Raw genomic sequence first — 144179 nt, 5'->3', positions numbered from 1 at the left:
GACAGAATTATTGAAGATTTGGATCCCGAAGATATCTGGGGTCTTCAGAAAACTGATTTCAACAGACAGACAGACAGACAGACGGACAGACAGACAGACAGACAGACGGACATGGCTTAATCGACTCCGCTATCTATAAGGATCCAGAATATATATACTTTATAGGGTCGGAAATGAAAAATGTAGAAATTACAAACGGAATGACAAACTTATATATACCCTTCTCACGAAGCTGAAGGGTATAAAAATGAGAAGTGCATAGTAAGCTGTCTTTGACTTGAATAACATAAGAGATATATTTTACAAGGTCTGTGATTTGCATGCACTATTTTAAAGTATAATAAAGAATTAGATATACTGTTTTATATATCAAATGAACTGCATTTAATATTTAGCAAACTACTTAATTATTTTTAGATGAAAATTAATAAAATGTAAAATAAATATTTTTGAGAGATGTTGGAAATGTTTTAAACTTTGCATAACTCATCAGCAACTTCAAACTTTAAATGAATTAGCTTGATTAAATTTAACAATTTTCATTAGAGAATAACCTCAAATAACTTCCAGTTTTCTAAATGTAACATTTTGTAGGAAAAAAACTATTTTTCAAACACAACCCTGCTAAGCTTGGAAAAGATATGGGGGTTTTGGAGAAACTTTATATATGTTTCAGATGAATATTTCTCAATGTTACCCCCTGTCTATACCTGATAAATTTTTATCATAATAAACGTCAAAATTGTTGTCACGATAAAAAATTATCCAGCATAGTCTCCATTTATTAGTATTATTGCTTCGTTATGACAAAATTGTTAGTGCTTTTGCACAGACAACTTTGTCTTGACAACAAACGTCATTAATTGTTATAATAAATATTTTGTCAAGTATAGACAGGGGGTTACACACGGAAGGAAAAACTTATATATACCTTCATTCGCCACTTGTTGTGGAGAAGGCTATAAAAACGGTAAACAAATATATTTACTCAAACTTCAAAAGTATGTTTGAAAAATTTTATCTGAATTACTATCCATTGGGTCTAACCTGGGTATAAATTTCATCCCAATCGAAGACATCGATTTAAAAGTTGGTTCACTTGGCATAAAATCCCCCATATGTATATGTTAAAAGTTATCTTTTTCTATAAAATAAACTAAGGGCCGTTTTCTCATTAGGTGATTAACTTTTTTTCCAACGAAAAACTGAAGATTAAAGAAAATTGGTTTTCTCAATGTTTCATTTGCTTCTATTCTGTCGCAAAGCTAACCCGACCTCATCTGCCAATTATTTTTTTATTGTACAGATAAATTCAATCAGCTGACTGCTGTTCATAGTTTGTATGTGTTTGTGTTTTTGTAAACGAAATTAAATAGATTTTACAAAAAAAAAAGTTTAATAGTGGAATTAACGTTAATTTGATGGAGGATGAACTCGAAGAACATGAGTTCCAAGTGAATGCTGAAAGAGTTTATCATGCCAGGCCTAACTACCTGGCAGACATGAAGGATAATGAATTTTTCAAAAGATTCCGGCTGTCGATGGCCACATTAAACAGCTGATTTATGTAAACATGTCGTCACTTGAAGGCAGGGTTCTCAACTTTCACATCTATTTTGAGAGGTATTGCCATTTTGTCGGTATATTAAGAAAACCAAAATTTGTTAACGGACAGTTTATCGGCCTAATAAATTTATGTCGACATTTAGTAACAGGCAGTTTGTCGATGCATTCAGAAAACGGGCCTAAATCTAATAAGAAAATTTTGTGTTTTTGATATCACTTTGATACAAATTTGAAGACATTTTCGCCAAAAACGATGTATATTACGTAAATATAAAATTTTCGATATTTAAAAAACATATTTACTGAATTTTCGGAATACAAAATTTTATTGAGGATAAATCTAAAAGAGTCAAGTTTCAACATTCTTGAAAAATCAGACAAATATTCCAAAGCATCCAGCAGAATTATTATACTCAAAAGAAACATATGTTTACGTAGAACAGTTTCATGCCAAAACAATTTCACATTCTAAGCTGAATTACACTAAATTTAGAAAAAAAAAACATAAAAAATAGGTTATGTAATGTGAATATAAAAACCGAGCTGACTGGAAAAAACAATTTTAACATAGTAATAGTAGTGGGCGGATTTATATCAAAATGCATACTGCTACGCGTATGTCAATCGGATCAGGCAGTTATTTCCAAAATATTTTGATCCTGCCCCACTGTACAAGTAAAATAGAGTTTCAGCACAATTTCAAATAGTTGCTCAATGCTGTCTGCTTTTAGGCTGCCATATAAAATGTTCTTTAAAAATGTTTAAATAGTATTCATTTAACCTTCTTTTTTATAAATTTCCCCTAAAAAGGCTAAAGTAAAACTTTATTGCAATCCATTTTATTTTCATATTATCGAAAATTAAGTTTACCTTCTGTTACTGTTATTTAAAGCATCATAAACTACAAGAATTTTACTGCAAATAAACTCTTCTTACAAATGAATGGCCTCCCCCTGAAACTTTCAACATCACCCCAGTCATATTAAAAATAATAAACAAATTTTACCTTTAATAATAAATTGCAGCTGTGTTCACACAAAAACTCAGCTCTCCAACTCTTTGACCAAATAGTAATAGTTAGCAAACAAATAAATACCTTTAATATAGAATTTAGTTTATTGCAAGAAAATTTAGTTTTACTTTTGAGACCGTATGAAGGACATTTGTACTTTTGCAAGGGGTGTTGGAGTGAGAGAGTAACGGACCTAAATAAATAAAAATATGTTTATAAGCAAAATATTGTATTAAAGCATAACAATAGAAATTATATTTCCATATTTTTTTTTGGAGTTTCTTTTGTATACGACGATTGTATCTTGTGAATTGCCAAAGATTTTATAAGGCATGAAAATAAGAGAAGGTATTTATGATGAAATCAAATATTTTATGCTGACCAAATGTTTTGTAACTTAATACATACTTACATATATGAGGTAGTTGTATGTAGATGTGGAAATGGAAATGTGCGGTGAGATATCTTTAAAGAAACTAAAGGAACAGTGGGTAAGGATATACTAAAATATGCCGCATTATTTTTAGTATGTATTTGTTTTGGAACTGTTAAAGATATTTTTAGAGTTAATTTCTGACCAAGAGGTCAGATTGACATGTAATTTCAAATAGGCGTAGCAGACTATTTTATTTTTTGACGATGGACCTCACATAACCCTCAGCAGCGTCGCAATTGTGTTACAGATTTTTACTTTACTTACAGATTTTATATCAAATCTTAGTTCAAATTCAAACTTAACCATTCTAAGTGTTAAAGATATATTATCTTATAAATTTGCTCCTATAACATCAATTAATGTCGAAAGAACATTTTCTATGTATACAAATTTTTTCAGATCCAATAGACAACGATTTTTATTTGAAAATTTAAGTCAACATTTTGTAGTTGCAATAGTAATCGTAATTGAAGAAGTGACTTAATATTTATATAAAATATCATCAAAAAATACCTTTCGAGGACTTTTGTTTTTATGTTGTATTTATTTTTTGTTATACTTTTTAGTTCTTGTTATTTTTGTTTATTTTATGCTACTTTACCTTTTTAGAAATTAATTATATGGATTCTTTTAAATAAAAGTATATTTTTTGGTCAAAAATTATGTAAAAGTTTGTTTTTTAAGAGTATATTTTAATGTTTTTACTGCATATTTAAAGTGCTTAAAACGTTTTTTTTAGAGCATATTTCTGGTTTCCCTGCTTATCACCAATATTGATAGCATGCAGTTATCAGCATTGTTTGTAAGTATGGCAACACTAACTGTTTAAGCTGCTAATATTAACATCGAAAGCTCTAGAATTCGATTATACTAGTTTTGTCCGTTAAGAGCAATCGAGGATACTAGAATGAAGATGGCACTGTTTATAAATAATGGCTGCGGTTGCAGTAGTGAGTGAGTTTATCATAGGCGCTGTTAGATTTATTTATTTCAGATTTTTTTGCTTTATTTAAAATTTTTTAAAGTACTTATCTAGTTAAATATATGAAAATACTATTTTTTTAAAAAAAAAACAAAGGCATAAATTTTCAATACAAATTCATAGTTTATCAAAAATATATTCCTTAAGAGCAATATTGGATTCGGATAAATTCCTCAGTTCAGGAATTTCTTTTTAAGCTTTATTTTTAAAGTTACAGCATTAATTTTGCACATATAGAATCAAATGATTCGTTTCGATATTAGCAACAGAAAATCAGTTGTCACATCTTAAATAACCGAATTTTTTTTACTCCAACAAAAATTGTTCAGCCATAATTGAAAAATTCTATCAATTAGACTGATTAATTTCATTAGCAGTAAATGCGGTTAGCTCAACCAAAACTTTGTATATTGAATTAAACAGAAATATGTTCACTGAATTAAAAAAATTTGTCGGAAACATTTTTAGATGTCGCCCAAGCTACATCTAATCTATAGAAAATTAAATGCTTGTTGAAAATAACCTGACAGCTGTTTGGTACTTTTTCGAAAATCGAACCTTTTTTTGGAGAAAACGGCTAAAAACTGTATTTTTTTGGCACCCTATGTATCTTTTAAACCAATAAACATATAACCAAATTTTAAATCGTATTCTTTACTTATCAAAAAAAAAATAACAAATAAGAATTTGGTACTTTTTGTAAATTCGATTTTTGGTACTTTTTTCATGAAATATGTTTTTCTATAAATTTATATAGATATATACAGAAATTTATTTGAATAAAATTTTACAACCACAACGGGGATAAAAAATGGTACCAAAAAGGGGATAAAAATGGGAATATATATTTTATTTAAAATCATTAAGACATTTTTTATAAAATTTTTAAGATTGGTTCCTGGATGCATACAGTATTTTATTTTGAATTCGAGTGCCAAGGTGTATATTGGGCCAAATCCGGGAAACAGTTTTGTAATTTTTTTAAACAATTTTTTCTTGATTAACATTAACTCAGAATTTAATCGTTTGAGACATGTCTGTAGCTTAAACAATTTTGGCAAAATGGAATATTTTTAAATTTCGAACTTGAGGGGTGTTCAAGGAGGAAAAGGGAAATTGGTACTTTTCTCCTAATGGTACTTTTTTAATATTTTAAATTATTTAACTTATAGACATTAAAGTTAGCTGATATATATCTGAGTGAAGTTATAGTTAGGAATAGGTTACAATATTTAGATACCAAAATATGAGAACTGAACTATAGGTACTTTTTCGATCTTCTAATAGTACTTTTTGAATTTTCTTTAATAATGTACCTAGAATTATGAAATTAAGCATACACAAGTGGTCAATAAAAAAACAATATAAATTGTAAAAATTTACTTCAATAAGGAATATTTCGCATTTTTTATTAAGGAAAACTTTTCTAAAATAAAAATCAAGAATTTCCACTAGCGGAAATCTATCCTGTGAAAAATTCTGAATTTTCATTTATTTAAATTTCATTCAGTATTGAACAAAAAATAGGTGTACCTTTTTTAAGGTGGGAAAACTCTATTATGGTTTTCATTAAAATCCTACTACTTAATCTATATATATATATATAAAAATGAAATGGTCCATGTATGTTATGTCATCACGTGAGAACGGCTGGAGTGGGGAGGGTATTATGCGTTTGTGCAGATGTTTGTAACGCCCAAAAATATTAGTCTAACACCCACCTTAAAGTATACCGATCGACTGTCTTAAAAAAATTAAAAAATTCCGGGTAGAACTCGGAAATTCTTTTTTTTTGTGAGTCCAGTCAACTGTAATAAAAAAGCTCCCTAAAGTATGCAGTACAAATTTAGATATTTTATTTGCAAATAAAAAAGAACAGGCTGGTGTGCGTGGGTTGGAGAAACTTGAAGAACTAACATTAGTAAATGCTACCGGGCGAAGCCGGGGCGGTCAACTAGTTACGAATAAATTTCACATTAAAATTTATTAAAAACTCTTTTGGAGTGATTGAAAATTCAATGGAAAGACTTTATCGCAGTTTTTCTTTACTAGAATAGTACTTTATGCATTTTGTTCACTAGTGATACTAGAATCATGTAATAAAGCTTATATGGGTCCGATTGTTGTACATTTTCTTTATTCGAATGGTACTTTTTTAATTTTCTATAATAATGGACCAAGAAACATGAAATTAAGCATATGTGGTCATAAGTGAGTGACAATTCAAGGTATTTTATGGTACCTTTCCTTAATTCTAATGGTACTTTTTAAATTTTCTATTACAATGGTTGTAAGTTATTGAGAATAAATTCAAGTAGAATAAAGTTTATATGGACCTGAGCATGTGAGAATCCTCAAGTGGGTATTTGTTGTACTTTTTCTGAATTTTTTATAATAAAAGACCTAGACAAATTAAATGTGGAATAGGAAGACTAAATATTAAAAACATTTTGTAGACTTTATATGCTAATAAAATAATTTGGTAAGTTAAAATGTTCCATGCTACATAAATAACACATTTTTTTATTGTTCATTGATATACTTTTATTTTTATATCAAAATGTATGCTAACAAATATGCTAATTCCGTTGGATCTGCTGATGCAGTTTGAAGGCGAATGAAAAATGTTTTTGAAATGAATTGATTCCACTGTGCAGCAAATAACCCAACAACATTAAGGTTGGTTATGTATTTTTGTCACCATTGTCATCCTCGTCAACCTCGTCAACAGCATCTTTAAGGAAATTCACATTCTGTTACATGGATTGTTTTTATAATAAAATGTTGTCCATATTTACCCTTGAATCAAATTATGAATTTCATAAACGACAAGGTGTTCATAACAAGGACTCTTCGAAAACACACACATACACGTAGATCTTATGAGATGACATCGAGGGGTTGGTTTTGCGGCTAAGTAGGTGAGTGTGGGTGGTTGGTCAGATGAAAAAGGACAATTCATAAGCATATTTATGAAATGTGACGAACTAAAGTCATATAAAAATGTGTATGTGTAGTTTAGGGTGTACGAGCATGTGAAAACTACTGTCCATACAAAATGCCCCTGGTGTCAATATACCTTTTGTTTTCCTGTTCTGTTTTTTTTTTTCATTCTTGACAACCATATGAACAAAAATCCAAACTGAGAAAAAAATATATAAAATAAATAAGATTTTTGTAAATGCTTTTAGTAATTTTAAGGCAGAACCCACCCTAAGGTGGGTTACATTTAAATACAAAAGGCACACATGAATGTTATGGGAGATCTGTCCATAAGAGTAGGCTGATAGTCTATTATTATTCTAGTTTATTATAGGTAAAGTTTTATCCTCGGGGATAAAACGTAGATGAGTAGTGAGGAAATAAAAAGGACATTGTTGTAAATATGTGACAACATATGGCATAAAGAGAAAAACAACAAAACTGTTTATCCTTATAAACGACAATATTTATGTAAAAATAAACTTAAACATAGAAAACCTTAAGGTAACCAATGTATGCAAAAAAATAAGCAAAAGTAGGCAAAACATGTTTAAAGAAAGAAAATTATTCCAATTGAAATTTGCCAAAATTTATCTAGGCTTAATTTGAAAATTGCTCGTTTACCTTCTTTAATTTCGAGCAATTTTCTACTTTAATCTGCGAAATTACCTTAATTTTATATTATTAACATAACGGGACATCTGTTGTGAATCTTAAAAAACAACCCAGTTTTCTATATATTTTAGTAAGGAATACAGCCAAGGCAGTTTTTACTGAATTTGGGCAATTGAACCTAAGGCTAAAACAATGTTTTTATATGTCTGTCACACATGACACGTAACTAAATGTTTGAATTAATGTTAATAAATATTTGCCAAACAAAAAATAAGATAAAACTCAAGATACAAATGAATTGCTAAGAGACCCAATACTTGTCACAATGAGAAGTGGTCACGGGGTTCAAGTCACGTGCCAGATTTTATGATTCTTTTGCATCTAAATACTTGAATCTCATTAACACATTGACCAGACACAAATGTTAATAAAAGCTTACCTGGAGAATAGAACAGCATCTTTAAGAGGAGAAAAATGTCAAGAGAATTTATTAAATAGTTTATGGCTTTAAAGTTATTTAATAGATATTGAAATGTTTTTCTCATATTAAGAGTTAAAAGATGCTGTTGTAAAATTACGTACGAAATGGAGGACGAAATGTACCAAATGAAAAGATGGGACCACAAACACTTCAATGGAGTCGTTGAAGCTACGAGTTGTCTTAGGTCTAGTTCCAACAGTATTGACTTCTTAAAAAAACCGGTTTATTGGTTAATCGAAAATCGGCCTTTTTTAGAAAACCGGGTTTTCGGTTAATCGATTTCAAAAAAACCGGTTTAATCGGTTAACCGACAATAAAAGTAATTATTTAAAAAGTTTAAACAATACTGTTATATATTTAGAATACATAAAATATCCAATAAAGTACAGTGAGGCCCCGATTATCCGTGATTCGATTAACCGGCAACATCAATTAACCGGGAAAGAAGATTTAAATATTTTTTAATCGATTTAATTTTTTTGCATCGATTAACCATAATTACCTCTATTATCCGGGATTATAAGCATAATTTTTTTCGATTATTTTTGAACAATAAGAGGGAATTCCCTCTATTGCATACGATGATTCGGAAGCATATATAAAAGTAGATTTTGCTGTTTATGAGTGGTTCCGGAAAGAAAGATTTAAAGGAACTCCAATTTATGGATTAACAGCGAATATTTCACTCAAAATTAAATAAAAAAAGCGACATTGTATTCACAAACTTAATGCAGCAGGAGAAAAATATGCAACTGATTATATAGCTGCTACAATTTTCGTGGAAAAATTAAATGGATTCATATCAATGAAAAAACTGACCAATGAGATATCTCCATTTTAAATAGACATTTTTTTAAATTGTTTATCTGAGAGCAGTTTGCCTTAATGCTGAACGATATTGATCCAACTGATGGATCAGGGTGCAATATAGAGCCGTAACTGTCATTAGTAGCGGGGAAAATTGATTATCCAGAATGCTCCCGGTCCCGACTGTATACATAGCTTTAAAATTTTTTGTTTTTAGTAGTCAGGAATGCTTAAACTTAATAACTACAAATATGCAAATTCATCGTTCTCTTCTATTTAGAATCATTGTCATAAACGTAGCTAGACTATTACTCTGGGGTGGGCAAGTGCACTTCCCAAATAGTAAAAATAAAACTAAAATCATAGCGAAAACTAGAAAAAAACTCAAACAAAAAAATTACTCAAAATAATCACACATACGAGTGTTGTTTTTGTTTTCACATAGTTTTTTCTGCTAATACATTCTCACCACTTAGGTTTCTGACAACTGAATTAGGACTTTGACAGGAGAGTTTTCGCTCTATGTATATTCTCTAAGACTAAAATGTCACAAAAATTGAGGTTGCTATCTTAACTACTTCATTTTCAATATTTAAAACTGCTAATTTAAATGGCGGTTTTTTTTTCTTGATCTAAACTGTTATTTGTTCCTTATTATATTAGTTAGACAAAATACTATTTTTGAGTTGAAAAGATTTATTTATATCTAAAGTAGAGAGTTTAGATTCTAAACTCTCTATATTTAAAAATGTAATATTGTATACATATATATATATACGTCTTTGTACAAATATTATTATAAATAAAGAATTGAGTTGAAAAAAAACTGCTAAATTTGAAAATCGTTCCTGAAGCATTGCACCATAGAGAAAACACATAGAGCGGAAACTCTCCTGCCAAAGACCTAAATAAGTTGTCAAAAACCTAAGTGGTGATAATGTATTAGTAAAAAAAACTATGTGAAAACAAAAACAACACTCGTATGTGTAACTTTTTTGAGTAATTTTTTTGTTTGAGTTTTTTTCGAGTTTCCGCTCTATGTTCTCTATGCATTGCACTACGTAACCATTGTTTTATTCTACGCATAGCTGAGAAACTTCTTTCGCAAGATATTCTTGTCAATTTTGGATTTTATCATATCAATTATTATGCAAAACATGTAATTAATAATGAGTTCATCGGCGCCATCCAAATCTAAGTTAAAGAAATTGTTAACAGCTTTAGGTAATGGAATGTTTTGGAATCGGTATTCGATATTAAAAATTATGCTATCTATTACTGGATTATATATATTTAACTTCCAATAATCAACTGAAGGAATAGAATCCGGCAAATCCAGATTTTAGCTTTTACCTAATGTTGAAATCTTCAAGAACACTTTTAATTACAGCGTAATTTTTAATTGCTGACTTACAATTTTTATATTTGCAACTCCATCTAGTTGTGCAAAGGCTGTTTATTATATTATATTATTATACTGTTTAATTTGAAGAGCTTGGCTTAGGCTTTTTAAATCATTACTATGCTAAGAATGTTTGCGCTGATGATACATAAGTGTGAACACGAATCAACAATACCTAAGTTTAGCCTGTCGGATAAACAATGAACCAAAATGGCTTGCGGATTTGACTCCTTTATGTTAGCTTGTAAACCGTTTTTAAAACCAAACGTTACATGTGCTCCGTTGTACGATTGGCATTGGAATATTTTTTTAACTTTTTGGGTTCCAAAAACCCCATGATTAATGTTCTAGGGCACTGGAATCTCTTAACGGAACAATCTACAAATCCAAAAAAATCTTTCTGCGACTTTCCAAAATTTTATCTGGGGTGGGCAGATGCGAATCTTAATTATCTTTAAGAAATTAAAAAAAAATGTTAAACATTTGTACGAGATTGTATAAAGGGTTTTGTCTAAAAATCTATAAAATGCAAAACTTCCGAAATTTTCAAATATAAATTCACATATCTAGGTATTTTAACACCAGTATTTCAATACAATGATACTGACTTATAGTTAAACGTGACAATTGACTTCAAAAAATAAACTGCACAATAATTATATCAAAACAATTTGTATAAAATCAGTTTGTACGAATTACTCACAAAAAATTGGTGTCAGCCATGTGATCAGATATTAGTGATATTTACTGTCTCTTGTATTTTGTTGCACAGTTTATGATAAAGTTTTTATTTGATAGATCAACATGGTACTCAAAACTATACTAACTTCCACACTCTCACTTCCACTCTGAAAGTGAAATCTTCGAAACCCTACTAGGCTATAGAATTATACTTATGATCGCAGAGTCACATGTAGCAACTTACTCCTAGTATTAGCTAAAGAACTAAAAGAAAAAAATGTTGATATCCAAACTTCACCGAATCTTTAACACAGATCAAAAAACAGATACATATCGAAAGTTTCTCTAATATTTAATTAACAAATAAATTGAAATGAAGCCTGACTCGATTGGTATAAAGCAACCTCATTCAGAGATAGTCCCAATCTCAAAATTTACTTATTTAAGAGTCTGGTAAAGTAGCAACATATTCGATATTTGATGGGTCCAGAAAATTCGTTGGGGAAAACATTTGCATTAAATACTTTTCTAATTCCCAAAATATTATTCAAAGCAACTAATTAAACACGCTCTATTAAACTGAATTCATAAACTTATTATAAGAAGTTATAATTTATATGAATCAATATTACTCATACGCAACAACAAAATACATGCTAGACAATGTATTTTGTTGTTGTATGAGAAATATTATTTGTTGTATTTTTGTTTGACAAATCGGAGTGTCTCGTCTCTATGTATAATTCTCTATGCTAACATACTTAACCCTTTCCTGTCCTGTGCATCACATATGATGCACAGTAAGTTTCTTACACACGTCCGTGCATCACATATGATACACAAATTATATTATTTTTCAATTAACAAAAAAAACTTTGGACGTACAGTAAAATTTTTGTATTGTATGGGGACAGGCAAAGGGTTAATGCGAAATATATAGTAAGGAAAATTAATTATAGCTCCATGAGTGGCATGGGAATATATGTGTGTCGTTCCGTTTGTTATTTCTACATTTATCATTTGCGTAAAGTATATACATATCTGGCATCGATTTGTTAGTGCATATTTTATTGATAATGCATATTTTGTTATATTTTACTTCAAAATGCATATATATATGCATATTATGCCAATTTTTAAAAATATAATTTTTTGTCGTTAATGGGCAATACATTGTTTCGACAAACATTTTTTTGTCGAATTTGTTATAGAAATAGCAGTAAATTTTATCGACTAACTTCGTTCGACATCGAAAAACTAGCATTAAGTTCTTCATTTCTCTATCAGTAATTAAAAATTATCATTTCAAAAAATTTTTCTTCAAAAAAGTTTAGTTTAACCGCTCCTGACAGTCACTTCTAAGCCGTTCTACGAGACTGTCGTAAACTAGTGATTTTGGATAACTTAGAGACAAATGCACTACACAATTAACGTTTAAAGTACCTACACTATAGATTACATAGACACTTAAGGGACAGTTGTCTTTATGCTAGATTACATGCGATGTATAAAGTACCCAATTGACTTCTCTCTGCATTACAAATGACCCAAAATATATAAATTGTAGTCAGCCAAGTGATCAGACATTATTAACAATTTCTAATTGCTTAATTTCTGGGTTATTACGAGATAAAAAAATAAGGTTGGATGCTACTTTACAGCACGATCAAAATATTGATGATTTTAAAAGGAAAGTCACAATATAGAACCTCTATGGCTTTAAACAATTATTCATACCAAGATATTACATCGTTTTTTCAGAAGAAAATTTATAATGCATTTAAGAAATGCATTTTTCCCCTTGTAAATGCACCTCAAAACTAAATCAAAAGTCGGCACGGGTTGTTCTTCTTAGAACAAGCTAAAACAATTTTTGGTAGTATTTTAGGTCATTGTGAAAGTTTTTAACCCGAGTTTTTTTGTGCAAAACTATTTTTTTATCATAATACTTTTGTACCATACATTTCTTTCAATAATAGCATTTTCTTAAGCAAAAATTAAAGAAATATCAAACTTTTTTTCACCAACAAATATTTTCAATTTGTATCTTAAAGTATACTTTGGTGAAGTGTATATACGATTCTGCATCGAATATCAAATTTTTACTTGTTTTTATATTAAAGAACAAGTTATAAATGAGATTTACCATTTACCATTTGATTAGGTGACAAAATAATCATTAAACAAAAACAGTCTTTTGTCATTTCTATGCTAAAAGTGCGACTAATTTAAGCAATTTTAAGCACTATTTTGGCCACACAGTTAAAACTCTCAGCATTTAAAAGATATTTTCGGTCAGTACCAAATGCTAATGGAAAAAAAGTAGAACCAATACGTTTCATGTGTAATTAAATGAAATTTATTATTTATAGTCTGGCCGACAATGAGGGAAACAAATAAATTAAGTAGGCGTTAAAATAGTTCATATTTCATTTTACCGTCAAGTAGAACAGACAGCAGGCAGCAAGAAAAAACTATATATATATAGATATATTTGCACAACTATAATAATGATCATGTAGATGGGAACAGTAGAGACAACTATAAATTTTACTGATTTCCACTCAAGAACATGATGAAAAATCCTTTATAATGAGGAACATTTGCAAAAAATACCTTATTTTCTGCACATTTTTTGTGTGTTGTTGTCTGCAAAGAGTAAATAATCATGTGTCAACACATGATCATTAATGATTAGAGACCCCACCACGGTTGTATTCACTTGTAAATAAAATTGTAAAATTGTTTCAAATTCGTTTTTCTTTAATTTCAAACGACGAACTGGTTGGCCAAACAAACAGAATAAAAAAAAAAAGAAGAGAGAGGACAAGAAGAGAAGACAACAAACATTTTGATTAATATCAAGCAGACACGATGAAATGTTAATTTGACGTTAGAAATTGGAAATGACGTGTGTTTTAATTATTTGTTCGTCGTGTTTTTTTCGAATAAATGAATGCTCGAACTTGTTGTTACATGACAATGTGCTAAAGTAAATAATTCTGTTTAAGTTGAGTTGAGTTGAAGAGGTGCACTTACTTGCCACCAACAAAAAATAACAACTGCCAAATGTTTTATGTTATTTTATTTGAAATTAAAAAAAAATATATAAAAAGAAAACGAAAAACTTAAAATATTGCACTCATTAAAATTGAAATGCAAAATTTCCACGAATTTCCCAGTCTTATGAACAGAACAAAGCCAACTCTGAATATGAGTGCTTTTTTTTTGGTCGGTGGAGTCATTAAAGGTGTGAAATGGTCATGTTAAATGATGATGACGATGTTAAATTTTTGTGTATTTTTTAATTTTTATTTCTTTATGAGTTCACAAGCAAATTGTCTATGATGTTGCACGTAAGAATGTAAAACAAAAAATATAAAATAAAAGAGAAATAAGTCAAAATGTTGCATGCGTGACAATTGCAATATTGCAATGTTCTAAAAAAATTAGGCCAAAGTTTGGCAGAATAGAATTTTGGATACCCTGCATGTTTTATTTAATTGCATTCCATGTTTAGATTTCAATAATGCACCAAAAGTATTAAATAAATAAATTTTATAAATGTTCATAAAAAAACTGTGCCAAAACTTTTCTATAATCCCTAATTCGGAAGTAATGTATTTAATAATGCTTACAAAAACGGTAAATATTGTATTCTCTGGGGTGTTCAATAACCGGTTTCGCTGAATATAGGGTTCCTACATTCCCAACCTATAACAGGACGCAAATATTTTCTCCTCTGGAGTATATTATAAACCAGGATCACATACATAGTAATGAAATTATTTACTGCAGATATGTTTCGATATACTTCAGAAAACCTTTTCTCCGGCCTTTTCTCAATTTATTTTCACTGGATGAAGTTTAACCGAAAATGGGACGGATCGGAACAGGGTAAATATTTATTTTCAATAGTCGTCAAACATTTTTCGAAGAGCACCCATAGCAATTTACATGGACGGTATTGAATTAGTGGGCGTGGCACCTCACACACATTGTAAATTATTTACTTCCAATATATGAAGAACTACACAGAGAAAACAGATTCGTGGTAGCTATCAATAGAAAATCAGTTGACAAAGAAGAATTTCGGTTAAAGCAACGAATTTTTTCTTACCCCTTTCAAAATTGTTTAGTCACAACTGTAAAATTCGGTCACTAAGGTAGAATCATTCGATTGGCAACAAATTCAGTTGCTATCACGAATCTGTTTTCTATGTGTATAATTGCAAAAGTATTTAAACTTTGAACACATTCATTTCTCTTCACTATACGGAGTTTGGCTGAAAATGGGCAGGATTGTATTAGTGGGCGTGGCACAAAGTAAATAGTTATTTTGGAATATCTGGAGCATTATAATTTTGAAAGACTTCGAACTTCATATGAGTTAATTTCTTATTAGTGCAGCAAGTGTATCAAAAAATGGGAGGGATAGGAACTGGGTGTGAGTCACCTCCCATATATGGGATATGGCCATACAACGTAATTAGTTATTTCTAAATATTTTGAGAACTATAATTACGATAGTCTTCAAATTTTGTTCGAATATCTCTCTTATAATTTTGCATAGTCTGGTTAAAAATGGAAGGAAGTGGATTAGTGGGCGAGGCGCCTCCTATGTAAAGTAAATAGTATTTTCGAATATCTGCAGAACTATAATTGCGAGTCTGCAAACTTTATACGAATGAATTTCTTATCACTGCATACGGTTTAACCAAAATTGGGATGGATAGAAACAGAGTGTGAATCATATACCAAACAAAGTAAATAGTTATTTCTAAACAACTTTGTCCGATTTTTTTTAACTTCATATTTATTTATTGAATCTCCCTATAACATTAGGCCTTACAATAAGTTGTTAAATTGTATAAATAAAATTAAAACTAATTGTTCTCCGGCGAGAGCATTCAATGATAAATGGACCTTATCTTAGCGGGGTGGTAGAAGCCTCTACGAAGCCTTGATCTGGTTTGGCTCTGTGTGAGAAGCCGAGCAAGCGGATTCGGGTGGCATTGTAGTTTCAGTATATATTTATCACGTACTTTCTTAAACTCATCCTTCACTAGTGGTACTTCCAAGTCCCTGTGGATGTTTTAATTTCTTATGAACCATGGTGCACTAGGGTGGCCCTTAATAAACGAAAGTTGGATTTTGGCCATTGTCACCCTCCAGTTTGGTGAACATTAGTAAAAAAAATCATCCTGGAAAAATTTTAGGTAAATCGGTTGGGGATAAGACAAGCAAGCCCTCTGAAGTTTTGAGATGCATTTACAAGGGGGAAAATGCATTTTTTTTCAGTTTTTGTAAAAATTTTGTCATTAAAAAATTACTTTTGCAATTTAATTTAAAAGAATCGAAATTTGTACGTAATTATCGTTCTAATGAGACATAAAAAACAGAAATCGGTCAAAAAATTTTAAAGTTATTAAAAATTCGCCAGGCCATTAACGTGTCTCAGGCAACTAGAACCAGAGTTGTAGGAACAAAATTAACATATTTTGATAAATATTAAAATAAAAGCTCATTTATACTTAAAATATGTCCATATTTACTTGTATATGAGTTTTTGTCTTCGTAGGATATCGTTAACCTATTCTTAGGTATGAACAAAAAAATAAAATTTTTTTAACGGCAGTTTCAAAACTCCATTTTCAATTTTTTAAAAATTTTGTTAAACAAATTTCAGAATTTTTTCATCATCTCATTGGGATTTATTAAGGGAATAAAAATGTGAAAAAATTATGAAAATATCTCTTATAGCTTTTCCGTAAATGCGATTTAAATTTTGAAGTTTTCGAGAAAAACCAATTATTTGGCGCATGAGCTCTATTTCCTTACTCTTATGAATTTTAAGCAAAACTTTTTCAGAATATTATCGTCAAGATAATTCTAAATACACTCTGAAACTTTTACTAAAATCGGAAAACGTTAACCCTTAAATCGTGAAGGTCAAATGTCAAATTTTTCAATATTTGGAATTTCTCTTGGAAAGATTTCGAAAAATTGTGAAAGTCTTTAAAATTAGTACCACTGTACGACATTTAACAAATGGACGATATCAGAACAGAGGATGTAGGACCTACATTACAAAGAAAATTGTAATTTCGAGAGTCTTTAAGCTTTGTGTGTTTAGTTGGAAAGACCTCTTTCATATAAATAAAATAGTTATAATTGAATATCTGGAGAATTATAACAGTTAAAGTAATATTTCAAATGAGCTATTTTGTTACCATTGATATAAAATATATAAACATTCGAATATCAAGTGAATGTAATTGTGAGATTCTTTAAACTTTATATAAATTATGTTGATGCCAGTGTCCTGTTATGCTAAAGAGATCCGATTTTCAGATTTTCTGTTGAAAATTTGTTGCTCGACTAGTTTTCTATAGAAAATTTGTTGTTCAACTAGTTTTCTATAGCAAATTTGTTGCTCGACTAGTTTTCTATAGAAAATTTGTTGCTCGACTAGTTTTCTATAGAAAATTTGTTGCTCGACTAGTTTTCTATAGAAAATTTGTTTGCTCGACTAGTTTTCTATAGAAAATTTGTTTGCTCGACTAGTTTTCTATAGAAATTTTTTTTTGCTCGACTAGTTTTCTATAGAAATTTTTTTTGCTCGACTAGTTTTCTATAGAAATTTTTTTTGCTCGACTAGTTTTCTATAGAAATTTTTTTTGCTCGACTAGTTTTCTTTAGAAATTTTTTTTGCTCGACTAGTTTTCTATAGACATTTTTTTTGCTCGACTAGTTTTCTATAGAAATTTTTTTTGCTCGACTAGTTTTCTATAGAAAATTTTTTTGCTCGACTAGTTTTCTATACAAAATTTTTTTGCTCGACTATTTTTCGATAGAAAATTCGACGCTCGACTAGTTTCCTATAGAAAATTTGTTGCTCGACTAGTTTTCTATAGAAAATTTGTTGCTCGACTAGTTTTCTATAGAAAATTTGTTGCTCGATTAGTTTTCTATAGAAAATTTTTTTGCTCGACTATTTTTCTATAGAAAATTTTTTTGCTCGACTATTTTTCTATAGAAAATTTGTCGCTCGACTAGTTTCCTATAGAAAATTTGTTGCTCGACTAGTTTCCTATAGAAAATTTGTTGCTCGACTAGTTTCCTATAGAAAATTTGTTGCTCGACTAGTTTTCTATAGAAAATTTGTTGCTTGAATAGTTTCCTATAGAAAATTTGTTGCTCGACTAGTTTCCTATAGAAAATTTGTTGCTCGACTAGTTTTCTATAGAAAATTTGTTGCTCGACTAGTTTTCTATAGAAAATTTGTTGCTCGACTAGTTTTCTATAGAAAATTTGTTGCTCGACTATTTTTCTATAGAAAATTTGTTGCTCGACTAGTTTTCTATAGAAAATTTGTTGCTCGACTATTTTTCTATGTTACTTGATAAGTTTTCTATAGAAAATTTGTTGCTCGACTAGTTTTCTATAGAAAATTTGTTGCTCGACTAGTTTTCTATAGAAAATTTGTTGCTCGACTAGTTTTCTATAGAAAATTTGTTGCTCGACTAGTTTTCTATAGAAAATTTGTTGCTCGATTATTTTTCTATGTTACTTGATAAGTTTTCTATAGAAAATTAGTTTTCTATAGAAAACTTGATACTCGACTAGTTTTTTTTGTTGCTTGACTAATTTTCTATAGAAAATTTTTTTGCTCGACTAGTTTTCTATATTAAATTTGTTGCTGGACTAGTTTTCTATAAAAACATTTACTGCTCGACTACTTCACTATGGAAATATTTGTTATTCGATTAGTTTTCAATAGAAACAGTTCATGCTTGACTCTTTTTCGTGGAATCATCTTGATCGTGAAATGTTTTTCATAGAACAATTGTTGATTTAAAAGTTTTTTAGAGTAACAAATTTATCTTCACAAGTTTTCTATAGAAACACTTAATTGACAATTTTCTATCAATTGTAACAAAGCATTACATTTACTTGAACTAACATCTAACACCTCGTAGTACCACATACAGAAAAACAGAAAAAATTAAATTTTTGTAGCCAGTTAAAATTGATGTTTCTCTACTTGATGTTGATGGAAATTTGCATGAGTTCTCGTATGTGTGCACTTTACAAGTATTGCATATTTTTTTTTGAAGAATGCAATTTTTCGTGCATTTTTAACAAAAATTGCACTCAAAGGACTCTTCAGATTTGAAGAGTTCACACTTCAATGAATAGAGTAACAATTTGTGTTTTTCAAATTTCGTGAAACAATTTTGTTAGTTAACAAACACTTCAAATTGTTTTTTTTTTAAAAAACAAAAAATACTAAAAATTAGAAATGAATTTTTAAAAAAAAGAATTCATAAAAAATATTAAGTAAAAACTTAAATAAATACAATGAATTATTTTGATTTCCCTTTAAGAACATAAAAATCAAACTTTATTATCACAAGCTTATCAGTAGCAAATGGTGATTCTTGTGTAGAGCCTTAAAAATATTAAAGAAAACCATATGTCTCATCATTGCTAGAATGATGATGAGCAGAATTCTCATATGAATATCACGTAAGAAAACCTCTAAAAAGGAAAAACAAGCATATTCAGTTTTTTTATACCAACATTTTTATTTATATGTTACTCCTGGGAACTCGTTAAAAAAAGAACATTCAGCCCTATGGTAAGTATGTATATTAATATTATTATTTTTTACAGGTTACTTGAGAAGTTGCTTTTGCCTCAAATGTGTTTTTCCTCCTTTGGTTTCTTGGCGAATTCACATTCAGCACCTTAGAGAGTTTGTTATTCCACACAATCGTTATGGGTTTGAATTTTAAATTAATAACGGAAAATCTATGGCTTTTTTATTTAGTTCACGTGTGTGTTTGTGTTGGAATGCTTTCATGTAAGTATCTGTGCCGCATGTGAGTATATTGTTTCCTATTTCCTGTTTGTGGAGTTTATTAAATTTTCATATTTATTGACCATTTATTGAAAGGTAATGCTTGTAAGAGATGTTTGTAAATACATTAGGAAAAGTTATTGCCATGTAAAACAGATGTGACTCGCAAATCAAAGAAAGTTGTAAATATGTATATTTAAGGGATTTGTGGAAATAAAATGTTGGTAGTGCAACAAACAATTCAGCTATTTCATTACAATTTATTTATTTGAAAATTATTGTATAAAAATTCAATGTTATTCCCTACACCACCATAATGGGGAGGTAATATTGGCTTAGTGCTGATGTTTGCAACGTCAGCCCCAACCTTTAAGTATATCAATCTGCTCAATATCACTTTCTTTAATCAAACTTCAGGTCTCAATTTCAAATATAATTCGACAAAATTTGACACACGCTTATTTTATTTTTACCAACGACGAAGCTTAATAATTTATATCCATTATTTATCTTAGCCCCCTTACAACTGCCCTATCTGTATATAGTTAATATCTCATAAATATCTTAATTATATAGATACCCACACAAAATTTAGGATATATGTCTATAAACAATTCCGTTTCAAAACTGACCAAAGGTGCACGAAAGGGTTTAAATCTGGGGACTGGCGAGGCCATTCGAGCATAATAAAACAACAAAGGAATTTTAGGCGACAAACAAAAACTTTTAGGATTATAAAAATTTTGTAAAATGGAAAACACTTGTAAATGTATGTAAATTAAAATGTTATTAAAAGTTTGATGCATATAGAATAGACATAGAGCGGAAACTTTGCTGTCAAAGACCTAACTCAGTTGTCAAAAACCTAAGTGGTGAGAATGTATTAGTAGAAAAAACTATGTGAAAACAAAAACAACACTCGTATGTGTGATAATTTTGAGTAATTTTTTTGTTTGTGTTTTTTTCTAGTTTCCGCTCTATGTTTTCTATGGTTAGATGTTTTAAATAATTTTTTGTGCCAACATGCGTTGTTTTTTTTTTGTGAAGTTTTTGTTGTCGTCAATATATTCTTTGGAATAGAACTTTGTTTATCCGAGCGTATCTGTGAAACAATTTATATGAGGGAAGAGGTAATATTGTATACTATAATTTTTTTAGAAAAACGATCTGCTGTTCATAAAAAAATATTTCCAGATAGCGTTTAACTTATAAATTTGGATATTTATAACCTACACCTCCATAACGGGGAGGGTATATTGGGTTAGTGCTGATTTTTATAACCTTATAGTTTACCAATCTGCTCAGGATCACTTTGTGAGTCGATTAAGCGATGTCCGTCCGTCCGTCTGTCCTTCTGTCAATGTAAACCTTGTAATCAAACTACAGGTTGCAATTTGAAAGATAAATCGACAAAATATTGTACAAGCATTTCCTTGTTCCAGAAACAAAGCCTATTGAATTTGGTTAGAATCAGTCCATTATTTCTTCTAGTCCCATACGATTGCCCTATCTGAAAATAGTTAAACTCTGATAAAAATCTTAGTTATATAGATATCCAAACCAAATTCAGCACAAATAAGTTTTATATAAGCCCACCAAATTTTGTAACGATCGGTCCTTATTTAAACATAGCTCCCATATAAGGCCCACTTACTAAAATCACTTTAACCAGCATATATCTCTTAAAAATTTGGGTATTCCATTTAAATTCAATACAAGTAAGTTATACAGTGGTTGACAAAACAATGGATACTTTTCCAAATATTCCATATGTAGCACAAAATTTAAAATATTTTTTTAAAATAAATTTTTTTTTTTAGTATTTTACTTGTATAGTTTTATTTATATAAATTAACTGAAAAACAAACAGCATAATTATATTCTGAAAAAAGGGAACAAAATAAAAAATATTCACTATTTTGCTACTGACAAACTTTTAAACTTCTGCAAGAAAGAAGTGTAAAACGAAAATAATATTTAAAAGAAAGATGTTTACAGTTATTTTGTTTTTAAATTCTGGTAATTTTTCACAATTTTTTTTTCGGTACCGTGAAATAACTCCCAAATGAAATAACTCCCCACGAAAAAATTAAATAACACCCAACAACTTTTTCATACAACTTAGGACTTATTTCATTATGAAACAACTCCTAACGCATATGGAGTTATTTCATAATTTTTTTTTGTTTGGATTTATTTCATAATGCAATAACTCCCAATGAAATTTTTGTTGGGTTTTATTTCATTTTATTTTGGGAATTAGGAGTTATTTCATTTTCATTTGCAAAAACAGGCTTCACTCAGAAAAGCTTTTTTGCAATGCCGGCCGGTCGCAAAGGTTTTCTCCTCTGGGGTGTATAAAAAACTGGCTTCGCTCAGAAAACATTTTGATACACCCCGAAGGAGAATACCTTAGCAATGCAAAACAAATTTTTTTGAGTAAACCCAGTTTTTGACACATCCCAGAGGAGTAAAACTTTGCGCTACGCTATAGGCCCGCAATGCAAAAAATGTTTGGTAAGCGAAGAATAATTTCACGTTTGTAGTTCCCTTTTTTAGATTACATAAATAAATTGCTTCGGGTTGGGAATTATTTAATTTCTATTGGGATTTATTTCATTGGGAGTTATTTCGCTTTCTTGGGACTAATATTTTTAAAATTATGAAATCGCCGATTATTGGGAGTAATTTCATTTTACCCTTTGGTAGTTATTTCATTTTTCAAGTTTGGGAATTATTTCATTTTTGATGGGAATTACTGCATTGAAAGTTATTTCATTGGGAGTTATTTCATTTGGGAGCTATTTCAAGGTACCTCTTTTTCTAAGTTTTTCGCATAATTGCTTTTTTTCAAAGTTAACAAAAATGGCTAAAGTTAAGATTTGTGAAGACTGGTTTAAAACAAAAAAGTATCTGTGACAAATTTTCAATAAATAAATCAGCAGTTTCAAAAATTATAATGAAATTTCGTGAGACCGGTTCTGTAAAAACTCAACATTTAGGTGGAAGACCTCGTAAGACTACTACTAGACAAGATAATTTAATAGCGAGAGAGTCCAAGAAATTCCATAAAATTAGAAATAAGTACCCGAACAATTAGTCGCAGGGCAAATAAGGCTGGTCTTGATTGCTATCGTCCTAGGGTTGTAACCGAGTGGTTACAATCCAACGAGGTACGTGTTTTGAAGTGGCCTGCACAATCGCCAGTACTCAATCCCATAGAAAATCTATGGGAAATTGTAGATCGTAAAATAAGGACGCAAAATTACACCAGGAAGGATGATTTATCGGAGACGGTTATAAGGGAATGGCAAAATATTTCAAAGGAGACCATTGACTCTTTAATTGGTTCAACGCATCGTCGATGTGTAGCAGTTATAAAAAATAAGGGATACCCAACAAAAATGTTAACATTTTTTAAAAAATTATTTCAGATTTTAGGCCACTAAAGAAATATTTGGAAAAGTTTCCATTGTTTTGTCAACCACTGTATATATACAAAATTCTTGTCACCAAATTTTATAACGATCGGTCCATAATTAGTCTTGGCCCCATATAAGGACCACTTCCAAAAATCATTTTAACGAGTATAGATTTCATACATATGTTGGTATTCAAATAAAATTCAACACAAATAAGTTTCATATACATAGAAAACATGTCACCTAATTTTTGGGCAATAACTAGTGATAGCCCCCATATACATACATTTTAAAATAAAATTGTTTATATTCATCTTCTCAATTATCGCTTAATATCAAGATCAACCTATCGCCATGCATATATTTCCATATCACTAGAGGTGGGCGTGGCAGTAGGCGGATTGACTTGAAATGATTACTTAAGTCTTTGGTGAGCATTTATGTGACCTAATTGAAAGTCAGATACTTATTATTTCCCAGAGATCTTCAACCGCCGTAGCACTTTAATCCACCTACTGAAAATGGGCGTGGCACTGCCCGAAGCCTTAAAAACTCATTATTATTATATGCACGGAATTTGAAAGGTCTAGCTGTTTCCTGTGATTTATTGTCTCAAAAACTGGGCATTGGCCCCATCGTGTGTTGTCAGACAAATTTTCAGAAAATGGTTATCAACCATGTAAACTTATGTGTTGAAACATATGGATGTTAACGTTGAAATAGATATCTCCCGATAGGGATGATCTGCACCAAGGTTAGTCTTATTGGATAGTAATTCAGACACATTGTTTCAATAAGATCGGTCTAGAACTCTCTGAGTTAGAGAGGGTAAAAATTTCACATTTTGGCCAAACATGTGTTTTTTCTCATCCATGTAACTTATTACCTATTGTTGTTAGCAGAATGTGTCCCAAATAGTTCGAAAAAAAATCTCTTCAAGGAAAAGACCTAAGCTTTCTTTTGATAAAAATGTCCATTTCTCTATAGCGATTCACCTAAATCATCTGTGGAACCTCTGCTGAATTACTTCATCGTCATGTATTTTTTTTTCCTTGAACAGAGAAAAGAATTTATATGAAATTCCAAAACCAATTACCAAGGAAATTTTTCACAAATCTTTATGCAAAATACATAATGTATTAATAAAAACAAATTTATATGATTTTCATTATGTTTCTAGAACAATTTATATGTATAAACATATGTATCTATGTCTGTATATTTCCATCAAAATTTTTATTAGCCAGCAGCAACATTGTAAATTTTACTACCCCATTAACCACAAAAAGCAGGTGCCCGCAAAACCAATTCGTTCCAAATCCTACAAAAACCAAAGCAGCTACAAACAAAAAAAAACAAGATCTCTTTAGTGGATGCTGGTGGTGGCTGCAGGCTATAAAGCACGCAACAATTAAACGTTTTACCCACTTAAAAACTAATATCAATTATGTGTAATAAAATATGGTTAATAATTCTAAGAAAAACAGCTACAACAACGTAAAATACACACACGTCTTTACTGAATGTACGTACATAGAAAATATTAATTAATAAATTGGCTTAAATCCAACGAAATGAATGAACAAAACAAAAATCACACATCTTTTTCTTTGGATTTGCTATGAAAATATAATAGAAATTTTGAACAAAATCAAAAGTGCAAATGTTAGAAAAATTATGAGTTTTGAAATGAAACTACAACAACAAGTTTATTATTGTATGCAGAAAAAACAAAATAATTTAATAAAATTTAATTAAAAATGTGTAGAAGAATTTGATTTTGGCTGCAAAGCAGTGACGTTTTAACGTCAATATGAAATGTATGCTTGTATTTTAAATGCTTAATGATTTGTGCAACGAGACTGCATTGATAAGTGCTATTAAAAAATAGAATTATATTTAGATATTTAAGGACCAAAGCCTTGTAACGACAAGATTGCGTTTCATTTAAATGCAAGAAGAATTACTAATTTGTCTTACATTAGTAGTTTTGCACTCGTAGCCGAATACAAGATCACTTGAATTCTTCATTGTTTTGCTAATAATAAAAACTCCCGAATTTTGATAATATTTTTGTTAATATTAGCCAATTTCAAGATCTTATTATTCTCTTAGTTTTTTTGATTTAGATATATTTTTCTTAAGTTGCATTAAAATCGGCTCAAAAAAATATATAACATTTCGATATTTCGATATTAGAAATACAAAAAATTTTTAAAAATTTGACCTTTGACCTTCACGATTTAAGGTTTAACGTTTGCCAATTATAGTTAAACTTTCAGAGTATATTTAGAATTATCTGGACTATAATATTCTGAATATTTTCTACTTAAAATTCATAACAGTAAGGAAATTGAGCTCATTCGCCAAAATAGTACCAAATAATTTGGTTTTCTCGAAAATTGCTTAATTTAAATCGCAGGTACTTAAAAACTATAAGAGATATTTTCATATTTTTTTCATATTTTTATTTCCTATTGTACTCTCCATAAATCCCAATGAGATGATCAAAAAATTCTGAAATTTGTTAAACAAAATTTTTAAAAATTTGAAAATGGAGTTTTGAAACTGCACTTAAAAAAAATTATTTTTTTGGTCATACCAGCGAATAGGTACAAATAAATATGGATATATTTTAAGTAAAAATTTCTCAAAATATGTTAATTTTGTTCCTACATTTCTTGTGCTAGTAGAGTGAGATACGTTAATGGCCTGGGGAATTTTTAATAACTTTCAAATTTTTTAACCAATTTCTGTTTTTTGATCTCATTGGAATGACAATTACGTACACGTTTCTATTATTTAAAATTAAATTGCCAAAGTATTTTTTTAATGACAAAATTTTTACAAAAACTGAAAAAATAGAATTTTTCCCCTTGTAAATGCATCTCAAAACTTCAGAGGGCTTGCGGCACGTCTTAACCCCAACCGATTTACCAACAAATTTTTCAGGATGATTTTTTGCCAATGTTTACTAAACTGGACGGTGAGACTGGCAAAAATCCAACTTTTGTTTATTAAGAGCCACACTACCGAGTCATATCTCGGCTGAAAAATAAACTACATTACAGTGATGAAGTATGAGTCAGGCAGTGGTATTCTCAATCTATGCAAAACTATTTATAATGAGAAGGCGACCAGTCGAAGTACATTTCAACTACACGCAGAGAAAAAATATAGTTGTGCATGTTTACTGTAACAATTTCAACATTGTTACAAGTTTTCTAGTTTTGATTCATCATAAAAATGGTTGTCACATATGGTTGATACGATCATGTGAATCGTTTCCACAATAGTTACTGTGACTATAATATTGTCAAAAAACGTTTAACAATGTTGAAAAGCACAACTATATTTTTTCTCTGCATGTAAATTTTCCCAAAAAATCGAAGAATTTCCAAAAAATTATTGAGTTGTATGCGGCTGGGGAATCCCTTTCAACTGATATCTGATATTTATGTGTTTTGGGAAAAAAAACAAATATTTTCGAAAATCTAAAACAAATGCTTTTTTGAAAATGGTCCAGCTTACTAGACCCAAAATATGTGCGAAATTTACTACAGTTTTGTTAAAATTATTTATTAAACAATTTATTCCAATTATGAATTTATTTTTTCTTTTAATGTGAACTTGAATATAAAATAGCCAAAAGGTTAGGTTTATTAATCAATCCAGCTAATGGTTGGCCATCGTTAAACTAATTGAAATTTATAAGGTTCTGAATGCTTCAAGGCACTGCATGTCAATTCCGAATTTATGGCCTGTTAATTATTCTAAAACGAATAAAAACGAAGTACATTGAAACTGGATTCCTCAACATCGAAAACAAAAAGGATTAGATTCTTATTAATCTGCACATTTTGGGTAATAACTTCTCACTTACAACTTTTTGCAACGCTTTGTCATGCAAAAGTACTGATCCACGAAACACAACTACACTTGTTAAGCTCATTCTAAAAATACATATAAACAAAACACGGTCCAAACACATAACAACGTCACAGACATTGGTAAACTATAGTTTTACATACTAGGACAAACGTTTTCCATATTAATCCTTTTCACTATTGTGTAAAATTTCGCCAGTACAAACAATCAAAGTTGCAAAATTTTTCCCCGCCAATTTCACTCAAAACGTGTGGTACATAATAAGATTTCTTTAACAGCGCGCAAACAGAAGAGTATTGGTCCACATTTTAACCCTCTAACCGGTCAATTTTATTTTGAGGTAAACAAATATACCAGGTTATTTTTTTAATAAAAAAAAATACGTTGGAATACAAAAAAAACAAAAGAAAAGTGCACGTTCATATTTTTCACAATAAGTAAATTGTTTGTCTTTTTACACATATTTACCGTTATAACGGGAGAAATAAGCATACATACATTTAACATACCCCGCCTAAAGGCAGCCTTGCCTGTTAGAGGGTTAAAGTTTAATATTTTTTTCTAACTAGGGTGTTTAAAAATTAAAAATCAACAAAATTTTAAAATACTTAAACAAAAAAAATTTACTTTATGACAAAAAAAAAAAACGTGTGCATAGGCCCGCCATATCTAAAAACCCAAAAAAATTAGCAGAATTAAAAAAAACAAATAAATATACCTAAATATCTCTTCAACCAAAATAGATCAAGTACACATGTATGCATGTTTTTTATAGATCTCCTTAAGAGCTATTTATATTTTAAATTTCAGCTTATTCGAATCATACTTGGGTTTTTGGCGATTTTTTAAAAAATTTTGAGACCCGAGGTGCCGTGTAATTTTGGTAATTAAGCATAAAGAGCATTATTTACAACTTTTGTATCTATGGTGATCCCCAATTTTCCGGCAAACATTTAATCCTCAAATGTCCTTTTTGAAAGGACTTTTTTGATTTTCTCGAAAAAAGGGTCAAATTGGCCCGTAAAAAGAGGAGATAGAGGGTTAAGATCTTCCACAGAAATGATTCCCATATTATTCCACAATATAACTCTGACAATAAGAATTCTCTCAGATATTAACTTACAACATTTTTTCAGTTAGTATAACGCTCCCTTCGATTAAAAAATTAAAACTTTGGCGCACTGTAAAAAAAATTCAGACCAGCTGGACTATAAGTTTATTCTACAAAAATTATCTACTCAATATGTCCTTTCAGAATTATAGGGTCGATATTCTGTTCCAATCAGAAAGTCTCAATTTGTTGGACAGTGTTATTAATGAACTGATGTATGACTTGAATTTCCGTTTGATATTTTTTATTTTTTTTTTTTTTTTGACGTTACATACTTTTTAGTAATTGTACCTTATTAGTTCTGAAATTAGCTAAAAATTGATAAGACTCTGTATATTTTATATTTTATAATTTATAACCTATAATATTTCAAACAAACCTCAATTTGGAATAGTGGTGAAGACCATAAAACTTTGGAGTTGAGTTCGAGAATTCCGGCTTCTTATACAAAGGTATAGGTCGATTTTGCTGTTCCTGGACGAGACTTTTCTTTAGGCGTTAGCCGTAATTGGTGATGGCGTTATTTTAGGTCCAAAATTTACTTAAATAAATCAAATAATTTAATTAAAATAAAACACAAAATGTTTGTTATTTATGGAAAATTTGTTTTATTTATTGACGATTTCGGACGGTTGCTCAAAACTTGACGATTTTTTAACCAAATCATCTAGCAACTATGATGAGCTTACATTTTTAATTATTCTAATGTTTATTGAGTAGAGATATTTTGAAACAAATAAATTGTTTGGTCGTGTCGCTATAATTATTACATCTACTGTGTTTATTTACACTTTAAAGCAATACCAAATGATCAAGGTAAAATTTTCCCCCAATAAACCAAGTCTGTTTATGTCTAATGTCTTTGTTTATATATGTTGTTTTCCTCAAAGCATTTGGCCATTACACGTTCAGTTGACAGACGTTTGAGACGTGGTGACCGACCATTTGTTTTCCTCAAATGCCTCAGTAGTTTTTGCATGGCAATTGAGTTTTACGATTGATCGTAAATTCTTCATTTACTAGAGGATCGTTAAATAATTTGTAATAAACATTGCTTTGCAATCACACAAAGATTTTCGTCTTTTCTTTTTCCTCTTCAGCAAGTACAAAAAGATCTACTGAAACACCTCGAGCTACATAGTTCGATTAGATTTTTCTTGGATATTTGGTTGTAGTTGTTGTTTTTTGGAGCAAAAAAAATATGTTGTTTACGTTGGGTTAATGATTTTAAGTGTTTTATTTGTTGTTGTTTTGATATTTTTTAAAAAAATCTCGATCTACATTTTTTGCAACTTAAAAATGAAGACCAAGCTACATTGTTGCTGGTGTGTTTCTGAGTATACAACAACAACAACAATAAGACTAAAAAGTCTACAACAAACAACAAGTACAAGAAGACTAATAAAATTGTTTCAGAAATAGACATCGGTCATTGGAACACATTAGTTGCGTTTAAAACTAGACTACAAATGATTTAGTGATCTATTTTGAAGTTGTTTTATATATAAATTTCTAGGTAAAAATATTTATTTGTTTTCTTAACTTTAAAAGTTTCGTTTATGTAGCAAAATACTCTTGGGTAGAACATTAATGTGACCAACTATAAGGAAACCTGTGTTTTAAATGAATAATAGAAGAGTGATGTTTTTTAGAAAATTAACAACTCAATAACTTAATTTTATAGCAATCTGCTCAGGATCACTTTCTGAGTCGATTTAGCGATGTCCGTCCGTGTAAACCTTGCAATCAATATACAGGTCGCAATTTCAAAGATAATTCGACAAAATTTGGTACAAGTTCTTTCAATTTCACAAGGACAAAGAATATTGAATTTGATTATAATCGGTTCATTATTTCTCCTAGCCCCTATACGATTGCCAATCTGAAAATAGTCAAGGTCTCATAAATATCTTAGTTATATAGATATTAGGGTGTTTCATTTTGTAAGAGAAAAAATAAAATGTAAATTTTTTGCAGACTTTGCTTACGCCCTGAGTCTCTGTGATGCAAAAGATATTTATACAAAATTTCATGAAGATTGAATAATATTTAGAGGTTGCACAATTTGGTCATTTTTTGTGAAAGTAGACAAAATACGATTTTTCAATGTAAATTACTTTTATTAGAAAACTAAAAATAACAAACTTAAAATAATATTAAAAGTAGACACTCAGATTAATATGTAATAAGTAATTATAAGTATTATATGTAACATGTGTTTTATTAATCAACTTTGAACGATGCAATGCCTTCTTTTGTTCGCTTAGTAATGATATTTCTGTGATGCTCGACTACACTCAACAAGTTAAATTGGTTAAACTTTTTTATTAGAGCAACTCCTCTTTCTGCGGTATCATTGACCACCTTAAGAGCTTTTACATACTCTCTTAGAGAATCACTGCAGTATTATGTTGTATCATGGATCCCAAACAATTCAAAGAACTTCTTTGTCTTCTTGGTGACAAAATGGCTTAAATCTTTTCCTTCAAAAACTAAGTTTTTACCATCTAATTTTTTTATTTCCTTTTTCTGTGCAGGTTTGGTTTCTAAATTTTTAATCATATTTTCCTTATCAGCCTCAGTAATGCGTTCGTCTAAAAAATCCAATCCAACGTTTGTTTCTGAAAGATACCAAAGATGTCTCTTAGCAACTGTGAGAGCACTTTTCTTGACGCCTACATATGGGTAAGTTCGCAGGCTTACAATTGTCTCGTGCCAAAATCGAATATATATGAGGCAGACAAAATGTGCTACCCGTTTCATTACTTTTATCTCTCGTTGAGAAATATTTAATTGTTTGGTGAAGAGGGCAGTTTTAAGTGCATATATTGCTTTTGCCATCCACCTTGCCTTGGATGACTACCGTTTTTTAAGACATTTTGAATGTAGGTAACCATTCACTCGTTGTTCTTCTAGAAAGCCTTGAATGGGACTTTCTTCATCTAGCATTGTCGTATATGCTTTCTTATCAAGTGAAGCCAACAGACTTTGGAATTTACGAAAAATCTAGATGTCAGGATTACTTGATGGTATGCCACAACACGCTTCATACCCCGCTTTCAATATTAGTTCAGTGATGTGATGACGTCAAGCCAGCCACAACAATGTTCGTCCGAATTCCCTTTCAATTCTGGTACAAACTCCTTGGATCGGTCCTGTATTAGATTCTGTAGTATCAAAAGATATACCAATGATTTTGTCACGTAGCTCAAATTGGTCCACTTCACGAATAATTACTTCGGCCATCTGCTCACCAGTGCCATTTAAAGCAACAGGTACGCCAAGCAAATGTTCAAAATCTTTACCACTCACTACGACTGCAACCCTATCATCCAAAGTTTTGATATTGCCATGGGCATTGCCACTGAGGGCAGCAGTTTACTATCCCAATGCAAGACCAAATGAGGAGGATTTTCAAAGAGTGATATTTCGATTTTCTTTGCCATTTTAATTCTATCTGTATCTATACAGAAACAGTTTTTACCATATATACATAATATAAGACTTCTTTCCGTATATATGAATATAATGTTAAAAACTGTTCTAAACACAGTTTAAGTATGCTGGCGTTTTCAGATAAAAGTGTTAAATGTGTGCAACCCCTAAATATAACCCAATCTTCTTGAAATTTGGTATGTATATCATTTACATCACAGAGACTCGGGGCGTAAGCAAAGTCATATGAAAATCACATCTTTGGAAAAATGAAACACCCTAATAGATATCCAAACCAAATTCAGCAAAAATAAGTTTTGTAGCCCATATAAGTCCCACATCCATTAAACTCATTTCCTTGTGTAACATTGAGAAATATTCCAAAAAAATAGTTTCTTTCCTACAAAATGTTACATTTAGAACTGGTTATTCAATTAAAATGAACTAATTCATTTAACGTTTGAAAATCACCTTGATTTATCGAAAGTTTAAAATATATCCAACATCTCTCAAAAATATTTATCTTACATTTTATCAATTTTCATCTAAAAATAGTTAAGTAGTTTTCAAAATATTAAATGCTTTAAAAGCTACATTTCATTAGCTTTCCATTGATATATAAAACATTATATCTAATTCTTTATTATACTTTAAAATAAAGCATGCAAATCACACACCTTGTAAAAAATCTCTATTATGTTATTCAAGACAAAGACAGCTTACTATGCGCTTCTCATTTTTTAATGTACCATATGTACTTTGGTTTATTGTTGTTTTTTGATATAAATTGATTTTTTAGTAAAAAAATGGATTTTTTACTAAAAAAATGGATTTTTTACTTAAAAAAAGAAAGATCGGTCCATAATTGATTAAAGCTCCCATATAAAGACCACTTCTGAAAAACACATTACCCTCTACAAATATTCTAAATATACATATATTGTATAAAAATCATTTTGTATCAAATCATATTGTATCAAAAAGTCATACTACTGGATTTTATGAATATCGGTCCATATTTGACCATAGCACCCATATAAGGTCCTTTTCCGATTATCTCGTTAATAGCCAAAAACTCTTGTAAATAACTTTATTGGGATAAAATTCAAGCAAAATAGATCTCAAATACATAGAATTCTCGTTAAAATATTTTATGACGGTTGGTCCATTATAGGTTTTAGTTCCCGCATAAGTCCCACATCAGAAAAATACATTAACGCATATAAACCTTCATATTTAATAGAAATAATTTTCAAGTAGATTTGGTGACTATGGGTTTATAATTATATATATCTTCTATATAAGGTTCATATCCGGAAAAATCATTAAAGGCGAATATGTATCACATATTTGTGATACAACTCATTTCCATATCAAAATCGAGTCAGAACAAAAACATACTTTCGAATTTTGACTAAGTAAACATACATACATTTATACTTTTTTTATACCTTTTTATACTATTTTTCTTTACTTGAGGTGAATAATGAAAATGTTGAGTCAATCGGGTAATGTTAAGTATAGATTGTTAAATAAATTGTTAATTAGCACTTTTTACTCCTATTATAATATTATAGACTCTGTTGGAAATAGTACGAATATGCAGTTATATTAATTATGAATTGCTGAATTATATAATATTTTTATACATTTGACATAAAATATCAAATGATCCCTTAGTGGGATGCGAATCGGATATATATCAAAATAAATGTTTTGTAACTCATATACAATTTTTGAGTTTGCACCTTGGTACCAATTTCATGCCGATCGGAAGACATCGATTTCAAAAGTTGAATCACTTGACATGAAATCCCCCGTATATAAAACCATACTTTTATATTTTATTTTAAATATTAATAAAGGGAGGAAACAAACATTATCTATAAAATACAAAATTTTAAATTCATTAATATTTTTAAATTTGCTACGATCTGGATTCTATCGAGGTTCAACTTTTATTAAGAATGGTAAAAAAATAACTTCCATGGATGTGAAAAAGAAGTAGTGACCAGGGCACTTCATTTCTTTTTCGGGTATCATAATTTTTCTGAAGGTTTTAGCGTAAATAAAAATAATGGCGTCCTTTTTTTTGAAAAATTTTCACTCCTTGTGGTGGTTCAACGCACCTAAAGACGCGGATTTTGAGCAGATTTTTCTGTAGAACAAACACGTTTGAATATATTTCAAATCTGATTTCACCAATGGATTCTGCATCAAAAACAAGTAAGGAAGTATGGTCGGTCAAGCCCGACCATATAATACCCTACACTAAGTAAAAGAGCAAAAACATTTTTCTTTTAAAATTTCATTAATTTATATTTTTGAGTGATTTTCGGAAGTGGGCCTTATATGGGGGCTATGACCAATTATGGACCGATCACCATGAAATTAGGTCGTGTGATTTATGTCTATATTAAAGTTAACTATGTTGAATTTTGTGTGTATACCAGCATTTTTAAGCGATTTATGCACGTTAAAGTGATTTTCGGAAGCTGGTCTATATGGGAGCTATGACTAATTATTGACCGATCGTAACAAAATTTGGTGACATGAATTTTATGTATATAAAACTTATTTGGAGCGGAATTTGTGGAGATACATATATAAATTAAACATTTATGACCGATAAAGTCCAATTTCGGGAGGACATTTGTATGGGGGCTAGTTGAAATAATGGACCGATTTCAGCCAGTTTCAATAGGCTTGGTCCTTGAGCCGAAAAAATGATATGTACCAAATTTGATCGAAATATCTTCAAAATTGCGACCTGTACTCTGCGCACAAGGTTTACATGGACAGCCAGCCAGCCGACCCTCCCTCCCCACTATGGTGGTGTAGGGTATAATTAATACAATTGATGTTTTTTGAATCCTTATAAATAGTTCCACAAACCCACAACAGGGGGCGCAAATCTCATAAAAAAGATGAAAGAGGCATAGTAAAAATTTTAAACTTAGCAAAACGGCACCAATATTTCCTTTCTATCACTAACCATTAAAAAGTTATTTGGTAAAAAAAGTTTAAAAATTTTTGTATTAGTTTGCCTTTGCAAAACATTTTGAAAGCCACTTAACTTTTTAACGGGTTGTCATAGACAGGAAATATTGGTACCGTTTTCATAAGCTTAAAATGTCTTTTCATCATTTTTGTTTAAAAAATCAAAAATCCTTTTTTTTATTTTTATTATGAGATTTGCGCCTCCTGTTGTGGGTTAGTGGAACTATTTTTAAGGATTCAAAAAACAACAATTGTATTAATTTATGATGCAGAATCCATTGGTGAAATCAGATTTGCAATATATTCAACCGTTTTTGCTCTACAAAAAATGCTTAAAATCAGTGAAAATTTGCCAAAAAAAAAGGAAAAAACCTTTAGAAAAATTATGATACCCGCAAATCAAATTTTTGAAATTAACTTTAATATACATTATATAGCAATATGTAAAATGTACATTGTACATTTATTGATTAGGAATAATCGACAAAACAAAATATTCTTTGGTCACCTTTAGCTCTATCATTATTATGCCTAAAACTCCCACAATAATTATGTAAATTTTCCTAAAATCATTTTGGAAAATAATGTTTATTTTTGTCTATTTCCTTTGTATATTTTAAAATTTTAAGCATATTTGAAATTGTTCGCTAATTTTTTGAAATAAGAAACAAACAAAAACATTTTAAAAGTGAAAATGAATAATAAAAAAAAGTGTTTCATATATCAAGCCCAAATGGAACAAAAGCCAAATACCACCCATCTAGTTTTTCAAATGAAATACATTTTTATTACGATTTTTATTTGAGTTCTTTACTTTTTGTGTTTCTTTTATTTTGTTGTTATTATTGATGTTGTTTTACAGCCAATAGTTTTGCAAACAAGCAAATTATTTCTTTCCCATCATCATGATCATCATTATCATCATCAGGCAACACAGATTTTTTTATCTGCGATGTTGTTCTGGCCCACAACGACCAACCAGCCGGCCGGCCAATGCCTTGAGTTCCATGTATAAAATCCAAACAATCAGTTTTTTGTTTCTTTTATAGACTTTTTCGATTTATTTACACGTTTGGAATTATTATTGTTGGCATTTTATAACATCAGCACAGCACAAAGGAAGGTGAGTGAAAAACGTTTGAAAAAACTTTGTTTATTTGAAAAATCAGCGAAAAACAACACACGCAGACACTCACATTTCTGTATAAATATTTTGATTAATTAATTTGCTTGAGTGTATAAAATCGTATGAAATGAAGATGAATTTGTTTTCATTTTTATTTATTGATATTGTGTTTTGTGTGTGGGAATATTGGAATTAAAATTTTTCAAATAAAAATTGAGGTGAATGTTGAATTGATGTGATTGAATTAATAGTGAAATAAATAAAACGTCTACTGAGCGATTAAAAATAAATGAATGGATTTTTCTATAAATATTAGGGGTATTCAGGAAATATACTTATTGTAATTATTGCAAATGTCAAAGAGAGAAAAAAAATTTTTTTGGCTTAAGAAAACAATGGGACAAAAAATAGAAGGAGTAGTCGTTGACTTTTGACAAATGCCAATATAAAATACATTAGTTAAGAAAAATAAAATGTTTGGAAACAATCGGATCCAGTAAACGCTTACCTACATTATATTATGTTTGCTGCGAGGACTCTTGATTCTGCCATATATCCTTAATTGTAAAAATTCTATAATTTTTGTAAAATTATCTGATTGTAAAGTTGTGTTGTTAGCTATCGATCAATATATCGAATGATACAAGAAATAGAACTCGCTTTCGACTGCCTCTGGAAATATATGAAATTCAGCGAATTGGAACATAACACAGGTCAACAAAGATTTTGGTGCCGCCAAAACAAAAACTTATTTGATTATTACTTTTTAAATTTTACGTGTAGTTTTCAAGAAATTTCAGGGGTTAGAAGCTTATTTGTTTGGATTTTCTACAATGGAGATTATTAGGACACTTCCGTGTGATACTCCAACATTAATCTGCCATCATATGTTTATCCCAGGGACCTTGGTATCTATTTTCCATTACTAGAAATTTCAAACGGGACTGAGTCTTACAAATCCCGGGATCACGGGATTCGGGATTTTTGTTTCACATCAAAAAACATAAAATATAACAATTAAAACTACATAGTTATTTCATTAATATATGTACATTAGTGTGTCCCAAAAAAAGTTAGTTGTCTTATTTTCATTGGTGCTCAAGCATAATTTGAAGGCTTATAGGGCAGAGTATTTTTGAGATTTTTTTCAGATTTTTCGGAATTGGTTTAGAGGTCGCACAAATCGAGTATTTGCCAAAAATCGGGTTTGTCGGCCTTTTTTTGAGTTTTATTCATAACTTTGTCGAGATCCACGATTTTCATTACTTTTGAGGACACAGTTTAAAAGAAAAATTTCCGAGCTTTATTTTTGTGTGCAAAAATTTTTAGTTTTTGTAATGAATTGGCTCATTAGGGTGCCCTACATTACAATTTTTTGAAATTTGTCCATAAATTTTGTAAGTAAGGCTTTACAACTTTTAAAATTTTTATGAAAATGAAAAAAACTAACAATGCAGTTTGAAAGATCAATTAATTCTTAATAATTTAGAGACAACAATTTTTGTATTTGCTTTTACAGTTCCTGAGTTATATAAAGCAAACGAAAACTTTTGTGTACACAAAATGATTTTTATACCCTACAACACCATAGTGCAACCAAACTACAAGTCGCAATTTCAAATATAAAATTTGCTACAAGTTTTTCTATTGCCAATTGGACGAATCATATTGAATTTGGTTGGAATCGGTCCATTATTTCTACTAGCCTGGGAGCCTATTGACCTATTTAAAATATATAAAATCTCATAAATATCTTACTTATAAAGATATCTAAACCAAATTGAGCACAAATAAGTTTTATATAAGCTACACTTGCGTCTACCAAATTTGTTTGCGATCGGTCCATAATTAGTCATAGCTCCCATATAAGGTCCACTTCCGAAAATCACTTTAACTAGCATAAATCTCTTAAAAATATTCGTATTCAAATAAAATTCAACGCAAATATGTTATATATATATATACAAAAGTCATGTCACCAAATTTTATAACGATCGGTCCATAATTAGTCATAGCTCCCATACAAAGCCCACTTCCGAAAATCATTTTAACGAGCACAGACCTCTAAAAAATGTTGGTACCTTTTAAAAGGAAACTGTTAAAAGAAAATTGTTCTCCCTAAATTATTAAGAATTAATTGATCTTTCAAACTGCATTGTTAGTTTTTTTCATTTTCATAACAATTTTAAAAGTTATAAAGCCTTATTTACAAAATTTATGGAAAAATTATGAAAAATTGTAATGTAGGGCACCTTAGTAAGCCAATTTATTGCAAAAACTAAAAATGTTTGCACAGAGAAATAAAGCATGGACATTTTTATTTTAAACTGTGTCCTCAAATGTAATGAAAATCGTGGTTCAAAGTTATGAAGAAAACTCAAAAAAAGGTCGACAAACCCGATTTTTGGCAAAAAATCGAATTGAGCGACCTCTAAACCTCTTCCGAAAAATCTCAAAATAACTTTACCCTATAAGCTTTCAAATTATGCTTGAGCCCCAACAACATTTTTTTTTTTGGACACGCTAATGTACATATTTAAGTAAAAATATAAAAAACAAAAACTAATTCATTGAATTAAAATAAATTTCACACAAGATATATTTCATATTTATCATAACTTTATAACAGAGAGAAATCTACAACAAAACAACATTTTTACCGAAAAATCCATCACCTAAACCAAGCTAAGCTTGATAAATACTATGTACCATTAATTTCAATGATGAAAAAGTGGTTTACTGAATTTTGTTGTGGCCGTACAAGCACGGAAGGTCTCTACACCCGAAACAATTGCAAAAATTGTTGGCCGATCGGAGATTGAAAGTGCGAGAGATTTTGGAAGCCATTAGATTCTCACATAGCTCAGTGGATTCAATTTGGAATGATCACTTGGGTATAAGAAAGCTTTCCGCAAGATGGGTGCCACTTTGCAGGAGTTTTTGCTTTATTGACTACAATTATTTGGTCGATTTAGAGAGAATTTGAAAATAACGACCTTATTTGGCTAAGAAAAATTTTCTTTTCAGCAGGACAATGCAAGGGTGCGCACATGCCAATTTCCAAGGCAAAAATCTATTAATTAAGCTACGAATTGCTTCCTCATCCGCCCAATAAATCCCACTAAACGACCGAAAAATTCTTAAAGGAAATACCTATGCTTTCTTTTGAGTCAAAAAAAGTATAAATAAAAAAAGGTCCAGCTTTCTTTCGAGGAAAAAAAAGAAGATGATAAAAAAACCCCTGTTTGGCCACAATGTCAAATTTTTACCCCCTTTAACTCAGAGGGTTTTTGACAGATCTTGTTGTTATCATAATATTAATAGGCAAGTCGATTTCTTTAGACCCCTTTTATGCTCACATTATACATTCAATTTGGGCAAGAAATATACCATTTTAAAGGGATTTATTCACAGAAGTGCAAAATATATATCCGTTCAGTTTTTTAGGAGTTATAAGCGTTTAAAGATGTTACTAACACATATGCAAAAACGTGTACATGTGAACTTTAAGATAATATGTAAACAAAGCAATGCGTGTTTGTCCAATTTGTTGTTGTAAATAAATAAGAGTAATAAATAAACAGTATTGATTTCGCTCTGTTTTAAGTGAGAGTTGTTATAGAAAACAAAGAAGAAGACTTTAGTAATTCAAAGTCAATTAAAAAACTATATATTGAAGATGTTTTTTTTTGTTTGTTTTCTAACTCCCATATGCATAAACAATTTTTAAATTTTTCAAAGTTTTATAAAATAAAATTTCCATTCAAAATTTGTTTTATAAACATTTGACAAATTTAAAAACTGTTGATGCATATGGGGATAAATACTTCATACGAATCAATTTCTTATCACGGCATGAAGTTTAATAAAAAATGGGACGGGTTGTAACAAATGGTGAGCCACCTCCCATACAAATTAAATAGTTATTTATAAATATTTTGTGAACTATAATTGCAAGATTCTCCAAACTTAGTATAAATGGCTCATTTATAATTTTGCATAGTTTCGTTGAAATTGTTCGGGATTGGAATAGTGAACGTGGCCCTATACAAAGTAAATAATTAATTCCGAATATCTGTAGAACTATAATTGTAAAAGTGTTTAAACTTTTTATGAATTAATTTCTTATTACTGTGCGGAGTTTATCTGAATATAGACGGAATTGGATTAGAGGGAGTAGCACCTCCCATACAGGGTAAATATTGATTTCGAATATCTGGGGAACCAAAATGGGAGAGGTCGGAAAAGGAGGTGAGTCACCTTCCATACAAAGTAATAATTGCAAGGTTATTCAAACTTTGTCCGCATAGCTCTCTTACCATTTTACAGAGATTGTCTGAAAATTGTTGGGATTGTAGTAGTTGTCGTGGCACAATGTAAATAATTAATTTTGAATATCTCGAGAACTATAATTCTAAAAATATTTAAACTCCGTATCAATCAATTTATTACCATTCTACGGAGGTTAGCTAAAAACGAATTTATTCCTGATCCCTGTACGAAGTTTAGCTAAGCGTGAAAGGAAAGGAAAGTTAAAGTAAAGCTTGATATGAGTTATTTTTTTACACAAAAGATTTAAAAATGGGTGGGATCAGAACAGTGGAGTGGTATCTCCCATACCAAATTAGTTAGTTATATTTTACATGTGTTATTTTCTTACCATTGTACGTAGTTAGGTTGTATCAGAAATCATTAATATTTTTTTAATTTTACTAGGGTAGGGGTAGGGGTAGCGAAGTGCCCGGGTTATGCTAGTTATTATTAATTCCTTTAGTTCCTATAAGGAACATAGGTCCTCTCATTTCTTGAGGTTTCGATAATCAGTTGGTTTAAGATGAGTAGCTGATTGGACTTCTGCATCCGATTCTGGAACTGGGGCTTTCATCACGTTTATATATCGAGCCGCTTGTTACAATATCCGACGGCCGCTTCCAGCCGCATCTAACATGAGAGACAGTCACTGGTAGTTATTGGCTTTTGGTTATTTGAAGGCGTCAATCACTCGCCTTGACGTTCCAAGTATCATAAGCACTCAGAACTTGCTAGGAGTCCGACGCCAACTGGAAGCCCTCTTTTACTCACCATTCGGAACCGCTGATTGTCCGCGACTGCTATGATATGATTTTCGTCGCATTCCACTGGTCCTCATTAACGTTGTAAATCGGTCTTAGGTGAGGTTAGGTTTCATGGGTAGCCACTCTTCAAGCAGCTCACTTGGGTCTATTCAAAACTGATCCCATTGTGATACCCAAGGGGTAAACATCTGCCTATTAACTATACGTCCGGTGTTTCCCTTCTAAACCAACCAGATTCTCTGATGAAAGAATAGATTCGTCTAAGACTCCTTGATAGCTCATCTAAGCATGATAGGAATGGTATTCCGAGGATGCGTTCCCTCAGGTTTATCAGAGCCTGGCATTGGCAGAATAGGTGTGACACAGTCTTATCCTCTTCTTCATTATGACTAGGTGGAAACAGCTCTACATTCGTTAGTTAGCTCCATAAGGAGTAGCTACTGCATAAGGAGTATTTACTTGTTGCCTTTCTCTGAAGGAGCTTTTAACAATATCAGGCCCGAAGCCATCCTATCTGCAATGGATGAACTGGGAATTGATTTATGTGTTCGCGGCAAGTCGGGAAGACACTCGGTTACAGAGTCATTTGTGCTAATTTAGGTGACATAAGTGTTTTAAAAGTGGCTAGCTCCTACAGTAATCATTGTACCGTAGACCCAATCTCCTGACATGTGTCCCAATTACACAGTATTTGCTCACGACGAAATTCCATAAGAAGATTCGTCCAGCTGGCATCATATACGGGCCAAGTAGACCTTGTTATAACACAGGAAGACTCATTGGTCTACCTGATTTGTGCAGATTCATATAGTATCCGCTGAACAGCCATCTTGCATTTAATAAGGGAAATACCAGAAAATGGGTCGATCTCCTCATCATCCATCATCGCAACCCTTTTGGCCAGTTCGTCTGCTATACAATTACCCTGATTTCCATCGTGACCAGGGACCCATATAAGCGTTAACCTAGAATGTCTCGCTATCTCATTAAGGGATACCGGCATTCCTCGGTTAACCTAGATGTCGTGAAGACACCCGCTATTCCGTTGACGGCAGGCTTACTGTCAGTAAATATACATATATCACCAGATATTCGATAAAACCTCAGCCAGTTGGATGCACGTTTAATGGCCGTAACTTCCGCCTGAAGAGCCGTGTAAAAGTTAGGTAGCCTGAAGTAGGATTAAATCCCATAGTTTTCAATAAAGAAACCACCCCTTTTTGAGCCATCAGTCAGGATCAGGGGGTAAGAGTTCGCTCTGCAATAAGTCCCTATTCAGGATTCTAATATGGAAATGCCTATCGAAAAAATGTTTTGCGATGCAGCAATATACATTACTATATAAGTGCCCATAGTAGTTCAGTATCTTAGAGTGTCCATGATCTTTACCAGACCATGAACATCCAGCATTCAGTTTCACAGCAGAGTTGAGAGCCATTTGTATCACCATCAAATCGATTGGTAACCAGTTTAGGATAGTAAAGAATGCCTTAGAGGGAGTAGTTCTTATAGCGCATGTAATCAGTATCTCAATAGTCCTGAGAACTCGTTCCTCAGCCTTCCGGTGAGTAGCATTATCCAAGGCGTGCCACCACACCAACACTACATAGAACAAGATGGGTTTAACCACTGCTTTGAAGATCCAATTGATACCCTTCAGCATAATGCCCCAGTTTGTACGAGTTGCCCTTTTAAAGGAGTAGATGGCCACATAAGCCTTGTTAATCCTGTTTTGAACATTCAAATTCCACGATAATCTTTTATCTAGAATGATGCCAAGGTACTTTGCATTATCCGTGATCTCATTACTGATTCCATTCAGTCTAGGTGGTCTGAAGTCATCGATCTTATACCTCCTAGTGAAGAAAACCAATTCCGTTTTTTGTGGGTTCACACTAAGTCCCCTCGAAATACTCCACTCACTCAGTGTACTTAATGCTGATTCCATACAACTAGATATTGTATCCAGAAATTTACCAGATATAAAAACTGCAACATCGTCAGCATATGCGACTGTCTTGATCCTTCTGTTGTTCATCCTGATCAACAGGGTATTCATAGCCAAATTCCGGAGAAGTGGTGATAATACATCCCCCTGCGGGGTTCCACGATTGGCCACTTTTAAAACACCTATGCCACCTAAATTAGCAGAAATGACTCTGTAACCGAGTATCTTCCCGACTAGCCGGCGAACACATAAATCAATTCCCAGTTCATCCATCGCAGATAGGATGGCTTCGAGTCTGACATTGTTAAAAGCTCCTTCAATATCGAGAATGGCAACAAGTAAATACTCCTTATACAGTTGCGACTCTTCATTGGAGCCAGCTAACGAATGTAGAGCTGGCTACATTTGGTGTAGGCATGTTGGGATTTAGAGATGAGTTCCGAAGGAATGGTAATTCTCAGATGTACGTCAATCACCCTTTCTAGGGTTTTCAGCAGGAAGGATGCAAGACTGATTGGCCTATACTTCTTTGGTTTAGTATGAGTCGCCTTACCATCTTTAGGAATTAAGGCTACTCTACATCTCGTCCACCATGTAGAGATCGGTCTTAATGTACCCCAAAATCAATGAATTGCTGGACGCAAAAGATTGGAAACTCAGTTTATCGTCAAATTTTAGCACTCAAGATATCAGGACAAGTTGACGAATTGTTCATAGCTTCAATACAAGGTCTACTTCCTAAAATCTTAAAATATTGTATGCCAATCAAATTTATATAATAGTTCATAGCTCCAATACAAGGCCCACTTCCATAAATCACTTACGAAAATAAATTCTTGACATTTTATATTACATTTTTCTTTTTGCTCATTTAGTTGTTTACTATGGTTTTTAATTTTGTTTTTTACTAAAAGTAAAAAATGTCTCAATATCCCGTAAATATTCTGAAGCCCTTCATCAAAAAAATTTTAGACTTTTTCTAAAAATTAAATTATTTGCAACGTTACATACAAAAGTATGTCTGAAATTTAATAATTACAATCATCTTGAAATTCATTCATAATTGTCGTACAATGAAATTTAGTGACAGAATTTTTTTCGCAACAATATTGAATTAATGAAAGCGTTTTCTTTTTTTTGGCAAATTATTAAATTTTAAGCACAATTTCCCATGAAAATACATTTCAACGCAATTCATTCATACATTTACATACAAAATATTACAAAATTATTTGTATTTTTTATTTTTCTCTTAATAATTATTAAATCGCACATTTTCCTTTTGTCACTTTGATAAAAGAGAGTGTGAAATGAATGTAATTTACAATATTAAAATCATATTAAATAATTTTCTTTATGGCAGCGACAATGAAAATATAACGTGAAAATTTTAAATGTAATTTTTGGCGGGCATTTGTATATATTATTTATAGTTTCAGAAACATATTGAGCAAGAACAAATCAACTAGGAAATATGTGAAATTTGAAATGATAGAATAGTGAAATTTACATAAATATTGAATATCAAAAAGAATTTCAGAAAAAAATTTTAAATGAGAGAAAGAGCTAAATTCATTGATCAAAATGTGAATTACCGAGGATTGTTTAATTTTCGATCAATTTATTTCTCAAGAACTAAGGGACAAATAATTCAAGAATATATTAAAATCTTTAATATTTTTCTTGTAGAGCGGAGAAAATTCGTCTTGGATAGAAAACATTTGTACTATTGTTTGCTTTTCATTTTATTTCTATTTAATTTGTAATTAAGTAGCGTAGCATGACTATTGCGTCATTTTTTTATTATTTATTTATAGTATAGACTCTATACATGTGAACGCTCTAACACATTGTATGAAGTTCGTGTCCCCATGGCTTCAGCATATGCAAACTATACTCCTCCATTCCATGTCAACCATCCACTTCAACGGTTAATCAAATTCAGTTCTCTTCGTATATCAACTGTTTATTTTATAGTTTAAGATCTATAATTTTGTTCTAGTCAAGTGTTTCTTTTGTTTGTTTTATTTTATTGTATTTTTGTATACTTGCTCTAAATCCAGATGGTTGACATCACTTTTCGGTTTAATCTAAATATTTGTGGTGGATAAAAAACGAAATTGTTTCTTTAATTGTCAAAATAAATGAAACACACTGTGTCGAAAATTTTCGTTTAAATAAAAATAATATTTCATTTTTGGAATGGAAAAATGGTACAAAAGGTGACATATTGAAGCTGGATTTTTGACTTCAAGTATGTGCTTAATTTGTTTATAAATTTGCAACACTTCCAATTGCTATAATTGAGAACTACATGCACATTGTGATCAATTTGTGATCCATACTGGATCAATCTGATTTTTGTATATGAAAGATATAAAAAAGGACTAAAAAAACGACATAAATAAATGAACAATTTATTGTATTGTAATACACAATGTAAACTTAAGGATATGTTTTGTATTCCAACTTTTTATGGAATATTACTGTTATAAATAGATTTTTGAAAAAAATATTCCTTAACATCATAGTATATTTTTCATAGTGTTTTATAACTATAAACGCACACTAACTCTTTCAGGTTTAGTGGTCACTTTAATAACCACTTTTTCTAGAGTTTTTAAAAAATTAGTTTTAAGTCATCGTTTAAGTTTTTCTGACAAATTAGAAAATATTGTAAACCGCAGTTTTTCTAAGTTGTTTTTCCGCATTCAATAAAAAAGGCCAGAGAGTTTATTGTCCATCAAATTCCGAGTTACTTTGTTATTTAGTGTTTGTTTGGTTGGCTTGTGCTAACAAAGAAATATTTTATATTTACTCTTTTATTAATAACGTAAGTAATATGGTGGTTAGATTACTAACCACTATGACTGAAATAGATTATTTTTTAAGGATGCGTATACTCAATGAACATTATCTTAAGGATATTTTGTTCGTAGGTATACCTTGGGATGGAAATGTGTCTTCCGTCTTGAACCCGGCGAAAATGACGATTATTAGGAGCAATTCGATCTGATGATGGTGCCGGTGATACACGTTCGGGACTCCAGTTAAAATAGGATGTTAAAATATGGAAAAATTTGGCTAATACTTCTGTTAGTAACTTTTCTACCCAAACTGCTGTGATGGAAACAAAATGGTGAAAAAATTGTTGACTGGAAGAGCCGGTTGATTATACAGAAGGTGGGTGTATTCCAAATGATATAAAATAATTGCAGAATGTCTCACCTACACAGCTATTTCGTAAGTTTTGTTCAGAAAATTTTGTCAAAGTGATAAGTTTTCAAACAAATTTATACGCAACCAAAATTGTTATCATAATTATTTTTAATGCCAAACGCCAGGTGGTTAATAACCTAACCACCTTATTCCATAAAAACATTTTGCTGTATTTTTATTTTTTCTTATTTTTCATAATAATTAAAGTAAAAATTAAAATGTTTTGATTATAAACTTATACACAAACACGTAAGAAAGTGCGGTTGATCAAGCCCGACCATATAATACCCTACACTAAGTAAATGTGCAAAAAAATTTTTCTTTTAACTCTTTCAGCCACGCTTTTTAGTAAATAAGTTTAAAATGAAAACAATTGTATTTCTACTTTAATCAAGGTTAGTTTATTATAAAAAAGTGAGAACAAATTAATCAAAATATGAAAAAACCACCTCATTCCAAGGTTTTTTGTGGGGTGAAGTGGTTAGTTTACTAACCACCGTGGCGGTTGGCATTAAAAATAACTATAATAAACCTTTTCGTTTCGCATAATTTTTTAAAATCGAATATTTTTTACCAAATTTTCTGACCAAACAACCGAATTATCAAAGTAGCACTGAATTCGATGAACAATAAACACTCTGTGCTTTTTTTATTGAAAGCGTGAAAGTCTCTTATAAAAAACTGATTTTTACAATATTTTCAAATTAATATATTTATCCAACCGGAGCACCTACCTAGACGGCAAAGTTTTGTAAAAACGATGACTTCAAAAAATATAATAAACTATATTTTAAAGACTACAGAAAATGTGGTTAGTAACTTAACCACCCAACCGCATAGAGTTAAAATATTTTGTATATATAAAACTTATTTTGAGCGAAATTTGTGGAGACATATATATAAATTAAACATTTAGCCCGATAAAGTCCAATTTCGGGAGGACATTTGTTTGGGGCTTAGGTGAAATAATGAACTGATTTCAGCCAATTTCAACAGGATTGTTACTTGAAAAAATTATATGTACCAAATTTGGTAGAAATATGTATCTTCAAAATTGCGACCTGTACTTTGCGTACAAGGTTTACATGGACAGTCAGCCAACAAGCCAGACGGACGGACATCGTTTAATCGACTCAGAAAGACATTCTAAGTCGATCGGAATACTTTAAGGTGGGTTCTAGACCAATATTTTTGGGCGTTACAAACATCTGCACAAAAACTGTAGCTGAAAGAGTTATATTATATGAATGTCATATGAGGAATGTTTTCTTTACTTCTTTGATTTGCAAAAAAGTGCCGCTGAAGAACATCTATTATGAAATCTGGTCAGATCATCACAGGGAACCTGAACCGAGTCAACTGATTCGTTTGAAGCATCCTTGATACTTTTCCATTATTTAATTCATAATTTTAATACCCTTCACCTTCGTGAGAAGGTGTCAGGCATGCTTTCGAGAAGTTTCCTATTTAAAATCAGCAAAAAACCAGGACAACCTCGATTTTTGACCTACATATATCTGGATTACTAAGTCATTAATATAGACAATATGGATATCTAATGATAGATATTTCAAAGACCTTTGCAACGACAAATATAAGACCATGGTAAGTTGGACGTACAATGGGTCATAATCGGAACAAATATTTTTTAACCCGAATTTTTTTTCACAAAAAAAAAATTTAAAAAAAAAACAAGTAAGAAAGTATGATCGGTCAAGCCCGACCATATAATACCCTACACTAAGTAAAAAAGCAAAAACATTTTTCTTTTAAAATTTCAATAATCTATATTCGTGAGTGATTTTCGGAAGTGGGCCTTATATGGGGGATATGAACAATTATGGACCGATCACCATGAAATTAAGTCGTGTGATTTATGTCTACATTAAAGTTAACTATTTGGAATTTTGTGTGTATACCAACATTTTTAAGCGATTTATGCACGTTAAAGTGATTTTCGGAAGCGGGTCTATATGGGAGCTATGACTAATTATGGACCGATTGTAACAAAATTGGGTGACATGAATTTTGTATATTTAAAACTTATTTGGAGTGAAATTTGTGGAGATACATATATAAATTAAACATTTATGACCGATAAAGTCGAATTTCGGGAGGACATTTGTATGGGGGCTAGGTGAAATAATGGACCGATTTCAGCCAGGTTCTATAGGCTTGGTCCTTGAGCCTAAAAAATAATATGTACCAAATTTGATCGAAATATCTTCAAAATTGTGACCTGTACTCTGCGCACAAGGTTTACATGGACAGCCAGCCAGCCGACCAGACGGACGGACGGACATCGTTTAATCGACTCAGAAAGTGATTCTAAGTCGATCGGTATACTTTAAGGTGGGTGTTAGACTCATATTTTTGGGCGTTACAAACATCTGCACAAATGCATTATACCCTCCCCACTATGGTGGTGTAGGGTATAAAAATAACAATTCGAAAAAATTAAAAAACAACTTTGGAAAAAAAAAATAAATGTTGCTTAACTGAAATGGATTGTCTCTAAACTCTACACAAACGCCATTTAATCGTAAATCTAATCGGTTAAGATTTAAAAATCTGACTGAAATGAAATTAAACCTTGTACATGGAATTCATCATCGAAGTTATATGTTCTAATATATAACACGACCTTGGAGAGAAATTGATAGGTTCATTTCTTAAAATTAAGTTACAGCCAAACTTTGATTTAATAAATCGATGGTTGTGGTCGCCGTAAGGCTTGTCGATCTATTCTGTTGTAACCACTTCTGGTCCGGATCAATGAAATCTATATTTTCAATTAAAATATCATTGATCGTGGTGCGGTAACGATCTCCATTGACCTTAATGCGAGGTCCGCAACAAACGATGCATTTTTCAGGATGTAATGTAGTCTGTAGGGTCAGTTGTGGATTGGTCTCACTCCATATGTGGCAATTTTTTTTTATTAACAAACCGTTAAGCCAAAAATATGTAAGTTTCATCGCAGAAACAATTTTGCAAAAAACAGTCGAATCGATAACCAATAAGCTCTTACAATTAAAGTAAATATTGACAGAAATTTAAGCATTTCAAGAAAACAAAATACTTTTAATAAAAATCTATATTTTACCACAACTGCAATTTAAAACTAAATATTATAATTTCTCACAACCGAACAAACAAAGAAAATGTAAATTTTTACGAAACTATTGTATTATGTATTTTGCGAATAAATAAAATTTTATTTAAATTTCGCAAGACCAAAAATCATAGAAAAATACCAAAAACAAAAAAAAAAAGAAATCCAAGAGAATTTTATACAAATTTAAAAAAGTCACTAAGAAATTTAAATAATGCATGCCGACATGATGTCTACATAACTGCAATGACAGTGAAACGACAAGCACTAACGCCGTGAATTAAGTTGCAAGGTGCTCCCTCTTAAACACGCTTGCCACTTTCAACTGCAGCGGCGAGAGAGTGGCAATAGACAAACAGAACAACAAAAAAAAAAAAAACACAAACAATGAAAACGAAAACTAATTTCAACAACAAAATTTCTGTATGGCGTCAACCTAAATTAACTAAAATGAGACTAAATTTAAACTCGGCCAAACAGCATAAAACTAGAAGAAAATAATGCAAGACTTCCTCCTCTTAAATGCACAAAAACAAAATTAGCACTATTGCTTGTATTTAATGTTGCAACATGCAGCATACGTACTCTTAAATAGCCATACACACTTGCTGTTACAACTAAATAAAATATAGAGTTGAGGATTTTTACCTCTCGATAGGTGTCAATTGAAATTTAGCAATGATCTGGGTGCGTGTGTCTAACTGATCGTGTGCCTATTGCAGCCGCAGTCGCCAGCCTGTATTGTAAAGCGTTGAAGCTTGCATACATAAAGTGGCCGGTATGTTAAGGGCCATGCCCACAACGTCTTGGTGGCGTCTTTGTGAAATGTTATGCTTTAATTTTCAAATTGTGTTGGCAGGCCGCAAATATTGCAAATGTTTCTTTTAGCGGAATTAACAGCAGCCGCAACAACCACTACTACAACAAACACACAATCAACGACGTCAACAGCCCCAACAAAAGTCAAAATTCACATACGGCGGATAAGTGGCGTCTAGCTTTTCACTTCATTCATTACATTGCTACGCCGCGCCGCCTGCAAATGATTTTCAAATCAATTTAATTTATAATTTCTTAACGGATAAACTTTCAATTAAATGATTTTGTTGAATATTTTATTTATTTTTTTCCCCTAATACTCGTTTATTGAGTTCAAGCGAAATATTTAATTGAAAAAAATTAAATATTCTTAGAAAAAAAATCCCAAAAAGCTGCCTTAAACATTTGCAAGTTGTCTAGGTTGTAGCCCAGTTGTATTTTACGTTGTTTTCTTTTCCTCTCCTCCATTTAATTAGATTTCTTTTCGATTTTTTTGCTGTTTTGCCATGCATTTCCGTAAATTTACTTCAAAATATTTACATTTACGTTTTTGTTAAAAATTAATACGTTTTGAGTTTTTCATAATTCTTTGGATTTTCGCTTGAGTCATTTTACAATTTTAAACAAAATTTTGTTGATGTTGTTGGTTTTTTTTTCTATGTTACCGCCAAAAATCATTATGAGCAAATAATGTGTTCCTGCTCACGTACAAGTATTTAAGATAAAATTGTAGATGTGGACAATTAAAGCTGAAAGGTTTCGTACACTTGGGATTGTTCTGCTATAATTTATGATGATCGGTCCAAAACTGGCCATATAAGAGAAATACACTCATAATTGCTATCAAAGGTGTCAAATCACACGAACGAGGTGGCCAATTCTCTAATCCATTTCATGACATAATTCGATCATCAAATGTTCGCATGGTTCCAACATGCGCTGTATGGCATATTGGAACCATTTCTCCTCCAAATGATTTGTAATGACATGAGGAATAAAAAAATCTCGAATAATTTACATATATCGTTCGCCATTGACGGTAATGTTGGCACCAGTTTCGGATTTAAAGACAAATATACGACGAAGGATTCGGCATGTAAACCGCGCCAAACAGTGTTTTTTTGGGTTGTAATGGAGTCTCATTCGGCTTGCTTACATACCTGTTAAACCAGAAATGAGCTTCATCGCTGCAGATGATTTGACGATAAAAATCTGGTACAAATTCCAGATGATTCTCAGCACATTGACCGAACACACGACGTAATTGATGGTCAGCTGGCTTTAATTGTTGCACCAGTTGGATATTATATGAATGTAGCCAAGATCTGTCCTCAAAATGTTCCAAGTAGTGAACGGGAAGAGACCGAGTTGCGTCGAATCGATAAGTTCACACTTACGTCTACAGGACACAGGAGTGTCTTATCGTAGAAAATCTGAAAAAGAAGAGTATAACCTGTAAAATAATTTTATTGAATGTTGTAAAATCGTTAATTTTCATTACTCCAAAATCAATTATCAATTCATTCTAATTAGTTTTCTTTACCAGTATTATAATTTCCCAAACGATATAATTTCCCATCCACCATGAGTCTAAAAGGTATAAATTTAACCCAACCTTAAAGCGACAATACCCTTTCATAAAAAGTGTTGGAACTATAGTTCTATATTTTAAATGAAAAAATGTTAAGTACTTCGTCGCCCTACTGGTAGTTAATATAGTTTCAAAGACGTCAAAATGCATGCAATTGTCGTTAATTTTCTCTTCACAACAGTTTTACTGACGATCAGATGAAGACATTGTCGCTCATCTTGTCGTGGATGTGGCTTGATACAGGACAAAATGCATACACTTGTCGTTCACTTTGTCCTGAATATTATTTTATTCAAGAAAAGTTCATGAAATTCTCGTTAGCTAATCAACAATAGAGCTTAAAACACGACAATTCCTCAATTCCTTTGTATAGGCGACAAATTATAAAATGTCATGAAGACATCATCGACGAAAACTGGGTAGTAATGTTTCCGACCATCGATGAACCACTCACATGACCAGTTGTATGTAGGTTGCCCATACCCATAGATAAACATAGAAAAATCACCATATTTTGTAAAAAAATATTTTAATAACGAAATCATAATCTCTATGTATGTCTATTTTATCCCATTACTGTATGAGCTGTAGAGATGCAAATGTTTACAAATTTCTTTTTTACTGTTTTATTTGCATTTTTGTTATTTCCCGATCGGTTCACTTGATATGACATCCACCATATATACAAATCGGTGAAGTTTCCATATACGGACCATTTCTGAAAACGCATTAAGCTAAATAAAATCTTATAACAATAAGAAACATAAAGCTCTTGTAAACATCGTTATTGAGGCGAAACTGAACCAAAATAAGCATAAAATACATTATTGTGGCCATTTGACCTAAGGACTGAGATGGAAAAATTTTTAACATACATATATGTTAATAAAAATGAAACCAAATTGTTACAATTTACAAAAAAAAATAAAATATTTTTATAGTTCTAATCACTAATGATGAAATTTTGAACCTTCTTCGAAAACCCTACCCATATGGTTTTTATAGTGCTTTATGTCACTTTGTTCGAACAGGTTGTCAATCTCTGTTTAAAATCTACCACACTTTTGGATACCTTTTTTGTGCTCTTCAATTCTCCTTTAACAAGAACCCAATATCTCTGCACTGGCCTCAGCTCCAGGCAGTTTGGAGGAATTGCCTCTCTTGGTACAAATACCACATTATTGTTCTTGTACCACTAGGGCGGCCTTAATAAACGAAAGTTGGATTTTGGCCATTCTCACCCTCCAGTTTGGTGAACATTAGTAAAAAAAATCATCCTGAAAAAATTTTAGGTAAATCGGTTGGGGATAAGACATTGCCATTAAAAAATTACTATTGCAATTTAATTTAAAAGAATCGAAATGTGTACATAATTCTCGTTCTAATGAGACATAAAAAACAGAAATTGGTCAAAAAATGTTAAAGTTATTAAAAATTCGCCAGGCCATTAACGTGTCTCAGGCAACTAGAATAAGAAAGATAGGAACAAAATTAACATATTTTGATAAATATTAAAATCAAAGCTCATTTTTACTTAAAATATTTCAATATTTACTTGTATATGAGTTTTTGTCTTCGTAGGATACCGCTAACCTATTCTTAGGTATGAACAAAAAAATAAATTTTTTTTAACGGCAGTTTCAAAACTCCATTTTCAAATTTTTAAAAATTTTGTTAAACAAATTTCAGAATTTTTTGATCATATCATTGGGATTTATTAAGAATATAAAATCGGAAAACGTTAACCCTTAAATCGTGAAGGTAAAAGGTCAAATATTTCAATATTTGGAATTTCTCTTGGAAAGATTTCGAAATGTTCTAAATGTTGTATATTTTTGGGCCGATTTTGATGAAATTTTACATAATACAAAGCCTAGTATTTACTAAAACAGCAGAAAAATGTAAATTAACCCTATATAGCACATGGGGTTAAAATGACCCCAAACTTCTAAAACCATAAAAAAATTATGATTTTAAAAGTTTGGGGTCATTTTAACCGCAAGTACCATTAAGGGTTAATTTCCATTCTTGTAATGTTATTATAAATACTAGAGTTATATTTTTGTTAAGTTTTATCAAAATCGGCCCAAAAATATACAACATTTCGCTATCTTTCCAAGAGAAATTCCAAATATTGAAAAATTTTACCTTTGACCTTCACGGTTTAAGGTATAACGTTTTCCAATTTTAGTAAAACTTTCAGACTATATTTAGAATTATCTGGACTATAATATTCTGAATAGGTTTTACTTATAATTCATAACAGTAAGGAAATAGATCTCGTTAGCCAAGAAATGGGCAAATAATTGGTTTTTCTCAAAAATTTCAAAATTTAAATCGCAGGTACGGATAAACTATAAGAGATATTTTCATAATTTTTTCACATTTTTATTCCCTATTATATTCTTAATAAATCCCAATGAGATGATCAAAAAATTCTGAAATTTGTTTAACAAAATTTTTAAAAATTTGAAAATGGAGTATTGAAAAAAAATTATTTTGTTGTTCATACCTAAGAATAGGTTAGCGGTACCCTAAGAAGACAAAAACTCATATACAAGTAAATATGGACATATTTTAAGTAAAAATGAGCTTTGATTTTAATATTTCTCAAAATAAGTTAATTTTGTTCCTTTAACTCTGGTTCTAGTGGCCTGAGACACATTAATGGCCTGGGGAATTTTTAATAACTTTAACATTTGTTGACCAATTTCAATTTTTTATGTCTCATTAGAACGACAATTACGTACACATTTCGATTCTTTTAAATTAAATTGCAAAAGTAATTTTTTAATTTAAAAATTTTTACTAAAACTGAAAAAAATGCAATTTTCCCCTTGTAAATGCATCTCAAAACTTCAGAGGGCTTGCGGCACGTCTTATCCCCAACCGATTTACTTAAAATTTTTTGAGGATGATTTTTTTACTAATATTCACCAAACTGGAGGGTGAGAATGGCCAAAATCCAACTTTCGTTTATTAAAGGCCACCCTATTGTACCACTCAAGACCTTTCTTACCATAGTGACAGATGCCAAATCAGGCCAAAAATAAGTGAACACATTAAGAAGTCTTATGAATGGAAACATCCTTTTTGGTAAATTCCTTGATGTAAATTTCGGTATTTATAGAGCCCTTTGTAACAAATGTTTGGCTTTTTTGCCGCAACTGCATATTGCTTGCCATACCAAGAACTTTTTGGGAAATTTTGTCTGCCTTTGGCTCTTAAACTTTTATTCCATATTCTATTGAGCATCTGCAACATAAATCAAATTTAGAAGCTGCGAAAAATTTTACATACATGCATTTCGTCATCCATTATGCAGCAGGTATATTTTCTGTATAAAATTTGTCTTCAATTTCCGTGCACTGTCTTTGACCTTTTTAGCAGAGTTCCTGTCAGGAATATTTTGAGCCTTGTATGCTTTTAAACTTGCATTGACTTTAACTTTTCGTACCAAATACTCCGAGTACTGACCTAACCGGGCTGCTTTCTTATCGGAGGTGTTGGGAGCTCTTTTGAAAATGCTTTCTATTTATTGGTTATGGAAACATCATGTGGACAATTCCTTTTACCTGAACCATGTTCTCTATCAACGGACAAGTTCTGCCGGTACTGTTTAATAACATTGGAAACAATTTGATAGCAGACCTTTGATTGTTTGGCCAACTTTTTGTAGGACAAAGTTGGAAGATTCCACCCGTCTCAACGTTAAAGTATTTTCCATTACTCATAATACCATTTATTTGTTCCAGTGGTCCAACTTCAAAGTAGGATAAATAATCCTAATCCATTAGGGGTGGCCCCAAGTTTAAGTGTTTGCGTAACTTGGTAAGTCTAGGTGATAACTCCAGCTTTAGACCAAATATAATTTATGGTATCAGCATTGAATATATTTATTTTTGTCTCATCTGACCATAAAACTCCTTTCCTCTACGTTCTAGGTTTTATGGTCCAATGATAAATTTTTGTCCGATATTAAATTTCGATGCTTTTTTTTGGCAGGAAAATGCCATGTCTTTTAAAAGACACTACTTAGCATTGTTTTTCATTGATATTGATAGTTTCATTTGGCGACTTTGCTGTCCCGACATCGAGCATCTGATATTCGTTATTGGAATTTTTTCGAAAAACTTTTGCTATTTTCACATTTTTTATTTTAATTGTCGATGTTTGGGAGATTATTTCGCAATTTTATTTGTGATGGGTCTTTAATACCAATCAGTGTTGAACAAATTGGTACTTCTTTGATATTTCCAAATATTTATAAAGACATACATTTGAAATTAAAGTCAATACTACACATTTCTGCAATAAATTACATAGAGTGAATAATAATTTCATAATCATAAGCAACATACTTATGAATATAATCCCAGCGACGAAAAGAAGTAGTAAGCAGGCCTTATTTAGCAGGCACAAGGACTTTTATTGCCCCATTCCATACTCATACATTTTTTACACCCGATGTCCTAGCCAGCCAAGGCCTTCTGGTTTACCTTCTTCAACAGGCTTGATAGTAGGCCTTCTTCAACAAATTTTATTAAATAAATTTTATCTTTGATTAAGCCTAATAAACTATGTTTAAAATTTAATAAGTTACTCGACCTAAGCGATCTTTAATTTATTTTAATTTTTTTATAATAAAAACTTGAATAATGACCACGTAAAAAATTCACACAACCGCTTTGTCAAAGAATTTAAGCAAAACTATTTTTAACGGCATTTTGTGCTTTTACTACGTTTGTAGCAACAAAAAGAAGGGAGAAGGTAGGCCTTCCATAAGGTCTTCCTGAGAAGACAAGCGAGCATGAGTACTGGATCTAAAAAAAGGTCTTACAGAAGGCCTTACAGCTGAAGTCCTTAAAAATTTCCCCGCTGGTATATTGCTGTTCCCCACATACGATCACTAAATTTGAAAAATTTAATAAATATGCATTTGTGTTTTTAATAAAAATGAATACTTGTGTGCCACAAAAACATCGTAACATTTCTGGATATTCTTTTAAATAAATATTTAATTATATTTACAACCAATTTTTATAGCGCATGAGTATGTAAGTATTAACAAATACGCCACATGACACTTATCAATAATCGTAAAATCCAAAATATTCTCTATGAAAGTGAATACAAAAATGCATAAAAATATTAAGTATGAAGCGTGCATATGCCCAATATATTAGATAAATGCTTAAAATGCACTAAAACACACAAGATTATTGTAACAAAATAGAAAAACAAAATTATAAAAATACAATTTAATGAAAATCTGTAAAAATCTGTTTGAACCGACGCATTAATTAAGATGACTTTGAATTTATTAAAACTGTTTCAGCTAGGGACTGTGGAAGTGGAATCATTGTACTTGAAATAGGTCATAAATTCTGGTAAAAGAGAGTAGAACAAAAAGGATACATCTGCATGTAAATTAATGGTTGGTGCTGGGCTGTTGCTCGTAAAAATCAAAATCACAGCAATTATGAACGCTAGCAAAAATTGTAGTTGTGGGTAAAAGAACATAAAGATTATTATTATTATTATTGTTTTATGACATAGACAACATTTCAACATTGACAGACGTCAAAAATCGTGTTCATCAATCGTAAATCGGATTTTTATAAGACCGTGAAGTAAACGAGGTTTTTTCTTACAATTTAAAATATTGCAAACATGAGTGTGTGGTGGCATAAACTGAGAGCAAGCGTGTGTCGCAAGCGCTTGTCATAAACGAATATTTATGTATGAGTAAATTAATATGTATTATTTATGTATTGTATGTAAATATTTTGTTAATAAATTTTTAATGTTTTTTATAGTTTTAATAATAAAGTTTTGGTTTATTTTTACTACGTACTTGTGCATTAACAATATATCCATAATATACATATATTAAAATTGATGTACATCAAACTGTTCACTCATTTACTTGCTTAATTCAAACTAAACTATTAATAGTAGAGGCTAGAGAATTAAGGATACTTTAAATCTTCAAAATGATTTTCATTTTAGCATGTTTCCATGCATTACAAATGATCGGTAGTTCTTCATGGAGTTCCATTCCTAATCAATCAATCAGGAGTATAATTATTTTCATGAATTTAAAAAGGAAAATATCTAAATAAATAAGTTATTTTATTTCATTTGGTTACGAATATCCAGCTGGTTGCACCAACAATATCTCAGAATCCTCGTCCTTTATGACCTTGAATATTGTTTCTTCCAGAAGCACAAGAAAAATATTTTTGAAGTCTTCCGACTCTGGGTTTTTTCTTGGAGGTTAAAGAGAACCCTTGTAGAGACAGTAAAAGATCTTCGGAAATAGTACTTTTTCAAATATACTTTGCTACTCTTAAGATAAATTTACTTTTTGAAATAATATAAAAATATTTGGCTCTGTAATTAAAATAGATTGCAGTGTTGTTCAGAAATATGGATCGAAATTCAGGGCACCATACCTAAATCAAAAATGTATTAAAGAACCTCAGATGGAAACTTAATTCATTATAAATTTAAACAAAATATTTGAAATGAAACTAGATCCCTCACTAAGCGAAATAAGCCGCCAAACTAATAAGCAAAGCCGATTTTTGATACACTCCAGAGGAGAAAAACTTTGAGACTAGCCGAAGGACGGCAATTTAAAATTTGTTTACTGAGCGAAGCCGTAAATTCTGGAAATTCGCTAATTCTGGAAATGAAAAAAAGTCCAAAAAAAAATAAAAAATCTCTAAATATAATTGTTGTTTTTATGCTCTACACCACCATAGTGCACCATGGGGAGGGTATAATGCGTTTGTGCAAATGTTTATAACGCCCAACAATATTAGTCTAACGCCCACCTTAAAGTATACCGATCGACACAGAATCACTTTCTGAATTGATTAAACGATGTAAGTCCGTCTGGCTGGTTGGGTGGCTGGCTGTCCATGTAAACATTGTTCGCAAAGTACAGGTGGCAATCTATATATATAAAAATGGATGTTTGTATGTGGGTATGTATGTATGTGTGTATGTATGTATGTTCCGAATGAACTCAAAAACGGCTTCACCGATTTTGATGAAATTTTCAGGGAATCTTCAGAATAGCCTGGCGGGTAACACTGTAAAGTCAGATTTTTGATTTTGGGCTGTGGACGGAGGGGCGTGGCATTATCAAATTTTTACATTATACCGCTAATACCATCTATATATATAAAAAACTTCTGGACCGATTTTGATGAAATTTTCAAGGAATAACCAGAATAACCAAGCGGGTAACACTGTAAATTCAGATTTTTGATATTCGGTCTGTGGGCGGAGGGGTGTGTAAAAATCAAATTTTTACATTATACCGCTAATGCCCTATATTTAATAAAAAGGGATGTGTGTATGTACAGTTCCGTATGGACTCAAAAATGGCTGGACCGATTTTGAAGAAGTTTTCACGGAATCTTCAGAAAAGCCTTTTGGGTAACAGTGTAAAGTCAGATTTTTGATTTTCGGTCTGTGAAGGGCCAGCAACGCGGACCGGGTTCAGCTAGTTTTGAATATATTGCGATCAAATTTGATACATATAATTTCTTCGGCCCAAGGACCAAGCCTATTGAAAATGTATGAAATCGGTTTATTAACTCACCTAGCCCCCATACAAATGTCCTCCCGAGATTGGACTTCATCGGTCATAAATATTTAATTTATATAGGTATCTACACAAATTTTGCTACAAATAAGTTTTATATATACGAAATTCATGTCACCAAATTTTGTTACGATCGGTCCATAATTAGTTATAGTTCCCATATAGACCCGCTTCCGAAAACCAATTTAACGTGCATAAATCTCTTAAAAATGTTGGTATACACACAAAATTCAACATTAATAACTTTCATGTAGGAATAAATCACACGACTTAATTTCATGATGATCGGTCCATAATTGGGCATAAGTCCCATATAAGGCCCACTTCCAAAAATCACTCACGAATAAAAATTATTGATATTTTAAAAGAAAAATGTTTTTGGCCTTTTACTTAGTGTATGGTCAAACCCGACCATACTTTCATACTTGTTTTTATATATTTTCGGTTTGGAGACTCCAAAAGATAATGCCAAACATTTATATTGCTGCTTACTAGATTCCTGCCGAATATTCGGTGTCGGGTTAGGACAAAAATCGGCCTATAAAGAAAAAACATACAATAAATTACATTAGAAAATTTTAAAGTTTTACTTGATAGAAATTGTTAAAACGGAACTGCATATCGTATTAGTCGAATTCACAATTGACGTTGTACAGTCGTATGAGTTATAAGTCGTCTGAATTTACAATAGTTGTATAAATCTTGTTGATAATATCTATATAAATATTTTGTAGAATATCTACAACATTTTTAGATATGTAATCGACCTTATAGGTGAGCAGAAATGGCTAAAAAATTGGCGAATAGGGGTGAATTGGTTAAAAACTATACATGCTGCGTTTTGATTAAGAAGGAGAAATTGTCCACCTGACTCTTTGGTATATGAAGAAGTTTATGCAACATATAAAGTTGTTTCCGCATTATCTGGTATAAATGATATGTTAACACCTACATACTGTTGCTATTCCTATGACCACTTACTGTAGCAATTACAAATTAAAAATGTCCCTATAAAAAGGTTGACGTCAATCGCGTATTATGTATTATGGTTCACTGTAAGTTTATCATCTCATTCTTATTGATTCCCAATTTATTACAATCCTTAGAAGGAAAAAGTGTGTTGTGGCCACAGATGATTTGAGAGTGTTGTATGTTTTTTTTTTTTGGTTTAATTGTTGCTTTTCCATCTTATCTGGCGATAATTAATGAAACCATAAAAACTAAAAAGTCAATTAATTAAAAATGCACATACTACACAAATAAAAACCCCCCAACAGTACCCCTTGTCCCGCGAAAACAATTCCTTGCCATATAGTTGTAAAGAATGTATAAAATTTACTGGCACGATTGAACGAGTGTTCAATGGCTGTTTTTCATTTCAATTCAATTCCTTCAACCAGCCGCCAAGTGCTCGTAAAAAGTGTTAAAAGTATTTCGTTTTTTTTTCATTCTATTTACTCATTCTTTTAGTTTAATTTTACGATCACACTTGAGTTTTTCTTTTTTTGTTTTTTCTTATAGTTTTTGGTTCAATTATCCAATTTTTAGTACTCGAGGTTTTCATTTCATTTTCTTTATTCAAAATCAATCACATTGAAAATGTGTTCTAGTTCGTTACACTTGCTTCAGTTACAAACAACAATTCTACGGTCATTATTTTAGGATGGGACATTTAGTTTGTTGTTTTTTGCTATTTGAACGGATGGTAGGGTTGCAGCAAGGAGGGGGGGGGGAAGTAGGCATTTAAGAGTGAGTGGCAGTTTTTAAATGTTTCAAGTCGCTTTCTGTTAAATGTTTAAATGTCTTGTTATGAACCCATAATACAAATGAAAATTATCGTAAAAATCATATGAATCGTATGAGTGCCATTTATTTCATTGCATAAGTACTAGATATAAGACAAAATACATACATACGTAGATACGTACTTATAATTTTTATTATTTCAATCGTAAATGTCAAATGTAATTTAAGTATTTATTTTATGTCCATAGTTTTATTTGTTTAGTATTTATGTTTATATTTTACATTATTGTACAACAAAGAGTTCCATACCCAGGAGTCATGTGGTAAATGTTTCAGAACTGAAATATAGGAAGGGGGCAGCATTACAAAAGAAAAGTTTTAATAACAATTAGTTTTTAAACAACTGCATTATGTAAGTAGGTCAAAAATCATTTGGAGCCCTATTACTAAACTCTTTACTAAAAACCCTAATTTTTGGAGCTCCTCCTAACACCTTCATTTCCCAGCTGTTCCGAGTGACTGCCCCGATCTAGTGATCCTGCCTATCATCTGGGATCACCACTGGTTGCATAATTAGCTACATGGTTAGTTATTTTATTATGTGCATGCTGGATGTTACAAAGATATCTGCTCCAAAGTAGTCGATGCATGGCATTCATATAACGGTTACATAGAGTAAATTACCTTACTAGCTATACTAGCTACATAACTGCTTACTTGACTAACTACATAACTAGATAAGCGATAGCTAATTTTCAGGATTACTTATACTCAATTCAACCATAAACCAGCTACAAAGATACATTCTAACAGTCTGTTCTTACACAGAGAAAACAAATTCGTAGTAGAAACCGAATTTGTTGCCAATCGAATGATTCTGTTGCACACATTAAATTTTTCGGCTCTATCAACAGAAAGTCAGTTTATAAAGAAGAATTTCGGTTGAAGCATTCAAAATTTTATTACCCCTTCTAAAATTTTGTTGCCACAGCTGTAAAATTCGGTCTGCACAGTGGGGCAGAATTAAAATTTGTTGGAAATAAATCTGGCATTTCTAAACGGATTGGGATAAAATTTCACGTGGGCATAGACAAAGCAAATTCAAGTTGAAGTTATTAAAACGGGCAATAAAAATGCTATGGGTGCTTAAAGTATGGTATATTCGACATGTAAAATTTTTAAACATGTGCCATTTTTTTGTTTCCCATCCGATTTCAAAGATTTTTATATTTTTGGAAAACGCTCGGTGAAAACGTGTTTAATTTGTCCCTTATAATTTCCGAGTTATAGGCATTTGTAAATTGATATTTTTAATTTTTTTTTTTTTGAAATTTTAACAAATTTACATAGAACGTTTTGGTATAAAAAACGTGTCCTTTTTTTCAAATATGTCGCCCCTGCTCCATTCGGAATTTGTCCTATTTTTTATTAAAATTTCAAACTTTGGGCCACATGTTCTAAAATCCCCAAACTGGGATCAGAAAACGGAAAACAGCTTTAGAAACCTTAATGTGTCCCTATTTATCGCCAAAGTATTTTCCCAGCCCCGAAGGAAATGAGGGTCCACATTAGCAATATTGTAAAAAATACCATTTTTGGGATTTTCGTTCCAATTTTTAGGAATTGCGGGATTCTCTTTTATCATTTGACAAGTTTTTTTAAACATTGTTATTTAGAATGATAATTTTAAAAAATTTAGTTTTGTTAATAAATAAAGATTTAATAACATATTACATACTGATTGAGTTTCTAAAACTGAAATTTGTATCAACATTTTTATAGGATTTCAAATATTAGAAACTATTTGATCCTCATTTATTGAAAACAAATTTTTTTGTTTAGACAAGTTAATTTTTGGTCTTACAAAGAAATTTCAAGTCAATATCTCAGTTAGATTCTAAAATATGCCACTTTAAACCTCCGTCCTTTAAAAATATTGCACTTTTTCATATTTTATGTGACTAAGTCAGAACCATTGAGGAGCTAGCATATGCAAGAATGTTTTTTCAAGACATAACCGAGCGCTTTTCAAAAATATAAAAGTATTTGAAATCGGATGGGAAACAAAAAAATTGCACGTTTTAAAACATTTTATATGTCGAAGGTAACCTACTTTGAGCCCCCATAGCAAAGCCCCTTGAGCATATATAAGGCCCATTTTAATAAGTTAAACTTAAATACTCCTTGGCTATGATCACATCAAATTTTGTCCGGAACGGATCAGCCGTTTAGAAATTTTCAAAAAATTTTGATTCTAAATTATTCATTACATGTATGAAATCGTTGCCTTTCATTAAAAGTACTAATTGAAAGCCATAAAAACTACCAGCTTTCAGTTTTTCTGTACTTAAACCTGGAAACTTTCTTGAAGAAAAGGCAAAACATGGTCCAGTTTAATTTAATGTTATCAAATACTGCTTCATAAATACGAATATGATGTGTTACAGATAAAAATGATATTAAATATCTCTGGAAACTATAGGAGATGGTACGATGTCTGAGTACTGCAGATGCCCTTTAGAAGACGCTAAATCAGGATATGTCATTTTCCGTTTATTCATACCATGTAATTTAATAACTATTAGGAATGGATTTATGGAATGAAAGGATGACATTTTTAATTACGGATTAAGATTTTAGTGAATTAAGCTCAAATTTTATTAATTAATTCGGAGCTCTGATATTTAATAATTATAACATTATGTTTTTATATGAAATTTGGCTATAAAATTCCTAATTTACAGTATCATTTTATATTTCGGGAATGTAGAAACAAATTGCCCGATTCCCGGGAATCAAAAAAGGTCGGAAAATCAAAAACTCTACGTATGACCCAAAAATATATAAATTGGAGTCAGCCAACTGATCAGACATTACTAAAAGGTACTTCTTTAAGTTATATATAAATTGAGTACATATAACTGCTGGGATATGGCCAAAAATAATTGAATTTTGAAGTGTGTTTGCAAGTGTGAGTGCGTGTTGCTTCCTAAAACCAGAAAGCAAAATTAATGAATGACAATATGAAGAAATAATAAAATAAAATCAAGCAAAAAATATGGTGGAAAAATCATTAACAGCCAAAAAATAATAATAATATTTATTAAGAAAACACATTAGAATCAAGGAGCATAACAACAAACTGACACTGGCACACTGTCTCAGAGACACTCACACACGTTCGCACACCTCTTCACACAATAAATCTAACCAAAACAGAAAAATCTCTAGAGATTTGGAAAACAGCGTCAAATGCACAAACGAATACAACAACTCCCAGGATAAAAAAAACACACACACATACAAATATTTAATACTCGAAACTGACTACCACTAGCTGCTGCATGCATCAGGGATGTGTACTTATTAATGAAATCATTAACAAACCTTAAAAATGTAAACAAACTATAGACGTTCATGTGCTAAAGGACACCCCAGCTGTAAGACACCTTTACGAGGATGCTGTTGATGAGAAAAACATTGAGTGTCTGTTTAAATGTTTTTTTCTTACTCAAGTGGCAAAAAACATGATAAATACTAAATGCAAAAAAAAATAACACAAAAAAAACGTTAGTTTATTTAACTGACACGTGACCAAACCTTTAAATATGAATGAGAGCTGGTGAATAGATCAGGGTTATAAACTCCACAAATATGTATGATATTGCTATTGCTGCTGCTATATATGATGATGAGGATGATACGTTTAATTTGCACCCTTTTACAAGAGACTGTATGAATGACTGCCTGCCAGCAGCCAGTATGTTGTAGTTTAATGTATTTAGAACGAAATAAACAAATCAAATTTTAAATGGATTTCAAGTGTTACTTTTGGACGCTGTTACAATAACAATATTATGCTTTGTTATTGTTATTATTGCTGCTGCCTGTGCTGTTGTTATTCTAACAATTTCAAAGGACCTTTTTTTCAGTTCCCACTAAAATTCATTCATTATTTATCCTTAACTAAACTTTAATTGTAATTATTTTTATTGTAATTCATAAGGAGCATTTATTCGGTGGGTTTTATTTGAGTACAGTTGTTTTTTACTGTAAAAGTATTGTCGATTTACTTTTCAATATTGCATCTACCTTAGACTGCTGTAATTTGAATTTTGACTTTAATGGCTCCTTCCTTTTTAATAAAAAATAGGTTGTGTACAAATTTGGATGAGCGAATACAGTTATTGCTTTGTTGGGTTAAAGGTTTAGAGTTTTCCAATTTTAGTAAAACTTACAGAGTATATTTACTATAATATTCTGAATAGGTTTTACTTAAAATTCATAATAGTACGGAAATAGATATCATTCGCCAAAAAATGGCCAAATAATTGGTTTTTCTCGAAAATTTCAAAATTTAAATCGCAGTTACGGAAAAACTATAAGAGATATTTTCATAATTTTTTCATATTTTTATTCCCTATTATGTTGTCAATAAATCCCAATGAGATGATCAAAAAATTCTGAAATTTGTTTAACAAAGTTTTTAAAAATTTTAAAATGGAGTTTTGAAACTGCTGTTAAAAAATTTAATTTATTTGGTCATACCTGCGGATTAGTTAACGGTATTCTACGAAGACAAAAACTCATACACAAGTAAATATGGATATATTTTAAGTAAAAATTAGCTTTTTTTAATATTTATCAAAATATGTTAATTTTGTTCTTAATATTGCTCTAGTGGCCTGAGACACGTTAATGGTTTGGGGAATTTTTAATAACTTTAAAATTTTTTGACCAATTTATGTTTTTTATATCTCATTAGAACGACGATTTGGAACTATGAATTCGATTTTGCGAAGTAGGAATTCCATGAATGAGATATTCATATATATTCTCCTACTTTTAAGAGTAGGGAGTTTAATAAGTGCTAATCGACTTAGGGCCAAATTATCGTAAGCGACATTTTCTAATTTTTTTTTATTACAAAAATTAAAATTTTATGAACCGACTGATGTTTTAACGTTCTCAGGCTATCAAAATTGTTAATAACTTCAAAATTATAGGAGGTAAGATTTTATCGTAAGTCAATGTTTACATTTTACAGTAAACGAATTTTATCGAAACGACACATAGTGGTATAGAAAAAAAAAGAGGGAAATAAATCTGTAACTTATAAATACTTAGATTGGTTTGAATAAAATTTCACACGCGCAAAGAAGAAGTGTTGTCGAGTTTAAGTTCTGAACGTTGACCTTATGAGCCCACCAGGAGCGCGACCAAGGGTCCCCAAATTAGGACACCTCGGGTATGTTACATTTTTAAAACGATCCTATTTCTTTGTTTGTTATCTGATTTCAAAAAATTACACATATAAAATCTTTTCATCGAGCGCTACAAAATACCTAGTCGTAGCTATCAATTACTTCTTATAGATTAGAAGATATTCGCATTTGAAAATTAAATTTTCAACATTTTTACCCAACCTACTCCAGTTTTTTGATAACAGCGTAATAAATATTCTCCGATTTTCTCCAGTTTTCCTTCATTGGACTAACAACATATGTATGTGTAAAATAGAAAAAGAAGTGTTTAAAAATAGTGACTAAGTCCAAAGTTATATGCATTTGAATTTAAATTTTTTGCTAATTTTTTGGGAAAAAAGAACATTTTTTCTTTTTAAGTTATCGAAAAAAAATTCTAAGAGGCTGTATAAGGAATTTATACTTTCAGAAAGCTAAGTTTTCATAAAATATTTTAAATGAAAAAAAATTAAAAATTGTACTTACCGAGGGGACCAGGTACATTCAAAAAACACCTATTTTTATATAAAATTAAATTTTAGAGAAAAAATTCTCAAATCGCATATTCGATATCAAAATATAGTAACCGATTTTAGATGGCCCAATATGCATTTAATTATTTTGTAAAGGGTTCTGATAACTCCGACCCTGGTATAGATATTACAGCCATAAAACTAAAAATTTCCATTTTTGGGATTTTTCAACACTTTTTTGGGAATTGCGGGATTGCTGATAATAAATTTCAAAATTCGTTTTTATTTTTCTATTTAAATAGAAAATTTTACATAACTGTGAAATTTCATTAAAAACTATTCATAAATAACAATTTTATTTCATTTCGAAAAATTTTTGTCTACGCAAAAATTCAATAAAAAACATTTTTTGTCATATTTTTTAATAAAATATTCCATGAATTTTTAATTGTCAAAAGTTAATTTTTGAAAAATAGTTAAATAGCTTGAACGAAATTATATTATTTCGCATCATAACATTTTTAATTTTATGTATAAATTTCAAAATAATCGAAAAAACTTTCGCCTGTAAAATTTGTGTTTTGTCGCTTACGATAATTTGGCGCTAAGGGCTCGATAAAAGAAATTGTTTTTGGACGGATTAAATTTTCTTTATAAAGATTTCGTATTGCGGATCCCAGTGACGTAAATAATTGCTTTGTGACATAAGGATCATCAAATTCTTTTCCCCAGCGTGTGATGAAACCTAATACCCCTTTGGCATTATTAATTGTTTGTGAAATGTTAAAATTAAAACATAATTTATTAATAAGTAATAAGCTAAGATCAAGGAATACCTCAACTTTATCTAGTTGATGCTTATTAATCGAGTATCTACAGAGTACTGGACTTTGTCTGTAGATTGTCATTTGTTAAACTTTTTTTCAAATTCAGATCCACTAAATTCTTATTAAGGAACATTGGTTAGATTGATTTAAGCTAAGGAAGAGCTTAATCTTATCCGCATACATTAACATTTTGGAATTCTTAATACAGAATGGTAGATCATTTCTGAATATTAGAAATAATAGACTACCTTTAGGAGCACCAGATATAACTGGAATATTTTTCGCTTTATAGTCTCTGAACTATACACATTGATGTCTGGTTTTAAGATGAAAGTCCAAGTTTGTCTAATTTATACAGAAGAAGATCATGATTCACTTTATCGAATGCCTTGCTGAAAACCGTATAGATAGTGTCAGTTTGTAAGCCGGAATAAAAAGATGTTATCACTGAAGTTGTAAATTCCTATAAATTAGTGGTAACTGAACAACCTTTTCTAAATCTCTGCTGGAATGGAGATAGAAATGGTGCAACTTGATGTGATAAGGTTTCAGTTACTATTTCCGCAAAGATTTTGGGAATAACACTCAATTTAGCTATACCTCTCTAATTAGAAATATTGCTTCCGGATTTAAACAAAGGAATAATATACGATTTATTCCAAAAATCAGGAAAATAAGTTAATGTTAAGGGCATAAAAATGAATATAAACACTTCAGAAGAATGTAACTCGGCACACCATCGGGACCATATTTTTCGGAAAATTTTAATTTCCGTTGATGTATATTACTGGACAATTTATTTGAGTCGCTTCAAATATTGGATAAAGATAATTGGATAATTGATTCAGGCTCTTATTTTAATACGAAGAGGAAAAAAAGTCAGCAAACATGTCACAAATCTACGAATCATTTGTAGATTCTATGTCACCAAATATCACCATAGATGGATATCCAGATACTCGACGTTTCGAATTGACAAACTGATAGAATAATTTAGGATTATTCTTGAAATTTCTCTTTACTTTAAAAATATAATTATTGTAAAATTGGATATTTGCTAAATTGTAATCTGATCTGGGTATTCAATATCTAGCGTAATCATCGAACAGACCAGATTTCCTGTATATTTTATAATGTTTATTTTTTTGTTTCCTATCCGATTTCAAAGATATGGCATATTTTTGAATCTAATTGAGATATTGACCTGAAATTTTTTTTGTAAGACCAAAAATTAACTTATCTAAACAAAAAAATATAGCTTGGAATAAATGTGGATCAAATTTTTATTAATATTTGCAATCCTATTAAATTTTTGATATAAATTTTAGTTTTAGAAACTCAATGAATATGTAATACGCAATAAAATCTTTATTTATTAACGAAACTCAATGAAATTTTCAACGTTTTTTACGTTTATCATTCTAAATAACAAGGTGTAAAAAAACTTGTCAAAAGGTCAAAGGGAATCCCGCAATTCCTAAAAATTTGAGCGAAAATCCCAAAAACGATATTTTTTTACAATTTTGCCTATAGGGTCCACATTTCCTTTGGGGCTGGGAAAATACTTTGGCAATAAATAGGGAATACATCAAGGTTAAAAAAGCTACATTTTGTTTTCTGATCCCAGCTTTGGGATTTAGAACCTGTGACCCAAAGTTGTATTTTTGATACAAAATAGGTCAAATTCCGAAAGGCGTAGGGGCGACATATTTGAAAAATTTGACATGTTTTTTATACCAAAATGTTCTTCGTAAAGATACCTTACAGAAAAACTAAAATTGTTATACATTCTAAAAGAAAGTTTTTTTTTTAATATAAAAAGAGTTAAGTTACCTTTTCGCCCAAAAAAACAGCAAAAATATACTCTTTTTTAATATTTAAATTGAAAATCGTTTATTTTTGGATTCATAATAGATATTGACCTCATTGTATACTATTGCTAACTAACAAAAAAAATTCGAGTCTATTCGGTCCAAATTACGCCCTATATTTTTAAAATAGCGGGCCAAGGTATGGCCAAATTTTAAAATTTAAATTTTTAAATGCCTATAACTCGAAAATTAGAAGAGATACAGTTTTTGAAGATACGCTTTTCAAAAATATTAAAATCGTTTAAATCGGATGGAGCATTTGTATGGCCCATTTTAATAGCTCCTTGGCTACGCCCACGTAAAATTTTATACCGATCGGACAAGCCGTTTAGAAATGCCAGATTTATTTCCAAAAAATGTTGATTCTGCCCCACTGTGCATAACAAGACTAATGACTTCTGACCAATCAGCCTCTCAAGGCTCAATAGGCATAAGTGAATGGTAGATCTACAGAAACTGCAACACCCTCTTAGTTAGTCATAACCAGGGAAACCAGAAATATGCTCTAAAAAAAGCGTTTTAAGCGCTTTAAATATGCAGTAAAAACTTTAAAATATGCTCTTAAAATTTAAAAAATATGCTCTTAAAAAAACAAACTTTTACATAATTTTTAACCAAAAAATATACTTTTATTTAAAAAAAAATCAATACAATTCATTTCTAAAAAGGTAAAGTAACATAAAATAAACAAAAATAACATGAACTAAAACAAGTATAACAAAAAAATACAACATAAAAACTATAGGAACTTAAGCTATGAAAATGCCTCGAGAGGTACTCTTTGATGATATTTCATATAAATATAAAGTCACTTCTTCAATTAAGGTTATTATTGCAATAAATTACAAAATATTGACTTAAATTTTCAAATAAAAATCGTTGTCTATTGGATTTGAAAACATTTTTATACATAGAAAATTTTCTTTCGACATCAACTGATGTTATAGGAGCAAATTTAAAAGACAATATTTCTTTAACACTTAGAATGGATTAGTTTGATTTAGAACTAAAATTTGATATTTAGATGGCGCTATTATAAAAATAGTGCTTATTTTATATTCGGTTGTGCCGAATCTTATATACCCTTCACCAAATTATACTTCAAAATAAAAAATTTAAATAGGTGAACAAAAAATTTTTTTTTTTAGTTTTTTCATTTTTTGGAAAAAAAAATTTTTGATTTGTTTTTTTTTAAATTTAAAAAAAAAATTGTTGTTTTTTAAATTTTTTTTTTGGTGAAAAGCCATATATTTTTCAATTTTGAATTTTAAACAAAGGAAGTAAAAACCTGTAACACAACAGCGAAAACTAAGTAATTTAAGGGTAAAATATGCAAAAATATGCACTAACAAATCGATGCCAAATATCTTAAATAGTTCTGAAACGTGTAAATATCTTATCCATGTGCTCATTAGACTCACCAGAAAAAACATGCATTTGCATATTTTGGTTTCCCTGGTCATAACTGATAGGGGCAATGAAAAATAAGATAACGATATCGTTAACTGAACTCTACTGGATCCTGATTGCACAATCAAGGGCCACTAAAACTGCAAATGCAATATATTGCTATAAAAAGGTATTTGGCCTAAACTCTGAAGCAGAAAAACACCAAGGCTGCGAATGCCTTTCAATGACTTCTCTAGAAGCTGCTTCGACGAGAAGCATCTTCAGTGTCATGGTTCCTATCCTCTAAGGGGTAGATTAAAATAAGATTCACACCTTCATTAGACCAACATGATGGCTGAATAAAAACGTAGCGATGTACACAAGTAAGCTATGCTTCTTGAATTAGAAATGTCATATTGGTTTTATCCAAACAAAGTTGTTCTCCAGTAATACTAAAATATAAGGTGCAATATCCATAAATTTCTATAAAGCAGTTTAACCCGAAAACAAAAAATACAGTAGCCTCTTCTCACTAATCACACAAAGAGCAACAGCCACAAAAAAGGAGAAAGAGAAAATTATACATTGTCATTGACACAACTAATTAATATTAATTTTTGACACACGCTTGTATGACACTTCACTCTTCAACAAAACAAAATATTATAATTTCAGCGACAAAACAATTCCGTTTACTTCCTACCGAAGCAACTGCAATTAAATTAGAATCCAAACTCGAAAGGACAAAATGAAATGAGACGAATGTCCTTTTGTATTTTTTTGTCTTGATTTTGAATAATTATTATTGAGTTTTTTGGTGGTGGTTTTGAATATATGTACATATATTTTTTTTATTTTGAGGTTTAAAAAGAAAAATAGAAAGTGAATATCTAAAGCATTACTTATTCAAGTGTTAAACTAAAATTTGCCTCATTTAAACTATGGTGATTTTTCATTTATAGTTCTTTCACCCTCGAAATAATTTGTATGTTCTTTGTTTTCAAAAATATATATTTTTTTTTTGCTGTTTGAAGGATTCATCCTTTAGCTTTGAATTTGAAAAATGTCATACCTTCAGTTAAATTAGTAAATTTCGTTTCCAACTCCGTTTTTCCTTTGTACTTTTTTACATTTATTTCACATCATTTTTATTTTCTATTACTTTCAAAAGTATTTTTAAAAGTAATCAATCCTTGTAATTGCAAGTTAAAGAACATTTTTTTTTTGGTTCTCATTTCATTTTGGGTTGTTAGTTAAAGAAAAAACTTGGGAAATTTTCATGAAAAACGTAGCGAAAAATGAAGAAGATGAAAGAAAGTGTAGAAAAAAAATTCAAAATATAAAATATATGGAAAGAAGTTTTTAAGAAAAAGTTTTCACATAAAGGAATAAATAAAGCAGGAGTGCTATAGAAGGTAGAAACCGACTATTTCAGTGAAACAATGGAACCATATTTAAAATCCTTGAGACAATGATTTTGAAATCCTTGCGACAATGGCAATTATTCTGTATAAAAAAATGTTCATTCATATTCCTATAAAGAACGATGGTGATTTTTAGAGTATTGGACGGATAAGGCTAAGATCCACTTAAGTTTCATATCCAGAATATATTTTGGGGTCCTATATATTTGTAAATTTTGAAAAAAATTTTATAAACCAACTTACCGCTCCGTAAAACTGTAGCGCAACATCTGGAAAAATTGTAAGAAAATATTTCTTGTTAAAAAATTAATGTTTACACTTAAAATTACAAAAAATAGAAAAAAAAAATTCTTCAAATATAACAAAATCAAAAATCATGCAGAAAAAAACTGAAGAAGGCAGCTCTGAAAAATGTTTAATATTACTAATCACAGTAAAGCAATTAGGTGGAAAATGATATTATATTTTTCCAAAAAAAAAAAACAAAAAAACGTAAGAAAACTCCCTCCCTAAGAAGCAAATGAAACATAAAGTAAAAGTAAATGGAAACCAGCGCGAAAAGGTGGACACAGACATAAAAAGCAACAAACCAGCCAACCAATTGCAATATTCAGAAATAATTTCATGTTTCAGTTCTTTTTTCATGCTTTCTCAAAAAGAAAGTCACTGCCTTTTTTATGAAATAAATTGCCAACAATTTGTAAGTTTTAAGTTTTTGTTTTAGACAAAAGCAATTTGAAATACCAGCAAAAAGAAAGGAATATTTGTGAGGGAAAATGTTTAAGTAATAGTAAGAAAAATACCAAATTTTTTAATTTTAAAAACTGTAATTAATCAGGAAAAATGTATGAAAAGTGTAGCAGAAAAATAAAGTTTTAAAAGCTCAATAGCTAAGGCTAAGGATAACAAAGAAGTACAATTAAATGGCTTTTTGTGTCACATCTTCAGAAAATACCTAAAAACATTGGCAAGTAATGGATAAAAATGAGGTTCAATACAAGGTGGTCCAAAAACACTGATTCTATATATTTAAATTGTAGTGACATAATTTAAAATTTTTTGTAAATGTTTGTAAATTAAAAATTGTATACTTGAAAAAAATAATCGCTAGAGATTTGCTCGCTTTTATAAATGCGGTTCAAGGCAGACCAATGTAGGTAAAACAAGTAACGAAGTATGGTCGGTAGTGTTTATAAAAAACCGACTTTTTAAAATACCGGTTTGTCGGTTAACCGAAAATTGGCCTTTTTATAAAACCGTTTTTTCGGTTAACCAAAATCGAAAAAACCGGTTAAACCGGTTATCCGTCATATATGTGTAGAAAACATAAAATGTCCAATAATGTATATACAGCTTTAAAATGTGTAGTTTTTATTAATCAGGAATGGTTAGTATTAAATAACTATAAATGTACAAACGAGCTAAGTCCAAAATTATAATCTTAGTCAAATGGAGTTGATTATAAATATACAAACGAGCTAAGTTTAAAATTATTATCTCAGTCAAATGGAATTGATTATAAATATGTTACTAAATATAAAATACTTCTTTTAGTTATTGGTGTATTCATTAAATTTCAACCAAAAAATGTAAATCAATTTTTTAATTAAATATTTGATAATTTTAAAATTTATTATCACCTCGATTTTCTGATATGAAACATAAAATGTTACAAGTCCCAAAAGATGCAAATACACTTCGTCTTAGCTGTGATTATTTGTCATCACAAATCATGCCAAATATGTAAGAAATAAAACTCCATTATCAGATTTCAAAAATACTTCAAATCATGGATTTTAGAACGTTTTTAGTCTCTCCTGTAATATTTCTAAAAAGTACATTGTCACTAAACTAAAGAAATGATAATTTAAAAAAAAATTTAAAAACAAAACACACTCATGAAGTCAAATTTATTGAAAGAAGGTATATACATAAAATTCAATTTAACTTTTGGTAAAATCATCACCAAATCTATCATTAATCATTTTTAAGATTAAGATTAACTTCTAGAATTATGCAGAATTTAATTTTTGATAGTTTCTTTAAGTGCAATTTATTCTGAAAAAAATTATTAAGTAAATTCATCTCATGGTTTTGTACATTTCTTAATTGTAGACCTAAATTTTAAAAACCGGTTAAATGAGTGATAAATGTCTATATGAAAGTTATTTATGGTGAATTTTATTTGTATACCAACATTTTTAAGAGATTTATGCACGTTAAAGTGATTTTCGGAAGAGGGTCTATATGGGAGCTATGACTAATTATGGACCGATCGTAACAAAATTTGGTGACATTTGGCATACCTCCTCTATAGTCGTGGGAAGTTTTATTAAAATCGGACTATCGGTTTAGAAGTTACAAATTTATTTAAAGATTTCTTAATTTTTTTCCATAACCCCACAGTTGGCTGGTGCCATCATCCGACCATATTCTTCAAAAATTAAGCCGGACCTTACGTTACGGTCAATGTAGAGCGCTACAGCTCCATGATCAATAAATTAATGCTATGTGTTGTTTTTTCGCACCATGAAAAAAGTTGTTTAATAAAATTTATTTTTTTAAAAGTTATTTTTCACCATTGAATGAGTTTTCCTGATTTTAAAAGTGTTAATTTTAATTTTTGTACTGTTATTAAAAACACTAGACTTAATTTTATATTTTTCTTAAGTTTCATCAAAATCGGCCCAAAAATATATAACATTTCGCTATCTTTCCATGAGAAATTCCAAATATTGAAAAATTTGACTTTTGATCTTCACGATTTAAGGGTTATCGTTTTCCGATTTTAGTAAAACTTTCACACTATATTTGGCTCATTCGCCAAAGTATTAGTTTTTCTCGAAAATTGTAAAATTTAAATCGCAGGTACGAAAAAACTATAGGAGGTGTTGTCATATTTGTTTCAAATTTTTATTCCAAAATAAATCTCAATGTGATTATCAAAAAATTCTGAAATTTGTTTAACAAAATTTTTAAAAAGTTTAAATTGGAGTTTTGAAACTGCTGTTAAATAAAAAAATTAAAATTTTTTGGTCGTACCTGCGAATATGTTTTGAGTAAAAACTAGCTTATATTTTAATATTTCACAAAATATGTCAATTTTGTTCCTACATTCCTTGTTCTAGTGGCCTGAGAAAAGTTAATTAACTATTCCATTATTCCCATTAATATATTCATATTGTTACGAATTTGCATTAGCGATTTGAATTTAACGGTCTGCAATGACTGCCTGCAACAATCATCATGTTTATAAATATGTCCTTCAGTAGAAGCTTCTACTAATCAACAATGTTGATAGCATTGTTTGTAAGTATGGTAACAATAAATGTTTAAGCTGCTAACATTAACATCGAAAGCTCTAGAATTCGAATATAATAGTTTTAAGAAATAGAGCTTTCGAGAAGCATCTATATTCTTGAACATAATAGAGAGGTTTTTGAAAGTGTGAGTATTAAACTATTTATATTGTTGTATAAATTTAAATAAATAAAGAGTTGTTACAAATTTTAAACTACTAAACTACTTTTATTTGCAATCAAAAGTATCCGGTTTATTTAAAGGAAATAATCCATCATTTTTAAACGGTAAAAACGTAACAATACTGTAGTTTTCTCTCATGTTTGATAATGTCGTAATCGACAATGCATTGACAAAAAATATATTACAAAACGGCAAAATTATAGACATAATTATGTTATTTCCTGTATATTGTTGATTTTGCCTATTAAGAGAAAACAGCAAAATATTTTTCTGCTCTGGTTTGACGGTGTAAACACTGAATCATAGAGAAATATATATAGAGCAGAATCTAGAAAAAAAAATGAAAACAAAAAATTGTCTCTAAAAATCATACATGCGAGTGTAATTTTTGTTTTCACATAGTTTTTTTTACAAATACATTCTCATCACTTAGGTTTTTGATAACTGAGTTAGGTGTTTGACAGGACAATATCCGATTCATGTGTATTCATCTACGATCTTGTTCGTTATGAGTATATATATTAACTAATAACATACAAAAGAAAAGTTGCTTCCATTTCATTTTGAGGATGTTTGTTTGCCCACAACATCTTCATCATGACCTTCAAAGCCGCCAGCAATTATTTGATCCTTGTTGATTCCAATTCATATCTGTTTAATTTGCTCCCTTTTCTATGAGATTGCCACGCTTGTGCGATTACTTTGGCAGTTCAGTCAATCAACAACTTTCGAATTCATTGACTAGTTAGTGAGTTTTACGAAGAGAACCGATGTGGTTAGGAAAAACAGCATAAATTTTCCACGACAAAAAGTCCAAAACACAATGTACGCCATAACGAATGATATGTTGTCAGGCCCATTAATTAAATAAAAAAAATCGTTATATGGAGCATTAATTTTCGAATAAGTTTTAATCTTCCAAAATGCTAAGGATTAATAAAGCCTTAATTGGTAGGGTTTTCAGTTCAAAAAATAATTTTACCATTAAATGAATATACAATATTTGAATGAAGATAATTTACAAGAAGAAAATATTTAATTTCCATCACTGCATGAAATCCACCATCATAAAGCCTTTTTTTATTTCCATGGCTCTGATTTTTAAAGCAGTTCAATTAAATTGAATGTGTTTTTTCCTCTGGTCGAGAAATATATCACTCTTTAGAGATCAAAGATTTTTTGATACAATTGTCAATGTTACATATTTTTTCGTTCGTTTGATTTTGTTTTATTATACCCTTCACCATGAGTGGCAAGGTTATATAAGTTTGTCATTTCGTTTGTAATTTCTACATTTTTCATTTGCGACCCCACAAAGTATATATATTCTGGATCGTTATAGATAGCAGAGTCGATATAGCCATGTCCGTCTGTGTGTTGAAATCAACTTTCCGAAGCCCCCAAATAACTTACATACACGACTCATATATCAATATCTCCGAAATTCTTCCGGCTCGGTTGCTATTTAAAATCGAATGGCTGAGATATAAGGGAAAACCCATGACAACCTCGATTTTTGACCTATTTTGTTTACCTAAAAATATTTCAAATTTTTATTTTAAAGTATAATTTGGTGAAGGGTATATAAGACTCAGCACAGCCGAATATAGCTCTCTTACTTGTTGTTATTAAATATGCTGTCTTCAGAAATCATCTCTGTATCCACTCTTATTTAATTGTGCTTTTAGTTTTTATTAGACACAGAATCATAAACAATTTGCCTCACATTTTCAATAATATCAAGAGGGGTTTCGTTATTCCGCTAGGATATCCTATAAGTATGCCCATTAGGCTAGGTCGATTTGTATGGACGATCAAAAAGTAAAAAATCGTATAGCAGAAATGCAATCTACGGAAAATTCTAAGAAAATCAAGAAACCATAGGTCTAAAATCAAATCCTATCTTGCGCATTTCGTCTTTTATCCAATAAAAAAACTATTAAAAAACAAGTATGGTCGGTCAAGCCCGACCATATAATAACCTACACTAAGTAAAAGAGCAAAAAAAAAATTTCTTTTAAAATTTAAATAATTTATATTTTTGAGTGATTTTCGGAAGTGGGCCTTATATGGGGGCTATGACCAATTATGGACCGATCACCATGAAATTAGGTCGTGTGATGTATGTGTATATTAAAGTTAACTATGTTGAATTTTGTGTATTTACCAACATTTTTAAGCGATTTATGCACGTTAAAGTGATTTTCGGAAGCGGGTCTATATGGGAGCTATGACTAATTATGGACCGATCGTAACAAAATTTGGTGACATGAATTTTGTGTATATAAAACTTATTTGGAGCGGAACTTGTGGAGATACATAGATAAATTAAACATTTATGACCGATAAAGTCCAATTTCGGGAGGACATTTGTATGGGGGCTAGGTGAAATAAAGGACCGATTTCAGCCAGTTTCAATAGGCTTGGTCCTTGAGCCGAAAAAATAATATGTATCAAATTTCATCGAAATATCTTCAAAACTGCGACCTGTACTCTACGCACAAGGTTTACATGGACAGCCAGCCAACCAGACGGACGGACAGACGGACATCGCTTAATCGACTCAGAAAGTGATTCTAAGTCGATCGGTATACTTTAAGGTGGGTGTTAGACTAATATCTTTTGGCGTTACAAACATCTGCACAAACGCATAATACCCTCCCCACTATGGTAGTGTAGGGTATAAATATTTACTGAAATATCATTGAATAAAAGACGAAATGCGCAAGATAGGATTTGATTTTAGATCTATGGTTTCTTGGGGAAAGTTTCGTGAAAAAAATCGACCCATCCTAATGCCCATATATAACTTTGTAAATCCGTTTGTGGGAGAAATATGTAACATTAACATATTTCAGTGAACATTATACTGCCAGGGTATTGATCTTTCCCATCATCAAAAGTTCATCAGAAGATGACTATAAAAGTTTTCATTCGACTTTCTCCAGCATTTAACCACCTCTTTCATATTTACCAAGGAGAACTTAGTTTTGTCTTAAAGCATCCTTACATATCATCTTAAGTAATGAGAAGGAATCCAAAAAATCCAAATCCAAAAGTTATGATCTTAAAATCCATTTGAAAGTTATGTAATATTTCGTTCATTGCAAATATGTTAAAGATTGTTAGCTGATTGGAGTTCCGCATCTAATTTTGGAACTGGGATCCGGATCACTGATAATTCAAATTTATGACTCTCTCCTGTTTTATCCGCCACAATTTGTATATAACGTTTAAAACTACAAGTTTTTAGAATAGCTCACATTGTAACTAAAATTTCCCAAAATATGAAAAATAGTTGGTCGGTATATATTTAAATATTTTCCAATCGATTTTAGTTTACTATACCTTGTTAGAAATACAATTTAGTATAGATTATGACTCCGCTACAATTGAGTAAAAAACACAATATGACTACATAATTTAAGTTAAAATTGTGTACCAGAGCAATTGATTTATTTATTCATTACTTTCAACATTTTACCAAATATTTCAGATTTAATGTACCCAACATTCCCAAAGCCAAACATCATTAATATTATATTTGTTTTATGGATTATTTTCAAAAACTAATTAACCATTTAGAGGATACAGTTAATTTTTCATTGATGACTTTTTAGGTTATTTGCTTCGTACAGAGATACATGTTTGACGTAAAACGAATACATGTGTTGTGCTTCCAATGCAATGGAAAGAAACACTTGTAGGTGACATTTATTAACGATAATTGAACTCATCCATATGCAGCAGAACAGCACCAGCAGCAGCAGTAGGATGTATTCTGTTGCCTGCTGTTGCAATATGCTGTTCATAAAATGCATCACAGCTAATGCAAATGTTTTTTTTTTCTTCATGTGTACTTTTTTCTGTTCTCGAACAAAGTGTTACTTGTTTACACATTTTAGTTATTTTTAGTTTTCATAATTAATCATTTTATCATTTGTCAATAGAAAAAATATTATGAATTTTAAGCCAAAAATTTGTGAAACAAGGAATAGTATATTTAAAATTAATTTCTTACGTCATTGAAAGTATTTCAGTGATTTTTTTATTATTAAATAAAGGCAATTTCAGAGATTTTTGGATTACTTTTACTTTAAAGTAAACCCGATAAATGTTTCAATACTTTAAAATTCATTTATTTAAACATATTTGTTGTTTTTTATTTTCAATTTATTTAAAATGTTACATGTTTCATGAAATTTGTAACACACAATTAATTTAAATGGCAATATTGCCAAAAATCCCAAATACAATCCCATTTAACTCCACCACCACCATTATCATCCTCATCCTTTTACCCAAATACTTTCGAGTATCAACCATATCGCACCGTAACATATTCCTTTCAGACGAGAGAAACAACAAACAAATAGTGCGATAAAAAGATATAAATGTCACTCTAATATGATTAGTTGTAAGTACTTGTACCTTTAAAGCATTTAGGAAAAACAAGTGCATTTTCCCTAACAAAATGTACCAAAATTTTAAACAATGGAAAATGAAAAAAATCTTTTTAAATGTATTAAACATTCATATGCTTTAAATTTTGCACAAAGCTGAAAAGGGTCGTCGTTGTTGCGAAGGGGAGGGAAGGGAAGTGATTTGATTTGATTTTAGCAAATACTTTAAATAACCCATATTACTAGATGCTAACAAAGCCTTAGAGTATTTGGTTGCTCAAAAAATAAGCAAAAAAAAACTGTCATATAAATCATAGAAAACAAGCCACTATGAATGTATGTAGACACACACTGTACTCTCTGTACGCAGCTATTAACAAGGAAAGGAATCACTAATGAAATTGAACACTACACCATTTTCAATTATATTTCAGAAACAAATATATTTAGCAAAATTTTAATTCTATATCTATTTCAGTCGTTTCTAATAGCATTTTCGAAATTCCCAAATATATTTCAGAAACTTGTAATTGTTTATCAGAACCTTCCATTTGTATTTAAGAATTTTATATTTGTATTTCAGAAATTTTAAATTTGTATCTCTATTAAGAATATCTGAAAAAAATTTGGAAATTTTGGAATAAAAATTGGATAATTGTGAACTACAAATAGAAAATTCTTAAATTCATTTTCATTGCATTTCCAAAATATAATTAGAAATTTGTGAACCACAATTGAAATTATTTTTAAATATAATTGGAATATTCGGAAATACAATTAGCAATTCAAAATCTCTGAAAAATAATTAGAAGCCTCTGAAATACAATTGGAAATGATGTAGTAACCACCCTAGGAAAATTATGAGACCTTTCATTTTGACATGGCATTGGATTGGAGGGTCTAAATTGACACCTTTTAAATATCCTGCGACAGGATATAATCACAATGACATAGTTGGTCCACTCGTTTACAGTTATATAAACTAAGGATAAGCTAGACAGTTAGAAAAATGTAAAGATATGTGTTGAAAAGTCATTCGCTTAACAATTCGATTCAGCTCGACATATTTCAAAAAGCTTAAATCCATATTGTTATTATCTGTGTGGTTTATAGGCTTGTTGGTTTTATGGGGAAGATGTACATAGGTATCAAGATGCATATCAAAGATATCGAAATTTAAAGATGAATCTTCATTCAGTGAATAAAGACGAAGAAAATACTACCAGTAGTCCTTATAAACCGGTAAACCGAAACCCCGGCTTTTTGCAAACCGGTTACTTTTAAATGTTGATTTTCGATTAACCGGTTTTTAAAATTTGTGACTAAAATTATTAACTTTTTTAATATTCATTGTAAACACATTACAGTGCACTCGCGATAATATGAGCACCCCAAAATATGAACACTTTTTTACTTCCATTGGCTACTCTAAAATACGAACTAGTGCAAAAGCCTTAAAATATAAACAGCTTATTTTTGTTTTTTTTAATAGTGACAGTGACTAAATTCTAATTCAACTGCATAACAATTTGTGGATTTCCAAGCTGTTTGCTTTTAATCAATCAAAATTTTTAACACACGTTTTTGTTAGTGCACACATTCAGCTGGAATTTCATATTAATTTTTTAAAAAAAGTTATTAAAATACTAAACATACAAAAAAACATAAATTTTTAACTTTGAAAGAACAATTTGGAAAAAGTGCAAGTGTTACTAATTTAGCAAATAAATTTGGGGTGGAAAAATCTACAATATGTGAAAAAAAATAAAAATTATTTTATTAAATGTGTTAACAATACGCATATTGGACCTGGAAAAAGAAAAACTGTGCGGCCTGAAATGGAAAATGCATTATACCGATGGATTTTTGAATATGAGAGAAAAGATCCCTGTTAGCGGACTTAAGTTAAAAGAAAATGCCAAAGATCTTCATACTGATTTTTTCGCATAATAATTTAAGTTTTTTCCTTTTTTCAAAATAAATCAATAAATAAAAAAAATTAACATAAGAAACTCCTATTTTTATGGGAAAAGTGTTTGTAGATGGAAATTAGATGCCATTCGCAAATATGAACAATCTTGCAAAAGTGAACTGGCCTGTTAATTAGTTCATATTATCGCGAGTGCACTGTATATCAAAAATTTGGTCTGATTTGAAACCTAAACTGCTGATATACAATTTAAAGATATTTCGATACAAAATATTAAGAATTACAATGATTCTAGTAGAGGACGATTAGTTTACTTAAAAACTTTTTCAGAATCAATTAGACCCCTTACACACTAGGCAATTTAGTTGCGCAAGTCTCTTGCCCAACAACAAAACAGCATGCAAAATTTGTTCTCCTTAACCCGACATTACCTCTACAACATTGTCTCTACAAACACAAGAGACTTGCGCAACTAAATTGCCTAGTGTGAAAGGGGTCTTACACATAATAAAACAATTAAAAATTCGAATTAAATTCCGCATAAATCTTATGGGTCGAAATTGGATGGCAACCGAACTTCAGTCGGCAACAGAAATGATAGCTACCAGTTGCCATCTGTAATAAGAAACTGAAGTTTCGTTGCCATTCATTAAAAACTTAGTGATGAATTAACCAAACTTTAAATTGAATTTGATGTATATATCTTTGACGTACATACCTTATTTTAATAAATTTGACTTCATTAGTTTGTTTTGTTCTTAAATTTTATTTTATTAATCATTTCGTTAGCTTAGTGTACAAACGTGCTAAGTTCCTTTTCAGAAACATTACAAGAGTACAAAAAACGTTCTAAAATCATTGATTTTAAACATTTTCAAAGTCTGTTAATGCGGGTTTAATACTTATTTAGTATGATTTATAATGGCAAATAATCATAGTTAAGAAAAAGTGCGTTTGCATCTTATAGGTCCTTTTTTGGGACTTGGAACGTTTTCTGTTTCATATCAGTAAGTCGAGGTGATAATAAATTTCAAAATGATCAAATATTTATGATTTTTATTTTTTGGTGGAAATTTAATGAAGAAACCAATAACACTGTACAACACAAAAAATGATTACAATAAATTTTGTTAGAGGATACAAAAAAAAACAAGTAAGAAAGTATGGTCGGTCAAGCCCGACCATATAATACCCTACACTAAGTAAAATAGCAAAAACATTTTTCTTTTAAAATTTCAATAATTTATATTTTTGAGTGATTTTCGGAAGTGGGCCTTATATGGGAGCTATTAAGTTAACTATGTTGAATTTTGTGTGTATACCAAAATTTTTCAGCGATTTATGCACGTTAAAGTGACTTTCGGAAGCGGGTCTATATGGGAGCTATGACTAATTATGGACCGATCGTAACAAAATTTGGTGACATGAATTTTGTATATATAAAACTTATTTGGAGCGGAATTTGTGGAGATACAAATATAAATTAAACATTTATGACCGATAAAGTAAAATTTCGGAAGACATTTGTATGGGAGGTAGGTGAAATAATGGACCGATTTCAGCTAGTTTCAATAGGCTTCGTCCTTGTACCAAATTTGATCGAAATATCTTCAAAATTGCGACCTGTACTCTGCGCACAAAGTTTACATAGACAGCCAGCCAGCCAGACGGACGGACGGACATCGTTTAATCGACTCAGAAAGTGATTCTAAGTCGATCGGTATACTTTAATGTGGGTGTTAGAATAATATTTTTGGGCGTTACAAACATCTGCACAAACGCATTATACCCTCCCCACTATGGTGGTGTAGGTATAAAAAACACGTGTATCGGTCTCTTGAAAGTATACATCTGAATTTCATTTTAGGGGTGGTTAAAGTTTCCCAACTCTGGCACATTCTTATTGTAAATCTACATAAGAAACCATGTTATCCTTACATTTTAGGTATAAAATGTGTTAAGCTAATTTATGTAAAATTTTACGGAGAACATTTTTGTGGAATATGTTAACACTCTAGATCCTCAAGGCATGGGTCTTTTTTGTCCTTCTTTTTAAAAAAGAGCAAAAAACACCATTAAAAAGAGGATTTAGGGGTTAAAATGTTTTGCAAAAATATTAGCTGTGAAATTTTACTATAAGTCCTTGAATACACCAAAACGGAAAATTCAACCAGAAAGTCAGAATTAAGACATAACAAAAGAGAGCCTAGGGTTAATTTCACATTTATTCAGAATTTTATTTTAAGGATCACATGGTTTCTTATGCCGATTTACAATAAGGATGTGCCAGATTTAGGAAACTTTAACCCCACCCTAAAATGAAATTCAGATGTAAACTCATCTATCAAAATTGATTGGAGCTTGTAATTTTGGAAAAAATTTGATTTTGTTGTATAGTGTAATTAAATAAAACAGGTATTATATATTTAGTTTTACTCATTTGTTAAAACTTATTGCAAAGTTATTCAATCCTCAGCATTCCTAATTTTTCACAAAAATGTCCGAGATTTCCAACTTTAGAGGGTATAAATAAATCTAAACAATATACCTACGATATGGGCGTTTTTTATACTAGTGAGAAATAACATAATAGCTATTAATTATAAACTACTTCCACCGTCATCCTAGGGACATGTGTGCAAAATACTCTCATATAAAGATACAAACTCTCCAACACTCAATATCAATAAATTGATGTTTATGATGCATTAGTAGATGTTGTAAGCAAATATTATTAAGTGTCACCCGAAAGCAAGAAAAAATACAAAAACAAAAAATAGGTGGTGAAAAATTATAAACCATTATTTCATTTATCAATGGATAAAGTAAGAGAGTAAACATGTGGCTTTTTAGCGAAAAACAAGGGGCGGAAAATGTAGCTAAATGTTTGTATCTGCAAGCAAATACGAATACATACGAGTATAATTTATTAATGCCCATATGAATGTTAGTGCTAAATTAAGGATCATAAAGTTTTGTTTTCTATGCGAAAAGGTTCTTTCAATATTTTATTTGTTACTTTTTTTATTTCATTTGATTCAGTCACTCATTCATTCAATTTTGCTAATGTACTGTAATGGTAGGCAATTACAATTATTTAATGTTGCACTTTTACATTCATTTATTTGTTGTTAGAATTTTGCGTTTGTGGCATCTGAAACAATTTAAACATGTTCACTTACACATGCAAGTACATACCGAAAATACACATAGATAATTTTGCAAATCTTTTAATACTAATAATATGTATGGACTCGTATAAATCTGTCATGCTTGGTGGCGCACTACATACATATATTTATGTACTTATTTTTGCTAATATTCGTTTGTGCGAGTAACCGATTTGATTTTTGCAGCAAGTGTGTCGAAAACAATTTTTAACAAATGTTGCAATAAAAATATTTTGAAATTTTGTTAACAAGTTAATCTTGCAAGTGTTATGAAAATTAAATTGAATTAAATATTTATTGAATATCATAAATGCACTTACATATGTTATAGATTCATAGCAGCTTTATAGAAATTGGTACTGGTACACATTTTTTAACAAATATCTAATATCCATATAGATCAGACTACTCCAAAATTGTATTACAATTTGTATACCTCTATGAGTGGTAAGAGTATATATAAGTTTGTCATTCCGTGGGTAATTTCTATATTTTTCATTGGTGACCGGATCGGAATTTATTTTCGGAACACCCAAAAAAGTATACATATGATTTTTACAACAATATAGTTCTGGTTAGGTTGCTATATAAATTCGGATAAATCGAATGGCTGGTCCGAAAACACCATTAGTCGATTCTTGACCTATTTTGTATCTATATCTGGATTACTAAGCCAATAACATAGTCAGTATGGATATCTTTTAAACCGAATGATATTTTTTAAACCGATTTTTTGTCAGGTAAAATTTTTTCCATTAAAATTTGTTTAAACAAAGATTGTTTCTTTAATCTTTGTCTTAACGCATACATTGGTGAAGGGTATATAAGATTCGGCACAATCGAATATATATCTCTTAGTTGTCTTTTTTAATTAAAAAATAAACTGAAAACTAATTTTTTTCGAAAAATTTTACGTCTAATTTTATTTTATTTTTTCAATTAGCTAATTACGCCACTATTTAAAATAAAATTAGTTTTTTTACATCCAATATTTCGCTATTCCCTTGTGTAGCATCTTCAGAAAAAATCAGCGAACGTAACGGTTATAAGTGATATGAAAAATTTATTTTATAACAGTTACGTATTTTGTAACTTTAAAAATTAAAATCCATGATGAAACTCTTAAAATAAGAGTTTTAATTTTTCGTCATAAAATAGAACTCATTTGAGGAGTTTTATTTTTCCCGTCAGCAAATATATCACATTCTATGTAAATTGACACCTAAAGCTTGTCGCTGATCAGATCATTATAATTTGTAAAGCACCTTGCATTGATTGCAATTCAATAAAATAACAAGTAAGAGAGCTATATTCGGCAGTGCCCAATCTTATATACCCTTCACCAAATTATACTTCAAAATACAAATTTTAAATATTTTTATGTATTTTTTGTGGAAATTTTTTAAATTTTAAATATTTAAATTTAAAAATTTTTTTTTTAATTTAAAAAAAAAAATTTTGGTTTTAAAATTTTTTTTGTTAAAAAAAAATTCGGGTTAAACAATATTTTTTCCGATTTGGACTTATTGTAGGTCCAACTTACTATGGTATTATATACGACGTTGCAGAGGTTTTTGAAATATCTATCATTAGATATCCATATTGTCTATATTAATGACTTAGTAATCAAAATATAGGTCAAAAATCGAGGTTGTCCTGGTTTTTTCCTCATATCTCAGGCATTTGTGGACCGATTTTGCTGATTTTAAATAGGAAGCTTCTGGAAAGAATTTCTGACAGAATTATTGAATATTTGGATCCCGAAGATATCTGGAGTCTTCAGAAAATTGATTTCAACAGACAGACGGACCAGAATATATGTATATACTTTATAGGGTCGGCAAATTATATTGTGAAAATTACAAACGGAATGACAAACTTATATATACCCTTCTCACGAAGGTGAAGGGTATAAAAACTAGTGGGATTTTAATATTTTATTGTTCTATTCCTATTATTAAATTGTTGTTGTCTTTTCTTAAACAAATAAATTACTACACACGTTATTTCAGATAGACTCAATAAAGAAAGATACTGAACAAAAAGAAGAAAATAAACGAAATGAGTTTTATTTTTTGACGTGTAAAATAAAACTCCTCAAATGAATTTTATTTTGCAATCAAGTAGAGTTTTAGAGATTCTAAATTTTATATTTTTTCACATTTAGGGAGACCTACAATATTTATGAAAAAAACATTAGGGCCTAGTAGGGCCAGTCAAGCGCTGTCACTTGACTTCTTTCTGCACTAAACACGAATTTCTCGACTTTGTTTTGCCATAATAGCGGGGCAATATTTTTTTCGCATTTAACGAAACATTTAGCTTTACAAAACATAAATCGCAACATAATTGAATTTAGAATTATTTGTTGCTTGATTGGTTTTTGAAATAAACGATCACAAAAATTACTTGCGTCTTTATATAGAAAAGTACTTCAGCGATAAAGATGAATATCATCTATATACAGGCGCGGACATAAAAAAAAATGTAGAACAAACCATTTCGCCAGGCAATGCAAGAAATATCGAAACCGGTTTTTGATACACCAAAGAGGAGAAAGAGAAAATCTTTGAGACCAACCGAATCTTGTATACCCGGCTGGGAATTGAACCTAGACTTCAAATACGAACGAGGAGTTTTGTAGAAACATATATAATACCATAGCTGTAACTTGTGAATAAAATAAAAAATATAAATATTTTTTTATATATTTATTATAAATATTTATTTTCCAAATTATTTATTAGTTAAATAAAGTATTTGTCTAATTTATTAATAATATTTACAGTTATAAATTATAAATAAAATCATTTTATATTAATTTAATTAAATTATATTGATATTTTTTTGAAAATAGTAAAATTTTATATATTCAAATAAAATAAAGTTGAATAAAATTTAAATTTATTTCATTTAGATACAAACAAAATCAACTATTTTATTTAGAATATTTATTCAAACAAAATACAAAAAACTTGAATGAATGGAAATAATTCTAATAAAACTTTAGAAATATTTTTATTTCTCAAAAATTTGAAACAAATAAATTTATTTTTCCAAAAATTACTGGATAGAAATAATTCCAATAAATGTTAAAGAATATTTTTATTTCACACTTATTGCTTACAAATAAATTTATTTTTCCAAAAATTACTTGAATGAACACTGGTGTTTTTTTTTCTTTTCAAAACTAGTGGATATGTATGTACAGTGGTGGCCACCAATTTAAGACAAATACTTGAATTTTTTCCAACAACTGAATTTTAAGTGCGATAGAGCCAAAATAAAAGGACTTCTAAGGGTATGAAATTTATTATTAATGTTTCTAGTTTCTGAAAAATGTTTGGAAAAATCGGTAAAACATATATGGACAAAGATATGTGGAAATACGTTGACCCACCTCAGCGAACATCCACTGTTAATAACATGATATGACCGAATCTAATGGAACTAAAAATACGAAATTTGGTCCGAATATTTTATAATAATAAAATTATAATGATATAAATGTGAGAAAATATGTTTATTTAAAAAAAAAAAAATTTGGTCATGTTGTAGAAAAATTTTATGTGTTCATGGTGAATATGTATAAATTGACACAGTCGAATAAAACACACTTGTGTGTTAAAACAGTCCTCATGCATACATATTTGTGGAAAGATTTGAAAAAATAATTGACAATTACATGGAATTTAGCAAACAATTTTTGTCTTAAATTCATGGCCACCACTGTATATGGAAATAAATATGCAACAGAAAAACATTTAACTCCGAAGAATTACGTTTTAGGTAAAAAAAAGGTTATTTTTCTGCCGCAACAGAAATATATAAAAGTGGTTATATTAAAGTATATATTTCACGGTTTAATACCATCAACTAAGCTTAAATTGTATAACATTTTATTAGTAATTATATTATATTAGTAATAAAATTACTCAAAGAAAATTGTTTTGAATAAAATCTATCAACAAATTTTCGAATAAGTAAAATAATATTTTATTCATAACTAGTTGAATAAACTAAATTAATAATTAATTTTTGCTATAAAAATAAAATTTTAAAATAATTACATGTTTTCATATTGACTAGAATATTTTAAAATCTATTCATTACATAATAAATAAAATACAACTTATTGTTACTAAAATACTATTAGTATAATTCTATAAATGTTTAATCAATACTTTTAGGTATAATTTATTTAATATTGTATTCTATCGAAATCAAATAATATTTAATGCTTTATATTCTAAATAGATGTATGTTAATTAGTATCCCATTTTGAATAATATAGAATGATTTCAATATAAATTTATTTTTTGAAATATAACTAAAATTCAAAAATAATTAAGTTTTAGCAAATTTTTTAAATAAAAATATTCACAGTTTACAGCTTATGTATAATACATATATCGCAAACAAATTAAAATATTTTGTTGAATCGAATTCGAAAATATATAAAAAAAATCTCAAAAATTTTAATTTTTTGATTTTTTCCGTAATGGTATATTTTGAATGAAAACGGTTATAAATTGTGTCCGATATTTTGAAAATTTTTTGAAATTCGAAGTTTCAAATCCGTATAACCAGCTCACTGTAAGAGATACAAAGCACACTTAGGCATGCTTTTTGTTATGCCTAATCGAGGTGTTTAAGAATATATTTGAAGAATCACAAACAATGTGCAAGTGTTTAGAAATTTTGGTATTTTTTGGAAAAATATTTGAGGTATCATATTCAGAGACTCCAAAACGACATTTCTGATACTATACCCATGTGAAATTTAAATTTCAACCAAATTATTTTGATTGCCTGTCAAATGAATAGTCTGCTACTAGTTCCCAAATCTAAAGATCTATATCAAAGATATTGTTTCAGTTGTAATGATTCTTAGTTTTCTTGTTATAACTAACGCATTATTAAATGTTGACCAAAATACTTAACTAAGTCTGAGAAATGTCAGCAAGCCTGCTGACATGTCCACGTGGCATTTTAAATGATAAACAAACTGTTAAACACAAATATGAAAAAACTAAAGGATTTTGGGAACTTTTTTTCTAAACTAGTAATACAAATGATGTCATAAGGTATCAACCATAATAAATCTTCGAAAGCTGACATTTACACCCAAAAAAAAAAAAAATAATATTGAAAATATGTCCCCGCCTCTTAACTTTCTCAACATTTAATATTAAAATTAAATATGAATAACTCAGTTGTTGCATTCATCATTTTAACAAATACATACTTCAATGACCATCATGCATCATTTTAAGCACATCGTACACAAATTCCAAGTAAATAAAAAAAAATAAAACCGAAAAAAATATGATAAATTGATTTGGAAAACTGAAACACTAACTACAAGCCAAAAAGGAATTAAAAATTGATGTAACGATTAATACATCAACTTGTAATACAAACCAAACAAGCGAACTCAAACTGGCAAACAAAACCGAAAAGATACACCCTTAAATTACAAAAAATTCTTAGGAAAATTTGGTAGAAAATCAAAAAAAATATATATAAAAAACTTTAATGAAAATAACACCCCATACTTTGGTTATATGGTTACGTGTGTTTGGGTGGTTGTCACAGGAAAAAGGAAATACTTTCAGTTGTCCTTTTAGTTTTTGTAATAGTTCGTACAGTTCTTAAGCGAACTATTCATAATGTCCCCATAGTGTCAGTGTTGTTTTTGCTTAATCATACGCAAAAGAAAAACAACGAATGACTAAAAGAAATATTTGCAAAGCTACACTGACAGAAAATTTGTATCAATATTTGATGAGGTAAAATAGTTGGAAGTAAAGTAAATACATAGTAGTAAAGTTAACAGAAATTTTAGTATCTGTAAATGCTCAGTCCTTTTCTTATGGTATCTGTCCATTTTGTAGTTCTGTCAGACTTACTTAATTTGCGAAAAACACTTTACTCAAATCAAGCCATTGTTCATAATTTTCCATACATTTTGCTCATGTCTTAACTAATTACACTGTCCAACAGCATTTGAACCAGAATAGCGATCCCATAATTCTGAAATGGCGTGTAGAACAAACTTATAGTCCAGCTGATCACAATTTTTGTTTACAGTGGGTCAAAGTTTTAATTTGTTGATCGAAGGGAACATCATTCTAAATTGAAAAGATGTTTAAGTTAATGTCTGAGAGAATTCTTATTGTCAGTTACTGTCTCACAGAGGGGCAGAATCGAAATTTTTTGGAAATCGGGATAACATTTTACGTGGGCGTAGCCAAGGAGCATTCGAGTTTAAGTTATTAAAATGGGCCAGGGGCGATATGGGGGCTCAAAGTAGGGTACATTCGACATGCAAAATTTTTACATTTTTTTGTTTCCCATTCGATCTTCAAAAAACTTGCTTGCGTGTGCTATTTATCTCTTCCAATTTTCGAGTTATAGGCATTTAAAAATTCAAATTTTAAAATTTGGACATACCTTGGCCGGCTCTTTTAAAAATATAGGGCGTAATTTTGGACCGAATGGACAAGAATTTTTTTGTTAGTTAGACAACTAAATTAGTAATAATAAACAAAAGATTTGAGGTCAATATCTACTATGGATCCAAAAATAAACGATTTTCAATTTAAATATTAAAAGAATAGTAGTCAGTATCTATTATGGATCCAAAAATAATCGATTTTCAATATTAAAAAAATAGTAGATTTTTGCTGTTTTTTTTTTGGGCGAAAAGGTTACTTAACTCTTTTTTTTTATTAAAAAAAACTAAAATTTGGGCCACCACTTTGGAAACCTTGATGTGTTCCCTATTTATTGCCGAAGTATTTTCCCAGCCCAGAAGGAAATATGGAGCCTATAGGCAAAATTGTAAAAAATAAAATTTTTGGGATTTTCGCTCCAATTTTTAGGAATTGCGGGATTGCTTTTGACAAGTTTTTTTACACCTTGTTATTAAGAATAAAAAATATAAAAAACGTTAAAAATGTCATTGAATTTTGTTAATAAATAAAGATTTTATTACATATTACATATTCATTGAGTTTCTAAAACTAAAATTTATATCTAAATTTTAATATGATTGCAAATATTAGGAACAATTTGATCCACATTTATTCCGAGCTTTATTGTTTTGTTTAGATAAGTTAATTTTTGGTCTTACAAAAAAAATGCTAAGTCAATATCTCAATTAGATTTAAAATATTGCACTTTTTCATACTAAATTTGTATAAATTTTCTTAATATTTTATTCAACACAAGTCATTGGTTCTGACTCAGTCACATTAAGAAAATTTATACACAAAATTCAACACAAATAACTTTCATGTAGACATAAATCAGACGACCTAATTTCATGGTTATTGATCCATAATTAGTCTTAGCTCCCATATAAGGCCCACTTCCGAAAATCACTTTAACGAGAATAAATCTCTTAAAAATGTTGGTAGCTACTAGGGTATTCGAATTATTCGATTTTTCTCTTGTTCGAATAAAACGAATAATTCGAATAAGAGATTTTAACTTGTTCGAATAATTCGATCACACGTTTAAAATTAATCGAATTATTCGAATAATTTAAATTTGTTTAAAAAAGTAAAGAATGAAGTTTTGATGTCGGTTTTTTAATATTTTATTGTTAAATAAAAACAAAAAAAAACGTTAAAGTTAACAATTCAAGTATTGATAATGTTAAAGAGCATTTGAAAACAAAGTCCATCATTAAATTTTCAACAGATATATTCTGATCAGATTAACTCCCGAACAATCAGTTTCAGTTTTGGAGCTATGCTTTAAAAAATTTGAGCTAGTTGGACATGATCCTGAATTCAAATACAATATAAACGTTTTTATGTCGTTCATTAATTCGGGTTTTAAATGGAGTAACCAATTCTTTAGTAAATTAATTATTCACTATTTCTAAACTATTTATAACAAATTGTATTATACATCAAGCTCTATCAATGCCGAATCTTTGCTTAATAAAGTGGTCTTGGGGAATTACACAATAAAGGGAATCTGTCCAAAGTTTGATATCATGTTAGTGAACGTGGCTAATTTGAAGTCAGGCAGTTCATGATTGACGCCTTTACAAATACGCAAAAAATTTATTACCATGTTAGACAAAGATGTTCAACGATGTTCAAAATCATGTATAAGACGAACTCCATATTTTTCTTGCAACAGAACCTATAGTTTGCAATATTTGTGTTTATCATTCGATTTATTAAATATTTTGCAACACTTACGTACGCGGTTAATAACATCACTTATATACATATATTTTAAGATCACGGTCTTCATCTATTTCAATGTAATCATTATAAATGTCATCCTCAATATCACTTTCGACGATCATTTCAAAATCACATTCAACTCCACTTTAATCTAAGTTAATATTTTGATTATTAATTGCGATTCTTTTAAAATTTTGAAAGATTTGTTTTTATAATTGTAACTTCTTGCAGTAATATTTAAATATTTATAGAACGAGCTATCGGAACACTCTTCTACAGTGATCGAAAGTCCCTTTGTCTTTAGTTATTTGTCGAATTTCAGAAACAATACAATCTTTGTGAGTCATTATTACTTATTTAAATTGAAATTATGAAAAATTTTAAGCATTTTAATAAATTTAAATATATATGAAAATTTATTCGTTTTATTCGATTATTCTACATAAAATTGTTCGACTTATTCGTTATTCGAAAATGGCAGTTTTTAAATTGTTCGAATAATTATTCGTAAGAAATTATTCGATTAATCGAACGATCATTAGTCGAATGAATACCCTAGTAGCTACACAAAATTCACCACAAATAATTTTCATGTAGACATAAATCAGACGACCTAATTTCATTGTGATCGATCCATAATTGATCATAGCTCCCATATAAGACCCACTTCCGAAAATCACTCACGAATATAAATTATTGATATTTTTAAAAGAATAAGGTTTTACTTAGTGTAGGGTATTATATGATTGGGCTTGACCGACCATACTTTCTTACTTTTTTTTTTAATTTTACTTGATCTTTTTTTAGTTTTTTAGATATGTCGCGACATGTCGGGCCTACAGAGGGTCGAAAATTATTTTAAATATCATTATATTTTCGATAAAATTTCAAATACAATAAAAGCAACTAGCTAACAGTTATCTTGTCCCAGTAAAATATTATATGCATCCAAAATTGTAAAAATTGCTGTATTTTTTACATTTTTTGCATGAAATATATAAACAAACGTTAAAATTTTTCAAAAGCTAGAAAGATTTGTGCAGCTCGTGATGAATAAATATAAACTTTTTGTATAAGTGGTTTGAATTGGTGAAAACCTTAGGACTTGAAGGTTAACAGTTTAGTAAAATTAAATAATTTTATAAATTTTTCGGGCGTCATTTACCTTAGAAACGAAAAAATTATAATATAAGGATTTTCCATTTTTCAAAAATATAAAATTTGATTTAATGTAAAAGATTTGGAAATAATGTAGATTCAAATGTCCTTAAATCAATGGAATAATTTTTGACATTTTTTATTTTCAAATACCGAAATTCCTAAAACGGAGAAAATTTGTTTCAAAAACTGAGTTGTTTTAGAAAAGTCTCTACTGTAACATTATTTATCGTGTGATAGTACAATTACTATGTAAGTACTTAAATAAGATATAGCGTTATACAAATATGGAGCTTGCCTTTTTAGAATTTTTTACTCAAACCCAACATTTTATTTCAAAACTGGCCAAGTTTAGATAGGTCTGGGGGGGACTGTATTCTTAAGATTTTACTTTATACGCTTTTGCATTGAGTGCTCCTTCCGGGTCATATACAAATTGTATATAGTCCCGAAGAACATTTTTTTCTACAAAAGAAAAAATATAGGGACTTTTTGGAAAAAAAAACGTTAAAAATACTGCCTTTTTACATGTTCCAACTTTTAGTGCATGTTTTTTTTTAAAGGTATGAAAGACTTTTTTTAATTATCTCGAAAAAATTTTCAAAGAAAGTGGCTAAAAAGTTAAGATCTTAAAAAATGATCCCCATAAAATTCCCCAATATAACACTACCAAAAACAATTCTCTCAGGCATTAACTTACAACTTTTTTTCAGTTAGTATAATGTTCCCTTCGATCAAAAAATAAAAACTATGACCCACTGTAAAAAAAAATTCAGACAAGCTGGAATATTAGGCCAAGAAATTAGGTCACGTGAATTTTTGAAATCGGAACATAAACGAAGAAATAGTATCGATTTAAAAATTGAACATAAACTTTGGGAACATCTGGCCTTGACCCTGCTGGATCCAACTTCAAAATGTGAAATTTCGCTCAAACCAGACTAGCCGTTTAGAAGTTACAGATTTATTTTCCTATTTTTTTTCTATACCAATGTGCATCACCTAAATGGCCCATATCTTGGTCTAAACAGCAGTCCCACACCATAATCATGCCTCCGCCAAACTGTCTTATTTGTGTAGTTAAGGTCCAATCTCTTTCACTTCGTCAGTTTTACAAATGCTCTCCCATTACTGCCTCTTAAATTATATTTGGATTTATCCGAATAAAGAACAGTATTGCATTCCTGCCTTGATCAGCTTAAATATTCTTGGGAAATAGTATGCGTGCAGTAGGATTTTTGGGAAGTTTTTCTTTACTTCTGCTGACGCACACCGATTGCTACCAAGCTTATGGTGAATGTGTTTTATAGGTTGCAACGTGCGAGAGATGGTTTCTGTGGTTCAGAAGTGGAGATTTTGACAAAAATCGGCCAGGCCGTTTGGGTGCTACTCAATTAACAATTCCAAAACATTTTCAAGCAGTAGGATTCATCCAAAATTGGGTAGCATACGAATTAAATCTGACCTTGAAAGTCGATTTTGTATGTTATATTAAAGAAAATCATTTTTGCACCGAATCATTACTTGCGATGAAAAATGTATTCATTAGATTAAGAGATCGTATGTGAAGCCCGGCCAACCAGACGACACCAAAGCCAAATATGCATGGTAATGCTCTGTATTTGGTGCGACTAAAAGGATCCTATCTATGATGTGCTGCTGAAATCTGACCAGACCATCATAGGGAACACTATATTACCTGGGACGTATAAAGTAACCAATTGGCTTATATTTGCATTATATAGGCCACATACATGTCAAATGAAGTCTCCGGCAAATATTTCAATACTACAAAACTATTTGCATGATAAATCTTATTTTACTCTCAGTGTACTGCTAAATTTAGTCTGACAAAAGGATTTATGCTCATCGATCAGTATTAATGAAGAAGTTTAATTCTATTTGTATCCACTTCTTTTGTATTTCATATTTGTTATTTTTTGTTTCTTGCAAAAACTGTGTGTTGTTTCTTTTGTCTATTAGTCTCTCAATGACAGTTGTTAGTAAATAGCAAGTAACAGTACAAGTATTTACCGTTTAATATTCTCTATTTGACAAACAAAAAAAGTTTCACTTCTACTTACTCCTCTCAACTTCCGTTTCCTTTAGAAAACTTTGCTCACATTCAACAAATTAGTAGTGGAATGAAATAACTAGAATTAAGCAAAACGTATGTCATGTCGCGTTTTGGATTTAGTTTTTCTTGTTGTGTTTTATACATTTTTCACAAGAAATTGATTTAGTAGTGGAGTTTTTTTTCACAAACTTAATCAATGACAGCCATACTTCATTTTCCTACTTCATTGGAAATAATATTTGTGCTTGATTTAGCATTAAACAAAATTAATTTATTGCAGTTATTTATTAAATAAGAAGGGAGTATTTGGAAAAGTACCTAATTTTAACTGTTTCAAATTAAATTTTAAACAAAAAAGAGTTTAAAATTCTTTTTCATTGTATCCTTTTTTTGAATCAACCTACTCACTCTGTTAAATCATCTTGTTGCTCCAAATTGCTGTCATTTAATTTGTAAATATACGAAGAATTGTATAAATCATTGTATGCGTTTGATTTTTAATTTAAAAAGATTAGCAATTTTTCAAAATAATGTGACACATGAAAATATTGGCTCGCGTTTTCTTAATATCTATTTTACACACACAACAAATTCATTCAAACTCCTTGCCATAAAACCCTACGCAGAAAATTGTATTTTTGTATCGAAAAATATTAGATACAAAACTATTTGTAAGTGTTGCTAATATAAGCAGTAAAAAATGCTTATATTTGCTAAATATTGCTCAAAATGATTTCTTGTCAAACCGTATGAATTTAATAATATTTCAAATTTGAAGAGTAGATATAATACACAGTATTGTCGTCTATAAATACAAATTTAATACAAAAGGTTAACTGTCAAACGAATTGTTATACTGCGCTCACTTTTTGACATTTATGATCAGTACATTCTGGCAAATCAGAGATCACGCTTGGACAATGCTACCTAATTATCCAACTTTACTTTGAAAATCAATCATAGATTCGCGCAACTTATAGACGTTTTATCAAAATTGTGAGTGATGAGGATAATTTTTGACTTTACGGGTTTGTTAAATAAAGAATAAAATTGCTGCATATGTAGTGAAACATAAATCCTCAACAGACATTACAGACTCCAATACATCGAGAAAAATGAACCGTTTGTTGCAGTTACGGTCAATGGAGATCTTTACCGCTCCATGATCAATGATTTTTTGCTTCCAAAAATATCTATACGTGCCACACGGCGAACGCAACCATCGATTTATTGAATTCAAAATTTTTCGATAGCTTGATTTCGAGAAATGGACACGTCAAATGACTTGTCTAAGTTTTAACGTGGGTACCTGCCGCATAGGCCTAAACCGCACAGTGGACTTAACACCGGATAGAAACAATGCGTCTATCACCGCCATTGAATGACTTGTAAGGAACAGATCTATGCAAAAACCCCTTGATCGAGAGCTCGGGCTATCTAATATCTGCCATCCATAGCTAGCTAATCAACTAACAAGCCCAGGACAATTATCAGAGCTACAACATCCGGCATGGTAAACCAGTACGATGTATGGCCTCTGATTTCAAATGTTCCCAGTCGATAAAAGTCAGAGTTGTGCGTACTATAACACACACTTCTGACCTCGACTGAGAACCAAGCCCAACGACCAGTACATCACGAATGCTACTACCCCAATACATTTCCTGAGCACAACGCCAGTTGCTATTTGCTACTTTCAATGACTCTGCTGTACTCAGCAACAGTACTTAGTAAGTTACATTTGGTGTTCCGAAGTTTGTCACTAGCCCAAACATCAGTACTTTAACCAACGATCTTCTTCCCGCGATTTGGGTTTCAACCACAGTGATCCTACAGAACCGGAGTCCTGGGACCATAGGATCCCCGTGCTACTAGATAAGACTATAGTCAGCTGCGAATTTAAAAATTATAAAATCTTCACCAGGAAAGAGGTCCGTGCACCTCGGACCTCCGGTTTCGCTCCATATTTCCCCTCGAAGCACAACATCAAAGTGTGGAGCTCACCAAGATGTCCCAAGGGGGAGCCGCGATGTACAATTGTCCGAAATCATTTACAAATGTTAATACCATGTTGATTTTTCGAATACTTTTTGAATCTCGAGAATATATCGACATGAAAAGAAAGAGAAAGAACTACGTTTGGATCAATTTAAAGTGGAGTTTCGTGTTCGGTTTTAACCGAAACCATAACCAGTTTTTGATATTCATCGGGTTTTTGAAAACTCTAATTAACAGTAATATGCATCACGCAGAGCAACATCGCCTTGTTTAAATTTTTTCACTAATTTTTGGCGTTTTCACATAACAGTCAATCTACTCCTTTCCAAAAAAAAACTACATGAAACAACAATGACAACACTTTAACAACAATCATAATAAATGGCCTTTTGTTTATGTTGTTGTAGTCGTCTTTGTATTTTGTTTGTTTAGTTGTTGTAAAACTAATGTCGAAGAAAAAAGTTTCTTAAATAAGTCTTACAAGTTCCTTTATACGAGAATATTTCATGTTTACGAGAGACGAGCGTAAGCTCTTGGGCATACATTGGGAAGTAGTGAAGTCTTAACCCCTTTTTAGTTTCTACTCCTTTACAGTTAACTACGACCTCATCCATACATATTTTCGTATATGTATTTACTAAGTATGAAAGTGTATTAGAGTGTGGGCATATTCATGTGTAGTTGTTATTTTTGTGAAAATATTTGTTTATGAATCCTTCCGAGGAATTTTTTTTTTTTTTGGTTCTAAATCGTATATTACACCGTGATACAATTTTAAAATTTTTTATTGGACTTGAACGAGACCATATTTGCATGAAACTAGAGATCATGCATAGTAAAACTGCGTACTCAGTTTTTCTTTTTCTGGCAATTCAAAAATACTATTCACTAGATGATTTACTGTCAATGTCGATGTGGTACAGTATATATCCTGTTTTTCATATATATTTTTAAGAAACATACAGACGGACATGGCTATATCGACTTCGCTATCTATAACGATCCAGAATATATATACTTTGTGCGATTGCAAATGAAAAATGTGGAAATTACAAACGTAATGACAAACTTATATACATATATGCCACTCAGCTGAAGGGTATAATAATGGGTAGAAATGTTTTAAAATGTTTATATCGATTAAACTTTTAAGTCCTTTAAAACAAGAAATTATCAGAAAATGAACAACACAGAACGCAGTCCAATAAGTTCTGTCGCATGGTGTTATATGGCTATTATCCTTGTTTTGTTTTTATAAACAAATTTTGTGTGTAGTAAGTAGGGTTTCCGTAGTGGAGAAAACTGTTTATGAGGGGTTTTTAGAATTTGGAAAAAAATTTAAGTTAGACTCCTAGGTATTTTACACCGTAGATATCTATTTCTAGATATTTAATTACGGACATTATATGGTAAAGTTGAAGGTACGAGGGTTCAAGAAGTCCGTGCCTTTTTGAATGAAACACAGGTTTTTGGATAAAAAAATCATTTTATTTTTCAACATAGTCTCCTATAGATCTATACACTCTGTCCAACGTTTCTCCAATTTGTTTATGTCTTCCGAAAAATATGATTTGTCAAGGTCAAAAAATAGGTATTCTTTGTGAGATCATTTCATCTTTGGATTCAAATCTCTTTCCGATGCATTTATTCAGGTTTGGAAACAATAAATATTCACTCGGTGCTAAATCCGGACAATAGGCTGGAAGAGGGAGTACTTCGTAGCCTAGTTCATGGATTTTAGCCATGGAAACTGCATTTCTTTAGGCTCGGATCCAGGTCAACCATTTGGGGGGGAAATTATAATTTGTTCTACATTTTTCTTTTCTTTTTTATATGAAAACTTTTCGGTTTGGATCCGCGTCTGCATTTGTGTGTACCCTTTTGTGCACCTGATTGAGAGGAAATGCGACAGACATCTTGTAAAAACCTCTCTCATACTCAAGTGATCATTCAAAATTGAAACCACTGAGCCATGTGAGATGCCTATGGCTTCCACAATCTCTCGCACTTTCAATCTCCGATCAACCAACACCATATCTAGATTTTTTCAATTGATTCGTGCGACTAGGCATCCAGAACGTTCGGTAGCTTCCGTGTACGGCCATAACGAAATTCAGTTTCTACCATTGAAATTGATAGTATTTATCAAGATTAGCCATTATTTGAGTGATGGGTTTTTCCTCAAGAAAAATGATTAATAAAGAGACGAAATTCACTTTTTTCCAATTTCTCCTCAAGTCCCGAGGTAGTCTGCTATCAATGGCTGTCAAACACAAACTAAATGTGGCAACATGTTAACATTTTTACATAATTCAACTGACAGAAGCTTGTTGACAGGAGCAATGTTGCCCTTTCAGGTAAGATTCGGAAAATTCTAAAAGTCGCTGACTTATTGGCCCACCTTAGTATAAAGGTAAATTTCTAAAAAAAAAAAACTTTGCGTTCCCCTTTAGTTGTTGCTTAATATCATACGATAATACTGGGAGTAAGTACCATTTAAGGAGTTGCGTAGAATCTTTCGCATTGTAAAGGTAGATTTTAAACCTTTACTAAGGACTGACATCAAAAAAATTATTAAAATTTACAAAAAATATTATATCTTTATAGTTCTAATCAATTGTGATGAATTTATGATTAAGGTTTTTATTGTGTTTTCTGTCACTTCGTTCAAACAGGTAGTCCACCACACTTTTGGACACCTTTTTTGTGCTCTTAAATTCTCTTTTAACAAGAGCCCAATATTTCAGTTTGGAGGATTTGCCTCTCTTGATACAAATAACACATTATTGTTCTTGTACCACTTAATACCTTGCTTACCATAGTGACAAGATGCCAAATCACGTCAAAAATAAGTGGACACATTAAGAAGACTTACGAATGGAAGCCTCCTCCTTTGTAAACATTTCTTGATGTAAAATTCGGATTTATAGAGACCTTTGTAATAAGAGTTTGGATTCTTTTGCCGCAACTGCGTATTGCTTAACATGCCAAGAACTTTTTTGGAAAATTTTCTGTTTTTGGGTCCTAAACTTTTTACAACATTCACTCGAACATAAAAATATTGACCCGGAAGCAGGTACATATATGTATGTTTTGTATATAATTTGACTTCAATTTCCGTGCTCTGTCTTTGGCATATACAATTTTAGGAGAATTCCTGTCAGGAAATTTTTGAGCCTTGGTTGTTTAAAACCTGCATTGACTTGAACCTTTCGTACCAAATAGTCCGAGTACTGAGCTAACCGGATGTGATGTAAGTTCTTTTGAAAATGCTTTTTATTTATTGGCTTTAGAAACATCATGTGGATCATTCGTTCTATCTAAACCAGGTGTTCTATCAACGGACAAGTTCTCATGATACTGTTTAATAACATTGGAATCAGCTTGATGGCAGACTTTTGATTGTTTGGCCACATTTTTTTAGGATCAAGTAGGGTTTTGTTGAAAATATTTAATAATTTTAGTACGCACTTTTTTCTCGTCACTCATTTGAATCAAATTAACAACATATGAACATAATTGACATTAAAAATAATAACTGATATGCTTTACAAAGGTAACTTGATGAAAATACTTGGTTTGAAAGTTTTAATGAAAAACGTGTGTTAAGGTTTTTCCGATATGAGTCCTTAGCCCTGCTTAAGAAAACATTATATTAGAATGGTTCGAAAACCTCTTATTAGCTTCCAGAAGAGCCAACTCCAGTTTAATTTTCATATAAACATACAAATTTGCTATTCATGATAACAACGGAATATATTTTTAATTGAATAGAAGATTAATAACCCAGCAACAATTTTGTGAAGTTTGGTAATGGCAACTAGATACCAGATCAATTATTTTGTATTTAGTGGTCGCTACCTAGCATATTATCTTATTTAGTAGAGGAGGCACTTATTTTTTACAGTTTGTTAATGAACGTTTGCATTTAGTTAGCACAGCTTGCTTGCGTGTTTGACTAAAAAAGGAGACGTTAGTGATTCAACGTCAGTCGAATTTGTTCAAAACGCGAACAAAAATAACTAGTGTTTCAATCAAATAATAAATACTTATCACTTAGCTCCAATATTACTTGCTGGCTTACTAAGTTAGTAGAAGTTTTACTGGGAATATTCTCATATGTATTTTTGCAGCCAAGACTACGATTTATTAATATAACTACTAAATTTTAATCTCATTTTAACTCTCTCTTTTTGAACCGCTTTCAGAAATCTGTCTATTGTGATTTTAAATGAAAATCGACCCAACCATGGTGTTTTCATTCCCCAACTGCAAACCCTAATTGTAGGCAGCCGAGTAATCTGGCAACGAAACCATGTTAAAGAAGTTGGAGTTGATGTAGATGAAGATGAGATGAGTATAGTCGTTCGTCGGTTGTAGAAAATGATATATTTGACATAAATATGTAAACATAAGTTTAATGTTGTGTTGCTTTTCCGTTCTTATTGTTTTGTTGTAGAAAAAGATTTGTTTCTTTAAAATGCAAAAAAAAGGAGTAAAAAAATAAAATATTTTTTTCTTGAATTTACTATACAAAATATATAAAAATATAATAAATGACAATATTATGATGTCTACTTAAAAATTATTACCAAACAGTGGGTTTATTCCTTATGATACCCCAACTAGTACTTGTCGAACATCTTACAAAATGGTAGAGTATGAGAGGTAATTATAAGACAATATATTTTCTAAGATTTATAACAATTGCAATATAATTTTCAAAACAATAATGCGTTGCCCAGAATGCAATGTCACTGAGAGAGAAAAAGTTAGATATAATATAATAAATTATTGCAAACTTTTTGTGCTTTTGTCAAATGTTTGGTATGAAGGCGGCCTTTTTTCAACAACTAATTAAGAAAATGTTAAAATATTGCCAAAAATGTTTTTAATTTCAAAATTAATAATAAAAATATGAAAATTTGTATTAATAAATGTTAAAGCTAGTAAGAACTAGTTCTTATTTTTAGCTAGTCTATACAATTCTGGACTTGTTTTAAAGTTGTTAAAATTAAGCGCTTCCTGTTTTCAGATTTAAATACAACAAAGTGTGAGATATCGTTGACATTTTTTATTCTTTTGAAAGGCCTATCGATGCCATTATGTATGGAATATAACATCATGAATATGTCCGCGGCGGCTTTGCTGGTGCACATTCGTTATTTCCAATTTTCCATGACTCTGGCGCATAAATCAGACTGAATTTGAACGATGGCATTGTTTGGTTTTGAGTTCCGCTACACAGTGGTATAGAAAATAAAATAGATCTGTAACTTCTAGACTTTTAGTCCGATTTCAATAAAATTTGACGTGCGCAGAGAGAAAGTGTTATCTAGTTTAAGTCTTGAGTTTGGACCTCATGGGCCCACCAGATGCGCGGTCAGGGCTTCCCAAAGTAGAACAACTAAGGTATGTTACATTTTTAAAACGATCCTATTTTTCGTTTGGGTTCCGATTTCCAAAAAAAAAAAATACACATAAAGAATCTCCTCGTCATAGCTATCAAATATCTCTTATAGTATAGGATATATTCTCATTTTAAAATTAAATTTTCAACATTTTTACCCACCTATCTCCAGTTTTTTGATTATAGCGGGTCCAAATATTTTCCGATTTTCTCCATTTTTATTTTATTGGACTGTTGTTTTTACTTTATTTATTTTATTTGACAATTGTATATGTTAAACAGAAAAAGAATTGTTTAAAAATCATGACCGACTTCAAAGTTATATGCATTTTAATTTAAAAATTTAAAAAGGCGATTTTTTGTTTTTGGGAAAAAAGTACTTTTATTCTTTTTAAATTATCTAAAAAATTTCTAAGACGATGTATAAGGAATTTATATTTTCTGAAAAGCTAACATTATATAAAATATTTTAAATGAAAAAGAATTGCAAATTTTTAATACGGAGGGGACCAGGTCCATCCAAAAAACGCATATTTTTTATATAAAATTCAATTTTAGGGCAAAAATTCTCAAATTGCATAGTCGATATCCAAATATAGTAATCCACTTTAGATGACCAAATATGTTCTTAATTATTTTGTAATGGGTTCCGATGGTATGGATATTACAACCAAAAAACTAAAAAATCTCATTTTTGGGATTTTTCAACACTTTTTTGGGAATTGCAGGATTCCTGAGTACAAGTTTAAAAATCTGTTTCTATTTTTTCATTTTCACTAGAAAAATCTATATAACTGTACAATTTCATTAAAAAATATTCATAAATAAAAGTTTAATTTCAATTTGAAAAATGTGTATCTATGCAAAAACTCAATAAAAATAAATTTTTGTCATATTTTTCAAAGTAGTATTCCATGAATTTTTTAATTGTCAAAAGTTATACAGGCAAATCTCGGTATAACGAATCTCACTTTAACGAAAATCCGATTTAACGCACGGTCAAATTCGTAACATTGACTACCTTATTTAACGAACGTTTCAAAAATTGTATGCTCGATATAATGAACAGAAAGTATAAAAAACAAAAGTAGTAAAGAATGTAAAAATAAGAAAATAAATCGTTACGGTAACGTTTTCAATGGATACTCTCTTCAATAATAGGTGATGTAATTTTTTATATAGTGGTTTTAATTGTTTGTTTCACAATATCAAATGAAAGATTTCGTTCGCATTCTAAGCGAAAGAAAATAATTTTGAAAGCGAGAGAAAACTGATTCGTTCACATAAACATGAAGTTATGGAATCCAAAATCAGCTTTCTTTCGCTTAGAATGCGAACGAAATCTTTCATTCGATATTGTGAAAGAGGCTATATAATTGTGCAAGTGTTCACGTGAATTAAATATGAGAAACCGTAGAAGAATTTCATTGAAAGAAAAAGTAAAAAATTAAGATGAATAAATTCCCAACATTTTGAAGAAAATAAAAACAAAATGTTTATCTTGACTAACCCAGCAAAAACATACCTTGAAAAGTAATGAGTTAAAAAGCTAATATACCTACTATTCACTACTTACACAATAGCTTTTTAACTCATTATTTTAACACGGCGATGTCATTGGAGGCAAGTACTTACCACCCTCGCTTACAAATAGGCAGTTAAAAGTTGTTTTGTTGTAGAGCTATTTATAGAATTTTGTATTTGTAAACAAAAAATAAATTTGTTTTGTTTGTTTACTTTGTTTTTTTAGACTTTAGCTCATAAACAAGTACATATGTATCAGATTATATGCCAGCCATTACTAAACTACTTATATGTAATGCAGGTGGTATGTAGCAGTCATTGAAAAGTAAGCTGTTCAGTAATTGCAAGTCATTACCTAGTTTTAGCTGGGAAGTGTTTCCTGTAAATTATCTTCACAGAAATTAAGTGGAATCTTGAATCTTCAAAATCTGTTTTTTTTTAAATGTTTGTCCCTGAGTTTAATTTTCAGGTTGAATCATTTTCAGAATCGAAATCCTTTACAATGAAGGCTTTATTAATCATGGATAATGCATCAAGCCAGCCTCCAGAAGAACAATTAGTAAAAACTACTAAAGATATACAAATTTGGATGATATTCACTCCTCCTAATATCGCAGCTCATCCAACCTAGGGATCAAAAAGCCGTAGGTTTAGTTAAATTCCAATACAGAAAAAGTTGTCCAAAATTAAAAACAAAACATCTCGATATAACGAATTTTTCAATTTAACGAATGGGCCTGACAACATATCGTTCGTTATACTGGGATTTGCCTGTATATATTTTTGAAACAAACAATATATATGTAGGTATATTTGTACCTCTAATATTTCGCTCTATATTTTGGACAACAGTGTTTCGAATGTACTTAGTTTTTTGTAAATATAGTATGAAGCATAATGGAAGACCAAATTATTCTTCAGTTACTCTTATTTTTGCAAAATCTATTCCACTCTATATGTCCATGGTAAATTCTTTTGATGCTAAATTAAATTGTCTCCCCCTCTAAATAAATAATATCACCCTGTTGAATTTTTAAACAAATACGTTTTATAATTCTACCTCTATAAAAAATTTCTTTAGTAATTAATTTCAATTGATTTTCATTGCTATATTTTACCACTTTTTTCAAAATTGTGCCACTAACATTTAATAAAAAGTACCGCCCTGGCTATTTAACATAAATATTTAGTTTAATTCAGTTCAGTTTACTTTTGTTAAGTCTGTCTGCTGCTGATAGTGAAGATAAGTTTATAGTTTTTAAGATATATGATTATTAGACACGCAAGTTCTTTTCTATCCCCTTCATTTGTTTTGTAAATTAAGAGAATTCTAGGTACTTTTTTTTGATTAAGATTATTAAAATACATATAAAAGCAGCATATAAATAGTTCAGTATTTTTATGATGTTTAAATAGTTGTTGATGTTTAATTGAGAATTGTATGGCTGCTGGCCGGCTGGCTGACTGACAGACTGGGTTTGGTTTTATTTACTCTTTTATTAAAACCAATTTAATTCAAATTTTTATGTTGTATTTTAATCAAGAGAACGTGTGATACGAGTTAATTCTGATAAAATTAACACTAGCCGTTAACCCCCATCATTTTAAGTGCTACTTCTTATTAGTTGAAAGAATTTAATTTACAAATTGTATTTTGTGGAATTAGTTTATAAATAAATACATATTTTCTTATTAGAATAAGTGTTTTTGAATGGTACATACTTAGATATAACTCTATAATGGTAATTCAAGAAACTTGTATAAGATCGCGATAGACGACGAATCATGGGTCGGCATGCGTTATCGAATTATGATAAAATATTTTAAGTAATCCGTACTTAAATCAAGAACAAAAGTAGAAAAATACCAGACATTGTCGAGTTAAGAATGGCCAGTTGCCAAATCCAGATAGTGTTTTTGTTAAATCAAGAACGAATTAGTAACAAATACCAGACGTTTTTAATTTAAGAACCGTATGTTGGCAAATCGAGAATTAACAAATAAAAAATACCAGACGTTGCACAGAGGTATAGAAAAAAAAGAAGGAAATAAATCTGTAATTTCTAAGCCAATAGTTTGTAGTGTATTCTAGAGTTTCAGTTTTGAATTTTGACAGCATGGTCAGTAGTACTGCCAAAGGTCCCCAAAGTAGGACACCTCGGGTATATTTAATTTTTAAAATGATAATATTTCTTCGTATGTATTCCAATTTCAAAAAAATACATATATATAATCTACTAGTCGAGCAGTACAAAGCTATCAATTACGTTATATAACTTAGAAGATATTCTCATTTTAAAATTAAAATTTCAACATTTTTAACCAACCTAGTTCTTTGATAAGTGTAGGCCCAAATATTTCTCGATTTTCTCCATTTTTATTTTATTGGATTAACAGAAAATGAGTATGTCAAACAGAAAAAGAATTGTTTACTGACCGTGATTGAATCCAAAGTTATAAGCATGTGAATTTAAAATTTTTAAAAAATGCCATTTTTCGCTAGTTTTTGGGAAAAAGTACTTTTTTTCTTTTTAAGTTATCTACAAAAATTTATAAGAAGATGTGTTAGGAATTTATACTTTTTGAAAACCTAACTTTATACTAAATATTTTAAATGAAAACAAATTTAAAAATTATTGATACCAGATCCAGGAAACCAGATCCATTCAAAAAACGCCTATTTTTTATGTAAAATTCAACTTTAGGACAAAAATTCTCAAATCGATATCAGAATATAGTAACCCATTTTAGATGACCAAATATGTTCTAAATTATTTTGTAAAGAGTTGCGATAACTCCTCTTCTAGTATGGATGTTATAATCAAAAAACAAAAAAAAAATCAATTTTTGGGAATTTTTCAACACTTTTTTGGGAATTGCGGAATTCTTGATTACAAATCTAAAAATAGGTAAATTCTCTGCGAGTTGTTAAGTTTTCTCTAATTAATTTTATAGTCCAGACCTTGCTTTACAAGATGAGCAGTACTTTAGGCTGGGAATCAATATGTTGTCAGAAAGATGGAAACAGGTCAAAGGCCAAAAAATGTTTCAAATTAAAAGCAAAACATTTTTAAAAACACAGCATTGATAAATCATACAATCCAATATAATTTAAAAAAAAATTAAATAATAGCTGTAACATTTTTCTAATGATTAAATAACTTAGAATTTGTTAAAAAAATTAGCATTTTCGACTATTGCCTGAAGTAATCATTTTTAAAGCAAGTGTTTAATAAATATGTCCAAACATTATAAATTTATATTCAAATAAAAAGTATTTGAGAAATATTAAAAACAATTAAGCTTCTCTTTTTTCAAATTTATCAACTATTCAAACTCATTTTAAGTTTTTGACTTTAATTATTTTTTTACTTATTATTTCGATATTTATTCGAAATTATAGGATGTGTTTGTGAAAATATTTAGAAATTCATTAGCGAAGATATTTGCGAAAAATAAAATAATGTCATGGTAAAAATGAAAATATCACTTAAACTGCTAGTTGTTAAGTTTTCTCTAATTAATTTGCAATGTAAAAAACATAAGGTAGACATGTTATATATCAATGGATAGGTTGTTTTGTTCGGCCACATCATGCAATATCTGTTACAATTATTCTTTTACGTATTATTTCGACATTTATTCGAAATTATAGGATGTTTTTGTGAAAATATTTAGAAATTCATTAGCGAAGATATTTGCGAAAAATAAAATAAAGTCATGGTAAAAAATGAAAATTGCAAAATTTAAACATAAATATCACTTAAACTTTAAGACATCAATAAATTTGTGAAATAAACTGGAGCTTCATTACCTTACAAATTGCTTTATTACAAAGTATCATTCGTATTTTCAGAAGTTACAAGCTGTACAAAGATTTCCTAAACCGAGGTGGTCAACATAGACACCCTCCATATCACCTTGTATTCCAACATGGTGGCCTTAGACAGACGATAGAGTTAATTTGCATTAACAGCACACTAATCTGAATTAAAATTTAACCCTGACACACGACAGTTTTTGCATTTAGTAAACAATTGTTTATTTGTAAACTGTTTAATGTTGAAAAAAATTTGTTGCAAATTAGTAAATTCTCTGCTAGATGTTAAGCTTTCCCCAATTAATTGCCACGTACAAAACTCAGCGAAAAATCAAATTTTTAAAGATTTTAAATTCAAATGCATATAACTTTGGACTTAGTGTTTATTTTTTAAAAATTCTTTTCAATTTGACACATACATATGTTGTTAGTCCAATAGAGGAAAATTGGAGAAAATCGGAAAATACTTGGATCCGCTATTATCAAAAAACTGAAGTAGGGTGGGTAAAAATTTAGAAAATTTAATTTTCAAATACGAATATCTCCTAAGCTATAAGAGATAATTGATAGCTCGATGCGGAGATTCTATATATATAATTTGCTTGAAACTGGAACACAAAGGAAGAAATAGGATCGTTTTAAAAATTTAACATACCCGAGGTATGGGACCAGTGGCCGCGACCCTGGTCAGCCCAGGTGGTCCAAGTTCAAAACTTAAACTCTACAACACTTTCTCTTTGCGAATGTGAAATTTCATACAAACCGGGCTAACCGTTAAGAAGTTACAACTTTATTCCCCTCTTTTTTTCTATTCTACTGTGTTACGTTTTCTTTTAAAATAGAAAATAATTTTTCTACAGCTGATTGATTTCGACGGTATTGCCATATTCAATTCAGTATAAATTCAGTTTGATTTTGTGTATTTACGTCAAAGCTAATGCGCATTAGGGGTGATTATTCACAAGTTAATTTGAATTAAGACTGCTAATGTCGTCTGTCTACGCTATACGTCTCGTTCATACATAATGCAATCGGATCAGTATTTAGAAGATTCTGATTTATTACCACTGTTTTGCGATTGACCCCACAGTGCGTTCTTAAATCAACAAATCATTAAAAATTAAGAATTTCTGTATTGCTCTAATTTTGTCACTAAGTTTTCTATACTTTATGAGTGCAGAGGAACAAATAATAAAAATGGAAAATTAACCAAATTTTATTTATAACAATAAAGAAAAGTATTGACAACCTGCTGAACTTGTTTGATAACAACTCAAAGAATTCTCATAAATTTACAGTAATTACTAAATAAACATTTTAAAAATTGCAAATTATTTTGTTCTATTGCAATGGGTTTCATTTGCGAACAGAAAAGCTAATAAAAAGTCGAGACATATACCACACAGCTTTTGGCGCCATTTCGAAAAGTAGCACTTAAACCTGTCTTCCATATGTTTCCACAGCAAGAACAAAGTTTATATTTTAAAACAAATAAACTGTATAATAAACAAAAATTTACATGACAGTCTTAAATCATTCATCAACCTACAACAAAGAAACTTTTGGGGGCTACACACATAATCAATTCCCAGCAGTTCTGTGTAACTGTACCCAATTACTGATTGTATCTATCATATAAGCTCACTTCCTCCACTTCAAATACTAAACTGCGGATTACAAAGTCTTATGTTGGGTAAAAATGCAGTAAAAAAAAACAAAAAAGATACTACTTTATAGATTACTTAGAGACAATAAACTGACTACTGAATTCACTCTTGATTACCTGGAATGTAAAAAGTAACCAATTGATTTATCTCTGCATTACAAAGAGGAAAAACGTGTTAAATTTTCCTATAAATTGGAGTCATCTAAGTAATTAGCTATTAGTGTCATTAACTGTCTAAAATGGAAACATTGACCACATGTAAAACTGCTGGGTTTTTCAAAATTACTCCATATTTACGTATTTAAAAGTGTTTAAACATAATTTTAAGAACGTATCTATCTCATCTACAAATACACACTTGGTTCAAACTGTATCACATAAAGATGAGGACGACGACGATGATGATGTCACCTCTCTTCTTGAAAAATAAACCACCATTAACATCTGGTAAGATTAACTCTTAAGCAATTTCCAAATACACACACTTACGTCTAAAGATTTTGAAACAACTCATTACTTATATATTTTTTTTTTGTTTCGTTCACACAACATTTCCCCTTTTTTTTGGGTTGAGGAAGAAAGAAAAGAAAGAGAGATAGTCACAATTGGAGATACACAAATCAAGTGTGCCCGTGTGAACAAACATGCCAGCCATCGAATAGTTTATTTTATATTTAGATTATAGTTCTACTGGAGGAAAAAACTACTGGAAACACTTGAAATTTATACTGATTCGTTCTAATGTGAGTGTTTGTATGTTTTGTTGGAAAGAAGATGATTTTCATTGTATTTGGTTGATATGTCTCCACCATTGACTTTTGTGGTGTCGGGGGTGGTAGTCGTTGATGTTTTTAAAATTTATGATCTCTTTTAATTTCAATGAAATAATGAAGTATTTTATTACCAATTTAATTGTAGACTTGTTTATTGAACACAATTCCCAGTATTTTAAGTGTTTGTCTTTAACATTTTGAAATACAGTTTATGTTAATTTCTACTTGATTAAATTGTAATTTAGTGTCCATCCGAATGCAGAAGTTACATACCCAAAACAATCATCCGTCGTTTTCTAATCATTTAGGTGACAGAAAAGCGAATTAATCTGGTTACACCTACACAGAGTATCAGTTACATTAACTCTATAGATTCTAAAAAATAGGTTCCTGTAAATTCTCATCTTTAATCATGTTGTTACTGTCGACTATATTAAAGTTCTGAATCCATTATAAGCGTAGAACGGAGAACCGTATGGAAAATTGCCTTATTTCTGAACGCAAGCTATCAAGTGTAATCGATATGATTCAGTTTTGGCATAATAACACCATTCAATGAGATAGATTGACTAGATCAAGTCTGGATGGTAGTGAAATGAGTACTAGAACTATCCTGACATATTCAGATATCTCACAAGATCACACAGTTCCCGGTACCTCAGAATGATCCCTCGGCATATGTTTGCTCCTTTCCCTGGTTCTGGCAGCTGCGTCTGTAACCTGCTGTGGGGAAGTAAAATTCGGCTTAACGATAACTCTATTCCTACTTAACACAACCACATTCCTTTAAATATTATTCAAGAATTATATAGTGCCAACATTGTGCAAATAATGTCTAAATGTTTCTCTTTTAAAAAGGATCCGCTGGAGCCTCACGCCTACTCATTACCGTAATAATCTCCATGCGCACGCACCTAACTAGTGCTCTTACTCTCTGTGTCAAAAAAATAAGACGTAATGTAAGATTTAAGTTACATAAGTCCAACCTAATTGTCGACAAACATTTCAGTGCTCCCAAAAATGTTATTTCCGATAGATAGTCTCACCGTACTTCAGGTGGATATAGCAATTAAGTAAAAGTCTATTGGAGCTGTAGTATTTAAAGCCTCTGAAGCTATAATTCTATACACTTCATCCTCAACATATTTCATTACTGTTGTTTCCACAGATTCCACCTTTTTATTTTCCAAGATTACCAAAATCTCAGTCTGGAAGATAGTAAATCTATAAGACATCCTATTGTCGGTCCGCTATGAAAACACCAACTGTGCCAATATTAATCTTAGAACCATCAATGAGTTTTTTTCGGATACAGGACATGTAATTTAGATAACAAAAATCAATTAAAATCACCATCAAAGTTTTCAATTAAAAGTACCTGACCCCATTCGTTTCCTTCAGTCTTTAATTTCTTGAATGATGGTGTGCCACCTGATTCGGAGCCTGTGTCGGATCAGGATCTGTCTTCGTGTGGAAAAAATCAATGGTTAATTAGTCAGTTAATTTAAATTTTGTGACTTATCTTCGGAGTAAACTCTCATTGTATTTTCTTATTCGTCTTCATTGTTGCGATGGTACGTTTTCTGCTACCACCAACAAATTTCCCTATCCTTGGAGGAAACTCTCATTGTAGGAAACTCTCATTGTAGCTTCTTTTTCACCTTCATTGTCGCGATCGTACGACTTTTGCAACCACTAACAAATTTCAGCCACCAATAATGATTGATGGAAGCTCTCGCCAGCGCTGCTTTTTGAAGTATTAAATATGATGATGCAAGAAGTGAATTTGAACATGTTCTTGTTCACAAGAGAGGTGAAATTGCATGTTCGCTTGCTTTCCAAAAAATATCGTATGACTTTTTTCACTGCCCTCTACCCAAGGAAATCAAAACTGACTAAAGGGTTTACAATTCCTTTGAATGCATGATTTTCCGTATATCAGGCTCATTCAGAAAACTTTCCTTCAATTTTGCTTCGCTGATTCTTGGGAAAATATTCAAATATTCAAACAATCGAAAATTATCAGTTGATTCACAATAGCTTCGATGAAATTTTTGACGATTCCCAGTTTGACATGAAGTGGGGACATGATCACGTTCTCCATTTGCAGGAGTGTATCGTATACTCAGTTGTGTCTTTTCTTCGTTGAATCTGGATTATGCCGGCCATGCATCTCGGACTGGTTTGTGTAGCCTCCTGAACATCACTTTTCGATATTCGGACATTTAGATGGTCAAAATACATGAAAAAGACACAAAAATTACAATTTCCCCTACACGATACTTACTAACTTCAAATCGATATATCTCCATTTCTAGACATGACCCAGCGAAAGGCAGAGAATATATAACTTTTCCCGGTAAGCACAACCCCCGTCGACTACTGACCCCTATCATTTGTCGCACTGTGTAATAGTTATAACAATTTCTATATATGACGAAAACTCCATAATTCGTTTACTCCCAATTTTACTATTATCCCCTTATCTTCCTTTAGTGAAATTAAATATTTTGATTATTTAACTTATTTAATTATAACAATGATTATTTCTTATTATTAATTTACCACCCATCACGACAATAAAGATAACCTGAAACTTTTACTTATTAAAACTGGAAAATAAAAGAAAATATCTACTAAAAGTTACAAAAAAAAAACTATAAAAAGAAATATGACTTTTCAAATAAATATAGAAATCAAGGGAAGACTGGACAAACGCCTTAAGTGAAATACAATTTTCTTTATACGCATAATCATAAAAAGTCAAACTTTTCTGCTTTTTTTGTTTTGTTACGCTTTTAACGCCTTATATTTATGGGAGAAATGAAAGCTTAAGGATCAGCTAACAGGACATATTTTTCATATAAAGATTGTAAAAGTAACACCTTCATATTTTCATTTTCCCTTCATTACATTTTGCCTTTTCATTAAGAAGAAAGTCATTGTCAAATGAGTTTATTACACAGTCATACGACTATGCGATGGCGACAATAACGGCTCAATGGCAATGGTCGTAATTACAATGATGATGTCCTTTATTAAGTAAGAATGTGTGAGTTGGTGTAAGTTTTTATATGGAGTGCAGGATATAGTTGATTTTTGGGTAAATAAAGTGAAATATCTACAAAAAAAAGTGGCTGTGTTTTTTGGGATAATTTTCTTTTTATTAGAAACAAAAACAATTTTTATGATGATGCTGCCTGATGCTGTTACTACTGCTGCTTGTTGCCCTGTGGCGTTATGAAAAGGTAATTTTTGTTTTCTTCTTTTTTCTCTCTAATAATGCTAGATTAGAAAACAAAGAAAGTGGAGGTTATGGTGGAGACTCCCTTCTGGGTTTGTTGTACATAATTATTTCCATTAAGCTAAAACAAGCATTTAAAGTACTAAGCTACGCGAACGTTGCAGCCAGTCAGCCACCTTTCGTGTTTCTAAATTATGGTGCTGGCTGGCTATTGATACTGGCTGTAAGATGATGATGGTGACCACCACAGCTTTCAAATTTTTCCACAATAATAAAAAAAGTGCCTGTGACACATTAACGCTTAAAATGTTGTTATTATTTGAAGGGAAAAAAATAAAAACTTTTCAAAGGACTTTCTTACACCTTATAAGGGTAAGGGTACATGTAAATGTTATACTACGTTTCTAAAATTTGTGTTTCTGTTTTGTATTTTTTATGGCCTTTTTAAATTAAATTGAATTTTAAGGTTTTGTTAAAATTTCCCTTAAAAGAAATTGTTTTTTTTTTTTAAATTCAAATACTTTCAAGTACTTTTCACCTCTTTTGTGTACTTTTATTTTTTTGATTTGGCCTTCTGTATTGGTGGCTATAACCACAGCCACTTTGCAGCTTAGTTGTTTTTCTTTTCTATATTACTTTTGTTCCGTTGATTATTTTTTTGCTTTTTAAGAAAATTGAATTTATTTGGTTTAAAAGGACTAAAGGACAATTTCTTAATAGAAGTTCAGGAAAAAAAATAGGGAGCAAATTAAAAAGAAATTAAGCCAATTTGCTTTACTTTACGTTTTACGCGACCTCCTTTTACTTTTTAGAAAAAGAAGAAAATTGCCGAAAATATTTGTACTTAATAATGAGGTCAATTTCAAATTATAGTCTCTGGCAAAGTGAAATTCACTTACATCTAAGCATGCTACTTAATGTAATGTAGATTACTTAAAATGTTTGTATATCTTAGAGATTTTTCGAAAAAATGTTTAACGAAATGCTACTGACTAAAATACTGCTTCGTGTTTTGTTCGGTTCGATTACACTGTGTGTAATTTTTTGAGTCATGGAAATATAACCATGTACGGACACCACTACGTCTCCCAGTTTTGCCCAAAGTAATGCACTTTTTTATGGGCACCCAAAGATTTAGGGCCTCGGTGTCATTTTTGCAAAGAAGTGATCATTTTCATAGGCTCATATCTTGCAAACAGTTCAGAATTATAATTTACTCCCTGAGGCAAAGATGTAGCCCTTATCATAAAGAACAAAAATTGTGAACATATAAAATCAAAAAAAGTTCATCTTAAGCTAGGTACTCTGTTCAAAATTTCATGTACAAGGAGAAACAGCTGATTCGGAACGTAACACAACGTAAAGACTAATTCTGCCTTCATATTGACCTACCTAAGAACTGTTAAAAATCATTCCTAGGAAGTTCATATGTTCTAGAAAGTTGTTTACTGAGATCTTAGGTACATTTTTGTAGTTGATCGTTTCCTTGAATTTTGAACGGTTTGCTATCTATGGACCTGAACAGGGATAAAGGTAAAAAATCGAATTTTTTAAAGTTTTTTGCGATTTTGATATTCTTGATGCACTGTGTTATATCCAAAGATTTTATCGATACTAGCAACAGAAAATCAGTTGACACATAAGAATTACAATATAAATAACCGAATTTTTGTAACCGCAACTAGAATTTCTCAGATACAACAGAAATATTCGGTAATTTATACTGAATCAATTGATTAGCAACCTATTTGGTCCTCACAAACAAAATTATTTTCTCTGTGTGGCTGAATCAGAAAAAAATTAATTTTATATAGGAAAATTTACTTTTCTATTTGGTCGACTTCAAACAAATTAAAGTTTTAGGTTTGTAAAGGTATTATGAAAATGATTATATCGCAACTTATGTGAAAACTCAACACACGCCTATAGTAGATTTAAGGTTTACTTCGTTCAGGGCCTCAGTTTTATTTCTTTTCTTAAGAGAAATGAAGATGAAGTGCTTAAAAGACCATTACGGTACATTATTATTAATACTGTAACATTATTACCTTTTAAAAACGGGGGTTTATTTCCTTTAAATAAACCGGAAAATTGTAAAAACTCTTTATTTAAATTAATACAGCAACACACGGTGGACAATTCCGGCCAAAAATCCATAACTTATTTGTTTCTTAATAAAAATGTTTGAATAACATAACATAACCGATCGATCGATAAATATTTCGATGTTTAAATACAGGGTTTGGCCAAAAGAGAATGGACGTTCTAAAAGTATCAAAAAAATTGCATGTAAATGGCTGAAATTTAGTCCAACAATAAAGAATAAAATATGTGATCGAAAACAAAATTGGTCATTCAAATTTCGGATTACATATACAGGGTTTGGCCAAACAATCATGGACGTTTTGAAATTACCGGAAAAATAAGGTTATTCATGTAAATGTCATTTAATAACAACACACTTGATCCATCGCAAAAAATATTAAAAATTGCATACAGGAGTTGGCCAAATGAACATTGACGTTTTAAAAGTATCGAAAAAATTATGTAATTTTTGTAAATGGCTTCAATTAGGTTTATAATTAAAAATAACATAAATGATCCATTGAAAAAATTTCGATATACAAATACATGGTTTGGCCAAATCAACATAGACGTAAATAACCCTCAAACTTACATAATTGACCAAAAAAATACAAAAAAATGCGTAAAATATGAAGGAACTTAAATCGATCTGATTATTGGAATGGCAGATAATTGCAGCTGAAATTTATAGTACTTACTCTTGATACTTCATAGTATTGGATGTAATTTACACTTAACCTCTAATAGCCCCTTTTAATTTGTTCTGGCCTTTCAAACTTTTTTTAATTTAGTTTCTATAGATTTAAAACTAGTTTCTAATCACTTCACTTTTATATAAAAAGAACATGCAAAAACACCTTAATAACTACGTGGTATGGTTAACTGCTAACTGTTTTATAAACACATGTGCTAATTTGCAAAAAAAAACTTTAAAGAAAAAAACACAGGCTACTTCGATTCAAAAGTAAAAACATCTTATTTTTCTAATATTAATATGACAGGAAAAAACCTTTGATTTTACAGCAATATAAATAACCAATTGGTTACTTTATAGCCAAAATAATAATGATACTGTATATTCTGAACTGTTAAGAAAAATATACCATCAATATTTTATAAAAATTTAAAAAACAAAAAAAAAACATTTTTGGCCAGAATTTACCACCGTGCAACACTTTAAATAGTTACTCAGTGTTTTTAAAAATTCGCAGAAATACAGACTCACTTTATAATGAACAAAACAGTTGATGTTAACTCTAACAGCGCATATAATAAACTCATTCACGACTTCAACCTCTGCCACTATTTATACGCTTGCCATCTTTCGTGAACCTTCTACAATGATTTTAACGGTCAACTACCGCATCCTATCAACATTGTTGATAAGTAGAAGCTTCTACTGATAGAAATGTTAATAAACACTATGAATGTTGCTGGCAGTTGCTACAGACCGTTAAAATCAAATCGCTAGTGCAAATTCGTAACAATACCGTTGTAATTTTTTTACCTAAGTGTCAAGAGAGTCGCTGGATTGTTGACACAAATGTACGCTCTCCATCCAATATTTAGCGGACATCTCAGACCGCTAGTAACTTCTTCAGAAAAACTATAACTTTATCCAGAAAACGATATGATTACTTCGCTCACTTAACACAAAAGCTTCCACAGGGAGTTGTGTCTATTAGGGTAAGTTCAGTTGGCAGCCACCCGAAACAAAGCAGAGTTGAGTCTAACCAAAGGTCCCGTTATTGTACCCTGTGCATATCGCACCATTCTTTCCACGTTCCTTGGCCTCTGTCATTTCTCAACTTGTCTGTGTCTCGTAAATTTTTCAGGTATTAATGAAACTTTATTCTTTCCTTGGCAATAAGAAAAAGTTTATTTGAAATTTGTTAGTTTACCTATCGTCAGATGGATGGCAATATCTGAACTAAACTCTTTCAAATTTAGGGCGGTGTCCTCATTTGTAAGTGAATCTCCTTTGTGTGTATACCTCTGTTTGACAATTCTTGATATTGAATTTGTTCCACCTTAGGGACAATATCGAATTCAATTGATCGGAATAGATACCACACTCGACCCTTTAATGTGATCCTTCTCCGGAAAGTGCATCCCCTTGTCATAATCTGATATATTAGGTAAATTTTACATAAAACCTTTATTGAAAACATGTTCAAGTATAGCTCAACCAACAGGAAGATCCTTATTGGCTTCAAACGGAGTATTGGTGTTAAGATTACATAGCATTGGATGAAGAACACCTCCTTAAATTGCAACTTGAACAGACACTTTGGAAATATTTGAGCCGTCTAAAGTAGATTCATTATGCCTGTAGTTCTAGAGCATAATATATGATAGTCCTGCCAAATAACGATTAACCCCAGATACATTTGGAATAGATGCTGCATAGCGTTCAGAGTCTTCGATATCAACTTTTTTTTTGGCTTGGACTACCACTCAGATGATGACTCCTACTCATGCAATGCATTGTGTTGGAACTAGGAAAATAAGTTATGGGAAGGAGGATAGAGGTAGTAGTGTTTGTGGACATTTAATTTGAATTTTCCTACAACTTACGAGCTTTTTTCGGAAAGGCTTGCTCCTTTTTATATAGACGATCTTTTTGCAATTAACCACTGCCATTATTTTGGGGATGGTGTGAGTTCCATGCAACGAGGGGATTTTAGATAGCGAAATTGCTGAAACAGATCGACTGTGGGTGAAATCGATCTGAAAATATTTGAGAAAAGTGTATGTGCTCTTGCTCTTCAATTATATGAAGAACATTACTATTGGAGGTGTTATTTAGACAAGAAGGGAGAGGAAATGCTACAATATTTTGTATGCGTTTCCATAGAAACCATGTAGCAAGAGGACTTCGTAGGGATAAAGATTAAGCGGCCTCTTTGATCTTAAGTTCGAGCCATTTGACCTTAACCTACCATTCATTACCTAATAACAGCCACTGACATCCGTCTGCGAAACATTCCCATTAATAGCCAATTCGTCCCTCGAGCACTCGTCAGCCATTTGACTTCAACGTGACTCGATTTGGTGCCATCAATTTCGAAATGCTTGCGATATGCAGAACTAAACAAGGAATTGAATAATATGGAGCAGAAATTAGGAGGAGATATTAATATTCTGAAAAATATGTTCTTCCTTAATTGTGGCGATCAAAAGTATTTAACTTAATATTTCCTATCATTCGTATCATTATAGTAGGATGATTCTGCTGACCACTGTATATATTCGTAACATTATCTTTTATTATAACTATGGTCTATGGAAGCTCGTTATTAATTAAAGCAATGGCAAATCAAATGTACAGTCGTATCGGAAAAAAGTCTATGCCACTTTTTTAAATAAAACACTCTTTTTACTGGACTATGAAGGGTACTTAAAATTCGACTCACTTCACTATAGCCGGATTATTTGTTTTCAATATTCTCTAAATCAGAAAAAAAACCTTGTTGTTGTGTTTAGTGTCATTGTATTGACACAATCGTAAATCTTTGGTAATAAATACCCACCACAGTTTAGCACTGCTACACTTTTTTGGCATCTCAGTTAAAACCTTGTCAACACGGTGTTCAATGCAGACGTTTTTTTTTTTCTTTCCTTTTTTTATTCGCACTTGAATGTGGCGTAAAATTTTTGCCTTTAATCTTCATTCAATTCAATTAGTTCAACTTGAATTGTTAATTCTCACAGTGAAATAAGTATTTTTCCATTAAAAAGGACACCAATAACAAGAGAGTATCCTGTACTTTCTCCTTGCTCATGTTTTTGATATTTAAATTCCTTTTTCATTGCATCACTATCAAAATGAGATTAGATTTGTACGTTTTTTTTATAATAAGAAAAAAATTGTAAAATTTTAACGCATTTTATCTCAGTCGCGTTGGTAATCAGGGTTTTTTTTTTCCAATTTTGTGGTTTATTGTATTTGGTTTTCTTTTTTTATTGTAATTTAACTTTACGAGTATTATGTTTTAGAATTTATGGCCAATTCGGCAGCTGTCTTTGTAATGATACTTATTCTTGTCTTTATTTTATTTCCATATTTTAAGGTTATGCGATTAGAGTTGTAGTTTAGGTAAAAGCTTTCAATATAGATTTCCATCTGTTGTAATTAATATGTTGAGTAGGTTTGCATTTTACTTGACAACTTAATTATTTTCAATCCGGATTCTAAACTGTTTCTATTATTTGTTTCCCTTTTAATGATTTTCACAAGTATCGCTCACATTAGTGTTGTGTACATCTGAATAGTCGATCGCATTCGGCCCTCAGTGAATATGTGAGTCGACCACAGCACTAAAATGCAGACAAATACGTAATAAGTTATAAATTATGCTTAGCAAAAATAGTATAGTTTTGAAATCTTCTATAATCCAAAAATTTATTTTCCTTATTTTAACAAACAATTCATTTGTTGAGTTTAAACACAAACTTTAAACATCTTGATTAAATTGCACAATTTTTTCTTTGCAATTCTTTCTTTTGTACAAGTTTGTATTTCAGTTTACTTTCAATTAAGATAAGAATAAGATTTTGTATCTGAGAAATTATTACGGCACAACACAAACATTTACCCCTGCAGAAATGTATTTCTGCGAAAATATTATCAACTTTACTGTAAACATTCCCTTTTCTCAGCTTGTGTTTATTATTTTTTATTTTTTTTAAACTCCCGACACATGTTTATACAGCTACAGAAATTAATTGTCAATTCATTTCAGTTAAAATGCAAGAAAGTAGACAAAATCATATACATTTGTTTATTATTGATCAAGACCGACTATGTTTTGACCGCCAACTATCAAAATTATACTGCTTCTTAACGAATCATATTTTCATTGGTTGTTAAGTGGAAATAAATGTTTTTGCTTCAGTTGTGGGTTATTTTATTATTACAGGCTTTCACAATAGAAGAAAGTGGAATCTGGCTTTAAATCCTGTGTAGATTTAAAGCCAGATTCAAAGTTTCGGTTTATATAGCTGTTGCTAAAAATTTACATTATTTTTTAGAATAAGACTCAAGTAGTTCTAGAGTAAAGATCCAATTGTCGTTGGAACAACTTTAAGGTTGCCGTCTATGCTTATGTGATCATTGGCAAATTTCTGAGGTATTATTTAGTTTTCCATGTTTATTGCAAAAACAAAAATTTTAGACAAAGTCAAATACAAGAAAGGGCAGCAGTCGAGCAGTCTGTGGTACATCGATCACCACATTCTAAAAATATAAAAAGCACAGAAATAATTTATTAACATCGTGATTTTGGACGTTCTATGATTGTGAAGATAGCTGTGAATTTAAGCATTGCAAAAACGATAAGCAATACAATAAAAGCGGAAACCTGAGTCTGACAGTGCTGCAATACATCGTAAATTCTCTAATAATAGTGATGGAGAACGATCTGAAAAAATCTTTTCAAGGGAATAATTAACATTAATTTAACAGATATTTGCATTTTAGTGCATAGATTTTCCTATCACCATGAAATTAGGTCGTGTGATTTGTGTCTATATGAAAGTTTACTATGTTGAATTTTGTGACTATACCAACATTTTTAAGCGATTTATGCACGTTAAAGTGATTTTCGGAAGCGGGTCTATATGGGAGCTATGACTAATTATGGACCGATCGTAACAAAATTTGGTGACATGTATTTTGTATATACAAAACTTTGTGGAGATACATTTATAAATTATAATGGACCGATTTCAGCCAGTTTCAATAGGCTTGGTCCTTGCCTATTGAAATTTGATCGAAATATCTTCAAAATTGCGACCTGTACTCTGCGCAAAAGGTTTAAATGGACAGCAAGGTGGGTGTTAGACCAATATTTTTGGGCGTTACAAACATCTGCACAAACGCATAATACCCTCCCCACTATGGTGGTGTAGGGTATAAAAAGGAAATCGAGATGCATTGACCATACCATGAAGGAACTCTCTGCTAGATATATCGATATGCTATTTTTTCAGAAACTGTGTGGCATTAGAGATGTATTATTGATTGTTCTGGTTTGAGAAAATAAGTTTCAATATTTATCTCGTTCGTAGTTGATCCTTACGTACCTCGTGCTCTCGTCAATCTTTTCGTTACCTCAAACGCAGGAAATGATTAAACTCAATTGCACGCGCAGCTAAATGACTTCTAGTTCTTATGATTTGCATGAAATTTTCGCGCTCAATTTCGAAATGTGTGCGACTTCCTTTATATAACTAATCAAGGAAATTTGATAGAGACATTCAACATAAATTCTTAACAAGATGTTCTTCTTTATATTTATAGGCCGAAAGAGAGTACGTCCAGCTGATAGGTAATGACGACAGATTGATATAGAAATAGCTATCATGGTGAAAAGCAGGTTGCACAAGACTAAAATATGTTGAGGGACTATTTTAGTCTTGTGCAACAATCGACGGCAATATATTTATCTATATAAAGGACATTCAACAAGGCCTCCAAACAAACTGTCCAAATTAGTGGAAAATTGCGAACATACAAAATATGGCCTCGATATGTGTACCTTGTGATTAGGGTTTTTATCCCGAGAATTCCCGTTATAAATTTCCCGGGAATTTTGCCAATTTTTCACTACCCGATTCCCGGGATTTTTAGTCGGGAATCCCGAGAATTAAAAACTTACGAAAATACATAGTTAGAACTCTATTTTTTTCACCAAAAAAGCAGTGAAAAGTTTTTTACAGTTTTATTATTATTATTTATTTATTTGGGGTTTTTCACATGAAATTTTAAAAAGTGAATTCATTATTTATAGAATTTATTTCTTATTGAACATTCTTATTTCTTTAAATTTATTCTTCAAATCCATAACAGAATAGCTTCAAAAATTTATTAAATGATTGAATTTTTCTTCAATTCAAATCTAGTACAAAAAGTCTTAAGACAATTTTTTCAATTAATTTTGTAAATGATTTGATTTAACAAAAATTTAATCATTCAAAGATTGCATAAATTCTGTTATTAATTAACTTTAAAATTAATTCAGTTTAAACAAAGGCTTTGGAATGAATCTAAAAAATTAACTATTATGAATGGATTTATGGAATGAAAGGCTGACATTCTTTAATTACGGATTAAGATTTTAGTGAATTAAGCTCATATTTTATTAATTAATTCGAAGCTCTGATATTTAATAAATATAACATTAATTTTTTATATGAAATTTGACTATAATATTAATAATTTACTGTATCATTATATATTTCGGAAAAAAACCGGGTACCTGGGAATGTAGAAAAACATTTCGCGATTTCCGGGAATCAAAAAAGGTCTTGTGATATTATTAAAACCTCGGTTGAGCCAGATATACTCCTACACCTAATGCTATTGAATTTGGTAGGGAAGGAGATAGCTAAGACTTAAGTCTATGTTTTAATTCCCAATACATTTTAAATACTTATGACTATTTTGGATTTTTGATACCAAAAGTTCGTAATGAAATTGTCTATCCGACGCTTGGTAGAAGGAGGAGCGTTAACTTCTACAAGTGGGTTATACTCTACAGATCTTAATATATATTTATATAGAGAATCGTCTGGCAATTAGAGATGTTCATCAAATGTATATACACAACTGCCTACAATGTCTTAGCTGAGCGTCGTAGAGTGGAATCGTAGCATAGAAAAATAACTCCCCAGGAAAAAATTAATTAACCCCCATACAATTTCTCATACAAACTGGGACTTATTTCATTAGGAAACAACTCCCAATGCCCTGGGACTTATTTCATAATTTTTTGTTAGGAATTTGTTAATTATGGAATAAATCCCAATGAAATTTTGTTTAGTGTTCTTTTGAATTATGAGTTATTTCATGTAAAGCTTCGCCTAATAAATATGTTTTTGCATTGTCAGCCTGTGGTCGAGTTAAAAATGTTCTCTCCTCTAGGATGCACAGTAGGTATTTTGACCTACTTTTTAGGCCATAATTAATTTCAGCCAAATTTTTGGACCGATATGGCTGAAATTTGGAAGTTAGGAGTTTTTCATGAGTGAATATTTTTAGGGTTGCCACAAATCTTTCTTGAAAAAGTCGTTAATTTTCCGTGAGCCTTGAGCCACCTTAACTATAAATTTTTACAAAAAGTTTGTATATTTTGCTTTAACGAAGCTAAATCTTATTTTGAAACATTATTTAAATAAATTTCACTGATAATAAAATTGTAAACAGCATAGATTGTTTTCTTATTATTTTTTCACATTAGAAATTTCGCTATATTTTATGCTGAGGCTGTCTGAAAGAAAATGATATAAATCAAAAACCAGAAAATAAATTCAGAATTCTATTATTAACAATTTTCATCAATGAAAAACACGACAGTCCACGGCCAACATTATCAAAAGCTTATGCGAAGTTTATATTTATGGAAAAAGTCATTAATTTGAGGTTAAGTAAGAATTACACGTTTGGTTAACAAAAGCAATAACGTCCGCCAAAATATTTTGTTTTTTTGTAATAACTTACTATCCCCTCTCTTTACCGAATTATGCACGATTTCCTTCTATTTGTTTAATAACTGATAAAAGAACATTTTAATTCATATCAAAATTACACTTTCTGTACTGCACTTTCCACATTGCTTACAAATGTCTACTTCGACTGCCCATAAATCAGCTGATATTTTTTTTACAAAAACCAAATATGCTTTGATTTATTCTTAATCAAACGTCATTAACAAAAACATTATAAATGTTAGTGCAAAAAATTATTTTTGGTCAAATTACCTACTGTGGGATGTATCCAAAAGCGGCATCGCTTAGTATGGATTTCAGTGGTGAATCAAAAGCCGGCTTCGTCCAGTATTTGTATGCCTATGAAGTGGAATATATTTTGCAAAAATAAGTTTATCTGAATAATAATTTGGTCTTTATGTTCCATATATATTTAAACAAAATAAAAAGTACCTTCGAAACATTGGTATATCGTACGTACGAGGTACATGTACAATCCGTATAATAAATAAAACTTAATATCGTACGTGACATACCGTACGTAAAAGATTTTTTTTCTTATAGTAAAACGATATACATATATTCTGTAAATATCTGTATAAAAAAAATATAAAATATATATTCAGTTTCAATAAACATGCTGGTAATAGCAAAAAAAACAATCAGAGTCAAATTCATTTCATCCGATTTTTTATACATCTGAGAGGAGAAAGTCTTTAAGCCCGGCCAAAGTCCATCTTACCAGATTGGGTACCAAGTTACAGTTATTACAAGAATTAGAAAATTTAGACTTAATGATTTTAACGTAATGATAATGCCAGAACTTTTCATACAGTTGATTAAATCTTAGTTGGACAAAATTTAAAAAATTAAAGTATTAATATTTTGCAGTGAAATTGACGATCCTGAAAGTGTCAATTTCCATAGGGACAGATAAGTATTCGGTAGGATGTTTAAATGTCAAAGTATTCATGGGTTTTTTCAAAATCTCCCTAGGCTTTTTCACATGACATATTAGGAAGTTGAAATTTCTAATGAAATTCAAAATTTGCCTAGAATTGCATAGACTTTAAAATATCAGTTCGACTTCAAGTTCATAACAAACTATATGACTCATTTAATACTCCACTACTCCCATAAACTAAAGAATAAACATAGATATTTAAAGCAAAAAGACCCTCCACATTCTGAGTGGAAAATACAAACAAAACGCAACATCAGTTGTATCCCCGTGAAACTCCAAATTACTACAGTGTTTGTTTATCTTATGAAATTGAAAATATCTGATCATAATTTAGTATTTAACGAAATACTACGCAACATACAACAAACAAACTTGTGCAACATACATATAATAAAGAAGCATGGAAGGAGTAGGCAAGCAAATGGTCAATTGCATATGAATTCACAGAAATGTTTGTATTATTGGTTGGGTAATTTTGCTGGGGAAAAGCAAAAAAAAAAAATCTCGATATACGTAATTGTTTGTATACAACGCAACATTAAGATTTAAATAGTTTTTCGCACAAACTCTCTTAAACACATTCATATGAACAGGGACATTTACGTTTACGAAAGAACAAAGTATCCAAGATATGATATCTAACATTTAATATACGACTAGTAAGTTTGGTTGAATAGTTTCTTTGTTGCTTACATCATCTATCTATGTTTTAATACACAACACTTTACAAAAGAGATGGCCGGCCAATGGCCGCTAAGGGATTTTCCTTTGATTGTATTTCGGCACTAGCATTCATTATTCACTGCTCCATAATGTTTTACCAAGTGTGGTGGTCCAACTACATTACGCACTTAAACATGTCTTAATTGCTGAAAAGTGTAATTGTCCTTTTTATGGTTGAAATTTCGTTTACTTTGGTTCTTTTGCTATTGCTACTGAAGGTGGTGGGGGTAATAACAGAGTAAGCAAGTATTGGTTTGAGGAGGGAGAGGAGGGGTCAATTGTATTGGTATAGTGTACCCACCTCTTAAACTTTTAATTGCCTTTTACGTCTTTTTAATACACTCTTCATCTTTTTTTTCCAGCTAACAATGCAAGTTGTAACAATAGGCCTTATTAGAACGTTGTGTAGATTTGAGAGTCATTTAAAGTCTATATGTTGTTTTTATTTTTGGGTTGTTTATTAAAGGTCATTTCGTTGAATGAACATTGGCCATGATTTTGAAAATGTAAAAAAGTCTATACTGAGCAGTAAATTTTTTATTTGCTTAAGGCATAATTACTTAACCTTAAGGGATAATAAGAAATCATTACATATTAAATTTTGAAAAAAAAAAATTTTAAAAAAAGTAAAATTAAATATTTATGCAACAATGCATATTGTTAAATACCAGAAAATAAATAAAATAGCAAATTTTAACAAATTATGTTTACATTTTTGCATTAATAACACTTTGATCACTAATTTTTGAGATGTCGCACAGTGGGTTCAATGGTATCCAAAGTGGCGATTAATTCATAAAGCCGTAGTTTTAAAATATTATATTTTTTATTGATGATTTATTACAAGCACATAAAAACACAGCATTTAAGAAAAAAAAGTTATTATTGTTTTATGGAAAAGAAAGACCTTAGTTCACAATTTATGCTGTAACTTTGGAATGGAAAGTGATAAATTAATGAAATTAAAGCATACTTAATGTGCTATTAAAAAATTCAAATCATTAATTTATTATATGTATTTATTAGGGTATTCGAATTATTCGATTTTTCTCTTGTTCGAATAAAACGAATAATTCGATTAAGAGATTTTAACTTGTTCGAATAATTCGATCACACGTTTTAAATTAATCGAATTATTCGAATAATTTAATTCTTTTTTTAAAAGTAAAGAATGAAGTTTTGATGTAGGTTTTTAATATTTTATTGTTAAAGAAAAACACAAAATTACATTAATGTTAACAATTCAAGTAATGGTAATGTTAAAAAATATTTGAAAACAAAGTTCATCATTAAATTTTCATCAGAAATATCCTGATAAGATTTCCTTCCGAACAATCTACAAAATAATTGACTAGCAAACAGTTTAGTTTCCGTATTGGAGCTATGCTTTAAAAAATTTGAGCTAGTTGGACATGATCCTGAATTCAAGTACAATATAAACGTATTAAAAACTTTATAATGTCGCACAGTGGTATGAGAAAAAAAAAGAGGGAAATAAATCTGTAACTTCTAAACCCTTAATTCGATTTGAATGAAATTTCACATGCTCAAAGAGGAGTTTAAGTTGTCGAGTTAAAGTTTTGAATCTGGGCCTCATGAGCCCACCAGGAGCTGGGCCAAGGGTCCCCAAAGTAGGACACCTCGGGTATGGTCAGTTTTAAAAATGATACTATTTCTTCGTTTGTGTTCCGATTTCACAAAAATAACATATATAGAATCTTCTCATTGAGCACTACTACTACACAGAGAATATACCTAACATAGAAATTCATAAAAAAGCATGTTGCCTACATAACAAAATTTTTATGAATGTAAATAACAGTGCTAGGTTATATATCAATGGATACAGGATTTTGTCTACTTTTCAAAAATGTATATAACTTTTGACAATTAAAAAATTCATGGAATACTTTTTTGAAAAATATGACAAAAAATGCTTTTTATTGAATTTTGCATAGATACAAATTTTTCAAATTGAAATAAAATTTTTATTTATAATTATTTTTTAATGAAATTTCACAGTTATATAGATTTTTCTATTTAAAATGGAAAAATAAAAACACATTTTGAAATTTGTTATTAAGTATCCCGCAATACCCAAAAAAATCTTGAAAAATCCCAAAAATGGGATTTGTTCGTTTTTTGGCTACAATATCCATAATAGGCGCGGGGTTATGGGAACCCTTTACAAGATAATTAAGAACTTATTGCGCCATCTAAAATAGGTTACTATATTTTGATATCGAGTATGCGCTTTGAGAATTTTTTCCCTAAAGTTGAATTTTACATAAAAATAGGCATTTTTTGAATGGACCTGATCCCGTCGGTATCAAAAATGATAAATGTTTTTTTCATTTAAAATATTTGGCGGTAAGTTAGCTTTTCAAAGAGTACAAATTCATTATACATCCTCTTAGAAAATTTTTAGATAACTTAAAAAGAATAAAAGTACTTTTTTCCCAAAAAAATTGCGAAAAATCGCCTTTTTTAATTTTTTTATATTCAAATGCATGTAACTTTGGACTCAGTCATGATTTTTAAACACTTCTTTCTTTATTTGATATATAGATCCATTGTTAATCCTATCAAAGAAAAATGGATAAAATCGGAGAATATTTGGAACCGCGGTCACCAAAAAACTGGTGTAGGGTGGGTAAAAATGTTGAAAATTAAATTTTCAAATGAGAATATCTCCTAAGCTATAAGAGATAATTGATAGCTACGACGAGGTTTTATGTAGTGCTCGACGAGGGGATTCTGTATAGGATCATTTTAAAAATTGAACATACCCGAGGTGTCCTACTTTTGGAACCCCTGGTCCCGCTCCTGGTAGGGTCATGAGGTCCAAATTCAAAACTTAAACTCGACAACACTTCCCCTTTGAGCATGTAAAATTCAAATCGAAGTAAGGGTTTAGAAGTTACAGATTTATTTCCCTCTTTTTTTTCTCATACCACTGTGTGCGGTTCATTAATTCGAGTTTTAAAAAGAGTAACTAATTCTTTAGGAAATGAATTATTCACTTTTTCTAAATTATTTATAACAAATTGTATTATAATGTCACTTTTTAATTTTTTGAAAAAGAACAGGGTTTGATGCATTTGGTAGCTTTCTCGGCAAATCTATTGTGGTACCAGAAGCAATCTTTACTTCGAGATTTGCTTCGATATTTTGACTTACCAGATGCTGAAGAGTTTCTATTTTGTCGTTCAGTACTACGAGTAAAGTTGTTAATTTTCTTCTCTAATGCATGGATCTTTTGACATAACATGGAAATATCACCATTTTCAGGGGTTAATTTCATCTCAAAAAGTTGTGGTGAACGTAAACTCAAATTCACCACAAATTTTCCAATTATCATAACTTTCATTATCATCATTATCTTCATCATCATTATTATAATCTTCTTCATCATTAATATTAAAAATATTTACACACAAAATTATTCGATAAAATAGTCGATTAATTGAATACACGAATAAGTTTATTTTCAAGTAAAACATCAACAAAATGTTTTTCAAAATAACCTAAAATTTTGAGGGTGTTTCAAAATCTTTGAAGACGATTTGTGATAAAACAAAAGAAGTTAAAACAATTTATTTCGAATGCCTATAATGGATACTGTATGGTATTCAGGCAGCCGTCCAAAACCTTCGGCTCGTACAACTCACTTATGTCCAATAATCGTTCCCTTTGTGATAGATAGAAACCAACAAACAAACAAAAACAAAAAAACAAACACACAAGCACGCAATTTCGTTCATCACTACAGTACAAAAACTTCCCATACGTTTCGGTTTAAAGTTTTAGTATAAATAGCAGCATTGACTGTTGACTTTTCTTGGGCATGCGCATTAAATTTTGTTTAGTACAAAAAATTCCCATGCGCTTCGGTTTAAAGTTTTTGTATAAATAGCTGATGCACAAGCGTAAAAAACAGATACACAAACTTGCGTTTCTTTTACATAATCGAATTTCAGTCATTACTGCGCATGTCTGAGCAAAAATGAATTTAAATCAATATCAAATGTTTTGTATGTGCTTAAGTTAAGTACTGCTTTGTCAACGAAAAGTCGATTTTTTATTGGACATGCGCATTAATTTGTTAGCTTTATTGAAAATTTCGTTTACAGCTTTAATATAAATACAAGCTGTACGCAAACAGCAATATTTATATTGGTTTGGTGCACCAAACTGTCAACAGTACAAATGGAATTTGTTATTTAAATAAAGAAAATTACTGAAAATATATAAAAAAAAGAAAATAGCTCATGTCAATCATTACTTTTACTATTATAATTATATTATTATATTTCCTTTATATAGGGGTCATTCCTACTAAGCAACAACGGTCTCACTCATATTGTTTCGGCCTCGCAATTTGTTTAGCTAAACTTCGTAGTGATAAAATTAATTCGTTTTTAGCTAATCTACGTACAATAATAATAAACTGATTCATACAACGCACAGTGGTATGAGAATAAAAAAAGAGGGAAATAAATCTGTAACTTCTAAACCCTTACGCCGATTTGAATGAAATTTCACATGCACAAAGAGGAAGTGTAGTCGAGTTTAAGTTTTGAATTTGGACCTCATAAGCCCACCAGGAGCGGGACCAGGGGTTCCCAAAGTAGGACACCTCGGGTATGTTCAATTTTAAATTCTCAGCGAGTTGTTAAGTTTTCCCTAATTTATTTGACACGTAAAAAACACAAGGTAGACATTTTATATATCAATGGATGAGGATTTTGTCTACTTTTCAAAAATGTATATAACTTTTGACAATTAAAAAATTCATGGAATAATTTTTTGACAAATATGACAAAAAATGATTTTTATTAAATGTTGCATAGATACAAATTTTTCAAATTGAAATAAAATTTTTATTTATGAATATTTTTTAATGAAATTTCACAGTTATGTAGATTTTTCTATTTAAAATGGAAAAATAAAAATAAATTTCGAAATTTGTTAACAAGTATTCCGCAATTCCCAAAAAAATCTTGAAAAATCCCAAAAATTGGATTTTTTCGTTTTTTGGCTATAATATCCATAATAGGGGCGAGGTTATCGGAACGATTTAACAGGATAATTAAGAACTTATTGGGCCATCTAAAATAAGTTACTATATTTTGATATCGAGTATTATAAATCTTTTTGCATTTAAAATATTTGGCGTAAAGTTAGCTTTTCAAAAAGTACAAATTCATTATACAGCCTCTTAGAAATTTCTTAGATAACTTAAAAAGAATAAAAGTACTTTTTTCCCAAAAAAATTGCGAAAAATTGCCTTTTTTAATTTTTTTAAATTCAAATGCATGTAACTTTGGACTCAGTCATGATTTTTGAACACTTCTTTCTTTATTTGATATATAGATCTATTGTTAATCCTATAAAAAAAATGGATAAAATCGGGGAATATTTATAACCGCGGTTACCAAAAAACTGGAGTAGGGTGGGTAAAAATGTTGAAAATTAAATTTTCAAATGCGAATATCTCCTAAGCTATAAGAGATAATTAATAGCTGAACACTTCTTTCTTTATTTGATATATAGATCTATTGTTAATCCTATAAAAAAAATTGATAAAATCGGGGAATATTTATAACCGCGGTTACCAAAAAACTGGAGTAGGGAGGGTAAAAATGTTGAAAATTAAATTTTCAAATGCGAATATCTCCTAAGCTATAAGAGATAATTAATAGCTACGAGGTTTTATGTAATGCTCGATGAGGAGATTCTATATGTGTAATTTTTTTTAAATCAGAACACAAACGAAGAAATAGGATCATTTTAAAAATGAGCTCCTGGTGGGCTCATGAGGTCCAAATTCAAAACTTAAACTCGACTACACTTCCTCTTTGCGCATGTGAAATTTCATTCAAATCGGCGTAAGGGTTTAGAAGTTACAGATTTATTTCCATCTATTTTTATTCTCATACCACTATGCAACGTTTAAATACTTTTTCAATTATTGTTCAACTATTTACTTTGTATGGGAGATATCACAGCTACTTATGGAATCCCGACCATTTTCATCCAAACTATATAAAATGATAAGAGAGCTATGCAGATAAAGTTTGAAGAATCCTGCAATTGTATGTAGTTCTCAAGATATTTAGAAGTAACTATTTTTTAGAAAAATATATTGGAAATTCTCAAGGATATAAAAGGATACATTTTTCAAAGGACATTTTTACAACTTTTCGTCCTGAAAAGTAAAAATAAAAAAAATGATCTACTTCTAGAAATTGTCCCCTTTCATTTGATATCCTTATAAAGAAAAACTAATGAGCAGAACTATTTAAATAATTTTTTTGAAATTTGTATATCCTTAAAATTTTGAAGTCCTTTAAAAGGGAGAAAAGATCACAAAATGAAAAACTGAAAACGCAGTTCTACTATATATGATCTCAGGTTTCATATGTGTATAGTGTCGTTCAAGTCCAACAAAAAAATGTGAAATTGTATCACGGTGTAATACATTGATTCGTATAATGTTTGAAGATTGTCACAATTATAGTTCTGCGGATATTAGACAATAACAATTTACTTACAATATACAGAAAATAAAAAAACGATATGAATATGCGTTAATGTATTATGTGGGAAAAATAACCTATAAAGGACCGACTGTCATTAAATATTTTAACGAGACTTCTATGTATTTGAGTTCTATTTTGCTTAAATTTTATCTCGATAACGTTATTAGGGTATTAACGTGATTATCGGAAATTGACCTAATATGGGTGCTATGGTCAAATATGGACCGATATTCACAAAATCCAGTAGTATGACTTTTGGATACATTATTTTGATTTGCATACAATTTATATTTAAAATATTTATAAATAAACTTTATATATAAACAATTCCATATCATCGTACGTGACATTTGTACGGCTATAGAGTGGAATAGATTTTGCAAAAATACTAGTATCTGAAAAATAATTGGGTCTTTATGTTCCATTCAGAGGGTACTATATTTGAAAATAATAAAAAGTTCTTTCGAAACATTTTTGTCCAAAATATCGAGCGAAATATCGTATGTGACATAAAACGGAAGTCATTTTGAGGACATGTAAAAATATGCGAAAATTTTCGAATCGTGAGAGGCGTATGTTTTCTTTTAATTTCTTACACTAAACGAAATATTTTTCCTTTACAATCCGTCATATTTAAATAGAAACAATCTTTGGATGATTTTATAATAAATAAAATTTAATATCGTACTTGACATACCGTACGTGACAAATTTTTCTCTTATAATAAAACAATATACATATATTCTGTAAATATATACATATATGCAAAAACTAAAAAAATAATAGAAAATATACATACGGTTTCAATAAATAATTTTGCAATAGCAAATAAACAATCAGAATCAAATTCATTTCACACTATATGCTAATTGGGATTTTGAACCGCAATTTTAGCCAGTTTAAACTATTATTTTTCCAATAAAATGTTGTAATAAGCTCTAAATACTTACAAATAGTAATATTTTAGTGTTTTCTCCTATTCAAATCATCTTGAAAAAAAGTTTCAAGGGTTTTTGGGTTTACAGTCGTGGTAGTCATTCTCGTGGAATTGCCCATATGGGGCTATGGTCAAAAAATTAATTTTCTAATGAAAAATCAATTTTTTTAGTAAAAAATTTAATTTGTAGTAAAAAATCCATTTTTTAGCAAAAAATCAATTTTTTAGCAAAAAATCCATTTTTTAATAAAAAAAAAATTTTTTGTTTGCAAAATAAATTTTTGTCATGACAAATTTTTATTATGGACTCTGTGAACGCAATAGTTTCAACGCGTTTGGTTGAGAAAAGTTTACTTAAGCTCACTTTAAACATTCGCAAATGCTTGAAGCAACGAAAAATCACGAGTAAGTGAAAAAAACAACAATAAACTAAAGTACATAGGGTACATGAAAAAATGAGAAGCGCATAGTAAGCTGTCTTTGACTTGAATAACATGGTACCGTGAAATAACTCCCCACGAAAAAATGAAATAACACCCAACAAATTTTTCATACAACTTAGGACTTATTTCATTATGAAACAACTCCTAACGCATAGGGAGTTATTTCATAATGCAATAACTCCCAATGAAATTTTTGTTGGGTTTTATTTCATTTTATTTTGGGAATTAGGAGTTATTTCACTGTATTGGGAATTATTTCATTTTTGTTGGTTCTACTTTGGCCGGTCGCAAAGGTTTTCTCCTCTGGGGTGTATCAAAAACCGGCTTCGCTCAGAAAAGATTGTTTTTACTTCGTTGGCCTTTGTCAGGTTGCAACGATTTCTTAATCTGGTGCGAAATGAAAATCGGTTTTCTGAAATACTATAAAACCTTTATGCAATGAAAGAAATCTTTTCTGAGCGAAGCCAGATTTTGATACACCCCGGAGGAGAAAACCTTAGCGCACGGCCGAAGGCCGGCAATGCAAAAAACTTTTCTGAGCGAAGCCAGTTTTTGATACATCTCAGAAGAGAAAACCTTAGCGTACGGCCGAAGGCCGGCAATTCAAAATACTTTTCTGAGCGAAGCCAGTTTTTGATAGTAAAAAAGAGGAGTAAAACTTTGCGCTACGCTATAGGCCCGCAATGCAAAAAATGTTTGGTAAGCGAAGAATAATTTCACTTTTGTAGTTCCTTTTTTTAGATTACATAAATAAATTACTTCTGATTGGGAATTATTCATTGGGAGTTATTTCGCTTTTTTGGCACTAATATTTTTAAAATTATGAAACCTCCGATTATTGGGACTAATTTCATTTTACGCTTTGGTAGTTATTTCATTTTTCGTGGGAATTATTTCATTGGAAGTTATTTCATTGAGAGTTATTTCATTTGGGAGCTATTTCACGGTACCGAATAATATAATAGAGATTTTTTACAAGGTGTGTGATTTGCATGCATTATTTTAAAGTTTAATAAAGAATTAGATATAATGTTTTATATATCTATGGAAAGGTAATGAAATGTAGTTTTCAAAGCATTTAATTATTTGAAAACTACTTAATTATTTTTATATTAAAATTAATAAAATGTAATATAAATATTTTTGAGAGATGTTTGATATATTTTAAACTTTTGATAACGAACGAAGATTACAATTTTTTAAAGACCATAAACACTGCAACAAAAAAACATTGTAGAATTCTGGGAGTATTCTTGATATGTTGAGATCAAGAACCCTGGAGTATAACCTATAACAGATACGATCGTGTAATTTTTAGACTTTTGAATTAAATTCAAATTATATGGGGTGTAAGCTTCCTTTAATGTAATGAACTAATATAAGATCTGCATACATACTGGGTGGTTCCTCAATACTACATAATAACTTTAAAAAATATATTCAAATACCCAAATGTCACTATATACGACAATAAATCTTTCATTATTTCATTAGATTAATAGAAAAATATCTGACTCTCCTGAAACCCCCTAACTATTGAGAGGTGGTTGTTTTGATATATTATTGTTAGCATAACAAAAACAAAGAATTTCAATAAATAAATTGTAATATCCATGTGTGTAGTTGTTGGCGTTTTGCTTACGAAAACAAAAGATCAAATGTTAAAAGACATAAATTTATTAGAAATTTTGGTACAGAAATGAAATAAAAATATTTTAAAATTGTAATAAAAATTAAATAGCGAACAGAAATATAAAACAAATACTAATAAATGACATTAGAAAATTGTTAAGGAAAGTAAAAGATGTGAAATGTATTAACAAAATTAAATGAAGTAAACAGATACAAATACTTTTAGTGTTGGGTAGGAGAAAAAGCAACAATAAGTGAAATTTTAAAGTTTCATTATTATGTTGGCCATCATATTCTCTTGACCTTAAATCGGAAGAATTATGATTTGAGGTATTCAGGCTATATTTAAAATTTGTTCAACATTTTTCTTTTTATTCCATTTTTTATATGAAAACTTTTTGGTTTTCACCCCCTCTGGATCCGCGCCTGATCGTTGAAATTTAAGATAACAAATCCAAACTTCAGTGCATTTTGATTTAGACGGTTTTAAATAGTGCCTGAAATAATCGATTAGTGGAACCTTGAAATTATGCAGATGTGAAAAAATGTCAAACTAATTTTCAAAAATTTATTTTTATTTCATATTTTAACTGGAAATTGCTTTTCCCCCATACAAATAATGGTCCTATTATCCATACATATGTATGTAGAAAACATACCTCAAATCGATGATACTAAACATTTCATGACCTTCTTAAAAAGTTAAAAGTAGAAGACAATAAATGTCAATTGTTTAATGTTCATTCAAGTCGTTTTGTGGAGGATACTCGAACGCAAACTCTAACAAAAACAACAAATAAAACACCCGCACTTACAAGATGATTTTGGGCACTGTTTGGGTACGACGTGTAAGTTAAGAACACACGACTAAATATTGTAGCTGAAGAATCCCTTAACGCTCATTTAAAATAATTTATTGCATAAGTGACACATATTTTGCTTATCATTTGAATTCTTTTGTTCTTACTTCGGAAAAAAAATCTTTGAATTTTCATTAAAAATGATAAAAATCTTCAAACAAGTGAAAGACTTGTACGGAATTGCCCTTTTGCTCTCTCTATGTACGACATTTTTGTGTTGTTTGTTACGATTTGAAAGATAAATGGGTTTTATTGGAAAATCTAAATATTTTCTAATTAAAAATCTTTATATGTATTTAACATCGATAACACCAGGATTTCTAATACTCTGCTCATCTCATTTCATCTAATATCTTCATCTGTTTTATTTTATTTAATAAGATGCTGGTTTTATTGTGCCCCTGTATTTAGATGTGAATAACTATGTCCCGTGCTCATTTGCTCCCAAATAATTGAAAGTGAAATAAAAGAAAAGAAAAGCATCTGCATCTGGTTTGTATGTAAAATACAAAAATGAGAAAATAAATCTGAATGTACGAGCAGAATATTGATGGCATGCGTGCCAATTAAAATTGATTGAAAAATTCTTTAAATATTTTACATGCATCAATTTTTATTTTGGCAGAAGTACTACACACGCACATTTAAAAATATATTATACCGCTCTCAACGTGGATGTCCTACGTTATGTTAAACAGCTGCTGCTGCATAGAGCTGATGGTGGTGCAGGAAGAAAAGGTGATTTTTTTATTTGTAACAGTCAAGAAGGAATCCTTTTCCTTAAACAGGAATATTTTAGTAAACGTTTGTCGAATGAGCACATGCCACTATTATCCTGCATTGCTATTTTTAGTTTTATTTCAAAATAGCTGGAATTTATGGCTGGAGGATGCTTTGTTGTATCCTTTAAATTTGTTTTGCTTGATTGCCATTTACAGATTTTTAGATTGGTTTTATATCTTGTTTTTATTTATTAGTCTCTATTGGGTAGTGGGTGGTTTTGAAAGTTTTGGTTTTAGGCAGATTTAAAAGATATTTTAAAAATAAATTAAAAACTTTAATTATGAAATCAAAAATATGAAATTTTGTAACAAGAAAGAATCATATAAAGAGCTTTTTTACAGACATCATATTTATTAAACTCTCTTCTGATGTTTTTGCTGCTGCTTTCTCAAATATTAGGTGTATGACTTAAAAATGCGGGATATAAAGTATTGGCCATTATTAGCTATGACCTGTCAACATATGGATTCCGAGTCAACAGAACTGCTCATCTTTTGAGGACAAGAACGAATCAAGCCGATATCGGATACTCTGTTCCAAAGTGAAGCGTATCACAGAGAGAGCGTTCTGCATCCATCAAAACACATAGTAGTCGGTCGGGGCACGGTCTGAACTATAAAGCAGGTAAGATAAAACTTTCCAAACACTTCGTTCTCAATACTTTTTAACAGGTATTTCAACATGTGGCCAAGAGTTGTCATGATGGAATATTACGGTTTCATGTCTGACCACATACTCTGGGCGTTTTTCGGCCAATGTTCACTTCAAACGGTGGACAGATTTCAATAGCTCACAATAGATTGGACCCTTTTGGTCCCATCAAATACAGAATTATCTTAGCGCCATGGATATTTGTCTTTGGTGTCGATTTGATTGGTTGGCCGGGCTTCACATACGATCTCTAATGCTTCGGGTTATTGTAATGGATCCATTTTTTTATCGCAAGTAATGATGCGGTCCAAAAATGATTTTCTTTTATCGTGTCGATTTGATTGGTTGGCCGGGCTTCACATACGATCTCTAATGCTTCGGGTTATCGTAATGGATCCATTTTTTTTATCGCAAGTAATGATGCGGTTCAAAAATGATTTTCTTTTATCGCGTTGAAGCTGCATTTCAGACATACAAAATAGTTTTTCAAGGTCTCTCAGCTTCAATTCGTATGGCACCCAACTTCCCTGCTTTTGGATGAATCCTTTCGCTTGCAAATGTTTTTTTTTAATTGCTGATTGAGTAGCTCCCAATGATTTTACAAGCTCTTGTTGAGTTTGACAACAATATTCATGAATTAATGCCTCCAATTCTTGGTCTTTCGACTTTTTTAACTGGCCTGGGCGATCTTTGTCTTCCGTGTCAAAATCACCACATCTGAACCGCACAAACCATCGCAGTAATCCACAATGACCAACGATGTCCAGCGCAGAATTATCTAAGTGGCCGCCAGACTCTCTTAAATTCATGTAGAGCTAAGCAACCTTAGAGTACGATGTAATTTCATAATCAGAACTCTGTTTAATGTTTATCTCAGCGAAATACATAAAATCGTTACTGCGTTCAGCATTTTAAATCTTGTTGGATATTATTGGTCAGTTAGTGATGCACTACGCATGGTCAACTCAACTGCCAAAATACAGTAACCTGCCAAAATAAAAAACCTTTACATGAGGACAAACAGTATGTACACGATCCGGTACCGTGAAATAACTCCCAAATGAAATAACTCCACACGAAAAGATGAAATAACAACCAACAAATTTTTCATACAACTTAGGACTTATTTCCTAACGAATAGGAAGTTATTTCATAATTTTTTGTTGGGAGTTATTTCATAATGCAATAACTCCCAATGAAACAACTCCCATTGTTTGTTGGGTTTTATTTCATTTTATTTTGGGAATTTTGAGCTATTTCACCGTATTGGGAATTATTTCATTTTTGTTGGGTTCTACTTTGCAAAATCAGAATCCATAAATATCAAAAACTGGCTTCACTCAGAAAAGTTTTTTGCATTGCAGGCCTTCGGCCGGGCGCTAAGGTTTTCTCCTCTGGGGTGTATCAAAAACCGGATTCGCTCAGAAAATATTCTTTTTACATCGTCTGCCTTTGTCAGGTTGCAACGATTTCTTAATCTGGTTTGAAATAAAAATCGGCTTTCTAAAATATTATAAAACCTTTCTGTAATGAAATAAATCTTTTCTGAGCGAAGCCAGATTTTGATACACCCCGGAGGAGAAAACCTTAGCGTCTGGCCGAAGGGCGGCAATGCAAAAAAATGTTCAGAGCGAAGTCAGTTTTGATACACCCCAGAGGAGAAATCCTTAGCGCCCGGCCGAAGGCCGGCAATGCAAATTACTTTTCTGAGTGAATCCAATTTTTGACACATCCCAGAGGAGTAAAACTTTGCGCTACGCCATATGCCCGCAATGCAAAAAATTTTTGGTAAGCGAAGAATAATTGCACTTCTGAAGTTCCTTATTTTAGATTACATAAATAAATTGCTTCAGATTGGGAATTATTTCATTTCTATTGGGATTTATTTCATTGGGAGTTATTTCGCTTTTTTGGGACTAATATTTTTAAAATTCTGAAACCGCCGATTATTGGAAGTAATTTCATTTTACCCTTTGGTAGTTATTTAATTTTTCAAGTTTGGGAATTATTTCATTATTGATGGGAATTATTTCATAGGGAGTTATTTCATTGGGAGTTATTTCATTTGGGAGCTATTTCACGGTACCACACGATCCATGGGATGGGGAGAGACAAGGCGAAACGATGTGTTGTTCGCAACCTTCCAGTCTCAGAAAAACTTTGGGTGTTGCGTTTAGTACCAGAGTGTCCAATTGCCAATTAACTACTACATCTGTAAACTCGCAGCACCACCACAATACGAATCATTTGGTTATCATTACTAATGAAATGTATTATTTATTCACTGCGGAACCTTCAACTATCACCAACTATCACCATCAATTCCGTGGCATGAAACATCCATAGCAAATACAAAGAAGAACCTGTGATTTAAAAAAAGAGTAATTCTGTCTAACTAGAGAGATGAATTAATTGTCTTTCTGGTACGAAAGATTTAATTCAGGATCTTCATTTAGGAAATAATAAAATATTGAATAAAGAAGTCATTCAGGCCTGCAATTGAAGCAAATGTTTAGTAAATGGAGCAAATGTTTAGTAAATGTCTGTAAAATGTTGTGCCATTCAGAAAACGAAAAATATATGAAAAAACAGCATCTTAGGGGAACAGGAACTAACACAAATCCTGTCACGTGACTAGTTCCAAAATGATGGGGACCGGTTCTAGTTCAAACGCTTTATATGAAGGGCACCTGTCACTTTAACATGGCGATGTCCTAGGAGGAGGTAAATTGACACCTTTTAAGTATTCTTTGATAGGTCACGGAACTAACCAAAAGTATTTGTTCTGTTTTTGATATTTTAATACTGGTCATATAACTTTATTAAAATATTTTTACCAGATTTATTTAAAATTCATTGATAAAATAGTTGACAATTTATAAATTGTACAAATCAAGTGATATGTCCTCTTTTCACATATCACGAGACTAGTTCGTTTAAAAAAATTTACAGAAATTTCTCGCAGGGCAATGATCAAAATTTATGAGAAATATATCGAAAGCCTAGCGTTGTGCTCTCTTGCCAGGAAATCTCCAATGTATTTGTTAAATAATTAAAATATATTCCCACTGTAGTTTCATGGGTCGACGAAAAAAAAAATAAAAGATCCAAATGAATCCAAATTGCATATGGAGGTTTACAACTTCATCATCAGTATATATTGCAATTCCCCTATGACACTATCACTTTAGTGGGTGATACTTGGTTATATAAAAATTCTATAAATCAGCCGTGTCATCTCCAACTATACCCAGCTTATGGTTAGTATGTAACCTCCTGCCACCTTCCCCACATAATTAACTATTCTACCAATCGTACTACACCATGTCCAGTGAATTTAGTAACTAACCTGAAAACACAGGGTTTAGAGTTTAGTTTTAATTTTAAATAAAACACTTAAAATATAATTGCATGTAGACATTTTTCTTATGACTCGAAAATAGAATCTCTGACATTTAATTTTTAAAAATAATTTAATTAAAATGTTGGCGGTACGACTTCTATTCCGAAAGTTCAATTTTCGATCATTCTTTTGTGCATTGCTACGAATATATCGCGAATTACCCGAGTAATGATGGCTTTCGAGTCTTGAATCATATCTGACTTATCTACAATGACTTTTTATTTCATATAACGTTTTATGTCACCTACGATATACCTTCATTTCGTTCGATATTTCGGACAACAATGTTTCGAAAGAACTTTTTATTATTTTAAAATATAGTACCTCTGAATGGAACATAAAGACTGAATTAGTTTTAAGATGCTCTTATTTATGCAAAATTTATTCCAATCTATAGGCGTACAAATGTCACGTACGATGATATGGTATGTATATTAATGACTTGGCAATCCAGATATAGATAAAAAATCGAAGTTGTCCTGGATTTTTCCTTATATCTCAGCCATTTGTGGGCCGAATTCCTCGATTTTAAATAGCAACCGAATCGGGTCTATAGCGCATATATTGATTTACGATCAAGAATATAAATACTTTGTGAGGTCGCAAATGAATTATGTAGAAATTACAAACAGAATGACAAACTTATATACCCTTGACACTCATGGTGAAGCGTATAAAAACTTGGAGAAAAAGAGTTTGGAGTATAAAAAAAAACAATTTGATGAAAAATATTTTTGTTAAAAAGTGGTTTTATTACTTATATCTCAGCCATTGTTAATTTCAACATACATACGGTTAGACTGACATGGCAATATCGACATCGATATCTATAACTATCCAATATATATATATACTTTTAGGTGGTCGCAAATGAAAAATGCAGATATTACTGACGGTATGACAAACTTATTATTATACCCTTACCACTCATGGTGAAGGGTTTAAAAAGATGATAGTATTACGAAACTCACTCGTGATCTGTTAAAAAAAAGAAATGATAAAAAACTTAAAATAAGCTATAGAACAAATGAAACAAATATGAATGAAACAGTATTATTCAAACTATATTAAATTTCACAACTTTTGGCTAGAAATTTACAGTAATTGAAAAAAATTATCAAGAAATTTATTTTCAGAGAAATTTAGTTTCAAAAACTCTCCAAACCTAACAAAAATCAACTCAGATGGTCAAGTAATTAAGGTTTTATAGTTATTATACAATAAACGATGTCTCTTCAAATGTGTTTAAATCAGACAAGTGTTTTAAAAACCATTAAAGTTTGAAACAATTAACACCATTACGTTAAATACACGAACATACACAGCAAGGAATCAACCAACAAAAATAAAAACATCAAATATCCAAAACTACTTACAAAAAAAAAATCATATAAAAATTCTAATGCTACAAGTGTTTTCAATTGAAATACATTTTAAAATTGGTTACATTTTCCTATTTATTACTCCACGGTCATACGAATACGAATACAATTCAATGAACAAAAATTTTACCAGATGTTTAAATGAAGGCATTTAACCCTCATTTGTACAAGTAACTGAAATGTAACATTTACTCGTACATTGAATTTGTATTGTATGCATGTGTGTGTGCATTAAACTCTAC

The sequence above is a fragment of the Calliphora vicina genome, chromosome 1 (assembly GCF_958450345.1).
Source record: "Calliphora vicina chromosome 1, idCalVici1.1, whole genome shotgun sequence".
Taxonomy (NCBI): domain Eukaryota; kingdom Metazoa; phylum Arthropoda; class Insecta; order Diptera; family Calliphoridae; genus Calliphora; species Calliphora vicina.
This window is presented reverse-complemented; position numbering follows the sequence as displayed.